Raw genomic sequence first — 108,619 nt, forward strand, 5'->3', positions numbered from 1 at the left:
GAAATTGAATCTGAGCAAATGTACCTTTGGAGTTGCATTAGGGAAATTCCTTGGTTTTATGGTTTCGCAGAGAGGAATTGAATCAAATCCTTTAAAAAAAAAAAAAAGACTAAGCGATCCTAAACATGAAGCCCCGAAAGAATGTCAAGGATGTCCAAAGAGTTACTAGACGAGTAGCTGCCCTTAACAGGTTTGTTTCAAAAGCTATTGACAAATGTTTACCATTTTCAGAGTATTAAGAAAAGCATTTGAATGGACGGACGAGTGTCAACAAGCATTTGAAGATCTGAAGGCTTATCTCGCTTCAACTTTGTTGTTGAGCCCGTCCAAAACAAGTGAAGAGTTGTATCTCTACCTAGCGGTGTCCCCTCATGTGGGGAGTTCATCCTTGATCAAAGAACAAGGGAAGATATAGAAGCATGTCTACTACACCAGCAAAGCTTTAAAGGGAGCTGAAGGACGATATCTATCAATGGAAAAGTTAGCATTTTCATTGGTGACAGCAACAAGGAAGCTCAGGCCTTATTTTCAAGCTCATATAATCAACATCCTAACAGATCACTTGCTAAAGAAGGCCATGAACAAGCTGGAGGCCACATGATGACTAATCTAGTCGGCAGTGGAACTTAGTGAGTTTGATGTGCGGTACAGATCAAGAGAAGCAATAAAAGCTTAAGTCCTTGCAGACTTCATTGCAGAATTCACTCCTAACAATGGTCAGTAAAGTGGAGACTAGGGGCAAAGCAACAAGTCGTTGGTGTGGATGGCTTGTCCACACAGCATGCAGGAGGAATTAGGATAGTTTTACGCTTACCATAAATCATTTGGAGTATGTAGTCCGTCTACAGTTTCAAACAACCAATAATAAAGCAGAATATGAAGTACTACTCCAAGGCTTGGAGTTAGCTAAATCACTTGGAGTGGATTCAGTCGTCATCCAAGGAGACTCACAGTTAATGATAGGCCAGGTGAATGGAATGTGTGAAGCTAAGGAAGAACAAATGAAGAGATACTTGGACAAAGTTAAACAATGAATTAAAGGCTTCATAACAACCCAGTTTCAATAGATACCAAGGGAGGAAAATACAGAAGTTGACGTCTTAGCCAAGACGACATCAGCAGCCCAGATAATAGGTGATCAAGTCAAAGTCCAATATATCCCAAGTATTGATATTCTAGAAGTGAATCAGAGATGGAGTAGCTAACTAGACCACTCCAATCGAGTCTTATCTCAAAGATGGGCTCCTCCCGCGGGATAAAGAAAAAGCAAGGAAGCTAACGATCAGAGTAGCGAAGTTCATCCTTATGGATGAGGTGTTGTATAAAAAGGGTTTCTCTCAGCCCTATCTGAGGTGTTTAACTCCGGACGAGTCCCATTACATCTAAGGGATGTTCACAGAGGAGCCTGTAGAAATCATTCAGGGGCTAGATCCCTTGTCTACAAGATAGTCCATGCAAGATATTACTGGTCATCCGTGCAAGCAGATGCCAAAGCCTATGTCAGAGTGTGCGATAAGTGTCAATGCTACAATAACATGCCCAGACAACTATCAGAGTACCACACCCCAATGGTGGCCCTTTGGTCCTTTGCTCAGTGGGGGTTGGACATCCTCAATCCCTTTCCCATGGGGACAAGACAAATGAAGTTCTTGGTGGTAGGGCTTGATTATTTTACCAAATGGGTGCAAGCAGAGCCATTGGCAAAAATTACCAAACGAAACGTCAGAAGCTTTGTCTAGAAAAACACTATCTGCCACTTTGGAATCTCAAGGTGCTGGTCTCAGACAACGAACACCAGTTTGACAATACACCCTTTAGAGAGTTTTATGAGTAGTTAGGGATTAGGAATCACTACTCCTCACCTTCCTACCCGTAGGCTAACAGACAAGCTGAAGTTGCAAACTAATCCTAGCTAAAGATCATCAAGACTCGGCTTGAGAGGGCAAAAATGATATGACCAGATGAATTACCTAGTGTCCTTTGGGCATATAGGACTGTTAGGGACATATTTTATGTAATTGGTTAATCCTTTGATAAAATGCACTTTACTTATAATTTGGTAGATCTAGGATGAGTTTGGTACTTCAAGAAACATGTTGTTCAAGCTAAGTATTAAAACCATGAAGATTAAACCAAGAAACAAGTTGATAGAGAAGCGGAAAATAATCCATCTCCAGCTCGTCCAAATGGTTCGTCCAGAGCCTATAGCGCAGGTTGATCCAAGAGTCAACCCAGAAGAAGGAGAAACGTCCATTAAACAATAGCGCCACTCTATAAGTTAAGTCTCCCATGGATGACATGATCGTCCATGAAGGTCGTCCATGAGCAGCCATCAGATATCCTTGGACGACTAAACAGTCCTACACCGGATGGACGAAAACGCAACATTTGAATAAGTTAACTCCCACTGGCGGTTATAGTTTTTATATCCGTTGAGGCAGTTAACTCCGGTGTTGTTGGATTCCACAAAACCTGGGGAGGTTATTGGACAAATAACCGCCCCAGGCTCCCTATATAAGGGACCGGTCTGAACCCGACAGAAGTAAGTTTTTTCTCTCAGACACATTTCCAAAACACTTGGAACTTATTCCTCTACGAGTCTAACTTCTCCATCGGAGGGGGTTCGACCGGTCTTCTCCGGTCTCCTCTTTGATCGCATTTTCTTCCTTGCAGGCCATCAACCGTTTGAACAGCCCACCGAAGCCAAGCCATTCTACCTTACTGATTTGGAGCATTATCAGTTGGCGCCGTCTGTGGGGAAGCGAAGGTTGTTTTGCGACTTTCTTTTCCGCGACAAAAGGGTTAGGATGGTCAGGACCAGGTCGAGGGCTACTAGCCCTGGCCGTCAGGGAAGCAGAGGCGCTTCAAGTGATCCTCAGCGTGATCGCCAATCTGCACCAGTCATGCAGACGTCATCCGTGCAGAATATGCAATCCATGGCGGCTGCAATGGCGGAATTGACTCGCCAAAACCAGGAGTTAAGGATGGAGATCACTCAGAGGAGACAGACACGTGAGGAACATGCAGGGCAGACGCAAGGCCATGGTGACACACAGAATACTGAGATTGGAAGTCAGTTTAGAGGCACCACTTCACGGACAGTGCCACACTTGAAAGAGGAGATGGACCAAATGAAGAAAGTCATGGAGGAGATGAAGGAGAACATGAGGAGAACGAATCCTATAGAGGATTTGGTCCACAGGACTGACTCTCCTTTTACGGCTTCCATCAATGGCCACCCTCTACCATCAAAGTTCAAACTACCTTCCCTGGACTCGTATGATGGGACGCGTGACCCCTTCGATCACATTGCAACATTCAAGACAACAATGCACCTTCAAGGGGTCCCTGATGAAATCATGTGTCGAGCCTTCCCTACTACCCTTAAAGGCCCGGCACGAGTTTGGTTCAGTAAAATCCCCCCAAGTTCCGTAAGTTCTTTCGAAGAGTTAAGCAAATTGTTTGTTAACAATTTCATCGGGGGACAGAGGCACAAGCGCTCTTCGTCCAGCTTATTGACCATAGAATAAGGGGAGAACGAAAGCCTGCGGTCATTCATCACTCGCTTCAACAGAGAAGCCCTTAGTGTGGACGAGGTGGACGACAAGCTTCTACTGGCAGCCTTCCAACGGGATTAATTCGGATTTATTTATCCACAAGCTATATGAGAAGGAGCCTCAAACCATGGCCGAGCTCATCCATTCGGCTCAGAACTTCATGAATGCAGAAGATGCAATCATAGCCAAGAAGAGGAAAAGAGTTGAAAGGATGGAAGCGCACCCAGCTCGACACTCAGAACAAGCCCCTCGTCCAAAGAAGGGACGGACGAAAGATAGGAAGGAACGAGATAGCAGGAAGACAGGTCCCTTGGGAAGAAGCCAGAACTATACGCCCCTGAACGCTCCACTTAATCAGGTGCTCATGCAAATCAAAGACGATCCTACTTTAAAATGGCCAAAGAAGATGAAAGGGGATCCCAACAAGCGCAATAAGAACAAATATTGTCGCTTTCACAGGGACCATGGGCATGACACGGATGAGTGTTATGACCTAAAGCAGCAAATAGAGAACCTTATCAGACAAGGAAAGTTGAAGCACTTTGTTGGAAGGGATCGTACAGATGAGAAGCTGAAAGGCAAAATAGAGGAATCATCCCGGCCCCCACTAGGAGAAATAAGGATTATCATTGGAGGGAACTCGACGGGGCAATCTTCCAAGTCAAAGAAGACGTATCTCAAAGCGGTACAAAGCGTCCAGCTCTCTGGACGATCACCAAGGACGAGATCAATGGACGAGCCAGCCATTTCCTTCACCGACGAAGATGCTGAGAGGATCCATCACCCGCATGATGATGCGATCGTCATTACACTGCTCATTGCAGATTATACAACCAGGAGAGTGTTAGTTGACAACGGAAGTTCAGCAGACATATTGTACTACCCTGCCTTCCAACAGATGAGGCTTGGACGAGATCAACTTCGTCCAGTATGCTCGCCACTGATAGGATTTGGAGGAATGAAGGTGCAGCCTGTGGGTACCATTACATTACCAGTTGTGGTAGGGTCATACCCGCAACAGATAACCAAGGAAGTCAATTTCCTTGTGGTAGATTGTGCATCTTCATACAACGCCATTATTGGAAGACCCACTCTTAATAGTTGGAAGGCGATAACTTCGACCTACCATCTATCAGTCAAATTCCCTACGGAGTACGGGATAGGACAAGCACAAGGAGATCAGTTGGCAGCTAGAGAATGCTACTTAGCCATGATGGCTTTGGACGAACAAGTGCAGACAATGAGCATCGAGGAAAGAAGAGTTATTGCAGAGCCCACGGAAGTGTTGGAAAATGTTCTTTTGCAAGAAGATGATCCGGAGAAATTTACCAGAATTGGAACATGTATGAAGGAGAAGGCAAGAGAAGACCTCATCCAGTTCCTGAGAAAAAGTATTGACGTTTTTGCATGGAGTCATGACAACATGCCAGGAATCGACCCAAGTGTGATCACTCATCGGTTGAATGTATACCCCTTTTTTAAGCCCATCCGTCAGAAGAAGAGGGTATTCGCTCCCGAGAGGGACAAAGCAATCAAGGAAGAGGTTCAAAAACTGACCACAGTAAAGTTCATTAAGGAAGTCTATTACCCGGATTGGTTAGCCAATGTGGTGATGGTGAAGAAAGCTAATGGAAAGTGGAGAATGTGCGTAGACTTCACGGACTTGAACAAAGCATGTCCCAAGGATAGTTATCCTCTACCACACATTGATCAATTGGTGGACTCTACTGCCGGCCATCAGTTGCTGAGCTTCATGGATGTCTTCTCAGGATATAATCAAATCAAGATGGATGAAGCTGATCAGGAGAAAACTTCCTTCATTACCAGCCAAGGCTTGTTTTGCTACAAAGTAATGCCCTTCGGCTTGAAGAACGCAGGGGCAACTTATCAGATGTTAGTGAATCACATGTTTCGTCCACAGATAGGACGAAATGTGGAGGTTTATGTTGACGACATGCTTGTGAAGAGCATAGACGAGGGAAGCCATCTAGACGACCTACAGGAAACCTTTGAAACACTTCGGCGATATAAGATGAAGTTGAACCCAAGCAAGTGTGCATTCGGAGTGTCGTCGGGAAAGTTTCTAGGGTTCATGGTCTCGCAAAGAGGAATTGAAGCAAATCCGGATCAGATCCAGGCTATATTGAACATGGAGCCACCGAAGAATATCAAGGAAGTCCAATCCCTCACAGGACGAGTTGCCGCTTTGAACAGGTTTGTTTCGAAAGCCACAGATAAGTGTTTACCTTTCTTTAAAGTCCTCAGGAAGGCATTTGAGTGGACGGACGAATGCCAAAGGGCCTTCCAAGACCTGAAAGATTATCTTACAACTGCCCCATTATTAAGTCCATCCGTGCAAGGAGAAGAACTGTACCTATATTTAGCGGTGTCCCCACATGCCGTAAGTTCAGCTTTAATCAGAGAAGAAGGGAAAATACAAAAGCCGGTGTACTACACTAGCCGGGCACTCAGAGGAGCAGAGGGAAGATATCCGCTCATGGAGAAATTGGCTTTCGCACTAATAACGGCTTCTAGGAAGTTAAGACATTACTTCCAAGCTCATATCATTAATGTCATGACGGACCATCCGCTTAAGAAGGCAATGAACAAGCTGGAAGCCGCAGGACGACTCGTTCAGTGGGCAGTTGAACTTAGTGAATTCGACATTCGGTACCAACCGAGAAATGCAATAAAGGCTCAAGCTTTAGCAGATTTCATCGCAGAGTTCACTCCAAGTTACGAAGACCTGGGGGAAGGAGAGTACAACAACAAATGGGTCATCCATGTAGATGGATCGTCTACATTATACGCTGGAGGAATAGGAGTTGTCTTGCAGTCGCCAGAAGGGGACAAATTGAAATACAAGGCCCGTCTGCAATACCAGACTACAAACAATGAAGCGGAGTATGAAGCCCTTTTGAAAGGGTTGGAACTGGCTAAATCTGTAGAAGCAGACTCAATACTTGTCCTGGGAGACTCTCAATTGGTCATAGGCCAAGTCAATGGCACATGTGAAGCCAAGGAAGACAGAATGAAGTAATATCTAAAGAAGGTAGTACGCCTTGTGAAGAAATTCAAAAAAGCAGATTTTGTTCAAATCCCAAGGGAAGAGAATGTGGAAGCAGATACTCTGGCGAAGGAAGCATCTGCGAATGAGGCGATGAACGAAATGGATGATGTACACTACATGCCAAGTATAGACCTTCCAGAATTGATGCAGATAGGGGGAGAAGGAAATTGGATGACCCCAATAGTATCATACTTAAAGGATGGAAGTCTTCCAGAAGAGAAGGACGAAGCTAGGAAGCTCAGGGTCAAGTCAGCCAGGTATGTGCTTATGGACGAAGTGTTGTATAAGAGAGGTTTTTCCCAGCCTCTCCTAAGGTGTTTGGCTCCAGACGAGGCAAATTACATGTTGAGGGAGGTTCACGAAGGAGCATGCGAGAACCATTCGGGAGCCAGATCACTCGTCCATAAAGTCATCCGTAGCGGATTCTATTGGCCAACCGTCCAAGCTGATGCTAAAGCATATGTCAAAGTATGTGATCAATGTCAACGCTTTAGCAACATTCCCAGACAGCCAGCAGAATATCTCACGCCAATGATGGCCCCTTGGCCTTTCGCACAATGGGGACTAGATATTTTGGGGCCCTTTCCGACGGGAACTCGGCAAATGAAGTTTCTGGTGGTAGGAATAGATTACTTCACAAAATGGGTGGAAGCCGAACCCTTAGCCAAAATTACGCAGCAGAATGTCAAGAACTTCGTCTGGAAGAACATTGTATGCAGATTCGGAGTACCTAGAGTACTAGTGTCTGACAATGGACGACAGTTTGACAACACACCCTTCAGGGAATTTTCTGAACAACTTGGAATGAAGAATCATTACTCCTCACCCTCCCACCCACAGGCCAATGGCCAGGCAGAAGTAGCGAACCGATCCTTGCTGAAGATCATCAAGACTCGGCTCGAAGGGGCAAAGGGGATATGGCCGGATGAATTACCAGGTGTTTTATGGGCTTATAGAACGACAGCGAGAACTCCAACAGGAGAAACTCCTTTTAAGCTAGCCTATGGAAGCGAGGCAGTTATACCAGCAGAAGTACACATGACGAGCCATAGGGTGAGGAAGTATCAAACTGAAGAAAACGAGGAACAGCTCCATCTTAACCTTGACCTTATGGACGAGGTCAGGATGGATGCAGAACAAAGGACAGCAAGGTGCAAAAATCTCATGGCAAGACAATATGATGCTATGGTGAAGCCTAGGCGTTTCAACATCGGAGATCTCGTCTTGAAGAGGGTTACCCTGGAAACAAGAAACCCGGCCTACAGGAAACTTGGCCCAAATTGGGAAGGACCTTATAGGATTATCAACTGCAAAAGGCAAGGATCCTACTATTTGGAAGCTTTGGATGGGCGGAGGTTGGGACACCCTTGGAATGTTGAGCACCTCAGGAAGTACCATCAATAAGTGTTGACTCTTCACCAATGTCCTTGGACGAGATGTATGGACGAGAAGAAGTGTTTACTACTGTCAAGTGTTTTTAAGTATTTTAATAATCCCCTAGAAAGTGCATTAGTGTTTTCACTCTTGTGCTATTCATGGATGAGTTGGTTTGTATTTTTAATTCAATAAGGCACTAGCTAATGAGCATGTGCCATGCCTATGGACGAATGTTTACATAAGTTTGGATTTTCAAATATATATATATTGTTTTCAAATATATTATTGGAATCCTTATATGTTCATTCAGATTGATCCATAAAAAGAAAGTAAGCATGGACGAATAAAATCCTTGGACGCAAGGATATATCGTCCATAAGTCTGTCTCCAAAGGAAAAATGAAAAGGTACGTCCGTCCAGAACATAGGACGAGATGATACCAAAGCTAAAGATAAAGCAAAGGTCCATCCGTCCAGAACATAGGACGAGATGAAACCAAAGCTAAAAATAAAGCAAAGGTCCATCCGTCCAGAACATAGGACGAGATGATACCAAAGCTAAAGATAAAGCAAAGGTTCATCCGTCCAGAACATAGGACGAGATGATAACTAAGTTAAGGGCATACTCGTCTAGACCTCAAGACTAGATGAATTCCCAGAAGTGTTCGTTCGAGACATGGACGAGCAAAGACTTCAAAACTAGCTTAACAATCCATTACATTGGACGAGAAATCGCTAAAAAGTCTAATCCTCAAGGACGACAAAAATGATCCTCCATAATTTTTGGAATGACAAAAAATCTAACCAAAAGGAATCAATTTACTTTATCTTGGTGATGTAATAAAATTCACCCCCATGCCCAAGACGAGGTGAACTGAATTCCTAGGTGGACGAACCACACTTCTGATATGAAAATAAAAATTCATACATAAAGCTGAAAACGTATATATTCAAACACAATGGAAGTAAAAATAGAAGTATCCATTTCTTTCATGAAATTCAAAGGGTGGACGACCAACGTCCAAAAACTCCTTTAGTTTTGAATGTATATAAAACTCGTCCATAATCCTGGACGAGATGATTGTACTTGCATGAGCTTTAAAAAAAAAAAAGAAGTAAAAAGCCCAAAACAACGGGCACTTCCATGAAAAGACAAATGAAAGTAAATTTTCAAAAAAAATAGATTTCACTTGGTCAAGCTCGCCTTGGGGTCGTCCTGAGTAACTTCAGTGTTAGCATCGTCCATGATATTGACGTCCTCGGAACTCGTCTGCAACATGGAACTCTCTGTAGCAAGAGGAAGCTTGAAGGAGTTGAAGTCCAAATCAGGATATGCGTCTGTAAGGTTGAATTTATTCAACCATCTAATTGGCTTTATTCCGTGCCAAATTTGCTTGTAATTCAGCATTTAGTAACCCTGTATTTAGGTGGGATTGTTGTAAGGGTAGTGAGTGAGATAGAGTGAAGATTGCTCAAGAATGTGCAAGAAAACAGAGTGTCGCGGCTGGGACTCGCGGGTGGACTCGCGGCTTCAACCCGCCAGAAGATGCACACGTGCCAAGCATGCTGGAAGATGAACAGTCATGCTAGCTGGAGCACTACAGGACAAAACAGGACAACTGGCCATACGGTTAACTCGCGACTGGAACTCGCGACTTAGTCAAGCCGCCAGGTCAAGCCGCGAGCCACCCCTGTTTTGGAAAAACCTGACGTTTCGCATTCCTCTTCACTCCAGTATAAATACCCTTTTAACCCACGATTGAAAGAGAGCTTCCAGAGAGAATTTTGAGAGAGAAACCCTAAAGAAAAACCAGATTGTTTTACCCACAATCTCTACCTTAGAGTCTCATCAAATTCCCTCACTCTCTTCCTCTCCATTGTCAAATCCTTGAGAGGCATTATACCAAACCTGGTTCTCACCATTATCATCTCTGTGAGACAGACGTTTGGAGTTCTGGGAAGCAGTTAGGAAGGAGCCAATCTTCATTGGTTGATGCTACGGTGTAGTAGCGGAATCCGGAAAGCTAGAAAAGAAAAAGGTTCGGCGCAACCTCGTTGGAGCAAGAAGCTTGGAGGGCTTAGGTGCATTGGGTAGATTAGGCTTGGAGGGTCTATTGCTGTCCTTGTATCCCAACTGTATTTTCTAGTGGATTGATTACCGCTTGGAGGGCGGCGGAGAGGTTTTTCGCCGAGGTCTTCGGTTTCCTCTTCGATAACATATCTGGTGTTATCTCTGTGTTTGCATCTTCCTTCCTCTCTATCTCTGCCTTTACATTATCTGCTGTGGTTTATTTTGTTGTGGCTTAGATAGTTGTTTAATCAATTCCATATTATAGCATATGTTAAGTTTCCGCACACTAGTTGTTTGACATATTGCTTGGGTTGGTTAAGTTGGTTTTTGGGGGTCTAAACGTTCAAAAGTGTTTTTGTACACGTTTTTGAACTTTCAGCGTCTTTGGCATCAGCACGGAAGTCTTCATAACCAGCTGCATAATGACTATCTAGACGATTCTTATACTCGTCAGACTTCTTAAAAGCAGCAATTGCTTCTTCACGTGCCTTCTCCAAGGACGAGGTAAGCTCTGCAACTTGTCCTTCTAGATGGACGATGCGGGTATCCTTCTCTAAGTTGTCAGCTTTGAGCTCCTCAACATCGTTCTTCAGCTTCGTCTCGCTTCCCAGCAGACGATTAAAGTCCTCGGTCAACCTAATGACCTCCCCCTTCTTGGATAAGACCTCATGGCTTAGCTCCTTAGCCTTATCCTTAGCTGTCTTAGCCTCTGTAGCAAGCTCCTTGGCCTAGCAAGTCGCTGTATAAAACTTTGACATGGCCTGCATTTGGACGAAAAGGAGTTAGACATTTCATTCAAAATTAAATGTTTACACACAAGGACGAGGAAGAAACTTACCTTGAAAAGGTCATGGATGCCAAAACGCTCAAACTCCTTCACTGACATGTTGTAACATTCGTTAACTTCATGTTCAGTGACGATCCCCTTGAACGTCCTCCATGCATATCCCTCGTCCAAAACCAAATTAGAGGGACGATCAGAGGACTCAGACAAGCCAGGCTTGTGAGAAGTTTTGGGAGCAGGGGGAGGATCAGACTGGACAGGATGAACTATTTGGACGGGCTCCACGTCCACAGGTTCGTCCAAGTTCACTGTTGGTGGTACGAACTTAGGAACCTTGGGAAGGGAAGTCTTACTTGGCTTTTGCTTCTTGTGGCCACGACGACTGGGAAGGTCGTCCAGGTCCACATTGCTTGAGATTGGCTTGGACTTCCTCTTCCCAGCCTGGACGGAAGCCACTTTGGGAGTTGGGGCAGCAACATCCTCGTCCCCGCTAGCCACTGTTTTCTCTTTGTTTTCCCTCATCGTACTTATCCCTATGACGAGAAAAATTACTCAGAAAAATTAAAAAATAAAAAGAAAGGAAACTGAAATAATAGAATGTAATGGACGACACTTACTTCGACGAGTGACCTCCTCGTGACTTAGGTTCTCAGCAGTAGGAACTGGACCAAGTCCCCAAGTTGCTAGACGACTGAGGGTAACTAAGTCGTGGAAAGTCCTTCCTGAAAAGGTGCGTACCGCTTCTATACGATCCAAGGAGAACTTATCCAAGTGTGGACGAACAACAGCTGTATCACCAATAGAAAGGGTTAGACGAGTGACAGATAACATTTTTAAAAAAAAAAAAAGAGAGACAAACAGAATAAAATAGAAAGAAAAACATACCCTCAGGACGAAGGCGACCTAGAGGGCTGGTAAAAGGTGGGAAGAGGGGATTACCCACATCAGCTGGGTCCCCAGCCCAATTTCCAGAAATAATAAAATATTCTTTTTTCCAAAACCGGTCAGACGAACTACGGCCCTTTATTAAACTGTAATATGAACCCCTGGACGAGAACTGGTAAAAGCCAGCAGATTTCTTGATCTCTGAGGGCTTATAACAGTAAAGGAACTCGTCCACTGTAATTGGACGGTCCCCTTCCAATGCCTCACGCCATAATACTTGCATGGCTACAATCGTCCTCCAACCATTGGGATTGAGCTGGTTAGGCCCAATACCCAACCTTTGGAAGAGTTCTCTGCAGAAAGAGTTTAGGGGAAACCTAAGGCCAGCTAAAAGATAAGAAGCATATACCCCTAAGCCAGAGGAAGGGGTACAACACCACTCTCCAACCTTGGGTAGACGAGGGTTAAGCTCTTTAGGGATTTGATATCTATCTACAAGAGTTTTTAACTTAGCACCGTCTAAGGTGGATGCTACTTCTGGGGCACAACTATAGATTACATCTTCTTCGTCCTCTTCCTCGTCTTGAGGAGGACTAGATGGCTGTCTGGACGAACTAGCCTTAGATCCAGAAGCTGCCCTACGTCGTTGTTCCTGAAACTCCTCTAAAGGAATGCCAGGAACCCCAGACGAGTAATGCTCGTCTGAGGAATCACTACAGGACGAGCTACTTACACTACCCTCACTCTCAGAGCCGTCCAGGTAGTCGTCTATCTCTCTCTCTAAACTAGAAGATGAGGACATGTTTGGAATGTAGAAGACTTAAAATGAGAGCCTAAAAAAAAAAAAAGGAAGAGAAGAAAAAAAAAAAAGAAAAGAGGAAATACCTGATGAAACTAGGACGAGAGCTAGACGAGAATCTTGGACGAATTGGCAGAAGAAAGAATGAGGAAAAAAGTGAGGGGCATGAAAGAGAATGTACTATTTATAGGCCCCAGCAAAAGGGTCAACGAAACGACGTTCGCCACTCAGAGATAGACACGTGGCGATTCTTTTGGGAAACGAGATCGACACGAGTGGCCAACCAACAGTTTCGCGACACGTGGCGTACGAAAAAGTGAAATTTGGCCAAAATCACAACGATGTCCTGGACGACCCTTTGAACAAAGGGGCAACTGATAGAGAAGCGGAAAATAATCCATCTCCAGCTCGTCCAAATGGTTCGTCCAGAGCCTATAGCGCAGGTTGATCCAAGAGTCAACCCAGAAGAAGGAGAAACGTCCATTAAACAATAGCGCCACTCTATAAGTTAAGTCTCCCATGGATGACATGATCGTCCATGAAGGTCGTCCATAAGCAGCCATCAGATATCCTTGGACGACCAAACAGTCCTACACCGGATGGACGAAAACGCAACACTTGAATAAGTTAACTCCCACTGGCGGTTATAGTTTTTATATCCGTTGAGGCAGTTAACTCCGGTGTTGTTGGATTCCACAAAACCTGGGGAGGTTATTGGACAAATAACCGCCCCAGGCTCCCTATATAAGGGACCGGTCTGAACCCGACAGAAGTAAGTTTTTTCTCTCAGACACATTTCCAAAACACTTGGAACTTATTCCTCTACGAGTCTAACTTCTCCATCGGAGGGGGTTCGACCGGTCTTCTCCGGTCTCCTCTTTGATCGCATTTTCTTCCTTGCAGGCCATCAACCGTTTGAACAGTCCACCGAAGCCAGGCCATTCTACCTTACTGATTTGGAGCATTATCACAAGTAAAGAAAAGTTGTTCATTAAAACTTAACAGATATCTCGACAGAAACAGTATCTATTGAGACTTAAGAACGAAGCTCAACAGAAGCTCAATAGAAGCTGAATCTGTCGAGATCTACAAAATCAAAATTTCCATATTTGATTTTTGGCACATGCTAACATGTATGTGTAGGGTTTCTTTTCTCACAACCTTAGACATATATAAGGCTTATTTTAAAGGCCGTTATACATAGAGAACACATGCAAAAATTGACCTAGTATTTTATTCTCTCTGCAAGAAGTTACTGTTTACACCTTAGGGTTTTGTAATCAAGTGCTTCTTGATCTTCATTGTTGATGAAGTGAAGAACTTTGCAGCCGACAACATCTTCTTCAAGTTGCTAGAGTTAGTCATGTACTGGGATTCTTGCAAAATGGTGGTGTTCATATATTAAAAAGTTCAAAGGTTCTGAAGTGGTAGAAAGTTTCTGCTATAAGTTCATCTACTAAAATAAACAATTATAACAGTCTACTTACAACAAATTAGTACATTTAGACTCCCTATTATAACCTCAGAAAATGTCTTGTTTGCCTTCCCAACACAATGACCCTAGAAGTTCTAATATCGTTCCATATGAACTTCCTCCATGAGTGAACCTCGTCCACAACCAAAAATTCAAACAATGACACCTTCAAGGAGAAACTCTAAAAAATATCGCATATGGAGAAAACACTTTGTAAATAGGAATTTAGAATTCTTTTGACTCAATAAAAGTTTGTACTCAGAGTAATTAACATTGATACAACAACCTCTCTAGCCTCTCCTCTCAATTTCAAAAATAAGAGTTGGTTTTATATAGGGAATCATTAGGTTAATTTGTATGGCTTCAAGGTTAGTGTAATGTTTGCTACAATAAATATCGAGTGAGAATTTTTTTGCTTGAGCGAAACTCTCTAAGAGACCCATTGTGACAACTTTGAATGACTATATCTCATTCATTCTAAACCCAAATTGGATCAAATTTATGTGTTTTTTGAAGATCCAAATGTCTACTTTCAAATTAAACAAGTTTTACTTAGAATCCACTTTTGTGCAAAAGATATGGTAAGAGATCATCAGTTCATCATTTTTCAGGGCTTCAGCATATTAAATCCCTTATTATCTTTGAGTAGCTTCTAAACCAAACTCAAGTATCAAGTTGGAGTTTAATTTGTCACAAACCCAATATCTAGGAATCAATTATTCCAATGAAAAATTTAATCACCAACTTAATACTTGAGTTACGTTAATGTACGGGTGATATATATAGTTAAAAACCACTTCTTCTTTTTTGAGAGATAATTACAACATGCTGCTAACCATGTAGCTCGAACCCTTTCCCTCTAAGACCCCAAAGCACTTTGTGCATGGGAAAGTGTCAATTCAACTATAAGGTCTTTAGCAAATTAAAAACCACTTGATTATTACATTTAATAAAATAAAATACAAAGGAAGTCCGTATTCTATACACCAAAGTGTGTATCTAAGTAAATCAAAGAATTCTTCTAAAAAACTATATTAAAATAGAAATGAATGGAAATAAAACCCTTCTATTAGACTCCAACAAAGGAAAACTATATCTTATTCTTGTTTACATCTACTATTTTACATTTATTTTCATAATTGATGTAAAAATGTCCACATTTTAATGTATGAAAATGATCATAAAATAACGGACATATAAAATAAGTGCAACAATACATTATCCTAAGACCACAACCTTAGGCCGCGTTTTAAATGGGGCTATAGGACCTAGGCTTGGGCCGTAGTTATAAAGTGCGGCCATAGGACCGTTAGTCCTATAGTCACAAGTTTTAGGTCACATTAGAAAGCGCAGCCTAAAAAAACGTGGTTATAGGCTATAGCCACGTTTTTTTGACATATAGCCGCGTTTTAAAAACGCGGCCAGAGGACCCTTTTTTTGTAGTGTGAGTGCACCACAAGTGATTGAAATTCAGATTGTGCAATAGTATTGCAATTTAAATAGTTGAGATTAAAAGTTAAATTCACTTTTAATAACCCTCGAATTGATTTTTATAAATATTATATATATATATTAACCCTTTGAACAATTTTTTTTTTTTTTTATCATGTGTGCTAATTATATACACGTTACAATACACAGGATTTAAATCCCAATAGAACTATCTTAGCAGGTCAAAACACAAACATAAACCATATATGAGATGGATAAAATAAAACAGATAAGTGATTGGTTAGAAATGCATGGAATCAAATAAAAGATTCATCCAATTTAACTCACCAGAGCCATGTCTTCACTGTGTTAATGTGTATTAGGGTATGTGGGGTTTAGGCCCACCTTGTTTACTTGTATAGCACACTTACTTGTACTACACACTCTGCCTCCTATATAAAGGCACTTATGTATATTCTATTACTTGAGAAATACAATACAATCATTCAGTATTTCTAACATGGTATCAGAGCCACTGCTCTAATTTTCTTGTGTTTTGCAGTCTTGTTTTGTCGGTATTTTCCGCTGCCTCATCTTCTGTGATCAGTAAACCCTTTCAGTGCCATCTCCCAACTGCTCCGCCGCAGTTAGAGGTCCTCAGGGTTGAATCTCCACCGCCAGAAGCTCTTTCTCGCTGCCAAAACAACTGCCATCATCGGATTTGTCACCTCTGACCTCCGATTAGGACATAAGTCCTATCATCGTGTAGATATTCAATCGATCTACACACCGCCGCCAGAAACATCCACATCTGACGATCCACGCGCCGCCACGCGCCGGTCAAAGTTTCTGCAAAGTTAATCCAAGCGCCTCATGCGCCACCAGGGTATCTCCGATCTTGTTACCACCGACACCATAAGAATCGTCCTTCTCCGATCTACATCACCGGAGAAGAAACGGCATCATCGGACAGGTCACGCGCTCTCACGCGCCGACAGAATCTTCAACGAAGCTGGTCCACGCGCCTCACTCGCTGCATGCGCCACTGGCTTATTTGCTGACGTCATCTCTGACGTCATCCCTGCTTATGTCAGCCCTAGCTAACGTCGCCCGCTTACGTCAGCCCTAGCTGACGTCACCTGCTTGCTTCAGCGCTTCATCATCTGCTGACGTCATCCCCTATCAGCCTGCTGACGTCATCCTGTTGACTTTGACCAGGTTGACCGTTAACTTTTGACCAGAGTTGACTTTTTGCAGTCCAGGTGCTCCTTACCCAGTTTTTCGTGTAGATTTCATTTTTGCAGTCCATTTTTGCATATTTTGCTTCTAAATGAGAGAAATAAGGACAGGTCTTCTTCTTGTTGCAATAATCGTCGCTAACAATCCAGCAAACGTTTTTGCAGTTTTTGCAAACGTTTTGGCCACAATATTGAGACTTGCTATCATTGCAACAAATCAGCTGTGTCAATTTCCGCTGCTACTGTTGCTAACACTGAGAGTGTCCAACCAATGGCTCCCGTCTCTGCACAGTCTAAGTCTTCAGGACGCACTTTCACCATGTCCACAGATGACCTTAAAAATATCATCGCCAATGTCATTCGTATGGTTGGTAATGCATCTTATTCCTCTTCTCTCTCAGCTTTATCTGGTATGTCTCCTTCCTCTTGGCTTATGGATTCTGCTTGTTGCAATCACATGACTCCTCACTCGTCCTTGTTTTCTGAACTTAAACCTGCACCACACCCTCTTAATATTCACACAGCAAATGGTTCCACTATGTCTGGTCATAATATAGGTTCCGTTTCGACCTCCAGTCTCTCGGTTCCTGGTGTCTTTAATGTTCCTGACCTTTCTTACAATTTATTTTCTGTGGAACAATTAGCTGAGTTAGGTTATCGCATTATCTTTGATTATTCTGGGTGTATTGTGCAGGATCCAAGGACGGGACAGGAGCTTGGGACCGGTCCCAGAGTTGGGCGTATGTTTCCCATGGACAACCTTCGTCTTCCACTTGTTGCTCCTGTTTCTGTTGTTGCAGCTGCTGCAGTTTCTTCTACTCCTTCCCTTGCACTTTGGCATACTCGACTTGGTCACGCATCTTCCTCTCGTGTACAACAATTAGCTTCTAGAGGTTTGTTAGGTTCAGTGTCTACAGAAAATTTTGATTGTGTTTCATGTCAGTTAGGAAAACAACCAGCTTTGCCTTTCAATACTAGTGAATCAATATCCACTGATATCTTTGACCTTATTCATTCTGATGTTTGGGGGCCTTCCTCTATCTCTAGTATTGGTGGGTCTCGATATTTTGTTGTCTTTGTTGATAATTACTCTCGATATAGCTGGATTTTTAATATGAAACATCGTTCTGAATTATTGCAAGTATATTCTAATTTTGCAAAAATGGTTGAAACTCAATTTTTCAAACGTATCAAAATTTTTCGATCTGATAATGCTCTTGAGTACACTCAATATGCTTTCCAAGCTGTTCTGCATTCCTATGGCACTGTTCATCAACTAACTTGTCCAGGTACCTCTCAGCAAAATGGTAGAGCCGAACGAAAACTTCGTCATATTCTTGACACTGTTCGTGCTCTTCTTCTCTCTGCCAAAGTTCCTGCTCCTTTTTGGGGTGAAGCTGCCCTTCATGCTGTTCATGCTATTAATCGCATTCCAAGTCCTGTTATTCAAAATCAAACTCCATATGAGCGCCTTTTTGGGTCACCTCTAGACTATCACCACCTTCGCTCCTTCGGTTATGCTTGTTTCGTTCTTCTTCAGCCACATGAGCATAACAAACTTGAGCCTAGGTCAAGACTTTGTTGTTTTCTTGGCTATGGCGAAACTCAAAAGGGGTATCGGTGTTATGATCCTGTCTCTCATCGTCTTCGTATCTCCCGCAATGTTGTCTTTTGGGAACATCGCTCCTTTGTCGAGCTTTCTCACTTCCGTGCCTCCCTATCTTCCTCCTCTGTTTTAGATCTCTTTCCAGATGAGGCACATATTCCTTCTGTAGTTGCTCTTGATCCTCCTATAGACTTCTCTATCCAACCACCAGATACCTTTGATCCCTTTCCTAGTTCACCCTTTAATGAACAGGTGGAAGATGCACAGGTTGAAGACGAGCTACCCAACCCTGAGCTTGGGTCCCCTGCTCCTGCTCCGCCTGAAGATCTTGCACAAGACATTCCACCTCATCACTCAACTCGGGTAAGATCCACTCCTACACATTTACTTGATTATCATTGTTACACTGCCTTTGCTACACTGCATGAGCCTCACACCTATCGTGAGGCTTCCACTGACCCTTTATGGCAGATTGCAATGAAAGAGGAACTTGATGCATTATCTAAAAACCATACTTGGGATTTGGTGACTCTCCCCCCTGGGAAATCTGTGGTTGGTTGTAAGTGGATCTACAAGATTAAGACTCGCTCTGATGGGTCCATTGAGCGCTACAAAACTCGTCTTGTTGCAAAAGGTTTTACACAGGAGTATGGGATTGATTATGAAGAGACCTTTACTCCGGTTGCTCGTATCTCATCTGTTCGAGCTCTCTTAGCTGTTGCTGCTGCCAGAAAATGGGACCTTTTTCAGATGGATGTCAAAAATGCATTCCTTAATGGGGATTTAAGTGAAAAAGTTTATATGCAACCTCCTCCTGGTCTCTCTGTTGAATCAAATAAGGTTTGTTACCTTCGGCGTGCTCTTTATGGCCTTAAACAAGCTCCACGAGCTTGATTTGCCAAATTCAGCTCTACCATCTCTCGCTTAGGTTACATGGCCAGTCATTATGATTCTGCCTTATTTCTTCGTCGCACTGACAAAGGCACTATTTTACTTCTCCTGTATGTGGATGATATGATCATAACTGATGATGACCTCAGTGGCATTCAAGAACTCAAGGATTTTCTCAGTCAGCAATTTGAGATGAAAGATCTTGGACATCTCAGCTACTTCTTGGGTCTTGAAATCACTCATTCTACAGATGGACTTTATATTACTCAAGCCAAGTATGCCTCTGAACTCTTGTCTCGAGCTGGACTCACTGATAGCAAGACTGTTGACACTCCAGTTGAGCTTAATGCGCATCTGACTCCGTCAGGGGGGAAACCGTTGTCTAATCCCACTCTTTACAGACGCTTAGTTGGCAGCCTAGTTTATCTCACTGTCACTCGTCCAGACATTTCCTATGCTGTTCACCAGGTGAGTCAGTATTTGTCTGCTCCACGATCGACTCACTATGCTGCTGTTCTGCGCATTCTTCGATACCTAAAGGGCACTCTCTTCCATGGTCTTTTCTACTCTGCTCAGTCTCCTCTTGTACTCCGTGCATTTTCTGATGCTGATTGGGCAGGAGATCCCACTGATTACAGGTCCACCACTGGTTATTGCTTTCTTCTTGGTTCTTCTCTGATTTCTTGGCGAAGTAAGAAACAAACTCATGTGGCCCGCTCCAGTACTGAAGCAGAATATCGTGCCCTTGCTGATACCACATCTGAGCTCCTTTGGCTACGGTGGCTTCTCAAAGACTTAGGTGTATCCACATCATCTGCTACTCCTATTTATTGTGACAACCAGAGTGCCATTCATATTGCTCACAATGATGTCTTCCATGAACGGACTAAACACATCGAGATCGATTGTCATTTTATCCGTTATCATCTTGTCCATGGTGCTCTCAAGCTGATCTCAGTTTCTTCTAAAGATCAACTTGCAGATATCTTCACCAAGTCACATCCTAAGGGACGTTTTCGCACTTTGGTTGACAACCTCAAGTTGGTCTCACATCCACCTTGAGTTTGAGGGGGGCTGTTAATGTGTATTAGGGTATGTGGGCTTTAGGCCCACCTTGTTTACTTGTATAGCACACTTACTTGTACTACACACTCTGCCTCCTATATAAAGGCACTTATGTATATTCTATTACTTAAGAAATACAATACAATCATTCAGTATTTCTAACACACTGAAATTTAAAATAAATAAATAAAAAATAAAAAATAAAAAAAAAACGTCTCTCTCAGATCTCAAAAGTCAAATCTGCCTATACAAAACAAAAATAAAAACATATGCACGTAAAGTAATTAATAATGGAAAAATAAGGCGTTTGATTCTCTAAAGACAAAATTTTCAGAAAATATCGAATAGTTCCATTGAAACGATCAAAGTATAATCCGAGAGAAGAGAGAGAGAGAGTGTAAGACCTATGAGTTTCTGGGAGAGCAACTGAGAGTGAGAGATGAGAGAACCAAACAATGGGTTTTGTACGGATCCAATGCAAACAGTGTTTTTATAAAAAATTTTTTTTTTTTTTTTTTGGGTTCACTATTCTTCTCTCCTTTACCCTTTACGCTTTCGTTTTTGAATAATCCAGCTACCACCACCACCATCATCATCATGGTCTTGTCTTAATGATTAGCATTATTCTATCAATATTTTTCTTAATGATTTGTTCGTTTTCACAACTTTTGTATTATAAAATATTCATTTCTTTTGCTTTTGTCCGCCACCTTTCAATTTCATTATCCAACTTATCGCAATCAATAATACAATGTTCACTGTAGTCTGTATCTTTGTATTTCCATACCCGTGCAAAACCTTCTACACATCCATTTTCTTCTACGTATACCTTTGTATTTCCATAACTGGTTGATGTTTGTTATTGTGTTGACGATTCTCTAGAGAAGATGTAAAGTCGTAGGTTTACTCTTTCAAGGTCAATCCTCCCAGACCAGAGAGCTCTACCTAGTCTGGATGGTGAGCTTACTACACAATAGGTGGTTTCCAAGGTGTTGCTGATAACTATGGTTTTGGTGTAGTTGCCACTTTGTGACGTGGGAAACTCTTCAGAGGCTCAATTGTTTTTTTTTTTTTTTTTTGGCCAAGAAATAATTTTTTTATAGAAAATTTTATTAAGGTAATCATATACTCCAAAACTCCAAATTTGATTATCTTAATAAATTTTCCATTATATTTTTTTTATAAGAACCAAACAGTGGTTTTAGACGCACATAATGATTTTTTTAGGCAAAATTGCAAACTAAACTCCTAAAGTTTAGAGTGTTTGAATTTTACACTCTAAAGTTTTAGAATTTGAATTTTATTCTTCAAAGTTCTATTCTATTTGTATCAATAGTCTCTTTATCCATATTTTTCATTAAGTGTCACATAAACTTGTTACGTGTGTTTAGTTCATCCATATTATGTTATATCTTTTTTTTCAATTTTTTTTAAGCTACAAAAATAATATGGCATTATTTTATTGGATAAACTAATTAAACATGCGTAAAATGTTTATGAGACGCTTAACGAAAAATATGGATAGAGTGACTGCTAAACAAAATATAATTATCCTCTTATACTTGTTTGAGAAAAATGCTTATACACACTTTAAACTTTCAACTAGTGGCCAAAACACCCCCTGGACTTTTTTATCGGCCAATTTACTCCCTAAACTATACACACCTACTAAATCAATCATGTTAAAATAATTACGGAATAAGAGCACGTGAGAAACATGTTACCTTTAAAAGCTAACTAATTGAAATTAATGCTCTCTCTTTCTTGTGGTATGTATTGTTCTTGGATCATTAATACAAGAATTTTTTTTTTTTTTTTTTTTGGTTATGATTTTGGTGTACAAGAATTCTCTCTCAAATTCAAATTGTTATTTTCATCCGTATTTTTTTAATGTATGTTAAATTGTATTTTTTGTTAGATTAAAGGTAGAAGTACTATTAAAAGAGAAAAAAGAGTTTGCAGAGAGAAAAAAAGTTTACAAAGAGAGGCCTAGCTGCGAAGCAACACAACTCGCCTAGAAAATCCCCATGCTAGCAATTCGAAAAAAGAAACTGCAAAAAACCCGGTGAGTCTTTCTTGCTAGCATTTTTTCTGGGTATGAGTTGTCCGATCTATGTTGGAACTAAGATCCAAGCTTTTCCACTGATGGATCTACTGCCTTTCTCTCTCTCTGTGCCGGTCAGACTCTCCTCTCTCCTCTTTCTATTGTGTTAACAGTAATTTAGTTAATTTTTAAAGGTGACATGCTTCTCACATGCTATTATTCCATTAGTGTTTTAACGTGAAATTAACTGAGGTATTAATTTGGTATGTATGTATAGAGTTTAGAGAGTAAATTGGCTAATAAAAAAATTAAGAGGATATTTTGGCCACTAGTTTAAAATTCATGAAGTGTATGAGCATTTGTCCCTACTTGTTTACATCTACTATTTTACATCAATATTTATAATTAATGCGATCGATTGAGATTCACACCGTGCAATAGAATTTTTAATAGTTGAGATTGGGGGAAAATTTTTAGATAGTCCCGGAGTATAGTGAAATGGTACTCCCTCCTCTCACATTCATGGTGGATCCCACCATGAATTTAATGAGCGGACCCCACCATGAATGTGAGAGGAGGGAGCACCATTCTCCATGCTCCGGGACTACCTAAGAATTACTCTAGATTGAGAAATGAAAAAATCAATTTTAATCTATTATAACTCTTGGACGAAAATTCTTTTTAAAAAAAAAACTCATTTATGAATTTTTAAATTAGTTTTAAAAGAAAATTAAGATATATTCAATGAATTGAACTCACCAGAGTCATGTCTTCACTGAAAGAAAAACGTCTCTCTCGGTCTCACATACCAAAAGTCAAATCTGCCTTTGAAAAAGAAAAAGAAAAACACAAAAACGAAGCCTTAAAGTAATTTTCAGAAAATTCGAATAGTTGTATAATCAAATATAGAAAGAAAGAGATGAGAGAACCAAACAATATATGAGTTTTGTACGGAGCCAATATGCATGGTGCTTACTGCTTACTATACACAAAAGGGGGTACCCATGGCCATACGAGGATAGGGTGACGTGGGCTTATGGGTTACCACTTTTTAATGTGGTAAACTATCTGTTTCGCGATTGTCAAGATTTATTTATTTTGCAGTACTGAACCTAGATTTTCAGTATTGTGACCATTATCTTCAAGTTCTAAAAGGGATCCCGTGATTAGGTTGGTCTTGGTCCAACATTGTTGACATTTGTGGTGCAGTCTGAGTCCGACATTTTTAACATGAGTGGTGCCATGGATAAAACTACAAATGTGATTGGCTGATTGCCTTACAAACTAATGTTTTGTAATCTATGATATAGTAAAATTGGTAGTAGTTTTTTAAGACTTCCAAGTGTATGATATGTCAAGAAACATTTGAGTAGTCTTGTACCAATCCCAAAAATAAATGAATGTAAAAAAAACTTATGAAACTAATATTAAACTCCATGATAATGTGGGAAAAAACCCACTATGTAACCCTTAAGAGCATTTCCAATTGCTTCTTTAAAGCCAATTTTAGAGAGAAATCACCCCAAAAACCCACTCCAACAGTTTCTCTATCTCCATTTTTTAGATTAGAATTGCTACAGTGTTTCTCTACAAGAGAACACTGTAGCATTTACTGTTCAAACTTCAAATGTTTTTTTTATTATAATAATCAGCTATTGAATAAAAAAATGTTAAAAAATATGTTGTTGTTAAAAAAAGAATAAATATTGAATAAAGAATGAATGAAGAAATAATATTTAAATGAAATGGAGAAAATGATAAAGAATCTGTTAAAAAATGTATTTGAAAAAACAGATAGATAAAAGCTAAATATCACTGTTCACTGTCCAAATAATACAAAATTTTAGATAAACGGCTAGTGATGCTCTAAGAGTTCTATTTTATTTTTTTCAAAATTATTATTAAATAGAGTAGTAAATAAAGAGAATCTGTATTGGATGAAATCTTTTTATTTTTATTGGGTATTGCAAGATACATATACGACAATATCACTATTCTGGAACCAGAAACTTAAAATTAGGATTGGAATCAAAGATGAACAACCTTAAATCAGCAAACCATGACTAGAAATTAGAAAACACTTGATCGCATAACAAACCATTATTAGTATAAAATGGTGGACAACTCTTAATTTAATTTTTGCATACCATCAACAAGCAACCATTTATCTAGCACAAGATTCTATCATATAGAATATTAAAATTTTGAAACAGCAGAAACAAACTTATAAATTATACTAGACCTCCACTCAAACACAAAGACTAAACTTAGTCTCTGTTTAGAAGTTAGAACAGCGTCAATAAAAACTCTAGCAGCAAAAGCACACAAAAATACAACTTTTAATCCAAGGACTAATTGGGGTCATTCGCTTGAAGCACTTGGCGTCCAAAAGATGCTGGCCCTCAAAAGGTTCGTAATCTTCAATCATCTGACTCACACGTTCCTTTTGCTCTTCATCTGTGATATCAACCTTCTTCCACTCGTATAGCTCCATGTCATAGCACTCATCAAACACAAATTTTGGTATCTCTTGCCCACGGAGAAGCCACAGCAACTTCACCTTGAATGGTGGCTCTGAACAGATCACAAGCATCTTTCCAAAAGCATATTTGCGTGCTAGATCCATCCTCTGTAGAAATCCACCGACCTTGTTTAGTGTTACAAAGGAAACAGTAATCTCATCATTGTACCCAGAGATAGCAGCAAGTGACATATAATGTAGAGAACTGGCTCATATGGAGAAAAGGCATGACAAATGGTAGACTCAGGTTTTAAAACAAAAGGAATGGGCCAGGTGGTTGAACTAAAAACAAATCTGCTGGTATATAAGCCAGTCACTTTCTTCAACTAATTAATGTACATAAACATTTAATATATAAGCCCCCCTTTTTTTAACTGATCATACAACCATTTAAAAGATAGCAACCTCATCGTATGAATGATTATTTCAAGGGGACTTCTTGAGAAAATTAACACATAGGAACTACCAATGCAAATTATACTACCAATGCCTATATGTCATTATCAAACGAAGATATATAACTAAAGCAGAGGTTAATAGCAACCTCTCGGAAGTTGGTCTTTGTGTTTGAGTACAGCCTCTTCCAGCCATCCAGTATCATCTTACTTGGGGGCAGTAGATCGAGAGGATTCTTAGGTTTGGGCTTTGGAGCCTCCCCTCTTCAGCACCAGCTTCTGGCTTGGGCTTCGCAGGCTCCTCCTTTTTTGGCTTCTTTTTTTGATTCATCCTTAGGCTTTGGTTTGGCAGATTCTTTTGGCTGAGATGGCTTCTTTGTAAAAGCCTAAAAGACAGGACAGACTCAGTCTGATTCACCATGCTTCCAGTTGCATCGTTACACATGAGGGAACTCAGAGGTAAAGCTCTTAATCATCAGTTGAGTGAAGCCCACATACTTTGCATGGTGTAACAATGTCAGCCAGAAGCACGGAATGCCCAACCATGAAAGTGTTTGAGGCAAGACGAGTATTTACAGCACCCAGCTCTCTCTTCAATAATGAAGTTGCAGCTTCCTCGGTCTTCAGGCAAAAATTATACACATCAGATATGGCCCATATAGGCAGTGCATAATTTAGATTTTTTATGTAGGATATATATAACCTGCATTAATTTTGATTTTACATTGTCATTTAGACGCCAAAAAATAATTAAAACAATTCCATAATAAAATAAGATGCAACTCACCAGAGGAAGGTATACTGCACATCAAATTTTAGGTCTATAAAATGCTAGAATATTAGCATCAATCTCAAATGATGCAAAATCAATCCACTGCTGTATGTGGACCTGAAAATTTATGCATATGTAACGATAAGCATCATAACACACGCAAATGTAGAAAGAGAGAGCACCATCAGTAGTTATAAACATCTCAATCATCAATATGAAAAGAGCCATATAAAGGATTGTCAGCCTTCAGGGCTTCAGGCGAGTAACTGCAGCAACAGATAAAAAGCCCGTAAAGTCCCAAAATAACAATCTTCAGAGGACCACCAAAATTAATGGTTGGGGGATGAAAGTCTATAGTCTTACCATAATGTGCTATAGCATTGCTCTCAAATACTGGACCATCAGGTATTTCCACCACGGGAACCTACAAGAGTAACAGATTTATTAGGAAAGCCTTTCATAAAACTAACATGCAATTAGTGGAGTATAGATTACCACAAATTTTACAATATAGAATTAGACCTTCCCAGTAGGTTTCATCTTGATAAACTCAGGAGGTTTATTAGAGACACCCATCTCAAAATTTGGAGCTAGTTCAACTTTCACAGAGTGGTATTCCGCAGTGATGAGTGTCTTGTATGAATTTTTCTGTCTTCACTGCATGCAAGATCTGCAATATAGATCATACAGCCTTATTAGCAAAGGAAGAGCAACAAATTACAAATGCATTCAATCCAGAAACAAACAAGATTAATCAATTGTGATGGGTTAATGGATTTGACGGTGGTTTCCTGTACCTAAACTCAATCAAATTACACACTAGGGATTTTCACAATTATAAGCAATCAAATGCAGCCTTTAATTGGGGAAAAAAGAGAGTAATACAATTCTATCGAAACCAAAATAAAAACCACTGACTATAGTAAATGTGCCACGGTTCAACCATTCTCCCTCTGCCCTTAACACCCAGAACCAGAGGATTTGGTGTGGTAGCAAACTCAGATAAAGCAAAATTCTCTCTATTTATTTTTTTTTTTTTTTTAATTGGTAAGATACCCAGCACCTATGACATTCATATGGGACAAGGAACTGCCACTTGAGCCAGACCTCATTGGCATGTTAGAACCATAAAATTCAGAATTCTTAGTCCTAAATTGGGTCAGAATACTAAACGATTTCAAACCAAGACATTTAAAAAAGAAATAATTAAAGAATTTTTCATTGTATCTTCAAAAAAAATAAAAAGGAAAATCTTTTGATCTGAAATGCAAAACTTTAAGAACTTCAAAAATTGAAATTCACATCAAACAAGCACCAATATATGCAAAGCAATCAGATTTATGACCAATTTTATAGTAATTGCTAACTAACAAGGCTAACGAAATGAGGTCATAATTAGTCGGATTCAATAAAATTCAAAAACAAAACTTTTCTTTTCCCAAACAGTTTTCTGGGCAACCAAACACATCTTTCCCACAAAGATGTGCTGCAGTTGAGCCAGTCTCCTCTGCTGCCCTTAACATGCAGAACCAGAGGATTTGGCGTGCTAGCACACCCAAGTAGAAGCAATAAAATTTTGATAATGAATAGGTTGAAAGTGGCTGTCAGACACTAACCAAGGATCAAGAACAAATAGTAAATCAAGACAAAATCAACATGATGTAAAAGATGATAGAAATTCGAAAGACTAACGAAAACAGAAAATATGAAGAGAACATATAAACAGTAAACAAAAAGAGGATTGACGAAGAGGGAACAAAGTGAAAGATAAATAAGAAGAGGACTGATATGAAAACGGAAACACAACAGAGACAGGGAAACAATCTCAAATAATCCAAAGAAAAGCGAGCCCAGAGAAGACAAACAGGGCAAAAGCGAAAAACAGAGGGATGAATTGACAATGAATTCACTATCAATCCTTACTTGCCAGAGACATTGAAGCCTCTAGAGAGAATTTAATTGAAAAACAAAACAAAACCATTAAAAAGAATTTAATTGAAATAACGTGTCTGATTCAAAGGAGAACATTTTTGGAAAATCAAAGATTTTCTATGGATTAATTTGCTGTAGAAACAAACAGATTTTGTGTGTGTATCCCAATACCACAAAGAACCCCTCAAATAAGCAAACATAAAATACTAAACAAATCTTAGCAATAAGTGAAATCCAGTGCTCTTACAACTTCTCTATGAAACTTGAGCTAGAAGATGGAGGTGGTGTTGAGAGAGACAGATTTTCCGGGAAAAAGGTTAATTTTCTGGCATTGGAGAGACATGCCCGCAAATTTGAACTCCATGATCTAGTTTTATAACCTGAGTCTAGATTCGAATTACAAAAAGTGAAAAGTGATTTTGAACTCCCACATTGATTTTCATTTCACATCAAGAGAAAATTCCTCACTTCATTCCTTTTATACTTCGGATCCGTTTGGATACAGCTGAAAACTAAAACTGAAAAACACTGTAACAAAATAATTTTTAAATATGTAAATAGTATCATGGGACCCATTTTTAATGAAAAAATTGCTGAAAAGTGAAATTTGTGGGTCCGTAAACAGTACACGATGTGCACTGATTGGCTGAACAAAGTATGAAAAGTCCAACTTTGTGACTACGGTTCATTGAACAGTGCATAAACAGTGACCACAATCTCAAGAACGCGTGAAAAAAAAAAAAAAAAAAAAAAAAAAAAAAAAAAACAACGCAGACGCACATTTCAGTTTCAGCCGAATCCAAACACAGCTTTCATCTAAGTTTTCCATAAAGTTTGGTCATCATTTAATGGCAAAAAGGAAATAGAACAATTCCATAATAAATTAAGATGTAACTCACTGGAGGAAGGTACACTGCATGTCCAATTCTAGGTATAAACCACGTTAGAATATTAGCATGCAAAATCAATCAACTGCTCTTTGTGGACCAGAAAATTCAAGCATACATAATACTAAGCATCACAACACACGCATTCACAGAGAGAGAGAGAGAGAGTAGCATCAGTAGTGATAACAGTCTCACATAATCAATATGAGAAGAGCCATAGATTCACGGAAAAACGCTTCGCTCCGATATCAGATCTGAACACCAAAAAACCAAAAACGATAATGAAAATGAAACCTTTAAAAAGAATTGAATTGAATTGAAAGGTAACGCGTTTGATTCAAAAGCGAAACATTTTCGAAAAAGTCAACCATTCAAATTAGCAAATGTAATCTAATTTCGCCTCAACCAATTCCACGCACATAACTACCGAAAAGAAATTCATAGTTTCCAATCAAAATCGCATAACTTAATAGTTACAAAATCGAAATCAACCCAAAACCAAAAAGATCCCGCTGAAATAATCAAACATAGAATTCAGTAAAATGATGATCTCTTACAAATTCTATATGTCGTGCGATAATATTGGAATTCCGAGCTGACTCGGTGGAAAGCGGTATGACTGAGATTTTGAGAGTCTGACAGACACAGAGAGATTCATATGGTTGTGTGGGGCCCATAACTTTGATTTTCCAAAAGTTTTTTTTGTAAGCACATCGCATTTCATTTTTCATTTTTTTTTATTTTTTGACAGCAACCGAAGGGGAGTATTAGTACCACTCCACTCCAATCATGGAAAAAATCCAAGCTCAGATTTTTCATTTTGACAGATCATCCAATCATCCAAGCGCATTCACTTCGTCCAACACGCCAACTCCATAACTGCTAGCTGCAGTTAGAGCCGCAGAGCTGGTTATAAAGACACGCACACCATGCAACACAACCAATGTGAGACATATTCCCACACGCAGGTATTTGAATTTTTTTTTTTTTTTTTTTTTGTTGTTGAGAATTATGTCAAATGGATCCATAAAATAATCAAATCAATTAAATATGAGTTTCACCCTAGGAATTGCGTGACACAAGGAGATGGGGGCAGAAAGGGAGCATATTAAATATGCGATCATTAACAATGTAAACTAACAACTATACCAATAAAAAAATAATTTGATAACGAATAATTTTATAAAATAAAACAACACTCAGTGACTCACATAGTAATACTTCATTAGTTAAATTGTCTAACCCTAACACATCTCGTTAGCTTGAACTTGTTAATGAGTTACTTCATTAACTTATTATTTTCCTATATATAATAAAATCATGAGGTACTAATCAATCAAACTATGAGGCTTCTAGCACACACTTAAGTAAGGTTTAGCAAGTGATCATATGCAATGCACATGTTAATAACACATGTTAATCGTCCTAGTTGTAGTATTTTTTTTTTTTTCTTTTCTTTTTTTTGAGAAAAAAGATAAGCAAATTTAATTTATTGATAAACTAAATCATTTTAGAATACATCTTCCAAATCTAGTGAAAGATGTTATATCCACATATTAAGATTTGCAAATTAAACTGTTCTTCTAGCAAATGAATGAGCTAGCTGATTACCCCCTTTTAAAAGGCCTAAAACTTCAGTTTGGTAGAGTACTTGACAAATGACAGGTTTCTTGTATAACATGACCAAACCTGGTCTAACGTGTAAGAAGGTCTCTGGTGATTGATAGCGTTAATAACCCTCTAGCTTTATCCTTCATATTCCACTTGATACATAACTTTTTTTACAAAGCTCATTGCTTGCTTCCACTAATTCCACATATTGTGGCAGCTGAATCTTCTAGCTAAGGTGCTACGATGACACAACTAAAAAAGCTAGTCATGAACTACCACACCAATGCCAGTTAATGACGAGTTAGAGAAAAATTTACTCTTACGTTTTATTTATTTATTTATTTATTTTTCAATTCCCTTCTTCTTTATTTTGAATTTTAAAAAAAAAAAAAAAAAAAAACACTCATACTATAAATTCTCATCCATAGATTTAGGTACTACCACACACACATATATATACAAAAAAGTATTATGCCCGTGCGATGCACGGCTTAATAAAAAATATTTTGATAATATAATTAAATTTAGTAACAAATAAAATGAAAAAAAGAATTAATTCAAAATTTAAAATTTAAAATAAATTGTACTTGTACACTTAAAAGAAATTTAATTTTTATTTCTTATTTTGATATTTAAATCATTTGTTTTAGTGTTTATTTCATTCAAATGATTATAAGTTATATCAACTCTAAACCAACATATGTATACATATGTAACATTCTAAATTAATAATAAATAAAAATATAATACTCTAACTTAATGTAACATTCTAACTTACTAATAAATAAATATAACATCCTAACTTAAAGTAATGTTTGTAATTGTATTGTGTTTTATCCTTTAAGAACACATATATTATTTTTTTATCATAAAAAAAAAAAAAAAAAAACACATATATTAATATTATACATGAAAAAAATAATGAATTCAATAATTGAAACGGTTGAAACAAAATTAAGCCAAAACCTCAATTCATTAATGAAAAAATATCCAAATTTTTTAACTTAAAAAAAAAAAAAAAAAAAAAAAAAAAAAAAAAAAAACCGAAGTAAAGATAGACTTACATAGAAATTTGGGCGAATGGATTCTCTCGTATCTAATTTCATGTTTGACAGCAAATTTTGCTTTTAATTAAAGAATATAGATTACATGGAACAAAGCACCAAACAAAAGCCATAACAAATTAAATCCATAATAAAATATTGATGTCAACAACAAATAATCATGTAATAAGAAATTAAAAAATACAAATATATTGCTTGCTATATTGACTTCTAAAAAAAACACTAAAACGTATGATCAAACATAGAATTTTAGCCTATTTATAAAACTTGTTGATAAAAATCATATTATATAATAAAAAGGCAACAAATACACAAAATCTATTCAATTTGATGAAAGAAAAAAAAAATTACCTGCAAGGTTGTAGGTAGGGCAGAGAGGAGAAAGGAAGAATATAACAAATAATTGTAAAAAACGTAGTAGAAATAATGAAATACCAAAAAACTGTGTATATATAGTGGAAATTTTAGGTTGTGAAGAAGATGATATGAACAAAAAGAAGTAGTTTAGGTGAAACTCAAATACTTTATTTTATTTTATTTTATAATACGATATAATATAAATATATAGATTTTTTTTTAAAAAAAAAAAACCTTTAACCTAACGCTTTTTATTTTATTTTAATTTTTATATAAAAAAAACCCTAACCGGCTCTTTTTCCCTCACATTTCTCTTCTCTCCCTCTTACTATACCATATGTTCGTTCTGCCGTCAATACCTTCACTCCACAGAATAGCTTAATTGATTTTCTTTTATTTTTTGTTTCGTTTTGTTCATAGTTTTGTCTCTTTCTAATTTCAATTTTTAATTTCTTAACAGTGCACAACTTTTCTATTTGCTTTTCCTTCTATTCTCATTTTATTATATTATTTTTAGTTTAACAAATCCCTAGCTAGATCTAATTTTTTTCCTTTTACATTTTTTAAAGAAACGTTTTTTAGAATTTTTTTATCTCTCTTTTTTATTTAAATTTTATTTTTAGGGAATTCTATTCTATTGATTTTAGGGTTTATTGATAACATTTTAGATAGACACAACTATTACTGATTGGTCATATTTATCCAAAAAATATGTATATATATCTATTCTTGAAATCTAAAAATTTATTAAAATTTCTGCAATTTGGTGAAATCACTTGGCGCAATCACGGCGTCTAAACCCAACTTTTATTATATATAATTTTTATCTCTCTTTTTTATTTGAATTCTATCCTTAGGTAATTATATTCTATTGATTTTAAGATTTATTGATAACATTTTAGATAGACACAACTATTATTGATTTGTCATATTTATCCAAAAAATATGTATATATCTATTCTTAAAATCTAAAAATTTATTAAAATTTCTGCAATTTGGTGAAGTCAAATGGCGCAATTACGGCATCTAAGTCCAACTTTTATTATATATAATATGATATATATATATATATATATATATCTTTATTTTTCCTAAACTGCAACCCAATTGCACACAAAAATTTAAAAAAAAAAAATAGATGTGATTTAAAAAAAATATCAATAAATGTCTTCTCTTCCCCTCCTTTATTTCACTTTGAGGCATAAGTATAGGTAATTTTCTTAATACTCAATCTTTTCTATATTTTCTTCCTTACATGTTTGTATATCTGCCTTTAGTTGTTCAAAATTGAAATGCTCTTTTACACTAGAATTTCATGTATATTTCAAATGGTCATTTTGTATATAGAAATACAAAGAAAGAACACTCTTTTACGTATTACCTTTCCTTTTATTTTTTATGAGTTGCCCTTGGTATTTGGTTTTAATTTGGTTTGGATCTCATGCAAACTCTTTAGTCTCATCCTTAATTGTTATCATTATCCTTTTTTATATATAAAAGCTATGTATTGCCTAATATTTGTATAGGTAATACGTAGCTTTTCTTTTTCTTTTTCTTTTGCCTTAAATTTAATTTTGAGATGCATCTTCAATTTCCTCTTTCAATTTGCTTTTAGTCTTAGATTTTTTATGATTGTTGCCTTGATGTTGATGATTGAATCATGAGGCTTTAGTGTGGACAGGTTTTTTGTGCTAGAAAATAGGCAAAAGAGGCTATTTCTCCCGTTCTTCCTACTTCGTAATCAACTGGAAACAAATTTTTTAAAGCACAAGGTACAACAACCACTTTTAGTGCAAGGTACAAGCAATTAAAACTTGAAACATATTTTATGTTTTTTAATAAAATAAAGATTATTTGTGAACTAAACATCTAGCTTCTTACGTCCCTTTATTGAATTTGCAATCAGAGTACATGCAACTAGCATCCCTTTATTGTACATGAATATGCATCTGAGAAGGAAATTGTATATGTTTTTTTTTTTTTTAGAAAGTTTCAACCTATGGCGTCCACTCTTGATAAGATAGTTTTTTATTATCAGACTAAGACACCAATCAGTTTTTGGTGTAAGTGGGGATTGAACCCCAGAGACTTTACTATCATCAGAGACTTTACAATCATCAGAGACTTTACTAATTGAGCTAACTGAAACCCACAGAAATTGTATATATATATATATATATATTTTTTTTCCGTGCTTAAAATTGGCTAAAGTATGTATGCACTTGAAAATGTAAGGTTTTGAAAAAATTGAACATAAATTAAGATAAGTTAAAATTTAAATGAAAAGGCTCGTGGTTATGTGTTTGGCAAAAAGCTATTAGCTATTAGCTTTTTGTTTCTTGTCTTAGCTTTAATTTCAAATTCTCAAAAATTAAATTTTTTTTTTTAATTTTTTGTCTCATATTTAGCAAATAAGCTAACAAAACTATGGGATACCAAACAGTTTGCATTTTGAGGTTACATCTCTCTCTCTCTCTCTCTCTCTCTCTAAGGGTCTGTTTGGTTGGAGGGGTGGAAAAGTGGGAGGATAGAAAATGAGGAAGGGATAGAAAAGTGGAACGATGTAAAAGATTTAGTTTTCTCTCATATGTATTTGGTTGGAAGAATGGAAAAGTAGAGAGCTAGAAAACTCATTTGTTTGTTTGAGAAAAAAAATGAGATGATAAAACATGTAATTCAAATAAATTTACTCTCATGCCCCTACTATATAAAACTATTAAAACATTATAATTTTTTATTGTATTTCCTACAAATATATTAAATACATTTATAATTTATAAGTATTAACTCTACTTTTTTTTTTAAATTACACAAATTATTTTTCATTAAAAAAAAAACCCAAACACAAATTAAAAAATAAAATATGTAGACCAGGTTTCATGAAAAAAAAAACACGTTGTTCCATAAATAAAAATAAAAAAAGACGTGCATTCACTAGCTTTCACCTTCATCCTTTCTACCCATTAAGCCAGGCTTAGAAAAAACAAAACACATTAATAATTTGTCCCGTACCCAAATGCAATAATAATGATGACTCGCTTGATTTGGATGGCAACTTTTGAGGGTATTTGTGTAATTCAATACTTGGTTCATCCTTTCTCTTCCTTCTCTTCTCAGTTTTCCTCCCAAATCGGGAGGATAAGGGGTCATTTGTTATTCTAGTAACATTGTTAATATTTTTTGAAAATACGTGTAAATGAAAAATTATGTGAAAATATGTGTAATGTTGTTTAAACACTGAGAATTGTTGTTCAAAACACCTTACCAAACAGCCCCTATATATTTGTGGGCCCGGAGTGATTTATTTCTTCATTGTTTTCTTTCCCTCTTGTTTTCTCTCCTAAACCAAACAATGGAAAATAATACTTTCTTCCCTATTTTCCTCACCTTCTTTTCCATCATTTCTATTTTCATCCCAACCAAACGAAGCCTAAAGGCAAAACTCAGAAATGCTTGTCATACAAACACCTTTTTTTTTTCACAAAAAATCAACAATTGTTAAAATGGTCAATTATGTGTGGTGGTTTATGAGTGTCAATTGTGTCCACTACTTACACTCAATCACTTCAATAACCGTAAATTTTGTTATAAAAAAATATTGTGTAGGATAGAATTAGTGAAATACTGATAAAACTATATGTCTCGTCTAAATTACTTATTTGGCAGTACTGAACCTATATTTTCAGTATTGTGACTATTGTCTTCCAGTTCTAAAAGGGATCTTGTGATTAGGTTGGTCTTAGTCCAACATTTTTGACATTTGTGGTGCTGTCTGGGTCCAACATTTTTAACATGTGTGGTGCTATGGATACTACAAATGTGATTGCCTTACAAATTAAGAGGCTGTTTGGTAACGTTATTCTACAAATATGATTGCCCTACAAATGTATTCTTTTATACCATCTGTAAAATTGGTACTACAATTTTTTGCCTTACAAACTAATGTTGTGTTATCTTTTATAGTAAAATTGGTAGTAGTTTCTAAGACTTCCAAGCATATGATATGGCGAGAAACATTTGAGCAGTCTTGCACCAAACCCAAAAATAAATTAATGTAAATAAAAAAAATTCCAAGCCCACCTCAAAAGCAACTGGAATTCATTTATTTTGCTAAAACTGAAAACTTTGTACTAAAAGTACCGTAGATAAAAATAAAAATTAGTTGAAATAATACAATAGGACCCATAAATTGTACCAAAAAGTGCAGCAGAATCCTTAAATAGTAGCAAAAAAAACCTGAATAGTAAAATAAGTTGACAAAAAAGAAACTAGATTAGAAACTCATGAAACTAATATCAAACTACTTGGTAACGTGGGACGAAACCCACTATGGAACCCTTTTTAAGTGTTTTATTTTATTTTTTTTCAAAGTTATTATCAAATAGAGTAGTAAATAAAGAGAATCTGTATTGGATGTAATCTTCTTATTTTTATTGAGTATTGCAAGATACACACAAGACAATATCACTATTCTAAAACTAGAAACTTAAAATTAGGATTGGAATCAAAGATGAACAACCTTAAATCAGCAAACCAAGATTAGAAATTAGAAAACACTTGATCTGATAACAAACCAATAGTATAAAAAGGTGGACAACTCTTAATTTAATTTTGCATACCATCAAGCAACCATTCATCTAACACAAAAGATTCTATCATATAGAATATAAAAATTTTGAAACAGTAGAAACAAGCTTATAAATTATACTAGACCTCCACTCAAACACAAAAAGACTAAACTTAGTCTGTTTAGGAAATCGTCAATAAAAACTCTAGCAGCAAAATCACACACAAAAATACAACTTTTAATCCAGGGACTAATTGGGGTCATTCACTTGAAGCACTTGGCGTCCAAAAGAGGCTGGCCCTCGAAAGGTTCGTAATCTTCAATCATCTGACTCACGCGTTCCTTTTGCTCTTCATCTGTGATATCAACCTTCTTCCACTCATATAGCTCCATGTCATAGCACTCATCAAGCACAAATTGTGGTATCTCTTGCCCACGGAAAAGCCACAGCCCCTTCACCTTGAATGGTGGCTCTGAACCGATCACAAGCATCTTTCCAAAAGCATATTTGCGTGCTAGATCCATTCTCTGAAGAAATCCACCGACCTTGTTTAGTGTTACAAAGGAAACAGTATTCTCATCATTGTACTTGTAATCACAGAACCAGAGAGAGTATCCCTCAGGATCGTACATGTCCCAAAACCCTGCAACAAACATGAAAAGAGGATGAAGAATTTGTTCATGCTGCAAGTGTCATATAATGTAGAGAACAAGATCATATGGAGAAACATACCCCCTTTTAGCCAAGGTGGTAACATTTATAACAAATTATACCATACTCCCTCTAAAATGTGGCAGCTTCTCTTAATAAGTGGTGTCTAACATGTAGGATTTTTAACATTTTAAATGGGAGGATAAAGTGGATATCGAGTTTGAACTCAAGACTACCTCCTCAGATACCATGAATGAAAAAAAAAATCAAACAACAAAGATTTTGTTTGATTTGCTTTCTCTACCATTTCCTATAATAATGGGTGTTTAATTTACCACGGAACGCTTAGAAATCTAAAACAACTCTCTTCTGATGATAAGTTAGGTGGAGATTTTCATGTTCGCATTTCAACATCTGAGCCAATGGGAAGTAAAATCAAGAAATCAAAAAAGGTTGCCTGGATTGTTGGAGTTTGCTACAAGATCAAACATATCTTGAAAGTAAGAAACTAAGATAAAAAGATTTGAAAAACTAGCATATGATTAGAATCCAGCAAAGCCAACAAGTTTGGTTAAGCCGCAAGTAACTCCTATAGCCATCCAGCTCGCCATCACACCCTTAGCGAGTACTTCACAATTGGTGTCTTCCCAAGAAAAAAACCTAACCCTCCAAACATAGGTGCTCTGTTTGCCTCAGCATTAACATTTTCTGGAAAATGATTCATTTTTTAGAAAGTATTTTCTGAAAAACTATCTCATTTTCAGATATTTGGTAACAACCTTGAAAATGGGCTTGAGAATGTTTTCTAGTGTTTGGTATTCATAGTTTTATAACATTTCTTGTATAATTTAAAACATGTATAATATGTGTATTGTGTAAACCCACCTAATGTAATCAATATAAATAAATAACAATAATAAAAAAACCAAGAATGAATTTGGTTTTCAAACTAAAATTTTGACAACGGATGGTATACAATCAAAATTAGCTATCCAATTTTGATGATCTCAAATACTCATCTTGCTCATGTATAAGAACAGTAACGTACATAATATATATACACACACACACCATACTTCTCATAATTCAAAATAACCATTATAACCTTAAGTTCCATTTTAAATAGTTCAAAATGCCACATAGGCAAAATAGTTTTATTGGCAAACTAATCCAGTACAAATAGTTTAATAAATATACCAAAAATTGTTATAGAACCGTTGACCGATCTGTGAGGAAAAAAAAAAAAAAAAAAACCTTATTAAAGAATGGTGTTATAGAAGGGAGAAGAAATATGAAGAAAAAAGAGGAGAGGTAGATAGAGAGAGAAATTTGTGGAAAGAGAGGAGGCCAAAGGGGGTGATAGTGAGGGTGTGAGAAGAGAGAAAAAGCAAAGGAAGGAGAAAAAGTGAGAGAGTTTATTGTGAGAAAGGCTGAATGAGCGAAAGAAAATATTTTTTCCTAGGTCAAAAGAAGACAATATTTATAAGAGCTATGCACTGTGTGAGAGAGATTGTTTTCCATTTTTTTTTTTTTTGGAAAACAACCTATAGAAAATAAGCCTTATTTTTATAGGAATTTTCTGTTGACTAAAGATAGTTTTCTGTTAACTAATTTTTTTTTATGCTACCAAACATTGGAAAATGTGGAAAACTATCTTTATAGAAGATTTTCCAGCGAAACAAACAGAGCATTAGTATATAAGCCAGTCAATTTCTTCAACTAGTGTAATCCAAACACACCTCCTTTTTAACTGTTCAAGAAAACATTTAAAATATAGCGAATGACAACTTCAAGGGAACTTTTTGAGAAAAGTAACAGATAGAGAACTAAAGCTAAAGGACAGATTAAATGCAAACTACCAATGCCCATATGTCATCAACAAACAAAGATGATAAAAGAAGAGATTATTATACCTTTAATAGCAACCTCACGGAAGTTGGTCTTAGTGTTTGAGTACAGCCTCTTCCAGTCATCCAGTACCATCTTACTTGGGGGAAGCATATCAAGAGGATTCTTAGGTTTGGGCTTTGGAGCCTCCTCTTCCTCACCAGCTTCTGGTTTGGGCTTCGCTGGCTCCTCCTTTTTGGCTTCTTTTTTGGGTTCATCCTTAGGCTTTGGTTTTGGTTTTGCAGATTCTTTTGGCTGAGATGGCTTCTTTGCGATAGGAATGACAGACTCAGCCTGTTTCACCTCTCCCAGAATCTTCTTGAAATTTGGTTGATTCACCATGGTCCAGAAGTATCTTTCCACATGAGGGAACTCAGATGTAAAGCTCTGAGTCATGAGGTGGGTGAAGCCCATATATAAATTGCAAGTTGTAATAATGTCAGCCAGGGTCACGGAATGCCCAACCAGGAAAGTGTTTGAAGCAAGATGAGCATTTAAAGCATCAAGCGCTCGCTTCAATGAAGTAATAGCTTGTTCCTCAGCCTTCACACAAATACACATTGTACACATCAAATAAGGGCAGTGCATACTGCATAGTTATTAGCAGATTATGAAAACTTAGATTTTTAAGTTGAATATACATATAGCCTGCATTAATTTTGATTCTATATCAAGGAAAAAAAATTTGTCATTTCTTTCCTTTTATACTTTATCTGAGTCTTCCATAAAGCTTGGTCAACCTTTAGATGTCAAAAGGAAATAGAACAATTCCCTTAATAAAATATAAGATGTAACTCACCGGAGGAAGGTATACTGCACGTCCCATTCTTGGTCTATACCATGACAGAAGATGAGCATCGATTTCCAGTGATGCAAAATCAATCCACTGCTCAATGTGGGCCTGAAAATTCAAGCACATAACAATGAGAAATATAACACAAACACACACACAGCATTATCAGTAGCAATAAATGTCTTACATAATCAATAAGAGAAGAACCATAGAGAGGATTGTCAGCCTTCAGACGAGTAACTGCAACAACAGATAAAAAAATAAGTTTCAATACAACCACCTTCAGAGGATCCCCAAAATTAATGAGTGAGTGGGGGGGTGGGGGGGGAGTCAGTCTTACCATAACGTGCTATAGCATTGCTCTCAAAGATGGGACCATCAGGAGTTTCCAACACAGGAATCTACAAGAAAAACAGATTTATTAATAAAACTTTTACTAAACTAACATACAAATACCACTATAGATTACCGAACATTCCACTATATAGACCTTCCCAATAGGGTTCATCTTGAGAAACTCAGGAGTTTTGTTACTGACACCCATCTCAAAATTTGGGGCCAGTTCAACTTTCACACCACTGTACTCCGCAGCGATGAGTGTCTTGTAAGAATTTTTATTTTTCTTCCCAGCATGAAAAATCTGCAATATTGATGATACAGCCCCATTAGCAAAGGAAAATCACCAGATACATTCAATCCAAAAATAAACAAAAACTAATAAAATGTGATGGGTTAATAGATTCAATACCGGTTTCCTCTAGTTGCATACATACAAATGAGGGATGGCCACAATTATCACCATCCAATGCAATCTTTAAAAATTTTAAAAAATTAAATTAAATTTAAAAAAAAAAAAAAAATCATTCTATTCAACACATTATACGTTACTTCCTTAATTGACGTCTCTTTTTCTCATTCTCCCTGGTGCATCAATGACCAAACCATCTCAATTGACTCTCCCTCATCTTTTCATCAGTAAGGGCAGGGACGGACCCAGGTGGGGGCCCAAGGGGTGGGCCCCTCCTAGGTCCAAATTTTTTTTTTTTAGTTATTCTAAATTTCATTTTTGTAGTTGCCCCCCTTCTCCCCAACTATTTTACCACCAAAGAACAAAAAAATCGTGTTATTGGAGAAGCTAATGCTAAATTTTTTGCAACTATAGTAAACTGGTATATATACCAGTTGACTTTAGCAAGTCGTTAAAAATAAAATAAAATATTTTATTAAGATTATATCTCTTCCTTCAATTAAAAAACTCATATTCTCTCTCTTCCTCATTATTTTAATGAGTTGTTTACATTATTTTAAATGAAGTGATAAAAAAAAATAGAATATTTGATATTGGGTGTATTGCAAAGTGAGGTAGTAAAATAGATAAAGTAACTTTTCGAATTACTAAAAGCTAAAATTTTTAGAACCATCACTATGAATGCTCTAACTTCAAAAATAAAAATAAAATCCTAGCAAAAAAACATTATTTTGTTTTTGTTTTTGTCTTTGTTGGTATATGATTGCATCTTACTATATTTAGAAATAACAATTTTGTGTATTTATAATTTTTTAATACTATACGGATGTCTATTTAGAGTTTTTTTTTTTTTCTTTATACTCCGGCCCCCACTAGCTTAAAATCCTGTGTCCGTCCCTGGGTAAAGGTCACCCCTATAAGTGATACAATTCTATAGAAACCAAGATATAGAATGTTGATTGTACTCAAAGTAAAAAATACCACAATTAGGACAGTCTCCCTCCGCCCTTTACTAAAAGAACCAGAGGATTTGGTGTGCTAGCACAAACAAATACAACAACAATAACAACAACAACAAGAAGCCCAATTTTTTGGGGTCTGCAATGAATCCTCAACAGATTAGTTAGGGTCAGCAACATGTATTCTTTTCCTCCCTTCTATTCTATCTCAAGTCATTTTTTTAAAATTGGTAAGTTAAAAACACACCCACTATCCACACATTCTTTTGGGACAAGGAAACAACCAGAGGATTTAGTGCCATTTAAGCCAGATCTCATTGCATGTCAGAAACATCATCAAATTCAGTATTCTAAGTCCTAAAATGGGTCAGACAACTAAACAATTTCAAATATTAAAAAATACAAATCAAACCTCATTCTTTTGATAAGGAACCAAAAAGAAATAGTTTTGATTGTATATTTTTTCAAATAAACTTTTTGAATATCTGAAATGCAAAACTTTAAGAACTTCAACAATTGAAATTCCACATCAAACACGAAGCAGAATATGCAAAGCAATCAAAACTTGTGACCCATTTGATAATTAGTCAGATATTCTATAAAAGTCTAGTGCTTTCAGATTCAAAACCAATCACAGATTACATGCATAGAATTGAGACTCACCAGAGCCATGGCTTCACGGAAAAAACGTTCCGCTCCGATCTCAGATCTGACAACCAAAAATAGATGAAATACAAATATAAAAATGAAACCTTGAATAACGAATTTGATTCAAAGAAAAAACATTCCCTGAAAATCGAAGGTTTCCGATGCAATTATTTTCCGCAGAAACAAACAGAATTTATGCAGAGAAAGAGAGAGAAAGAGAGACCTGAAGAGTGTGAAGAGTGTGAAGCGTGAGAGAGCGTTCTTCCGAGAGCAGAGTATAGCCGAGATTGAGTGTGAGAATAGGATGAGAACCAAATTAGGGTTTTGTACAGAGAGAAAAAACAAAAAAGATATTAAAAAAAAAAAAAAAACGGGTATGTATTCGGGTCGGGTTGTTTTGCATTTGGGTGTTCTGCCCGATAATGGGGAAGCCCACGGGCCTATTTGGTTCCTATTTTCTTCAATCATTGTTGAAAAATTACTATATTTTACATTCTATAATTTAAAGATGGGTCAAACTAAGATTTTTTTTATTTAAAATAAATAAATTAAAATTTTAAATTTAGGGAAAAAAAAATAAGGAACTACACCTCATGGTGTTGAAAATATATTAAATCTTCAATCTATGTTAAATCCCAAATGAATGTAATTTCACTTAAATAAATTAAGATTTAATTTGTTCATGTACTTGGAATAAATTCATTTATTAATGGTTCCACAACATCAATGAATTCAAAAGTATATAATTTTGGGGGTTGAAGTGATGTCAAATAATAATAATAATAATAATAATAATATGATATTATTTGTGTTATCCTATGTTTGTGATTTGAATTCTATCTTTCCTTATTTCTTGACATTGTTGTTTAGGTCTTATGAATATTAGATTCCTAAACATATTCTAAATTGAACCCTAATTTCCAACCTATTAGTTACAAGAAATGTCAAGTGTGAATAATTTTTGATAGTTCCTTGGATATCAATAGGTTGATAAGTCTCAAGCGCTGATGATCTTTGGGCTGTATCCTGTAAACAAGAACACTGAATCAGAGGAGACCGGTGGGGACCAGCCAAAAGTCCTCCGATGGTGAAGTTAGTGAACTTGGAATTCTCTGTAAGAAGGGAGTAATTTCTTGAATAAAAATATCTTACTGCCTTACCTTCTTATCGAAGAATCCTTATATAACATGTGTGGAACGGTTATCTGTTTAATAACCGTTCCTAATGTCGAGGGGTCCGGAGAATTTGGAGGTAACTCCCATAACCGCCATGGAAGTTACCTCAGTTGGACTTGCATTCCATGGAGAATTTGGCACTTAGAGTTCAATCAAATGAGCTTGTCCATCCTTCGTCAAGGACGGACGAGATTATCAAGGACGGGTCGTCCTTGTCCAAATGATTCTAAGGACGGATAAGCTTCCCATGGGATCTCGTCCATCCGAAGACGAATGAGGTCAACATGGATGCTTTGGATGACCTTGTTTGCCTGGTTCGCCCTAGCTTGTCTTTTATTGGACGAGCCATATGGACAAGTTCAGGACTTGGTGTTTTTCGTGACACCATCAGTTGCCCCCTTGTCCGTATGGATCGTCTAAAGGATTTGTGCATTCAATGTCTGAAACTATACATGCCATGTGTCATAACTTAACTGATGTCCAGTCTTGTCGATTTATTTTTTTCGAGGAGTAGGCCACATGTCGCATCCTGGTTGGTCGTGCCGTTTCGAATACCCAGGTCAGATGTCTATAAAATAGTGAAATTCCTCCCCTACCCTTTACATTTCTGAAATCTTTCTCCGTCTAGAGCCCTCGTCTAGAAGTTCCTCCACGTCCATAGTCCTCTCTCGTCTAGAGCCAGGTACTCTCTTCTTTCTTGTCTTTAGGTATTTAGTTTCCAAAATGTCTCAAACTATTATTTCCTCGTTTAGCGATAGCACAGAAAAAGCTATAGACGAATATTATGATACCAGCAACAATGGCAGTTCTAGTAATAGTAGCAATAGTAGTGGGGAGAGCTCTACGGACGAGGGGTATACCTCTGGTGTGCCTGGGCTTCCTTTAGAAGTTATCCAAGAGAAAATTAGGAAAGCCTCTGGTTCCAAGGCTGGCACCTTGTCCAATGTAGCTCCGTCTAGTCCTTTGGACGAGGAGGAGATAGTTTACAGTTGTGTTGTAGGTGTTCATTCTAAGACGAATGAACAAAGGTTAAACAATCTTAGGGCATAGTACCAGATCCCAGACGAGCTTAACCCTAGGTTGCCCGTCCGTGGAGAGTGGTGTTGTAATCCTTATTTTGGGGTAGGCGTCTATGAGGCTTATTTTTTGGGGGGTTTTAGGTTACCCTTGAATGCATTTGCCAAAGAGTTGTTGGTTAGGTTAGGTATAGGTATATGTCAGTTTAACCCCAATGCATGGAGATTAATTATCTCTATGCAAGTTTTATGGAATGAAGTATTTAGGAGGGACCGTCCCCTTACTGTGGACGAGTTCCTTTTTTGCTACAAACCTTCAGAGATAAGTCAATCCCTTGACTTTTACCAGTTCACAGCCAGGGGTAAGGATTGTAGACTAATCAAGTCTCTGGCCTTGTCTGACAGAAATTGGAAGACAGAGTTTATCTTTGTCTCTAGTTTTTGGTCAGGGAATCATGTGGACGTTGGCAGGGACCCTTTTGCTCCTTACTCTGGGGATTTAGGGAACTTGCATCCTGAATGTACGTCCCTCCCCTTTTTCATATTTCTTTCCTTCAACTTATGTTTTATTTGCTTCTAACTTTTGTTTGCTATTTGTTTAATAGGTGTTAAGCGTCCGTCTTTGAGTAAATTTCATAGTGATCGCATCCACATAGCTCGTCTTTTCGCCAATAGGGATTTTCGTTACTTAGTCACCCTTCGCCGTCTTGCCAAGTGGGGACTTGGCCCTGAACCCTCGGACGAGGCCATTGCTCACGAAGTCACGATTAGAAGAAGTAAGTTTCTACCTAATGTCGTCTTGAACACTTATTTTCTGATCAGATTATTTCTTGCTTATTATCATTGTTCTTCACCTGTAGGAGTGTCAACCAGGAAAGAAAACAAGGGAAAAGAGGTTGTAAATGAAGAGGATCGTCCTGAGTCCCACCCACAAGTTCGTCCATTGGCTGGGGACAAGAAGAGATCCCTGTCCAAAAGTCTTGACTTAGGGAACCTTCCCAACCGTCGAGGCAAAAAGGCCAAACATGGGTCGTCCTAAGTACTTAAGACCAACATTCCCTCGTCTCAGCCTGTCAAGATTTACGATGTGGACTCGTCCACTCCAATTGAAACTACTCCGTCCAAGACACCTCCGTCCAAGGCGACTGTGCCTGCCATGCCCCAGCCTTCTCAACAGGTTCCTTCAAATATTATTGAAAATGAAGACCTGGCTTGGGAGCGTTTTCAGAAGACTGTTTTAGACGAGGACATAAATGTTTGCTATGACATGTCCTTGAAGGATTTTGAACATTCCAATGTTCATGATCTTTTCAAGGTAAGTAATTTTTCATTCTTCCTTGTCTTTGTCACTATATATATTTTCGTCTAACCTTCATCTCGTTTTCCTCGTCTTAGGCTATGTCAAAATTCATAGCAGCGTCTAGGCAGGTTACAAGATTGGACAAGACGAGAGTCCTGCTAGAGACGAGGATTCGGGAGGTGAAGGAGGAATCCAAGAAATGGGCTGGGGTGGCTGCTCAGGCTGAGGAGAAAACAACGGAGCTTTAGAAATTGATTGAGGAGTTGAAGACTAAGGCAACGGAGAAAGGCACTCATCTTGATCATTTACAGAAGAGGAACGATGAGTTGAGTGTCCTTTTGTCCAAAGCTAAGGAAGATGCAGTGGTCGAATTTAAGGCGTCCAAGCAATACATTAATCTTCTGGACAAGAATTACGCAGCAGGTTTTGAGGACTTCAGGGCGGATGCTATGGAAAACTTCCCAGAAGTTGACTTTAGCTCTATCAAGCTTAACCTTGTTGCTGTTGCTAGCTCTCTTCTTCAAACTAACTCCGAGGATGTCAATGTGGAAGACGATACCAGTACTCAGCCAGCCCAGGACGACCCTAATGCCAATGCCCCCTCTTCTTAAGGACGAGACTTTTACTCAAACAATCTTTGTATATTTTTTTTATTTGGTTATTTGCTTGGTCCTCTGTTTTGGGACTTTTTATGTAACCAAGTACATTTGCCTCGTCCATGATTTTAGGACGAGGTTTTTAAACAATCATTTCAGTTTTCAGACTTAACAAGGGTTTTTGGATGTAGGACGTCCAACCTTTAAATGAATGAAGGTTTATTTTCTCTGTATGGACGAATGCTGTTATGCTTGTTATTTATATCAACTCCAGCTTTGGCTCGTCCATGGCGAGAATACATATATTCTTCATATTATGTTAGTCTAACTCATTTTTGCAAGTAGTATTTTTTTATTCAGCTTTCTTCATCTCAAGACTTACAAGCTGATTCTACATACTTACCCAGTTTATTTTGCCTAACTTTTCACTCGTCCAGAGGTTGGATTGTTTCAGTTGGCTTTTGATTTTCGTCTTTAAATTGAACGAAAATGCTTTGAGGCTTTTCCTCGTCCATGAGTTGGACGAGTGTGCCTAGGTTTTTTCCTTGTTTTACTCAGGAAAATCTAGACGTTACATCTCTGCGTTTAGAGAATTTATTCGTCTTGAATCTTTTAGCCTCCTTGGGGGTTAGCTTGGACAGAAATAGCATGGAGATTTGAAATTCACACAACACTTTGTACATAACATAAATATCGTTTACAGATAAGGCACATGCATACTAATGCCTTTTTTATTTAATAAGTACAACTCCATAACTTCGTCCATAATCACGACATAACATAAATAATATAGCAGTATTAAACACAAATAGTATTAAACATAAATAGAACGTAAGTAGACGGACAAGCTCCAAGCTCGTCCTTAGTAATATTTAATCCAGGCTCACTTTACTGATAGTACCTCCTCAGGTGCTCCACATTCCAAGGATATTCCAATTTTCTCCCATCCAGGGTCTCCAAGTAGTAGGATCCTTACCTTTTACAGTTGATAACTCTATAGGGTCCTTCCCAATTTGGGCCCAATTTCCCATGCGTTGGGTTTTTGGTTGCCAAAGAGACCTTTCTCAGGACAAGATCTCCTATGTTGAATCGCCTTGACTACACCATTGCATCATACTGCCTAGCCATGAGGTTCTTGTACTTTGCTGCCCTGTGCTCCGCATCTGCCCTTACCTCGTCTATCAGATCGAGGCTCAAACGGAGTTGCTCCTCATTATCCTTGTCTTGATACATCATCATCCTATGATTGGCCATATGTACTTCTGCAGGTATAACTGCTTCGCTTCCATAGGCTAGGGAATATGCCCATAAAACACCTGGTAACTCGTCTGGCCATATTCCCTTCACCCCCTCAAGCCGAGTCTTGATGATTTTTAACAATGATCGGTTTGCAACTTCAGCTTAACCGTTGGCTTGGGGGTGTACAGGTGAGGAATAATGATTTTGAATTCCAAAGTGTATGCAAAAGTCCCTGAAGAGTGCATTGTCAAATCGTCGTCCATTATCAGACACCAATACCTTGGGGACTCCAAATCTGCACACAATGCTCTTCCACACGAAATTTTTTACATTCTGTTGTGTGATATTTGCTAACGGTTCAGCTTCCACCCATTTGGTAAAATAATCAATGCCCACCACTAGAAACTTCATCTGCCTTGTGCCTAGAGGGAAATGACCCAAAATGTCTAGTCCCCATTGTGCAAAGGGTCACAGTGCCATCATCGGGGTGAGGTACTCTGATGGATGTCTGGGGACGTTACTAAACCGTTGGCATTGGTCGCAGACCTTGACGTATGCTTTAGCATCAGCTTGCATATTTGGCCAATAATACCCTGCACGAACGACCTTGTGGACGAGTGACCTGGCTCCTGAGTGATTGCCACATGCTCCTTCATGAACTTCTCTCAGTACGTAGTTTGCTTCGTCCGGAGCCAAGCACCTAAGATAAGGTTGAGAAAAGCCTTTCTTGTACAGCACTTCGTCTATAAGAACGTACCTAGCCGATCTCACCCTCAACTTCCTGGCTTTGTCCTTCTCTTCTAGTAGTCGTCCGTCTTTCAAGTATGATATAATCGGGGTCATCCAATTTCCTTTGCTCTCCACTTGTTGTACTTCTGGGATATCTATACTTGGCATATACTGAACTTCATCAAATTCGTCCATCGATTCATTTGCTGAGGCTTCTTTTGCTATTGTATCAGCTTCCACGTTCTCCTCCCTTGGGATTTGAACGAAATCAGCTTTTTCAAATCTTTTCATAAGGCGCATCACCTTATTAAGGTACTTTCTCATCCGTTCTTCCTTTGCTTCATACATCCCATTTACTTGCCCCATGATCAACTGAGAATCCCTCAAGACGAGTATAGATTTGGCTTCCACAGACTTAGCCAATTCTAACCCTATGAGGAGGGCTTCATACTCGACTTTATTGTTAATTGTTTGGTACTGCAGACGAACCTTATGTTTCAATTTGTCTCCTTCTGGGGATTGTAGGACCACACCAATTCCACCTGCATGCCATGTAGACGAACCATCCACATGGACGACCCATCTCTTACTGTCTTCTGTCTCATCATGACTTGGGGTAAACTCCGCAATGAAATCTGCTAGTGCTTGAGCTTTTATGGCATGCCTTGGTTGATATCTAATGTCAAACTCACTGAGCTCTACAACCCACTGGATCAATCTTCCTGCAGCTTCCAGTTTATTCATTGCCTTCTTGAGCTGATGATCTGTCATGACATTAATGACATGTGCTTGGAAATAATGCCTCAGTTTCCTGGAAGCGGTGATCAATGCGAAGGCTAATTTCTCCATTTGTGGATACCGTCCTTCCGCTCCCCTCAATGCCTTACTCGTATAGTACACAGGTCTTTGCACTTTATCTTCTTCTCTTATCAATGCTGAGCTCACGGCATGCGGGGTTACTGCTAAGTATAAATATAACTCCTCTCTGACACTCATTGATCCATTCGAATGCTTTTCTAAGAACCTTAAAAAATGGCAAACATTTGTCAATGGCTTTAGAGACAAACCTGTTGAGTGCAGCAACTCGTCCAGTAAGGGATTGGATTTATTTGGTATTTTGTGGAGGCTTCATGTCCAGTATTGCTTGAATTTTATTAGGATTCGCTTCAATTCCCCTGTGGGAGAACATAAAGCCAAGGAATTTCCCTGATGATTAGGGGTGTCCACGGGTCGGGCCGGGTCGGATTTATGTCCAACCTGTAACCAACCCGCTTACGTCGGGTGGACGGCTGAACGACCCATCGCCGATCGCAGACGACTTCGGGTCAAGTCGGATCGGACTCCGGCGAACAACGGTCGGGTCGATCGGGTTTATGCTGAGTTACAATAACCGAAATTTCGCCGAATTAAAGCTCAAAATCACCACATCAAGCCTAGATTTGAGCGAAAATAACCGGATCTAAGCAAAAATGGAAGCAAAAACATCACATCAAGCTCAGATTTGAGCGAAAAATTCATCTTTGTCACCGGATCTAAGTGAAAATCAAAGCACAAGCACCAGATCTTCGCTGGATCGAAGCTCAAAATCACCGCATCAAGCCCAGATTTGAGCGAAAATTACCGGATCTAAGCAAAAATCGAAGCAAAAACCATCACATCAAGCTTAGATTTGAGCGAAAAATTCATCTCTATCGTCGGATTTAAGTGAAATCGAAGCACAATCTTCATCTCACCGTCGAATCAAGCGTAGATCTGAGCAAAATCTTCATCTCACCGCCGGATCTAAGGAATAAAACCTAGATCTTCACCGGATCTAACCAAAAACTACCAAACCTTCACCAGAAATCAATGAATCTGAACGGATCTATGTATCTCCGGCCTTCTTTCATGGGTTTCGTCGGTCGGATCGGGTATATTGGGTTTTGAAGAAGAAAACCCACCATCCGATCCGCCTAAATCGGTTTTTGGTGGCGGAGAACCGTCTCCGACCATCATCGGTGTCAGGTTGGTCGGTTTTTGGGTTGGACCGGGCGGTTTGGGTAGGTGGGTCGGTTTTCGGGTTCCTGTGGACACGCCTACTATGATACTCCAAAAGCACATTTGCTAGGATTTAGCTTTATGTGATACTGTCTCAGTGTGTCAAATGTCTCTTGCAGGTCGTCTAAATGTCTTCCCTCGTCTTGACTCTTCACCAGCATATCATCTACATAGACTTCCACATTCCGCCCAATCTGCAGACGAAACATGTGGTTGACCAATCTCTGATATGTCGCCCCTGTGTTCTTTAAGCCAAATGACATCACCTTATAACAGAATAAGCCTTGACTGGTGACAAATGATGTTTTCTCTTGGTCTGCCTCGTCCATCCTTATCTGATTTTATCCAGAAAAAGTATCCATGAAACTAAGCAACTTGTGGCCCGCAGTTGAGTCTACCAATTGGTCAATGTGTGGCAGTGGATAACTATCCTTGGGGCAAACTTTGTTTAAGTCAGTGAAATCTACGCACTTTCTCCACTTGTCGTTTGCCTTTTTGACCATTACTACATTGGCCAACCAATCCGGGTAGTACACTTCCTGAATAAACTTCACCACCATCAACTTTTGAACCTCGTCTTTGATAGCATCATCTCTCTCAGGGGCAAACATCCTCTTCTTTTGCCACACTGGCTTGGAGGAAGGACATACATTCAGACGGTGGGTAATGACACTAGGGTCTATACCCGGCATGTCCTCATGACTCCACGTAAACACATCAATATTTTTCTTCAAAAATTGGACGAGGTCCTGCTTAATCTTCTCTTCTAGATCTGTTCCGACCTTGGTACACCTCTCAGGGTTATCTTCATCCAAGAAAATATCTTCCAATGCTTCGGTAGGCTCTGCTACAACTCTCTTTTCTTCAATATTCATGGCTTGAACTTGTTCATGATCAACATGGCTAGGTAACATTCTCTTGTTGCTAGTTGGTCCCCTTGTGCCTGCCTTACTCTGTGTTCTGTTGGAAACTTGACTGATAGGTGGTAAGTAGAGGTAACAGCCTTCCAACTATTCAAAGTTAGTCTTCCAATTATGGCGTTGTAGGAGGATGGACAATATACCACAAGGAAGTTCACATCCCTGGTGATTTGTCATGGGTATGCCCCCAGTACCACTGAAAGGAAATAGTACCCACGGGTTGTACCTTTATTCCACCAAAACCTACTAAGGGGAGTTTATTGGACGGAGCTGGTCTCGTCCTAACCTCATCTGCTGAAAAGTTGGATAATATAAAATGTCCACCGAGCTTCCTTTGTCCACAAGTACTCTTCTAGTTGTGTAGTCAGCAATAAGTAAGATGATGACGAGAGCATCATCATGGGGGTGATGAATTCTCTCAGCGTCTTCGTCCGTGAAGGTGATTGCTTGTTCTTCCGTGGACCTTGCTCTCGGTGGCCGTCCAGAAAGTTGGACGCTCTACACTACCTTCAAGTATGTTTTTTTGGACTTGGACGACTGGTCTGTCGAACTTCCCCCTATAATGACTCTTATTTCTCCGAGCGGTGGTCGTGATGATTCTTCCATCTTCCCTTTCAGTTTCTTGTCCCTGTGGTCTCGTCCAAGGAAATTCCTCAACTTCCCTTGCCTTATGAAATTTTCAATTTGTTGTTTTAAATCGAAACACTCGTTTGTATCATGACCATGGTCCCTATGGAAACGGCAATATTTGTTCCTATTGCACTTATTGGAAACTCCCTTCATTTTCTCCGGCCACTTCAAGGAAGGATCATCCTTGATCTACATAAGGACCTGCTCAAGTGGAATGTTCAAAGGGGTATATTGCTGGTTTTGTGCTGAAGAGCCTGGCTTCTTACTATCTCGGTCTTTCCTTTCTTCCGTTCGTCCCTTCTTTGGACGAGGGCCTTGCTCGGGATGGCATCTGGGGTTTGCGTCTACTCTCTCAGACCTCTTCCTCTTTTAAGCAATGATCGCGTCTTCTGCATTCATAAAATTTTGAGTCGAATGGACAAGTTCGGCCATGGACTGGGGCTTTTTTTCATAGAGTTTATGTATAAACAAATTTGAATTCACCCCATTATGGAAGGCCGCCAATAAGAGCTTATCATCTGTTTCGTCCACACTAAGGGCTTCTCTGTTGAAACGGGTGATGAACGACCGCAGGCTCTCGTTCTCCCCCTGCTCTATGGTCAACAAATTGGACGAGGAACGCTTATGCCTCTGTCCCCCAATGAAATTGTTAACGAACAACTTGCTCAACTCTTCAAAAGAACTTACCGAATTCGGGGGTATTTTGCTGGGCCCTTGAGGGTAGTAGGGAAGGCTCTACACATTATTTCGTCGGGCACCCTTGAAGATGCATGGTGGTCTTAAAGGTGGCGATGTGATCAAATGGATCGCGTGTTCCATCATATGAATCCAGAGAAGGCAACTTGAACTTTGATGGTAGAGGGTGACCATTGATGGAAGCCGTGAAGGGGGAATCAGTTCTGTGAACCAAATCTTCTATCGGATTCGCCCTCCTCATATTCTCTTTCATTTCCTCCATGACTTTCTTCATTTGGTCCATTTCTTCTTTCAAGTGTGGTACCGTTCGTGAAGTGGTGCCTCTGAACTGACTTCCAATTTCAGTATTCTCTCTTTCATCATGACTCTGTGTTTGTCCTCCTTCTTCACGTTCTTCACGTGTCTGCCTCCTCATATTAATCTCCATTCTTAACTCTTGGTTTTGGCGAGTCAACTCCGCCATAGATTGCACATGTTGGACAGATGATGTTTGCATGACCGGTGCAGATTGGCGATCGCGATGAGGGTTGCTTGAAGCATCCCTGCTTCCTTGATGGCCTGGGCTAGTAGCCCTCGATCTGGTCCGAACCATCAACCTTTTGTCACGGAGAAGTAAACTGTAAAACAATCTTCCTTTCCCACAGACGGCACCAACTGATAGTTCCCTGGATATCAGTAGGTTGATAAGTCTCGAGCGCTGATGATCTTTGGGCTGTATCCTGTAAACAAGAACACTGAATCAGAGGAGACTGGTGGGGACCGGCCAAAAGTTCTCCGATGGTGAAGTTAGTGAACTCAGAATTCTCTGTAAGAAGGGAGTAATTTCTTTAATGAAAATATCTTACTGCCTTACCTTCTTATCGAAGAATCCTTATATAGCATGTGTGGAACGGTTATCTGTTTAATAACCATTCCTAATGTCGAGGGGTCCGGAGAATTTGGAGGTAACTTCCATAACCGCCATGGAAGTTACCTCAGTTGGACTTGCGTTCCATGGAGAATTTGGCACTTAGAGTTCAATCAAATGAGCTCGTCCATCCTTCGTCAAGGACGGACGAGATTATCAAGGACGGGTCGTCCTTGTCCAAATGATTCTAAGGACGGATAAGCTTCCCATGGGATCTCGTCCGTCCGAAGATAGACGAGGTCAACATGGATGCTTGGGTTGACCTTGTTTGCCTGGTTCGCCCTAGCTTGTCTTTTATTGGACAAGCTATATGGACGAGTTTAGGACTTGGTGTTTTTCGTGACACCATCAATTTTATTTAATTCAATTTTTTATCATCATCCAATTAGGGAAGAGGATTGAACTCTTAACATTTTCATTAAGAACATCTACAGGCCAATCTAATAGTCATCGGTTTTTAATTAAACTTTTTTATATAGATTTTTAGCCACTCTTATATAATATTATTTGGGACTAGGACTATTCACAAGTTGTTTAAGGTAGGTTAAGACAAGTATTCATAACCAAAATGCTACTAGTAGGTTGGACAAATTTCAATCCGTTGCTGACCCACCTATCTTTAAAACCAGCGAATTAATTTAAAAAATTGGTGGTTTCAACTTTGGAAGATTGGCAAATTAATACAATATACCCACTCTTAGATTAATCCTTTCTAATTGGGGTCATAAAATAGTGCCTTTTAGTTAACCTTCTTAATGGGTATTATTTCAAATAATTCATTATTTTTCTCAAATTATTAAGGAAGAAAATATAAACATTTTTTTAATAAAAATTTACCACTTTTTGCAATATATATATATATATATATATATGTAAAATGTAGGTTGGAGGCTTGGTTTTGGTGAGTTATAAAAATTTCAATCTACTAATCAAAAAAGACCCGCTATTTTGATGGTCCAACCCACACCATCTTACATAATAGACCAATGTTGGGTTGTTGTGACCTGTGGGTTGGATGAGTTGGCAGGTCAAGCAGGTTTTATTTGCATGGCCCTATTTGGGACTAATCTAGTCAGGCCTATACGCTTCATCTAGCTCGTATTTTTAATTAATAAATTAAAATTTTTATGTCATGACATGCGGAGTATATATTTGGCAATATATATATAAAGACAATATTTTTTTCAAAAAATATTCACAACTATTAACATAACCGATTATAATTAGGTAGGGGCTTAGGTTCAATGCATCTTGTACACTAGACTCGATGAGATATTGTCATGTGGCAATTCTTTGATACATAGCAACATCCTATCTAGTTTAGTGGACGTAACATTGGACCCAAGTTGAATTCTTATAATCAATACATAATAAAAATTAGTATTAGTAACATATTCCATATAACTCAATTACTAAACTCTTTTATAATCAAATAAGGGACTCGAGTTTGAAATTTCAAACTCCATTAATATCTAAAATCAATTGGTATTATCATGTAATAAACCTTACAAATTTTAATCATATAATCTATTATTTTTTGTTATTAATTAATATAATTTATTTTATTTTATGTTTGTTGAATATATACTATTAATAATAGAATTTCTCGTTTGGATTTCAACATTTTGCGTACTAAAATACCATTACACAAATTCTTAAACTCTCTAAAATACTTTTATCTTTTAGTTAAATAATTTTAAATTATTATAAAAAATTTTTAATTAAAAAACACAAACTAAGTTAAAAGAGTAATTTACTATTTACTATTTTTAAGTTTTAGGTTTTTTCTTTTATCTTCTCTATTTAACTTAAAATTTAGAACATTATCTCTATCTCACTTTAAAATATTAAAATACTAAACCAAAAAAAAAAAAAAAAGAGTATTATTGCAAGTACCTTTGAAAAATGAGTCTAGTATTTTTTTTTTGAAAAAGAGTCTAGTATTAATATAATTTTCAATCGTTATCAAAAAAAAAAAAAAAAGGGTTCAATCATAGATGGTGTTAACGAAATAATGATTGTGATAAAATAATGATTTACTCTATATTTAATTGGCTAGAAAATCTTGCATTTACGTGGTCAAAGAAAAGCTTAAAAACTTTTCAAATATGTAGATTCAAAATGTTTTCTTATAAGAAGAAGAAAAAAAAAAGAAAAAAAAAAAGGAGAGACTGAAAAATTAGCTTTCCCTATTTACCCCACAACAAAGCCTCAAAGTAAGGTGGACCCCAGCAAAAAGACAGGGTATTTGGGTCAAATAGATCAAAGCCAAGGTAAAAAACATAAAAAAATATCCGACACAAGCAAAAACCATTTGATTTTTCCAATACTTCACTTCAACTTCTTCAACTTTCAACTTCTTTCCATCCCCTTCTTCTTCTTCACTTTCTTCTTCTATTTTTCTTCTTCAGAGAACAATTCCTTAAACAACTTCTTGTAATTTTATTTTTTCATTTCTTATACAAATTTTAGTTTTCTTCAAAGTTTGTATTTTTTTTAGAGAGAAAAAGATGGCTAGGAGAGCAGATGAGGAGTACGATTATTTGTTCAAGGTTGTATTAATCGGCGATTCTGGAGTTGGGAAATCGAACTTGCTGTCCCGATTCACTAGGAACGAGTTTTGTTTGGAATCTAAGTCCACCATTGGAGTCGAATTTGCTACTCGTACCCTCCAGGTTTAGTTTTATATTTGTATATATACACATAATTTGTGTGTTTCTCTGTAATTTGGATCTGGGATTTGCTTATAGTCTTACTCTTTTTTAGTATATGTATGGATATATGCTTGTGTTTATAGTTATGATATGGGATTTGTTTAAATTTTGAATTTTTTTAGTCCACAGAGTATACTTTGGAAATTGGATTTGCTTAAATTTTGAATATCTTTCAGTGTATATCTGCGTATGTGTTAAATGTGTATGTGTAATTTGGATCTGGGATATGCTTAAAGTTTTAGTCTTTTTCAGCAACTGTATGCATATTGCTTGTGTGTGTGCGTGTATAATTTGGATATGGGAATTGTTTAAAGTTTTGAATTCTTTTTAGTACACAGAGTATACTTCGGAAATGGGATTTGCTTAAATTTTGAATCTTTTTTAGTGTATAAATGCATATATGTTGGTTTGTGCATAATTTTGATGTGGGATTTGCTTAAATTTTGTATTTTTTAATACGCACAGCATAATTTGGAAATGAGATTTGCTTATATACACATAATTGTGTGTTTTTCTGTAATTTGGATCTGGGATTTGCTTATAGCTTTACTCTTTTTTAGTATATGTATGGATATATGCTTGTATTTATAGTTTTGATATGGGATTTGTTTAAATTTTGAATTTTTTTAGTCCACAGAATATGCTTTGGAAATGGGATTTGCTTAAATTTTGAATATGGTTTAGTGTATATATGGATATATGTTAGATACGTGTGTGTAATTTGGATCTGGGATATGCTTAAAGTTTTAGTCTTTTTTAGTAAGTGTATGCATATTGCTTGTGTATGTGTGTATAATTTGGAATTGAGAATTGTTTAAAGTTTTGAATTCTTTTTAGTACACAGAGTATTCTTTGGAAATGGGATTTGCTTAAATTTTGAATCTTTTTTAGTGTATAAATGCATATATGTTTGTGTGCATAATTTTGATATGGGATTTGCTTACATTTTGAATTTTTTTAACACACAGCATAATTTGGAATTGAGATTTGCTTATACACACATAATTGTGTGTTTCTCTGGAATTTGGATCCAGGATTTGCTTATAGTTTACTCTTTTATTATATGTATGGATATATGCTTGTGTTTATAATTTTGATATGGGATTTTAAAAAAAAAATTATTTTTTTTAGTCCAGAGTATACTTTGGAAATGGGATTTGCTTTTTGAATATACTTCAGTGTGTATATGCTTATATGTTAAATATGTGTGTGTAATTTGGGCCTGGGATATGCTTAAAGTTTTACTCTTTTTTAGTAACTGTATGCATATTGCTTGTGTGTGTGTGTGTGTGTATAATTTGGATATGGGAATTGTTTAAAGTTTTGAATTGTTTTTAGTACACAGAGTATACTCTGGAAATGGGATTTTCTTAAACTTTGAATCTTTTTTAGTGTATAAATGCATATATGTTTTTGTGTGTGCATAATTTTGATATGGGATTTGCTTAAATTTTGATTTTTTTTTAATACATATAGCAAAATTTGGAAATGAGTTTTGTTTAAATTTTTTTATCTTTTTAATATATACACAGGTGTGTGTAATTTGGATCTGGGGTTTGCTATACATACATGCTTGTCTCTCTGTGTGTGTATAATTGGATATGGGATTTGCTTAAATTTTGAATTTTTTATTTTTCAGTACACACAGTATACCTGGAAATGGGATTTCCCTAAATTTTGAATTTTTTTTTTTTAAACGTATATACATGGTATTGTAATTTGGATCTGGGTTTTGCTTAATTTTTTTTGGGTAAACTATTGAGAGGGTTCTGGGGTGGGGTGTTATTTGAATCTTTTTTAGTAATTCTGTGGTGCATATATATATATATATATATATTTACATATGTGTATGTAGGCATGACCATGCCAGCATGTAATTTAGATTTGAAATTAGCTTAATTTTTTTAAAAAGTAATACTATGGTGATTTGTGTGTAATTTGGATCTGGGTTTGGAGGAAGTGGTCCAAATGGAGCTCCTGTTTGATTTGAGCAATTAGTTTCTAATCTTCTGTGAATTGAAAATGGGTTATGTTTCTAAAACAAAGCTTAATTAAAATAAAATGCAAGTGACCCTCAATTTTCTGTATGTCTGGTGGTACTTCTATGTTCAACCTGTTAAGGTGTGGAATTTGTGGGTTCGTTGACTCAAAAAGTAAAGAAAATTTTAACAATTGCACATACATGTATGAATCATTTTGTTTTTATGTAATATGTCAAAGTATTTAAATAATTCTTCTAACTTCTATCTGCACCATTAAAGAACCTTCCTTCATGCAGTAACTTTGATTTTGATTTGAAATTTAAAGGGAGTTGTCAATGTTTATCTTTCCCATTACACATTGCATTTTACACTAGTTTTCAACATGTACCATGCAATAGAGTCCAAAGTTTTTCAGTCAAATTCAATAGACTCTAAAGTCAGAAATTTGTCATGGTTTGGCATTATATGGAATGTTAAATAGCTGCCAAATTTTGCCACATGGGTATTCTAGGCTGTCACAATTGGGTGGTTGGAGGCTTAATTTTGGGGAGAGAGAGAGAGAGAGTTGGAGAAGAATATTAACAGAGGAGAGGTTAAAAGACATGTGGAATGTTAGATTTAAAGATGTAGGATACATGGCATAAAGTTGTGGAATGTGGACAAATATTGTGAGTTTTCTCTTAATTTCCATTTTTGTATTAGATTCCCTTATTCTCCATTTTAAAAGGTGTTAATTCATTTTGTTCCCTAGCTAAGTCATTTTGAAGTTGTCATTAGGAAAGCATTTATTTTGTAGTTTAGACTTGAGTGGGATTTTCCTTTATAAACGATTTGATATGGAGAATTTAGTTGCATGGCCATACTCCCAGTTAAAGTTTGGTTTGATTAGAGATTGAGGGTCATTGTTAAAAAGTAACAGAAGAAAGAGGAAAAGGGGGGGGGGGGGGGGGGGTTGGGCGGGGGTGGGGAAGTTGTTAATGGGCACGGTGGAAGTACTTCTCCTCACCAAATGCTTGCAAGATCTTAGTTTTTAAACTAATCCTGGTGCCTGCATTTTGCCCTTATACATTCAATTGGCAATGTTCTGTTTCATTTTAGCCCAGCTCAACTCATTGTTAGCATTTGTTACATGATTAGGAGAGTTTGTTAATTTTCTGGCAACCTTGCTGGTTGATTTTAGTTTAGAGTAATTACCAATTCTGCTTCACATTAAGGCATTCCCATGAGAGTGCTGATCCAGGAATATTGAATGATTCTGCCAGTTTTAAGCACTGTTCTATGATTTACAACCAATTTTTGGACTAGAAACCAACTCCCAAATTCTAAGGGCTTCCTCTTTCATCATTCATTAATGTTTTGACTAGCTTCACTAAAAGTCTTTAGCGGTGTACTACTAGTAGTTCACAGGCTACCAATATTTGTGATATCTGTAGGTCTTTGATGTCAATATCTTCCCATTTTCACATACATTTTATCTTGTTGCCAGTGAGCAATGAGCATATACAACAATGACCAAACCTTATAAATTTTGAGATTAGCTATGGATCCTAACAAATTAGTCAAGGCCGGCCATAAATATTCTTTTATGTCATTCTATCTATCCAAAGTTATTTGTTACTTAATTGAAGCGTCATTTTTCCTTCTATTTATGTTAGTAGTGAAGAAGTTTGATGAAGCCCAACTGTCAGGAGGCTTTGGTTTGATTTATGAGATTTCATTCTTTTCACTGCTTACTTTATAATGCGCTTTCAAAATGTGTCCTGTTAAATCCATCTAGTCTGATGTTTTATGTTATATGAAACCAGCTTTTTATTGCATGTCTTTACACCACAAAGTTTTTTTCCTTCTCAGGTTGAGGGAAGAACTGTGAAAGCTCAGATATGGGATACTGCAGGACAGGAGAGATACCGAGCAATAACAAGTGCTTACTATAGGGGTGCCCTTGGAGCTCTTCTTGTGTACGATGTGACTAAACCAACAACATTTGAAAATGTGAGCCGGTGGTTGAAGGAGCTCAGGGACCATGCTGACTCCAACATTGTGATCATGCTAATCGGCAACAAGACTGATTTGAAGCATCTCCGAGCAGTTGCAACAGAGGATGCCCAGGGTTATGCTGAGAAAGAAGGCCTTTCGTTCATTGAAACGTCTGCTCTTGAAGCAACAAATGTTGAGAAGTCTTTCCAGACAATTCTTGCAGAGATTTACCGGATAATTAGTAAGAAGTCACTTTCCTCGGATGAGCCAGGACCTGCTAGCATCAAAGAAGGAAAGACCCTAGTAGTGGGGGGATCAGAGGAAAATACCAAGAAGCCTTGCTGCTCTTCTTCCTAGGGATGGTTATGATTTATATAGATTATTTGTTTTCCCTCCTATGCTTGTCCCCCTTCTTGTGGGTTGTTTCATTTTTTGTTCTTTGTTTTAAAAATATGATTAAACTGCATTTTGTTGTGGCATCAGGATTTATAATGATTTCTTTGTGGGTGCGCTTAAAGAGATATATTTTAGGTTCTTTGCAAATCCAGATATGAATTTATAATGATTTCTTTATGGGTGCGCTTAATGAGATACATTCTCGCGGGTGTCATGCCTCTCTAATCTTCCGTGTGAAGTCTTCTTTCCCCACGTGAGACCTGTGTCTTCTCTGTGAAGCTGTCCTTTTCTTTTCATATCTCCCTTTTGCTCTCTGTCTCGCTCTTTTTCTTTCCTTGTTGAAGTCTCACTTCATTTAGCCTCCCTGTAATTTTCTTCTCTATATCTTGTTTCTCTAGTCTATATAGTTTGCCTCCTTTTATGTTTGTGGCCTGTGCCATGGATGAGGTAAATGTCTCCCAGGCATCTAAATTTAATTGGCTAAAAAACAAAGTCAATCTTGCTGTGGTCCCCTCATCCAAAGAGTCCTCTAAACATCTTCTTATTGGTAAAATCCTCTCAAAGAAAGCCTTCCCTAAAGCTCTTGTCAAGGAAATTTTGACAAAAGCTTGGAATGTTCTAAATGAAGTTGAAGTCTCTGTGGTAGATAGAAATGTTTTTGTGTTCTCTTTCAAACATGACGCAAATGTTAGACGAGCTTGAGACAGGAGACCATGGCTGATTAAAGGAGAGCATTTGATTTTGAAACGTTTCAGCCCAGAACATGGTACTACCGAGGTGGATTTTTCAACCTCAGAATTCTGGATTCAGGTGCATGGCCTTCCTCTTGACAGACAAAGTAATGAAAATCTTCTAAAAATCGGTAGTACAGCTGGACATGCTTTAGAAACTGACTTTATAGGTCTAACCACTGGGGTTTGGAGGAAAAATATCAAGGTCAAAGTGGAAGTAGATGTAAGTTGTCCTCTTGTTCTTGGGTTTTCTTTAGAAAGAGAACACATCCCTGATATCTGGATACCATTCAAGTATGAAAAGCTTGGTAATTTTTGTTTTGGCTGTGGAGTTTTGGGGCATGATCAGAGAGATTGCCAAGACAAGAGAGTTCAATTAGTTCAAAAGGATGGAGTCCATTGTGGTTTTTTTGGAAGATGGCTCCGTGCTGATAATGATGAGTTTCAGCCTGGTCTAAAGTTAGAAGCTTTCAACAACAAAGGTCTGGTAAGGTCCTGGAATGCCATGGAAGAGAGGGGAAAGCGAGGCTTCAAGGACCTCTCAGTTGATGTTCTTGACCCGTGTTCCGGGTTGATTGATGGGACTAGTACTGAAGAGGCTACTACACACCTTTCAAAGGTCACAGGAAACCTAGAGACTCATGCTAGTTCAGTTACATATCAACCAAATAGTCCTTTTGACATCCCACCAAACCAGACACCTTGGATGGTCCCAAAATCCAAGTTAGCCCAAAGCCCAACTCACCCAACCTCCACATCGGTCGGGCCTAATACCATATCTCCTCCATTTGACCTAAAATCCCCTCCAATGGACCCCAAATCCACACTTCAAGCCCATCCCCACCATTACATTAGAGAGTATAAACGAAAATTAAGCTCAACTAGTCCACCAAATTTCCCTTTCCTTGTCAAAAAAACTAAAGACTTCTGAACAAGCTCCTTCCTTGCAATTTTCTCTTAACAATCTCCCTCAACTTTCTGAAATTAATCCACACTCACTCCTTTCTCCTAACCTCATCCCAGTAGCCTCTTCTAGTCAACACTCATCTAGGAGGACCTCTTTGAAAGATCAAGCCAGAGCTAAAGCTGTTTCTCGTGTTGTACGATTCAAAAATGGGAAAGGTAATAACTCTGAAACCCTTAATCTCTCTTCTAATAAATCTGTGGCTGGTGATAATTCTTCTACTCTAATAAATCATGCCCCCGAAGTCACCATGAGGACCCTAACTAAATCTAAATCTCCAAGAATAAATAAAATCAAATAGTTTGCTAATTATTATTGTGTGGAGCCAGCAGGTAGAGCTAGCGGTCTTGCTTTATTTTGGAGTTTAGGGGTGGAGCTGGAAGTTATGTATTCTGACAAAAATATGATTACTACTCTTGTGTATTCTGACCCTCCCAATTCGCCATGGCTGCTTTTTGCCATCTATTGGCCTTGTAGGAGAAATAAAAGGATCATGTTTTGGGAGATGCTTGAGAATATGGTGCTTTCCTTTTCGGAACCTTGGATAGTCATAGGGACTTCATGGCAAACACTGGAGCTATCGACCTTGGTTTTAATGGGCCGTCTTTCACTTGGTCAAATAGGCGTGAAGGTCTAGCAAATATTAAGGAATGCCTTGATCAATGTCTCTGTGATCGAGAATGGCAAATTCTTTTTCCCAAGGCTGGTGTTAAGCATCTGTCCAATGCAAATTCAGACCATAATCCTATTCTGCTTGACACCCATCTAGAGCCTGAAAATCTCAACCGCCCTTTTAGATTTGAAGCGATGTGGACTAAGGATGAAAGGAGTAGAGTTGTGGTGGAGAATGCTTGGCAAGCAGAAGTGGAGGGTTTTCATGGGTTTCGACTTGCAAGAAAATTGGAAGAGACAAAAAAAGATTTAAAGAAGTGGAATAAAGGAGGTTTTTGGCCTTGTAAGAGAAAGAATTAAAGCCATACAAGCTAATATTGCCAAAATTCAACAGAAACCTCCCACTAAAGAGAATCTTGAGCTAGAGGCATCTCTAAATCTTGAGCTTGATGATTGGTTGACCAAGGAAGAATTGAGATGGAAGCAAAAATCTAGGGAACTATGGTTAAAAGAGGGTGATAGGAATTCGAGATTCTTTCATTTATCTACCCTCATTCGTAGGAGAAGAATTCGTATCTCAGAAATTAAATTGGATGATGGCTCTTGGATCAATAATAGAGTTGACATCCAAGATTGCTTTAGAGGAAGTTTCAATTCTCTGTACCAGTCTAGTAATCCTCAAATCCCTGGAGAGTTGGAGAACTTAATTAATCCCTGTATTTCTGATGAAGAAAATGATGAGCTTTGCAGAATACCTTCCAGAGATGAAATTAAAAAGGTGGTTTTTGGGATGAAATCCTTAAAGGCCCCAGGCCCTGATGGCTTCCCTGCTCTTTTTTACAAGCATTACTGGAGAGTTGTGGGGGATCAAATGGTGCTTGCTACGCAAAGCTTTTTCCAAAATGGCTGGATGCTAAAAAGCTTCAATCAAACATACATATCTCTCATTCCAAAGAGAAATGGGGCTTGTAATTTCAACCAATTCCGACCCATTGGTCTCTGTAATGTGTGCTACAAAATTATAACAAAAATCCTAGTGAGTAGGCTTAGGCCGCTATTGAACAGATTAGTGGATCCAGCTCAAGTTGCCTTTGTCCTTAATAGATGGATCACAGAGAGCGTGGACCTTGCTCAAGAGATAGTCCATAGTTTCAAGCATATGAAGAAGAAGAAGGGTTTCCTGGGGATAGAACTAGATTTTTAGAAGGTTTATGACAGAATGAAATGGAGCTTCTTAATAAGGGTGCTTAAAGCTTTTGGATTTAGCGATAAGTTCTCTAATTTAATTTTTCAATGCATCTCCACTGTTCAATATTCCTTGTTGCTAAATGGGGGAATTTGTCCAGGCTTTGTTCCTAGTTGTGACCTCAGACAGGGGGATCCTTTCTCTCCATACCTATTTATTCTAGGCAGTGAGGTTCTTATGAGGTTGGTCAATAGAGAGGTGGATCGAAAAAACATATCTCCAGTGAAAGTGGCCTGCACTGCTCCTGCTATTTCAAAACTATGCTACGCAGACGATGTTATCCTTTTCTGCAAAGCTAAGATTTCTGAGCTTGCCTCGCTTAAAATGTGCCTTGAAAAATACTGTTCTTGGTCTGGTCAATTAATTAGTATGGAGAAGTCTGGTGTCTTCCCCTCTAAAGGTGTTAGCTCTCAGTTTCTCAATCAAATAAAATGTTGGTGGGGTCTGAATTCACTCCCTCAATGCACCACCTATCTTGGTGTCCCCTTGTTTTTATCTAAGAGCAGATCCCAAGACCTCGGGATGGTGAAAGACAGGTTAGAGAGCAAACTTAGTGGCTGGAAAAGTAAAAATTTATCTTGGGCAGGAAGAGCAACTCTAATCAAATCAATAGCACAATCTATTCCAACATACACCATGGCTGCCTTACAATTCCTTAAGAATTTGTGTGACCAGCTGGATTCAATGGTCTGAAGGTTTTGGTGGAATCCTAAAACAAAGTCTAGTCATTATTGGACTCCTATCTCTTGGTCTTCTCTCTGTAGACCTTTGAAGGGAGGTGGTTTGAGCTTCAGGAAGTCATGGGAGTTCGACCAAGCCCTTCTTTCAAAACTTGCCTGATGGATTTTGTTTGGAAAGAATTGTCTTTGTGTTAATGTTCTTAGAGCTAAATACAAAATCAGACATAACTGGCTGTCCCATATCTCTCATGGTAACTCTTCTCCAATCTGGAAAAGCTTAGCAGGAGTAAAGCACCTCTTCTCTAATGCAGCTTGTATGATTGTTGGTGATGGCAATACCATAAGAATTTGGGATGACCCCTGGATTCCTGATCTTCAGGGTTTTATTCCTAAGACCAAAGCTGGGGTTAATCCGGGTGAGATACTGCTGGTTTCTCAGCTTCTAAATTCTGATCATAATGCATGGGATATTCACAAGCTAAAGCAATGGTTTGAGGATTCAGAAATTGAATTAATTTTAAAAATTCCATTATCTTCTTGTGTCGTTGAGGATGGGTGGACATGGACCCCCACAGCTCTGGAAATTTGACTGTTAAATCTGCCTATTGGATTTGTCGGGGTTTCTCAGCTAGTCAGTCATCTGAGCCACTTTAGTATCAAATTTGGAAATCCAATCTTCATGAAAGGCTTAAAATGCTAATTTGGAGAATTGCAGCTGATTGTTGGCCTACTAAGGCCAATTTAGCTAGATTTTTTGATATTGGGGACGTGCTATGTCCCCTTTGTAAGGCAAAAGTTAAGTCCTCAATCCATCTTTTTGCTCTATGCCTTGTGGCAAAAGTTCTTTGGTTCAATAGTCAGTGGGGTGTGAGGTCTGATGCTCTTGGGTTTTCTTCTACCCTAGAGCTCATTAAATTTCTCTCTCCCCCCCCCCCCCCCCCCCCCCTTTTCTTTCTTGGGTAGTTTGAATCTTGATCAGAGAAATGAATTTTTGTTGTTTGGAGCTATTCTGTATGATGGACTTTGGAAGTTGAGGGTATTTATATTGAGACTGACATAGGATTGGATGGCTTCTTGCTGAATTCAAAAATTCCAGATTTGCTAAGATAGTTTCTGTGAGACCAACGGAGTTGTTTCATGCATGGTCATCTCCTAGGCGATTCTCAATTAAAATTAATGTGGATGTTGCAATAGGGCTAAAATTTTCTGTTGTTGCTGCAGTGGCTAGAGATTGGAGAGGGAGGTTGGTCTTTGCTTGCTCTCAAAAGGTGAATACCACCTTCCCTCTCCAAGCTAAAGCTGAAGCAGTGAAATAGGCTTTGTCGTTGGCAGCCAAGTTGGAAGTTGAGGGTATTTATATTGAGACTGACTCCAAGATCTGTTGTGATGCTCTTATTAATCCAAGTCAAGCTTCCCCATGGAGAATTAGGTCCAAAGTTATGGAGATGCAGGTCCTGCTTTATGCTCTGTCTAATGTTTTTGTCTCTTGGGTTCCTAGATTAGCCAATATGGCAGCCCATTCTCTAGCAAAGTGGTCCTTGTCTTGTAATGTTTTTGGTTCTTTTGATATTGGCTGTTGTCCCCCTATTTTTGCCTCTGTTGTGTGGGATGAAGTTGGCAGCTAGTTGTATTTCTATTGCTCTTCCTTGTTAATAAAGATATTCATTCATCAAAAAAAAAAAAAAAAAAAGTGATACATTCTCGCCAGTCATAGGATAACTCAAGCATCCTTCATGCAGTCGTGCACAACCAGATCCAATTTTTCTTCTACTCAATTTGAAGAAAATTTCATAGTCACAGGTTTGAGTAAACAACTTGGACGAACAGATCTTCCATTAAGTAGAAAAATATTGAATGGCGAAAATTTCCACCAAACTCAAATTTAAAGAACTCTTTCAATCCATATTGTGATGATTAAGAAGACTATTTACGTATATTCATTTTAATTAGTATGTTTGCCGAAAGAGTTTGAATCCATGACTTAACAAATTAGAGTACTCATTAATGTAAATATTTTACGTAGGATTGTTTAATGCTCTGTTTGTTTAGATGTAAAATATTTTACATTGAAAATATTTATTTTCATTTTACCATGTTTGGTAGCATTTGTGAAAATGTTCAGAAAATCATTTTGTAAGAATTTTCTAATCACACAATCCACTGCATCACTGCAAAGTCCAACTAGAATAGAGCAAATCAAAGCAAAATTTTGTCGAGTTGGAGTTATTGAAGCATCACCAGCAAATCCAAAGTCACAACCTAGTACAAAAATTGCAACAATCATCATATCCCACCAAGCTACATAGTATACACAAAACCCATCAAACAACCCAAGTCATCCGTGAAGCCACCGTCAACCCACCACCGTGACAAATGAAACCTATAACTGAAACCCATCAAACAACCCATGTCGTTCGTCAAGGAACCATCACTCTGCCTCTGCCACTGTCGACAAACATAGACCATACCCAAAATCCATCAGCACAAAAATCATCCACTCACCAAATCCACTGTAATCCGACCCACCAAAGGCTGCTCCACCACAATCCAACCTCCAAAAACTCAACTCAACAATCTTAGATGAATGGTTTTAATCTCTTCAATCTGGGTCTTGATGGGCTATTTTCGAAGCTGAAGAACTGGGTCAGATTCGGTAGGAAGTGACGCCACCGGTGGTTTGTCGCTGGTGGGTGTTGTTGTTGGTCTCACTGGTTTGGTTGGGGAGAGAGTTTGAGAGAGGTAGAGAAGAACTGAGAAGAAGAGGGAGATAGGATCGGGTGAGAGGGAGTGAGCGTTTTGTAAAATGTTTTACCATTGATTTTTTGGTAAAATATTTTGCAAGTTTTTATGCACAAACTTTGGTCAAATTGAAAATATTTTACAACTTTGGCTATATTTTACATGTAAACGAACACTTGAAAATAAGAAAATATTTTACAGCCGAATTGAAAATATTTTACACTCTGGGTCTTCAATCGTTAAGTGTCATTTGATTAAAATCATACATGATAATAATTTGAATTGTCAAGTAGAGGAGATATTAAAAAAAATTTAAAAATTCCGCCGAATAGGTTTGATAGAAAATTCTGTAAATGTTTGTATGCACACCTCCATTTGGATGGATTCTTCCCTAACTGAAGAAATGGCTAGAAAATTTTCTGATGGCTATGAGCTTTTGTTAGATATCCATTTTCCCAAACAAAAGTAACTAAGTCAGGATTGAATTAGGCATATTTAACAGTATTGATAGATCCATATGAGAATACAGCCAACATAGTTTCACTGTCCTGCAATCTTAACAGAAAATAAACATTACATAGCATAGCTAACCACAGCAGTTGCTGTTCTGCTGAATTGGCTGCCCCTTCATTTGAACAGTTCCAGTTGACTTGTTTGCAGTTGGTTGGTTTCCCATTCTGCAAAATATAAAAAACATTAAAAGCAAAGATATTGAAAATTTAATCATATGGATCAGAAAAAAAGGAGGCAAATTGAAATATTATAGGGATCTGTATCAAAACACTCCATCATCCTACAGAAATGCAAGAAACCTATGCAGCAGTGGAAAAAACACCACCATATGATATTTAAAATGACAGTTTCTCTATGGCTTCAATTACAACTATTTCATATCTATCAAAGAGTTTCAAAGATCATCTTATTGGTCTGATTTGCAATAACAAGATAGAGGGAACAACTATCTCCACTCTCTAACCCAAAAGTATAAGAGTAATGCTAGGTAAAAAATGTTTTTCACAATATCAGGATTTGAAATATTGCTGACTCCTCTTTTCAGGGTTGTTCAAAATTAGTTTGCCAGTAAGATATTTATACACGTGTTTTAAATTAATATTTTAAAATGGAAGTGATCAAGATATTATTAGAAATATCAGGGATTTTTCATGTTTCTGATTCAGAATTCTGGTAAAAAATATCATATCATCTAAAATAGGGGAAATAGGAAGACTAGAGGTTTTACTTCTTCTTGATCTCGCCAGCCATGGTTAAGAAAGCTTGCTCCACATTAATCGAGTCTTTAGCACTTGTCTCAAGGAAAGGGATTCCGAGCTCATCTGCGAACGCCTGCATTTCATTTAGGCACAGGGGAGAGAAAGAAGTTAAATGCAAATATGCAGCAAGAAAAAGAATAATACCCTTGATTTCCTGTGTTTCCTCCAATATATTATACTTTGTGCAGAACTGGGCGCATCTGCCACTAAATTGCAATATGTAAACCAATGAACATACCATTTCTGGTTATAACTCAAATCACACAGGTCATGAATTACCATGTTACTTGTCTGTGCTTCTTGGATACACATGCGCGCACACAAATTCGTGTCCAAGTTTCTCATAAAATGTTGTGTTTCCGTGTCCAAATTGTGACTTCTTTTTGGCTATAGACCCTACACACCCTTTTTGAATAGGGAGGAATTCTTCTCCTACCCACCACTCTTCCTTGTGTTGTGTCCCATGCACACACATATATACACACATACACGTGTGCACATGCAAGTTAGTTTTATCAAGGGCTTATAAGGAACAAGTTTCTTGCATTTGTATGCGGAGATCCCAATTTGGCTTATAAACACTGGATGTGTGCTTGGTAAGCAGAAACTGACCAAAAAAATAACACAATTCATACTATCTTAACTTAATAGTAAGAGTTAAGGCAGTTGATCTATACCTTGGCTGTTTGAGTGTCCACAACCTTGTTCTCAACCAAATCACACTTATTACCAACTAGAAGCTTGCACACACTATCATTTGCATATCTATCAATTTCATTCAACCACTGCTTGACGTTGTTGAAACTCTCCATCTCAGTAACATCATAGACAATCTGTCACAGTCCAATAAATGTAAGATTTCTCAGGCAGGTACAATGATATTAATGATAATTACAAAGAAAAACTACGCTAACTAAATAAACAACCTTCTGCTGCCTTTTGAACCAGGATACTTAAGTGCCCTAAATAGTGCTGAGGTTTGAAAATGTTACAAAATCAAGGTTTCCAATATCGCAAGTTGCTCATAATTATATATACTGGGTTCGAACACCCCATCCCCCCCAACCCAAGTGCCAACGAAAAAGGGGAAAATAAAAGAGTCCAACTTTATAAAATGCTTTGCTTCAGAGAAAAAAAGAAAAAGGAGGAGTGTCAGTAAAGCGTCAACAAAATGTGCAAAAACAAGCATGGTATTAACAGGTAACATGAGAAACGCTAAAAGATGATTAATCAATTACTCAGTACTTAAAAACAAATATCATACAGTCTATTTAATTAAACTAACTAAGCCTTAGTCCTTCCATTTATGCAACTCAGCCCTAGATGACCCTATCTAGGACTGTATGTTCATTTATCTGCACTTGAGAGTGGTTATGCAAAAAGAAAATGGCACTGAAGCACGATATAGGCTTAGTTAATATGATATTTAATCATTTGCGAAGGAGAACAAATAAACAAGAACATCCAAGACACTGTCTAAAGTGCCTAAGGCTATAAAGATCAAATGTAGATTCAGCAATTATGTACAATAATAAAATTACAATAATATTAAAACTGATAGATTCAGATACAGAGATGGACATGAATGCAACAACTAGCAAACAAGAATTCTGGCAATGGCCTCACATTTATCTGAAAATTACCATACAAGCTGCATGCAAGATCTATTGGAGCAAAGTTTCTCACACAAGAAGGCAAAAGGCAATAAATTCTTACAATTATCCCATGTGCTCCTCGGTAATAACTGCTTGTTATAGTCCTGAACCGCTCCTGTCCAGCAGTATCCCACTAAAAGTACAGGAAATGAAAAGGTAACATTAATTATACGTGGAACGAAGATTAAGCTTCATACAGACCATAAATCAATGCCTAGCTCTTGTTCAGAGATCTTGAATCCTTAACATAAAACGCCTGTCTACTAGTAAAAGTTTCACTGGGAAATTGGAATAGAGAAGTATGCAAGGCATGGCATTTCTATTGCTCCATTTATTCTGATAAGTGAGTTTTGGATCCAATGGAGGGGGAGGGGGAGATTCGAACTTGTGACCTTAGCTTCATGAGGTGCGGTCCCTAGCCAACCGTGTTTACCCCTGGTGTATATTGCTCCATATATCGTATGTAATATTTTTTGAGAAAGTAAATGATTCAGGAGCATAAAAGCACAGGATCGGGTTTCTTATGTAATTTCCAGCTTCTTTTCAGATCATAACTTCTATTTTAGTGGGGGTATTTTAGAAATCTTGTAAAATCAGGCAAAAGCCAGTTTATGGTCTTTTAAATTGATAAATCTTGACAAGCATTTTGGGACAAAGGTCTTACTATTGTTGATGTTGAAATGGGGTTAGCTTATTTATAGGTTTGATTAGGTACCAAGGGGAACAGGCATGTCAAATTATAATAGTTATTAGGTTTTCTAACCATGATCAATGAATTTATTTGGAGGGCAATTGACCTCAAGTATGGTTTTCAGGCAAAGCCTTGTGGGTAAGGGCCATTTCTAGCTCTTTCTTGCTTGTGTGAGCTGTGTCAATCTATTCTCAGCTACTGCATCTCTCTCTTTCCTTTTGTGATAAAAAAATTCACTTTGGAATAACTATTCCTACTGTGTAAGTTTTCTGGAGCATTTGAGATCAGGTTATGGTTTTTAATTAAATTTTTCTTGCTATACTGGCACCTGATCGTAAAATCAGCAATCTGACACAAACGAGAGTTTAATATGATTTAGTTTCTTTCCTTACATTTGGGGTTCCGATCTCAATCTGAAAACTTAATGTAGAGTAGGTTAAATTCAGGCCTACTGCTGCAATGCTTGACCTATAATAGATCTCAAGCCAGAAATTCTTAGCATCCCTTGTTAAAAAGATCATAGCCTAGCACTGGAATTATGGCATGCAGCAAAAACAGAAACAAATTTTTTTTTTTTTTTTTGAATAAATACAGTTGCTTGGATTCACACAAACTAGGTAATTTCTGAATTCTGATGTATAAGAATGATACTTTGAAAGGTGAACCGATTAATAAATTAATCATAAGTTTATACAGATCTCAATTAGACCAACTCCACCATCCAAAATAGCAATCAAAATTAAATTTTGCTAAAATCTCAATGCACCCACATGAACCCTTACTTATTTAGACTAAATCCAGAAACAACTTCTACTAAATTGCCCAACCATTGAATCAGAATAAACAAAAAAAAAAAAAAAATAACAGTTTCAACTCACAATCTGCAGCTTGATTGTCTTTCCATCCAGATCCACAGTTCTGATTTTCTGAAACATCCACCACAAAATTTCAAGTACTGACCCATACACAAACAAAATATAAAAACCCAAAACATATACATACCCACCCACATACATACATACATAAAACTCCATCATAAAGTTTTAAAAAAATCATAATCACTCATTGTTAAATAAATGGTTTAGATTATAATACTTCATCATCAGCATTTAATTAAACATTAATAAGGCACTGTTTTTGGCATTTATTTCAGGTAGTGATGATGTGGCAAATTCTAAACCACCCATTTAACAATAAATACTTAAAACTTTTACAAGAGAACTCTAGAGCATCTTAAAACCCCATATGCATGCATTCATACATACACACGAGAGAGAGAGAAAGACTTACAAAATCAACTCCAATGGTACTTATGTAGCTGTCTACATAGGAATCATCCTGAAAATCGTCAAAATACACATAAAAATACAAACTTTAAGCACTAAATAACCAAATAAACAACAATCAAGCCGAAACCCTAACAAATTCCACTAATTTAATTCATAATCACCATCCAAATCACTAAAATCAACATTTTTTTTTTTCTCAAAGAGCAAAATTAGAAACTCAGAGAAACAGTGTAAGAAAAAAAAAATCACCGCAAATCTGAGCAGCAAGCACGATTTTCCGACGGAGGAGTCACCGATTAGCAAAAGCTTGAACAAATAATCACTACAAAAAAAAATCCAAAAAAAAGAGAAGAAATTAATGCACGTGTTGAAAAAATAGAAAGTATAATGGTGTTTGGAGAGAAGGAAAACGAGAGAGAAAATGATGGACTTACTATTCGTTGCTCATGATTGAGGTTTGGAATTTTTTTTGGGATCGAAATGGAAAATTTTTATATAAATTGAAAATTTGTAAGGGGTTTTTAAGAAAAGGAAAGAGTGTGAGAGAAGAGAGTGGTGGAGGACCTCACCTATAAATAATGATTGAAAATGATTTGCTTTTTGAGCAAGATTTTTATTTATTTATTTGATTTTGGATTTAGTTTTTTTAATAATTTATTGGATTGTGGTGTTGTGAAATTACTGATTTGTCCTTGGATTTGCGGCTGGGTGGGGAGAATGGTGACCTGTACAATTTACAAACCCGGCATTGACCCGCCCCACCCGCCGGGTTTGACCTTCACTATTCATAAATCATTTTTCAATCTCTCCCTCCTTCCACGTTTAAAAATTAAAAATAAAAACCCAATGCTTTATAGTGTTCTTCATTTCATATTAAAGCAATGCTACATAAAAAAATAAAAATTGATATAATTTTTTACAATAGTTGTGTTGGCAAGTTTGTAATAGTTCTCATTTAGACTCGTTACTAATATCATTTTTTATTATTTATTTTTTATGACTAACAATCTATTTCATGAACAAGTGTTAAATTTTTCCAGGTTTTGAATCTATAGACTTTCTCTTTATATTAAGGGATGTCAATATGGTATTTTATACCTATTCTGTCACCTTTTTAGATTAGAAAAAACTAACTTCGGACTCATGAGATACAAGAGCGAAGTTGGTTAAGGACCTTAAGGTCGAGATGGGTTGATGATTTTTTTTTTCTTCCTTGATAGGTTGGTTTCAATATTAATGAGATAGATGAAGGATAGAGCGTTAAAGACAATTTTGAGAGTGTTAAGATATATTTTGAGAGTGTTAAGATATATAGAATACAAGTGTTTTGGGAAAAACAATAATAATATGTTTAGAAAAGATAACTTATATTTTTGTATAAATAATTTACATTTATATTAAATTAAATCATTGACATACAGTCATACCCATTCAAGCCCCATCTTTTTGAGGTTGGAAAAAGTATAGTTATGAATTCCATTTCGTTCCTTTCAGAATGACCGAAATTTTCCATTCCAATTAGTTAACCGATATGAACTACCATCTATTACATCCCGTTCAAAATTTTGGCACATTCCACCCATTTTGCTCAATTCCATTAAATTCCTCTCGGTATAGTGATTTCGGCCAGTATATAAAACAAATCATAATTTTTTTCCCTAAACCCATTTTTTTTAATTACTTGACTTTATTTTTTGAGAAACTTTTATTACTTCACTTACATATGGCTTTTTATTATTACTTTCCTTCAACAATGTGTTTTTCTTGTTTACTTTACTCACATATGACATGGCTTTTTTCTTCATTAATATTTTTCATATGACAAGTTATATACTTATATTATGTAATGATGATATTAAGTAGGTATGTTATTTGATTTTGAATTAATAATTTGATATGATATAATATCATGTGATGAAAACTTAGGTGTACATATACAAAGCGTGATGATGAGGCTTTTTTTTTGGGTTTAGTGTCATAATTTTTCATTCACCTCAATTTTTGGATTATGACACTAACACCCCAAAAAAAGAGCCTTAGAGCTGTCATTTTACACTGTCATCTCAATTTTATTTTATTTTTTCATTTTTATTGTTAGTGTAAAATGAGTGAGATGTTTGAAACTCTTGGCCTAGAATGATGTTTCAAATCACAGATCAACAAAAACTAATATACAAATTAAAAAAGCAAAAAAATAAAGAGAAAGTAACAAAAAAGAATTTACTTACCAAAAATCATTATGAACCACCATGAAAACTTTATCTTCTTTCTAGGAGAGCATCATTTTGATGTGTGCCGGCAGAATTCTTTTCAAAATTTGAATAGAATTAAAAGAAAAGAAGTATAAATAAATATATATTGGTATAGTTCTAAATTGTTGAAATTGTTTTTCTTTGAATTTGAATTGAAATGTGGGGTGTTTAAATAAGGATATGAGAAGTTATGGTAATGGTTTTATAGTAGGATTGTGTTTTTTTTTTCCTCTTCAAATTCAAAATAAAGAAAAGGAGATTTGAGAAGCAAAAACAAAAACAAAAACAAAAAAAAGATGAAACGTGGTCTTGAAGGAAATATACAAAATGGACTCGAAATTTTTTTTTTCCAATTTTATCTTTGGATAAGTAGAGTTGTTTTGAAGACATGGGTTAGTGGTAGAGTGTCCTATTTTGTAGGTAGTGTTTTACGTGGAATTGGAGATGTTTTTTTATTAGATTGTCCCCAAGTTTTGTCCATGTTAAATATAGGGTCTAGGGATATTTTTAAATTACATAAAAGTTCAATCAAAGGAAGAAAATTTTTATGGGGAATTGTGTGGTGTTGTTGACCCTATTTCTAAAATATTTGTGGGAAAAGTCATTGGTTACTAGATGAGATATTTTCGACATTTAGAAAAGTTCACATCAAAGCGGAGAATCTTGTTATAGATATTATTATAGATATAGATATAGATATAGATTGAGTTCAAGTTACACCTGAAGGCTGAAGTAACTTTAAGCAATGCTGCACCATTTAATATTTTTGAATTGGATGCGAATTTTGACAAATCCACCGTTAGATTACATTATTTTCGTATATTCTCCATACTTGCAAAATTTTAAGGTGATCAAAGATCAACAGTCATGTCATTAATCAATTGTTTAAATTCAAGTTTTCTTAGTTTAAAATAATATATAAAAGATGAGTTTATAGATCGAATTGTAAATAACATTTGATTGATATAAAAATTGGCATACATGTTAAGAACGTATTTCTATATAATCTAATGGTAATATTTTTATAATATGAATTCAATAACTAGTTATTGAGCAATATAACATTACTTAGAGTTATACCATATGTAATATATATATATATATATATATAACTTCTACGATAAGCCCGAAATGGTACACCTAAACAAATTTTGAAATATTTCGTTCCAATGGGCAAACCAAAAGGTTCAAAATTGAATCCAAAATGGTACTTAGAATATTCCAATAAACCTAGTAGAGGCAGTGCGGAAATTTTTTACCACCCCTTTTGTTTGTTTCATTTTGTCAGCATTATCTTATTTGTTAAAAAAAAAAAAAAAAGGTCAGGGATAATAATAATTAATGATACCGTTGTCTACATTTAACGTACATGAGCAATGACACGAAAAGTATATATCACTCGTTTCCTTCTTCTTCTGTTTTTTTTTTTTTTTTTTTTTTAATTTTTTTATTTTAATAAAAAAAACTAAAACGTTATAATTCACTTGAGTTGCTTGCCGTATATCACATGTGTTTTAGTTTTTTTAAATAAAATTTTAGTAAATTATCTCAAAATGTAACGATGCGTGTACTGTAATTATCCTCCCATCACAAAGTTATCGACTTATCGTATTCATGGTAGGTTGGAAGTTGGAACAATGCGGCGAAAGTGTAACCGCTATCCTTACTTGTCGAATACCAGAATGCATATAGATATGGTATATTCCCTCTAACTAAGTGATAGCGTAAATAATGGGTTAGATTTTATATATATATATAAATAATGAGTTCCTTGCCACTGGGGTGGTGGTCCGTCCAATGATCATTAGGCTTACTCCCAAGTAGTTTGGGCGTGGACTTTCCAAGTTTAAATAGCGTAATAAGAAGCGTTAGGGAAAAACCTCATACCCTAAGCCCAGTTCAATGTCCACTAGAGCCCTCGTGAGATAAGGATAATAGCTATGACTCACTAGTTTTCGGCTTACATGCCCAAATCTAGCAGGTAGGATACTACTATTGTAACACTCAGGCAGAGAAGTTACTCTAGTCGCTATCTTCTACTCTTTTCGTTTATTAAAAAAGAGGGTAAATAGTGGGCTCCAAAACCAAAGGGTTGATTCACGGTCAAAAGAATAAAAATAATGGGTTCCTAATCTCAAGGGGTGATTCACAATCAAAATACTCAAAACAAAAACGTATCCATCGATATGACCAAAGTAAAAGATTCATAAACCAACAGTTCTCAAATCTCAAGTAGAATTAATCCTAGAAGTTTTGTGGCAAGCCATCAAAATGAATGTTTATTGAGCTGGAAGCTCATTGGCACATAAATAAGCTCGTCTAATTTAGTGACTTCACCTACTACAAATGGTTTCTGAGAATGACAAAGCTGAAGGCAAGTGGAATCCTCCCTCCTTTAGATTGGCCCAAAGTGAACCTAAATGGGGCCATAAAAATTGAAGGATCCTTCATGGCTGCAATAATGAGGGATTCCAAGGGTAAAATTCATGAAGTTTGAGCTCTTAAGCTAGTTAAAAGTTGTTGGGATGATTTTTGTGGCTGCAACATGTCAATCACTGAAAGGTTGGTTTTGTTGGACTTGAGTTTGTTTGGGAAGTCAAGTTCGGAACTCATATTGATTTGAAGGTAGTTAGTGGCTGCTGTTGTACTTTCAAGCCTATAAAAAGATACATTGGCCGAAGCTTGAGAGAGAATGAATATAAACAACAACAACAACAAAAAGTTTTTTACATTGACAGTTTATCTAGGGACCCCAAATTTTTCATGGACTATTTCACTTCTCACTTACATAGAGCTCACCATAACACAAAACACGGGAGGGTATGAAAAAACTGCTGAATCATTTGGTGTCAAAGAGACTTTTTCTTACATTCAACGGTAAGACGTTAATAAAGTAATACAAATTCAACATTAAAGCAAGCATTTAAGGGTGAAAAGAATTATGAGTTCAACGTTAACATGCTTTCAAGTTTCAATTGTGAAATAACAATGAAGTATAACACATGTTCAGCAGTGAAAACACTAGTAAATTCAGCTGTAGATAAACAATAAATTATCATGAGTTCACCAATAAAATTTTCATGTAATGAGAGTAAACATGAGTGTGATGAAAAAGGGTCAGGTTTAGTTTTAGTATCCAATAATACTAGAATCGTTGAGATTATAACATGTGTTAATTTTTTAACACATGTTGATATCTTAACGGGTCTAGTGCACTACATGCACTGGACCTAAGCCTCACCCGGTGAAAAAGAGTAGGTATGAAAAGTGTTGCACTAAAGTAAATTGCTCGAATCCCTTTATCAATCGTCACCAGCAAAATAAATGCAGCCTCTGTTAATAAACTTCAATTTGTGTCTTTCCTTCTTTTTTTTTTTGTAAAGATTTTTTAAACAGTAGTTGTAATTGTAAAGTGAGGTTTTTGGAAAGGTATGTATTGTGTAGGGGCAGATTGCATGAGATGGTTTTCTTGGTGCACCTCTTGTCTCTTTAAATAAGGTCATGAAGACTCCTTTATGAAAAAGAGAGAAAAGTGAGCAAGAGTGTAAAACATTGCATAGTTAGATCAGCACTTTGGGGCGTGCATAGATGTAATTATATCTGTGTTATCATAATGACAATACTACATGATGGAATGTCCTTTCAGTTTCTGCTCTAGATAGATTTATTAGATCTCCCATTTTGGATAAGAGAGAGAAGGGCATAAAAACTCAGAACTTTCAAACAAAAGGTATTGTAAAAGGAACCAAGCAAGGCATACCAATCCAGAGTACTTTTTCACAGAAAATATTGATATTGATTTAGGCATTTAATACAAAAACAATAGAAAAATCCAGCAACCCAATTCTTCTCTGTTGCTCTTCACCTTAGGGTTAGTGTTTTTGGGTCCTGCAATGTAAGTAGTCAGGATGCTAATTTGATGATACTCTCGCTTTTGAGGGCAATTCATACAAAGGGAGGCAACCCACTTGGGAAATGTACACCTTTCCGCTCTTATTTTAGTTCTATAAACTCTAATACAATCACGAGAACCCAAACAACAACAACAACAACCAAGCTGTAGTCCCAAAATTTGGGATGGGCTATGAATCCTCAATAGACTAGCCAAGGTCGATCACATGTATTATTTGGCATAGGCATTCAAAATTTAGCCCAATAGCATAGGAAACCTATATTCTTTTTTGTCATTGAAATTTCAAACATATTCAGCCAAATGTCCCTCAAAAGGATGAACATGGATCAGGCAAAAAAATACAAGTGGAAGAAAAATTATTGTGGGCAAAAGGGCTTGTCAGAGTCATCTCTGTGACTAGGAATAGTGAAATGCCTTAACCTGCCTACTTGTTTCTTCATGTACCCTTCACATAGAAATGCCTTGGAGAACTTATCCTCCACTTCCCTATTCACATCATGCACAAACACGTCAGTTTCTCCATCTTCCCTGTTCCTTGCCATCATCCCAGCTGTATATATAGCACTCATCCTTCCTGGTGCCTCCTCATAATAACCTGTTGGTGCATCAACCATAATCAAATCCCATTTTGTTTCATAAACTTCACTAGGCAAACCCTTCAAGGCAAGTTGACACATTGAGTATCTAGGATCACTAAGTGCTGTGCACTCAGGTCCCCTGCCAACTTCCATGAGGTTATTGGCCTGATTCACCTTGCTATCATAAGTGACATGATAGGACTCAAGCATGGGAAACCGGCGTCTGATTTGCTGTATCCATGCCTCATCTTCTTCGAGGAAAATAGTCCGGCCACCATAGTTGAGTGCACTCCACATTAGGCTGTCATGGCCTAAGCCAAAAACCAAGAAGTTGCATGGTGACTTCTTTTCTAAGACTCTAGCTGACACTGATATTTCTTTCGGTGTTTGTTGTGGGGTGATGGTTGAAGTTGAGTAGTGGATGAGTGCTTGAGCTAGGCTGGGTGGGATCTTGGTGCAAGTTGAGCAGTTTGCTGCTTTTGCATCTTTGGTAATACCCGAATCTTTGGGTATGAAAGTTGGTGAAATGGGAGACTCACTTTGCACGGAAGTTGAAAAATTTGATCTTAGCACAAAGAGGAGGAAGAAAGCTGTAAAGACGCCAAGGATGAGGAACTTAAGGTTGAGGATTGGGTGGGATTTAGGCCTCATTATTTTCTGGTCTGTTTTTAAGTATTTTATGGGTGAGAGAATTACAGAAACACACTATAATGAATTCAAGAGCTGGGGTTTTGCTGGATTTGGTTAGGAAAATTGGGGGGTAAAGATAGGGAATATGGAGCTTTGGGTGTTGGGGATGAATGCAAATTATATTTTGGTTTTGAGTTGGAAGAAGATATGGATTGAGTTGAGGGGAAGAGAGGTGAATGTAGTGCAATTATCCTATGATGCTTAGGGATGAAGGAAAGAAACACTGGCTGCTTGAAGAAGACAAGAGAGCTGCTAAGATTTTGGATGAAGCAAAATTTTAGTTGGTGGATCAGCAAGTTAGGTGGGGTTCCTGATTTTTATTTTATTTTATATTTCTGTTTCTTATTTTGCTTTTATTCGTTGGCTAATCAATTGTGCAGTTTCCTTTTGTTTTGTGGCTTCCGTCTTGAAGTTGGAGTTGGTAGACCTCTTAGAATATTTTTTTTTTTTTGAAAAGCCTCTTAGAATATTTTGGTGTGACGTTAAACTTACATGCAAAAATGTGTTTGGTCAAATTGAAGCAAGCCTGATATGAATAAGGTAACATGTCCAGAATTAATTTAAATGGAAGTAGTCTTCAAATCCCTTTTGGACAGCTATACTATAAGAGAGAGAGAGAGAGAGAGAGAGAGAGAGAGAGATTCTAAACAATTAGGGAACCAATTTAACTTTGACCTCAGGTGAGCAGGCATGTTGAGACCAGTCCCAATACGATTCTTACCAAAGCTACGTCAAGCATTTTCACCCCTAGAATGAAAGCCAGGAAGAAAGATTATTTCTTGGAACTTTCTTCTGACTATCCAACACTTCATTGTGAGTTTTATTTGTTCACGTTCTTCTTTAGAGCCATGGCAAAGCAACTTGCGGTTTTGTCAAAAGTCTGATGTACTGCTTCCCCAAGTCAACTCAAGCCTCAGTCCCCCAATTACCCTCTGAAACTGAAATTGTAGATTTGCATCATGATGCAAGATCTATTTAGGCAAGTCAAGTTCTGGTCATTGATTTATATCAGATTAACGGTTATTGTTCAAAGAGAAAAGTTCCCTGAGATTTTATTTCCATGATTTTTACCCCACAACAACTCCAATTCGAAAATAAATGCACAGGAGAAAATTAGTGATATCACATCACATATACCCTGAGCAAAATTTGCTTCAAATTGCACATAACCCAACCAGAAGGCCTGGTGCTCCAGAAATCCAGTTTTTATTTATTGTATAAGGAGAGGTAAGTGGTTTAATACACCACAGATTGATGACTGCATAACTATGAGGAAACATCTAAGACACCTAATCAGATACAAGTTAATATTGATGCTATAAATATTGACCTCTCCTGTTATTTTCTTCGACAATCTATCCCATAGTATTGTTGTAAGTTGTAACTGTCTAGCAAGCCAGAAAGAAACTTAAAAAAAAAAAAAAAAAAAAAAAAAAAAAAGAAGAAGAAGAAGAAGAGATAATATTTGATGGATTTGGAGCAAGAAATTCTATCCTACAGTAATTTTGAATGAATGGTGGCCAGTGCTGATAAAAATCATCAAATCCGAGACAAAAACTTGGCCTTTACATAGAATGAGGTTAAAGTAATTCAGCTGTACAAAGCATATCTCCAGCAATTGAACGCCAAAAAGACCTTCTCACGGTCTTGTAATGAAATAATTAGCAGGTGTGTCAATCTCAGAAGCCTTCATACCAAACATATTATCAGTCAATGGTCATGGATTCCATTCACTTCAGTGTTATCCACCTTTTGAATCATATAAAGAACTTTGGTAGTTAGAACTTTATACCGTACCTTTGATAGCGATGAAACCAAAGAAGCTCCACGAATGCTGATTTATCTCCACGTATTGAGACTTGTCAAATTCCCAAAAGGAATACTTCTTCCTAAATGAGAATTATGCAACTCTGTGGGAGCTTCTGCATCCAAATTAAGGCAGCATAAATTTCAACAGTCACTTGCCATTGCTTCCAGCATAAAGTAGTGATTCAGTTTGTCCATTTTCACTAGAGGTTTTCTTGCTCTTTGTCTTGTCCAAACGAGCCTTGCGGACAGCATGTTGGATTTGTCTCTCATGCTCCTTGAGCATCTCATCAAGGTTTCCTCCTAGAGGCATCAATGGTCCAGAGTATTGGATCCTATTCTTTTTGGCATTATAACCCTGACATCACAAACAAAAAGGGATTAGAGCAAAACTCCAGTGTCATATTGAATGATATGATGGGTAACCACCATGTAATCTGCAAAGGCAACTGTTTCCAAGCCATATAGCTACAGATTTAAGATAAATAAAAATTTACAATTAAACTTTCTTGCTTTGCCAACAAAGAAATGTTTGAATCCCAAGGTTTTGGGTTTCAATTTGAAAACCATAAATTAAAGGTCATTGTATCAAGACAAACCACAAAGAAACATGATAAGTTCCATTCTTGTCTTTACTTTGCCTAACATGCTTGTCTACTTTAATTCATCATTTATTTTCACTTAAAATTGATTGTGTATCTAGACTAGGTAGACATCCATGTGCAAACTCATGGAAAAATGCCATTAGGTGGTTCGCTGAGGCATTTTTCTTTGAATTTCGGTCAAATGATAAACTAGAAGATAACTTTTTATTTTCATAAGTGAAAGAATAAAAGAAATCTAGTAAGAGTAGAAGATAAATTGATTCTACCATTCCGGACAGCTTTCCAGATGAGCGTTGATCTTTCTTACACAAAGACTTTGTTGGCCTATCCAGCAAATGGTGGGACCACTGACTCTTTTCAGAGACCTCACTATCATCCAGATGTTTATAGCTAACATTAAAATCTTCATCCGGCCAGTGTGAATCCACAGTAGTTTCTCCACCTCTATTTAACAGTGAATCACCTTGACTTGCTTCTTCACCACGTGTACAAGATCTCTGACTTCTCAATTCTGCACCATTTGAACAACCAAGAGCTTGGCCGGGAACTGTAGTAGCCTCCTGGTCATTCTCATTCATATTGTGTGAAGATCTGAACGCAGCTGGGTGCATTGACTGGCCAGAATGGGAGACATTTAGTGCTGTTCTTTTGGGAGGTTCAATAGGAAAGCCAGAGCCACCATCCTCTTCTGTATTATACTTCTCGCTGGCACTTTTAGGGTTAGGCAGCACTAGTCTCTTCTGTATTATGCAATAACAGAATCATTAAAAATTAATTTATATGACTTTCATAATTTTTATACAAATGTATATACACATAGAGCCATAGAAGTCATGTATATATATAAATGTAATGTATAATACATATAGAATTTACAAGAATACCTGTATGGATGCCTGTAACTCAGCATTGGCATCTGGTGCAGGCATGGCTTTGGATTCTCTTAAACCACTTCTAGTTGATTCATGTTCACGCCCTACACCACCATCTGCTTTTCGCCTGGTTGTCAAATGGGCAACAGGGTAGTGTAAGTGTAAGCAAGCAAAAAATAAATCTTCAAGATTAATTATTCAAACAAAAAAGACAACCTTTTATGGCTAATTTTACGATGGGCTTAATTAATGCACTGAGGAATCTTTTTTTTTTTTTTTTTTTTTTTTTAAATCTAACCTTATTAACACTACTTTCCACAGAAGATTTCAATTTACCCAAATTAATATGAGAAGCAAAATAAGGGTGGCCATCACTGCATTTGTCTTACAGTCCTATAGAAAGGCTGCTCCATATCTTAAGAAAAAAAGGGTTTAAATTGAATTAGATAATATACTATCAAGAAGTGACCAACCTTCTAGCTTCCTCGTCTCGAAGCCTGACATCAAACTCCTTACTTGGTGCATACTTGGGCAAAGTTGAAGGATCACAGGGAAGAGGCCTTGTTGTGAAGAACTGTAAAAGAAAACTCAAGATTATTTAACTGCCAGAATCAGCAGAATGGAATCATAAATAAGGTTATCACAAAATTCCAAACTTCCAGTATTCATACTAAATGAAAAATAAAAAATTAAAATGAGCAACCAGTAAGGATAATAAAGGAACAATTAAAAAGTAAGATCAGGATCCCATGAACTTGCAACAAATGAACTCCTGGATGGGAGCACATGATGAATGTTGCAACAATCACCTTTGTCATAATTAACTTCTGCTAAGCATTCCAATTATGGCTGGAAAGAATGCAGGACAATCCCAAATAGAGCATAATTATGGTCAGAAAGCATACCATAAATTCTCAAACAAAATATCAAGGATACTTTGAACTAAAAAGGATCTGAATGGTGATAAGTTAAACTGCCATTCAAGTCAACGTGTGAAAGGGTTCCAGTGAAGTCATTCTTGGAGAAAGCATAGAGAGTATTAACTCACAAGAAGGCTCACAACAGGAAAAGCTTTACCTAATGAAAATACACAACCTGATTTTGAGAGCACCAGAAAAATCATATATACCTCACTCTGCAGTGCAGAAGATGCTGTTCCACGGCCCTCGGGTTCTATTGCAAGAAGGACCTCCAAGAGGGCCAATGCTGACGTAGGGAAGTCCTTGAATGTCTCAGCAACAATACGCTTGTAAGGATGTTGAGGCTTGAAGATGGTCGCATGTGGCAGTTTTGATTTCTTCCAGTACTCTTCAGAAGGTGACCCACAGAGTTTGAAGATCTTATGTAGTTGCTCAACCTATGAACGATAAGTAATATCATCATGACGCCAAAACAAATAAGAGAAACAAACAGTTCCATAGATGAAGGTTGGTAGATATCCATGCCAAGGGTTTCTTTTTCCCCCTTCTGTTACGTTAGATATTCATGTCCTGTTAGGCATGACATAAAGCATTGAGACCCACCAGCTGATAATTGCATGTAATACACAATATATTGCATAAAACCATGGAACTTAGATGATCTAATGAAAGAAGCCTTGCATGGTAAGCTCAGATTCTTTTATTCGATGTGAAACTAAATGAGTGTGTCATGAAAAATGCGTGGGTGAATATTATTTTACCACCATTAATAGGTACTTGCATGTCCCTGAAACTAGACGGTGACCCTAAGCAGTACAGATGAGGATCTATTACACATTCATAATAGAAACAACCAAATGCTGATTAATATGGGTAATTAATCACTTTTATCTTAAAGGAAATGAATGGGATGAATTTCAAAGAAAACAATTGATCTTTTCATCAGTTTGAACATCAAAACAAAGTAAACCCTCCATTGGCTTGTGCTTGAATGCTATGTGGATACCATTTCCTAACACTTTCCTGGCGTGCATCATCTAAAAGCCCTCCATGAGGTGGTTGAATGCTATGTGGATACCATTTCCTAACACTCTCCTGGCGTGCATCATCTAAAAGCCCCTTTCCACGTTTCCTGGCACATTTAAACACCAAAATCGTACCACCTTAAAGTAAAGCAAACCTCCTAAGGTTGCTTCTCTTGATATGGAAGAGATTCAGTACATCTATTTCAGTGTAAAGCACTTGCATATTTCTTAATATCCAAAAGAAAGATAAAAAAAAAGTACCTCTGTTCTCCCTGGCATGATAGGCTTCCCAGCAAATAATTCTGCAAGAATGCAACCAGTACTCCACAAATCCACAGAAACTCCATAGTTTGTAGCGCCAAGCAAAAGCTCAGGCGGTCGGTACCATAAAGTTACCACCCGACTTGTTAGAGGCTGCTTCTGAATAAAAAATGTTGCTAATCCAAAATCACCGATCTTTAGATTTCCATTTTGGTCAATCAGAAGATTTGATCCCTTGATATCACGATGCAAAATACCATGACTATGACAATGGTCAAGTCCACAAAGTAGTTGTTGCATAAAGCATTTGATCTGCAGGCCCGAAGTGTAAATTTCAATATAAGAATATACAAACCACAGAAATAAAAACAAGTCTTGCTTCAGTTGTGAAAAATCGGGAAAAAGAAATAAATAATTGCCAAAATGAGAATGTATTATTGTGACAGTCAACACATGAAAAGAACTCACAGAGGCATGTACAGCCAGGTTGTCATTAAAAAAAGGATATTTCCACATACACACACACCCAAAAACAAAAAAGTACTCCCTTCATGCCATTTTATTTGTCTAGTATTCCATTTTTTGTTGTCACTAAATACGAACTCCATTTTTTCTTTGTAACATAAGGTAATCAAAATACTTGACCAATTTTAAAAGTCAATGATCATTTATTTACTGACTTTCAATATACCCTTACCCTTTGTTTTACTCGGGTTTAAATTCTTGAAAGTTTATATGGGCAACATTGAAAACTTATATATTTTTCTTTGAGAAACAAAGCATTAGATGATGTTCCTTAAAAATTTCTAAACTGGACAAACAAAAGAGACAAATGGAGTAACAAGGGCTTTGTTTATTTTCACTAATATCTTCATTCAATAGTTTATTAAATCTGGTTTTAAGCAAGTAGGAATGCACCAGACACAAGACAAATTAATGCATAGAACCATTTTTTGGAACTAGTTTAATAGAATTGGCACATGATACTATTAGCAGAAAAAGTCAAATATCAATCAGGTTCATTCGGAAGAATCGGAAGATAGCTTGGAGAAACTTCTAGGATTACTTCTTTTCCAGATTGGCAAAGGTACACCCATACTTCCATGTGTTAAGTAGATAACTAAGTCAACTTACCTTCCACAACAAGAAAAGCCAAATAGATAACTAAGTCTACATAACATTTTTTTCATTTAATAGTTGGGGGAGGGGGATTTGAACCCTATACATCTCTATTGGTAACACCAAGAAGTGCTAGTTGAGCTACAAGGCTCTTGGTAACTAAGTCCACATAAAAATTTGAGGCAATATTAAACAAACATGATATTTTCAGAACAAATGAAAAATATTCTCAAGATTATGGAATTGTTCATGTGAATACTCAACTGGCTTATCAAAGACCAAAAAATCAAAAAAAAGGAACAAAAAAATGCATCACAGTATGCTTGACTCTGACAAATATTACATTATTATCATCAAGCTTTCATGGTCCATATCCATTTGATTAGCATAACAAACAAGGTACCTGCGCTTCAGTGAATTTGATCTCAGTTGTTGCTGCAAGTCCTGCAAGATCATGCTCCATATATTCAAATATAAGGTATAAGCTTCCAGACACCCTCGAAGTAATCAGACCTTCAAGCTTCATCACATTTGGGTGATCAAGCCTACGCAATATAATAATTTCTCTTGCCATAAAACGTACACTTTCCGGATCCATATTAGCAAACCGCACCTTTTTCAATGCAACTAATCTGTTTGTTTCAAGATCACGAGCCCTGTACACACTGCTGTAAGTTCCTTGTCCAATCTGCATTATTGACGAGACACATCATTATAAAGAAAAGGAAAATAAGCCATAAACATGGGGTGTTCGCCCAAAATAGCATGCAAGGAGATTAGCAAACATAATAGACATCAAGAGGCAGAAAATTCAAACATTGTATTAAACTAGTTGGATATCGTATCTTCTTTATGAAAATAACCCCCCTTTTTGGTGAAGGCAACTGTTTGACGAGGGACATGAGTTTAATCTAGCGCCTAACTATACCAGATTAGCACTTCAATCCATGATTCACTTGTGTAATTTTCTACACAATTAGACAGATGTACCTGATTCTAATTTAAAGAGATGCAAAATTAACTTTTCTACTCGATGAGATAAATAATAAAAAAGTACTTGACAGTGGTCACCAATTCCAAATATAAGTTACAATTCCCTATATAAATTATTAGCTAAACTTCTAATCAAGTCACCTAAGTAGATCGTAAAGGCTTCTAACCAAGTTTGCAAACAAGTGAACACCTTATTATCCAGTTTAAATCTCCAAGTAATAGAACGAGGTATTAAGTGCTACCTGACAATCTGAAAATTTTTCCTCTTGTAATCTAGTTTCCACATAACTAACACAGTGCATCCTTCCCTTTATAAAACGGCCCAAATGGGCTTCCTTTACCGACACATCGAAATGTACCAATTTAAACTATATACACAAACAGTTCATTTACATGCATGTACACACACTTACCCACTTTGTTTTGAACTTAATCAACTTGACTTGCACCCTAAAACTTGCTTCCATGAGAAACCTAACAGCTTCTTGTTCAAACAAATCATTGACTGTATTCTCATCACAGAGTTAGAACTCCACCATATTATATCTGACATTTTAATTAAACCAAAATGAAAAATCAAACCCTATGAAGTGGAAAAGTTGTTCTTCAGTTTGTCAATTGTGATACCCTAGATACTGACAAATTGTATAATGAAAAAAAAAAAAGCAATATTGACATACATTTAAGAGCAACAAATTTCAAAGTTTCTTATATAAAAGAAAACCTCATAGAAGGCTCTCTCTTTGTACACAATCTATAATGAAGATGAAGTAATAGATTAGAACCATAAGTATACAAGTACATGAAATTGAGTGATAAAAATCAGACTTGACAATGATATATGAGTTTCATACATTTCACTACCAATTGCATGGGAGTCAACAAAAGAAACAATACAGTAATTGAGCTATCATAATTTCATATATACAGATGTAGAAATAGTTAGCTGACCTTGTCCAACTTCTCAAATGAGTCGGCCTTTCGAGGCACCCACCCGTTAATAGCTTCTCCTGCAACTGCAGTCAACCAGGAAGGCCATCCAGCAATAACTTGTGCTCCTCTTTCCCCATGGGGCAAACTACCTATCCTAGATAACCTAGGCTGTAATTGTGCTCCACTCACCCCAAAATCCATTGTCAACCGCCTTTGAAGTTGTTGTCTCCCCAGTTTCTCCTTAACCACCACCTTCTTCTCCCCTTCATTCCATAAAACGGGAGTAGAACCCGGAATTTCTCCGGACGGATTGGTTATCAACCGTGTAGTGAAATCACTTCCAATACTATCAACCTCCACCACAGCTTCGTCTCTACTCATGGTCGGTCCTAACCGCTTTGTAGCTTTTTTTGTTTTCAATATTTTCTCTCTCACATGATTCTCAGCTATATATTCATGAGGAAAAAACCCTTTTGAGCAAATGCACCCCATTTTTCCACTTCACAGTCCCCTAATGTTCCTAATCAGAAAGCTATCCTAGTCCTCGAATATAGTAATTCCCAACAACAAATGTAACTTTTCTTGATGCAATTCTAGTGGTACTGAGCCTCAAATCCAACCAACTTCCCTCTATTTACACAGAATGCTCCAATATATACTATTTCACTACACACTTCTCCAATTGATATATTTCTCTCCTAACTAGCCCAATATCGATAGGGGCGCAACTCAATATTCCTATAACCAACGCTAAATAGAAATAGCCTAGATCCTCAAATCAAACAAAACCAACATCAATGGTAATGAGAGAGAGCCAAAAAGCCTATGCTGAAAATGTACAACAACCCAGATCTCCAAATCAAGAAAACTAAATCAAATACAACCCAATGAGGGAAATAATCGATAAAGTTAATATCTTTGACGTAAATTAAGAATACCCAAAAGCCTGATTCAAAAATCCACAAGAACCCAAATCACAAAAAGCCCCCCAAACAGGGGGAGCCACAGTGAGACCTGTGAATCCAAAAACATTCACAGAAGAAAAATACAGAACTTTGAATAACCAAATGTAACATGCATTTAGTGCTATCAACTCGTTTAAGGCCAAGTAAAGCCAAGCAAGACAGACTAACCAGAAAATGTGCTAAACACAATGGATTTCAGATTTTTTCGAATAATGCTTTGATTTCTTGCCTTTTTGGATACGGAATGTAAGTTATCACAGACAAAAAAGATAGAGATTCTAGAGAGAGAAAAACAAAGAGATAGAGAGAAGGGAAAAACAAGAGCGAGAGAATTTCGGATCTGGGTGATCCTAGAAAGTCGAAAATCCAACGGATATATGCGTTGGAACAGAGCCTAGTCTTAACTCAGAATGAACTTATGAGACAGAGTAAAAAACAGAGGAGCTCTGTTTTGCAGAGAAAGATACACGGCTTGAGAGAGAGAGAGAGATAGAGAGGGATCTCTGCCTGCTTGCTTCAACAGAAAGCATAAAGAGGAGAGAGAAAGAGGGGACAATATGCCACGTGGCAAATGTGGAGCAAACAGGATTGTTCTGACTTCTGATGCTGGTCCCTCTGTTTTCTTCTTTTGGTCTAGATTGGTCATGTCTTTTTGGACAGGACTTGAGATTAGTCTGTCTTCTTCCTTTAGTCTGTATTTGATATGGGCCTAGTAATCAATGTTGGCCCATTTATGCTAAAAACTTGGAGTCTTTGAGCCTAACTCTAATGAACAAGTGGGCCATCTCAAAGTTTTCTAGGCCTAAAAAAAAAATATTACTAGATTTTGGAACCCATCACCTACCAATTTTATCTATGAACCCATTTCGTGAGGTGAGGAACAAATTTCACCAAAAACTTTACCTTTAGTCCTAGATGCATTAAGGTGACGTTTTATCTTAAATTATCTATCCTTCTAAAATACTTCTCTTAGTTGTACTCATTCTTTACTGGTTCATTGTGTTATAGAATTATTTTGGAGAGAATTTTCTTTGTTATGGAAGTATTCGAAGAGTAGAGAAAAGAATTTTACCTCATACACGTTCGATTGTCATCCTTACTATAAGCTCCTTATGCACAAAAAACAGAGCGAAACTAAATGTTGAAACTGATTACCAACAATCCATGTATTCCTTCAAAGAGGAAATCACAATTTCTTAAAAAAAAATTCCTATTATTCCTCATTGCATTAGTGACAATTTACCTTAAACTAAATATCCTTTTAAAGTCCTTGTTCTTTTAAAGAAAAACAATAAAATAAAATGCTTCTTGTAGGTGTACAATATGAACAACGCAAGTATTTTTCTCTTAATGACATTTATGAAAATGCTTTAAAATGTTATTCCAATTTCATAACACACACACACCTTTACTAAAGTAAAACTCTCAAGACACAGATATGTGAACTGTTAATATTTGTGTCAACTAATTTATAGTAATAATTATTCATGAGGTTCTTTGATTTTAAATTCCAAATATAGTATATAGTATTAACCAAGGAACAATTAGACTTTTTCCCCCATTACCGAGACCCTTCACCTTAGAGCTTTGATAGGATAAGCTGTCTATTCATCATTATTTTTTCAAGAAGAAAGGACTTCCAATTTTATTAACTTTGCCGAAAGTTGTTGATTATTATTGTACCATATTTGAAAGATTGGCTTTGATATAATGGTCATTTTGCTGGCTTTGAGAACATTTCAATTTAGTCTTTTATTTCATCATGCCATACCTAATCCAGTTACTAGTATTATTACCCATTAAATTCACATTTTGTGCAACAAATATATGAGCTGAATCCTGCTTTTCATGTACATTTAATTGAAGTTAAAGGGAAGTATCATTTTACCTTGCTTCAAGCCTAAAATGATTGAAGCCAATTTCAAAATTGACAAAAAATAAAAATAAAAGTTGTAAGAAGTAAGAACTCTATTATCCACCTAATCAATGTGTTCAACAAAAGCATATATGGGTTGCATGATTATAATCTCAAACAATTCTCTACATGCTTTGTATGAATGATTTAATTGCTTTTCATGTAAAGGCAAGTTCAATTTCATTATTAATTATAGATGATTCCATTAACAAGGTACAGTTGTTGAATGGATATCCATTTGATAATGCTCATAATTTTGGTTAGGGTAAATCCTATGTAATCAATAAGAATAAAGTATTTGATTAAACGCACATGCTCTAGAAGATTCATTATTTTTCCTTGTTTTCAATTAAGTTCTTTAATTTCAATGTAAAATTAGTGGAAGAAGAACATTTAGAAGATTATGGTTGTAAACAAATCAAGTATTAAAAGTTTAGGATTTGTTCATTTTATTTTGTTTCGATTATAAGTTGAGATTGACTTTATTATGAAGCCTAATTATATATTTTAGTTTTTTTTTTTTTCATTTTCTTACCAATAGCAAACATCACGACTAAATTTATTTACCTATTTAAAAATATATGCAGCAATAGTTAATAACTAGATTAATTTTGAAATTATACTATTGAAATAATTATATAGAATGATTTTTGTTTTATAATCTTATAAAAATTAGATTCATCACCCTTATATTGTTAAAAATTTACAAAATTAATTTTTAATTATAATCACAATAAATTACATAATCATTTGATATTTTATAAACTTATTTATAAACTTAAACAATCTAATATCAAATCTATATAAATATATTTCTATACATATATACATTTTAACACATAATATTATATATACTTAAATCTTGTTTTATACTTGTGAATTTAATGATGATTACATTATTATATTTGAGCTTAATTCATTTGATAATTGAACCTAAACATAAGTTTGGGTTTAACACATTTTTAAAATAAATGAATATGAATAAGATTTTCTCCAAGATTGACTTGTTCATTAATTGTTAATTGTTCAATTCGTGAATAACCACTTTTAGGGCTGTAAATGAGCCGAGCTTTGTTGAGTAGTGAATGTTCAAGCTCGGCTCGATAGTAAAAGTGGAATGTTCAAGCTTGGCTTGAGCTTGATACGAACCTACAAATAATGTTTAAGCTTGAGCTTGTCATAAAGTATAAAAGCTTGAGTTTGGCTTGGCTTGACTTGGTTCATTAATCAAGCCAAACTCGAGCTCTATATCAAGCTCAATATCATGTTTTTGAGTTTGAAATCTAACACAAGTATATTATCAAATCTATATCAAGTTTATTATCTAGCCTATATCAACTTGTAATTAATTAAAGTTTTAGAAGGATATGAGTTTATATGTCAAGTTCATATCAATTTTATTACCAAACTCATAAATAAGCATAGGCTTAACTTGTTTTGTTACTTTTGTATCGAGCCTTAGTGTTCACGAGCTTGTTCATGAACAATATTTTCTACTCAGGCTCGGCTCGTTTATTAAACAAGCCTAAAACTAAAACTTAAGCTTAACTTGTTTATAAACAAACAAACATGAACGAGGTTTTTATCGAACCAAGCCCGAACTGTTTATGAATGACTTGGTTTATTTATAGCCCTAACCACTTTAAAAATATATAACACCCTTTATAGCTATTGGAAATTAATTAAGAATCTCATGTAGCAAAGAGCTCTTTGATTAAGACTTTTTATTTTATTTTAATTTTTTGGATATTAGATGGGTGATGGATTGGTTTTGATGAATGGAACGAGTTGACTTAGGATTTTTTTTTTTTGTTGGTATTATATCTTAACATAATACATTTCTAGAATCAATATTGACATATGTGAATGTAACCAAAAGTATGTTAACTTTTTTGATATTTGAATTAATAAACATATATATATATATATATATATATTTTTTTTTTTTTGAGAACCAACATATATTTATTGACTGGCTATAACATCTTATGTTTTCCCATCTTATATTATTATGTGATTTTTTTTTTTCAAATTCCTTATCTTTTATTTATGTTTTAAGACAACTCACACCATTGTGACTTGTGAAGGTGCCCCTCTACCTAATAAACTCATAACTTTTTAACCACCTTTATTGCAAATCTGCACTAGTTAATTAATCAAACCCCCATTATAATACACCTCCTCACAGTTTAACATTTTAGTATTTTGCAATTTTATCAAAATTCTACTACCCATTTTTTCATTTCTCAATTCTTATTGCTGACTACTACAACGTCAAATAAAATCATTTTAACTCTTATATTAGTAATTTAAGTTTATGACTAAGGATCCCATATGTTTCTCCAAAAAGAAAAAAAAAAAAAAAATCATATAAGTAAAACCATGCATGTCCAAGATCCAATGTTAAAAAGAAGAATCACATATAGTTGGAACTGTGGTAGTTAGAACTTAGAACAGACAACTTTGCGAATGTGTCATTCTTTTTGGGTCCTATTTTTTGACTGAGATAGTTGATGAAAGTTGCACTTGTACCAATAACTAGAACACACCAAATTAAGATCTTCTATATACCTTTTATTTTTTTGAATGAAAGATCTTCCAAAACTTGTTAGATCGAGCAGCTTCATTATAAAAGCTCTTAAATCCCACTTGTCCCAACCATTCGTATCTAATTGAGTAATGTAGATTTAACCACATTATCAATGTTTTAATAAATACTAATTAATAATGTTTTGTATATATTATATTTAGACTACTTAAATAAAGTGACACAATTTGAACCATTTTTTTATTTTTTTATTTTATGAAAAGGCAATTTGAACTACTTATTTAACCATGAACCATAAAAAACTTTCTACTCCATTTTAAAGTTTCTAAAGTCTCATTTATTTAATTCATTTTTTTTATATTATGAACATTTAAATAAATATGAATATTAGTTAAAATTGTTTTACATTTAATTAATAATAATGTTTACTTAAAATTATTATTGATAAGATAAAATCTAAACCACTTGTTTAACCATGAATGCTTTATAGTGAGTTCTAATTAGCTCAATTAATTAAATTTCTAATAGTCAAATAAGGGATTTAAGTTTGAATCTTGCTTAATCAAAATATCAATATATTGGCTTGAGGGTGAAAAAGAAAAAAAAAAATCTCATGGAATGGAAGCCCTAAATTCAAATCTTATTGTATTTATCAGCCTAAAAAAATGAATAGTTTATAAAGAATTCTAATTCAACCTAATTGAGTAAACATAAATTAAGGTTTGCTACAATTCATAAGACAACTTAATAATAAAGTTCTTTAAATCTCGACCATTCTTGAATAAATGAACAATTTAGATTTCATCACATTGTCAACAACTCAAATTACATATGTCAGGATTAGGGGAAATGTTTTTGCACATTCTACATACAGCGCATCTTGCATCTATGTTTTAGAATAGCTTATCTAGCTTTTTTACTGAATTTTTTTTACTAAAAGTACTATAAATAAAAAGGTAAAAATCTAGATAAAATAAGTAAATGACTCAGACGAAACCACAAATAGTATAAAAATAAGTAATAAAACTGTCTTATAATCAAGATCCAGATACACACTAGTTATTCAAGAGAAAAATGTAGTAGCTGTAGTACACAACATAATTTCGCCAAATTAAATACAATCTCATCAAATCAAATAGTTGTTTAATTTTTATTTTTTAAAGTTAGAGAAATTGAAATTGTAAAAAATAAAATGAAAGTGTGTGTGTGTTTTTTATTTATTTATAAATTTTTATAAAAAATGAAAATGGTTTATTAGAGTATTATTTGTAGTAATGAAAAGTAGTTACTTTTAATATTATGATTATGTTTTTTTTTGTTTTTGTTTTTGATTTTTTAAAAGAAATAGCGGTAAACGCCGCCAGGAGAAGAGCCACGTAGGATCCGAGGCAAACGAACACCTTGAGGCTTCAGTTCCGAAGCAACAGGCTCGGGCAAGTTCACAGCTGGAGACAGCCTGTCACCAACAAAGTCCCACTCACCTCTCTCTCTCTTCTCTCTCTCTCTCTATTCCCCCTAACTACGTTCATCCCTCTCTCTCTCTCTCTGTCTGTGTGTCTCTCGCTCTGTCTGTCTCTCTCTCTCTCTCTCTCACAGAGCAAATTAGGGTTTCGCTGATCTCCTTCTGCGACTCTCCGATTCAGCGCTCCACTTCACCAGATCAAGATTCCACGCTTCCTCAGCTCTCCATTGATCCTACTTTTGCTCCTTTCGGTACTGTCTTTCGCTCCTTTCACTTCATATTCACATATCTCACTCGATGTAATTCCATTATATATATATATATATTTTGGTTTATATATCTCTGTCAAAACGCTGGTATTGTAGCATGTAATTGAAAGTTTTTTTTTTTGGTATTTTTGTTCAGTGCATGAAAGGCTTAGATTTGAAGGTTTTGGTTCTTTTTTGTTCTTTTTTGGTGGAGCAATTGAAAGTTATTTGAGTTTTTTATTTTTTAATTTTTAAATTTTTTTTTGGTAGTTGTGAAATCAGAAAAAAATGGGTTTTTTTTTTTTTTTTTTTTTAAATTTGTTTTTGTTAGGTTGTGTTGAAGAAAGTATTAACTTGATGATAATGATGAGTTTAAGAAGTAAAAAAAAAAAAAATAAATATTGTGGTTTAGGTTGATAGTGTTTGAACAAGAGTAGTAGTAATTGTGACTAAAATTAGTGTTGGGTTTCAAAGGAGTGGTAAGTTGTGTAATTAATGCATGGAAGTGAGGGTGATACTAAATCTTAGAAGTATGTGTAGTTTTGAGTTTCTTTGGTAGATGTAGTTTGTGGGTTGAAAGTTCTTTTAAAAAGCTTGCAATTTTTGTGGATTGTACTAAGCCCACTAAGTGCACATGTTTAGTGGTTTACATATTGATTCTTGTTGAAAAGGGTATTGTTATCTTAAATTTAAAAAAGAAAAGGGTATTGTTATCTTAATGTTTGAAAACTAGTTAAATGACACTAAAAATTTGTTTATACAGTCCTTACTTTTGATTGGATTATAAAAGTTTGTGTATTTTGGTGGGGATGGTTAATAAGAGTACTTTTGAGTATTGGATTTGAATTGGTTTTTTTTTTATAAAAAATGATTACTATAATTGTTGCTCACCCATAGTAGGAAAAAAGTTATTGCATGATTGTGATGATAAATTTGGGAGTGATAAGGTAACAAGTAATACAATCTAGAAAGGGATGAAAAATGTTGACTTTATTGAATCATGGGAGGAATAAGATTGGGAAAGCTGGGAACGCATATAAATTTTGTTGACAACAATTAAAGTTATTTATTTGAGCCACATTATTGGTAATGCTCACCAATTGATGTGTGGGATCTTTTATTTTTAAAAAAGAAAAAGAAAAATTGTGTTAGAAACCTTACGAACTTGCGCTTAGGTAGTTAGGCTGACTACATGATCCAAACCTATTGTTCTTTTGGCCTGCAAGAAACTTATTCAGACCAGTTGAATTGCAACCTCATGTTTGTAGTGTACCGAGTTGTATGAAGTTTTGTGGGGCTCTGGAAAAAAAGTTACTAACTTAGTGTTGGACAAAGTGCGTTACTCTCCTTTATTAGTATCACTAGGAGGGAGGGAGCACAATTTCTATTATCTTGTTTAGTAGACAAAGGTTAAAAGGAAAAATGTGGTTGATGATATGCGCCATTTAAAAAACAATAATGTAGAGTTGAAAGAGTAAAAACTAAAGGCAGTTGAATGATAGTTTTGAAGGTTTATTCAAGTGTTTCTGTATTTTACATTTGACTTTGTGATTTTCTGTATAATATTCATAAGATTGTGTGTGCTCAGACTATTTGGATGCTATCTGGTAAAGTAGTACTTTCTATTGATTTTCACATGAATCAAGTTAGTTTAAGGTGAGATGCTTGCTGAAGTGACATTGGTTCTTTTGAAATTTGAAGGAATCTGCATTTCTTTATTCTGGTGAAATCTATTTTCTTCCGTCTTTCACTTTGACTACATGAAAATTTTAAGCTACAGTTGTAGAGCAGACTGGTTTATTTTTATATTATTTTCTTCTTCTTTTTGTTTGCTTGCTATGAATTGCTTTAAGTTGTGGAATATTAATAAAACAAATTGACTGAATGGGTGGAGGAAAATTAGGTCTCTGATTGAAGATTTTCTTATGTTTTTTTACACGGCTTGAAATTACTTGTTTCCTTGTTCTTTGAATATAATAATTCTAGTAATTGGTTGATGTTTACTTGTCTTGATCAGAGTAAAACTTTTCTCTATGGTGACCCTGTAAATTTTTATCTCTCCTTTCTTGTTCCTTTATCACTCATGGTTTTCTGTTCCTACATTGTAGGCAATTTTGGTTGGATAATCAACTGTAGAGCCCAAACAAGACTGTTGAAGTATTGACATTTATGGTTTTGTTTCTTACAAATGAACACGGGCAAGATACTTCCTGAATGTGGTTGAGATGTTGCCAAACTATCATACTGAGTCATTTAGTATTTACAGTTAATCTGAGGTCAATGAGCATCTTCTGGTATTACTTTGGAAGCTGTTTCTATTATTCTCTTTAATTCTAGGAAGGAAACACATACGCTACAAGAGGATTTTTTGTATCCATGCTGGCTGAGAGCATGCGTGGAATCTGTGCTTCGGGTAATGCCCCTGACGAGATTTTCTGCCGATGCATTCGGTGTGGTGACAGTTTGTCTAGTGGCTCTGTTAATTTTACTTGGTTTACTGTGCATCATTTACTCATTTTACTTCCGGTCTCGTATTCGTAGTCAAGGTTTTAATCAACTCAGTTATTTTAGTGGTCCTTGGATCATCCGAATTACATTCATCTTGTTTGCAATCTGGTGGGGTTTTGGTGAGGTAATTCGGTTAAGTCTGTTGAGGCGTGCCATTAACTTGAAATGGCAGGAAACTGTTTGCAAATGCTATATTGTCTCAAATTTAGGGTTTGCAGAACCTTGCCTTTTCCTCACCCTTGTGTTTCTCCTTCGTGCGCCGTTGCAGAAGATGGAATTGGGAATTCTAAGCCGAAGTTGGAATGGGAAAACAGCCGGTTACATTATTCTTTACTGCCTCCCAATGTTCCTTCTTCAGCTCTTTGTTATTTTAATTGGACCTCAGTTAAACAGGGAGAAGAGTTCCCAAAGGAAACTGCCTTCTTATTTTACTGCTGCGACGGAAAGAGTTGATAATATTACCATTTGCACTTACCCCTTACTGAGTACTATATTTCTAGGGATTTTTGCCATGATCCTAACCGCCTACTTGTTTTGGCTTGGAAGTCGGATTTTGAAATTGGTCATCAATAAGGGTTTGCAGAAGAGAGTTTACATGTTGATATTCTCTGTTTCCAGTTTCCTACCATTAAGGGTTCTATTACTTGGTCTATCTGTTTTGGTTAAACCAGATCCAATTCTGTTTCAAGTTCTTGTTTTGTTGGCTTTTCTTGCCCTTTTTGGTTGTGCGGGGGTGTGTATATGCATGCTTGTGTACTACCCAGTTGCAGATTCTTTGGCCCTGGGAAATATACAGGACATAGAGGCTAGGAGAAGGGTTGACGATGATCACAATGATACCATTTCTCTTATCGCTAACCAAAGCCATCTTGAAGAAGAAAGTGGTCGGATTAGTCCCAGTAGAAATTCTGATGCCTCAACAAAGCGTGGATCGATTTCTTTTCGTACTTTTGAGAGGGATGGGACTTCAATGGGGACATTTGTGGAATTGAGTCTCTTCTCTCCTAGTCGAGATGCAACCCCACCAGGATCTCCTCCACTTCTTGGCTGGCCTATGCGCCCTCCTACACAAGTTCTTGGACCCTAAAAGCAAGTGAGAAACTGAGTACTTGGTGAATATCAATTTTGTGGTAAAGAAAAACTGATTGTAAAGGGTTTAGCTGCAATAAGGATTTTAATTCTTGGTTTGTTTTCTAATTTTAGATATGATGGTTTTGTTTGAAGAAATTTATGATCTGTGTTTCTCTTTTTGTACCATTTCTATAACCATTTTTTCCCTTAATTTTCCGTTATTGCGCTTATACTTTCAAAGAAGGCATATATTCATGTCAGATAGGAATTTGGTTGGTACAATTTGTGTCATCTGCACTTTCTTGAGTATTATTTTATGTTGATGTTTCTTGATAATGATGGATCATCTTTTTGCTGTTGGTAAAGATATGTTCATGGGACAAAAAGTTGGTATTTCCAGCCTTACTGAATCTTTTCTTGGTGTTCAATAAATAAATTTCTGGGGATCTAGTAAGCTGGCTGGGCACAGCTTCGGTCATAATAGATCTCTAGGATGGGGATTGGGGAATGGTGAATAGTGGGAATTGGTCTTTCTCTCACTGGAAGAATTCCTCCTTTCCACTGTACAAATTAATTAAAGCTTGTACAAAACGTTTTCTTGTCAGTGACTACTTTTAGGAAAACTGATTTATTTTCCGTACTTTTTCTTATAAATGACTAAGGTAATGTTTGGATAGCATTTGCGTTTTTGCTGCTGTGCGTTTTTTTTTTTTTTTTTTTTTCACGCGATTTTCCCACAAGCGGCTACTGTTCATGCAACAGTAGTCGCAACTTTTGACCGGTCTTATGTGAATAGTATATTTATGAACTGTTCATGAACTTATAAATTTTATTTTTTATTAATTTTTTCATTAAAAATGGGTCTCACGGTACTATTTACACATTTAAAAATTATTTTGCTACAGAAGTTCTATCCAAACAGACCCTAAATTTTTTGAAAATTTTTAGAGGGTGTAAAAATGATTCTCTTTTTGTTCAAAGATTTTTTTTTCTAGGTGACATCCATTCCATTACCTCTTTCTTGCATTTCAGGTTTATTTACACCAAACAAGTCCCATGCTTATACTGGTCTTTCTTCAAACGAACCTGCTCTCCTCATACTTGTGTCATATGTGACCACAATAATGGGCCTACCATGACCAGGGTCGGCAATCACCGTAAATTCAAATTCAATAAAGCAAACCACAATAACGTTGTTAGGATTGAATTTATGGATTTATTGTGTAGCTGGATTCGAGGTCAGCTAGGCCTCCAGAATTGATAGAAAGGAAAGGACAGAGAAAAGAAAAGGGAAAGCTTGCATTGAAAAATATACTTGCTTGATTACTCACTATACAACCCATTGGTCTCTTATACAACACCAAAACAACTGTCAATGATCCATCAGTCCCGAACTAACTCTGACTGACTTGCATAGTCCTAACCAACACTTATGTACCACTCTCATATGGTCACTTAGGTACGTGTACTATTAATACACTATCACAGCCCTTACACTATCCAGACTAATCATAGATTACTGCTACATCATAGTCTCTGCATCATAGCATTACATCATACCTTTGCATCACAGCAATGGGAAGAGGCACCACATGTTGATCCAACCTCTGCTTTAAACATGAAACATGGAAGGTGAAATGGAGTCTTGATTCAGGAGGTTGCATTGAAAAATACACATGCTTGATTAGCCACTATACAACTCATTGGTTTCTTATACAACACCAAAACAATAGTCAATGACCCATCAGTCTCTAACTAACTCTAACTGACTTGCACAGTCCTAACCAACTCTAATGTACCACTCTCATATGGACACTATCACAGCCTTTACACTATCCAGACTAGTCATAAACTACTACTGCATCATAGCCTCTGCATCATAGCCTCTGTATCACAAACTATTGCCATACAACCCATCATATTATACAACATACAAATTATGCCTACCCCCCCCCCCCTCCCCTCCCCTCCCCCCCAATTAAAACACCTTACCCACAAGGTGAGGAAATTGTTGCTGCAGTTGGTACAAATTCTTCCAATTAGCATTCTTAGTACCTTACCCTTGCCACTGAATTGAGACTTGAGTAACAATCCTATGCCCCAACTGATGGGAACTCTCTTGCAAAACAGCAATAGGTTCTGGTCTGATAATGCCCTCAGAATCCACGGGGGTAAGGAAGGAAGAGGCATCACATATTGACCCAACGTTTACTTTAAACCTGAAACATGGAAGGTGGAAAGGAGTCTAGCTTCAGGGGGTTGCATTGAAAAATACAGTTGCTTGATGACCCACTATACAACTCATTGGTCTCTTATACAACACCAAAACAACTGTCAATAATCCATCAGTCTCTAACTAACTCTAACTGACTTGCACAGTCCTAACCAACTCTAATGTACCACTCTCATATGGACACTTAGGCACGTATACTACTAACACACTATCACAACCATTACACTATCCAAACTAGTCATAGGCTACTGTTGCATCAAAGCCTTTGCATCATAGCCTTTGCATCATAGCACTGCATCACAGCCTCAGCATCACAGCACTGCATCACAGCATCTGCATCACAGACTATGGCCATACAACTCATCATATTATACAACATACAAACTATGCTTAACAATACCCCCCCCCCCCCAAAATTAAAACACCTGGCCCACAAGGTGAGGAAATTGTTGCTGCAGCTGGTACAAATTCTACCAAGAAGCATTCTCAGTACCTTCCCTTAGCCACTGAATTAAGAATTGAGTAATAGTCCTATGCCTGAACTGACGAGACCTCTCTTGCAAAATAGCAACAGGTTCTGGTCTAATAATGCCCTTAGAATCCATGGGGGTAAGGAAGGAAGGGGCACCACATGTTGACCCAACCTTTGCTTTAAACATGAAACGCGAAAGGTGGAATGAAGTCTTGATTCAGGGGGTTGCATTTAAAAATACACTTGCTTGATTACCCACTATACAACTCATTGGTCTCGTATACAACACCAAAACAACTGCTAATGACCCATCAGTCTCTAACTAACTCTAACTGACTTGCATAGTCCTAACCAACTCTAACGTACCACTCTTATATGGACACTTAGGAACGTATACTACTAACACATTATCACAACCTTTACACTATCCAAACTAGTCAAAGACTACTGCTGCATCATAGCCTTTGCATCACAGCACTGCATCATTGCCTCTGCATCACAGCATTGCATCACAACCTCTGCATCATAGCCTCTGCATCACAGTCTCGGCATCAAAGACTACTTCTATACAACCCATCATATTATACAACATATAAACTATGCCTAACAATACCCCCCCCCCCCCAAAAAAAATTAAAACCCCTTGCCCATAAGGTGAGGAAATTGTTGTAATAGCTGGGACAAATTCTCCCAAGTAGCATTCTCAGTACCTTCCCCTTGCCACTGAATTAAGACTTAAGTAACAGTCCTATGCCCCAACTGATTTGAACTCTCTTACAAAATAGCAACAGGTTTTGGACAGATAATGCCCACAAAATCTACAGGGGGTAAGGAAGGAAGAGGCACCACAGGTTGATCCAACATCTGGTTTAAACATGAAACATGGAAGGTGGAATGGAGTCTTAATTCAGGGGGTTGCATTGAAAAATACACTTGCTTGATTACCCACTATACAACTCCTTGGTCTCTTATACAACACCAAAACAACTGTCAATGACCCATCAGTCTCTAACTAACTCTAACTGACTTATACAGTCCTAACCAATTCTAATGTACCACTCTCATATGGACACTTAGACACGTATACTACTAACACAGTATTACAACCATTACACTATCCAGACAAGTCATAGGCTACTGCTGCTTTATAGCCTCTACATCACAGCACTGCATCATAGCCTCTGCATCACAGCCTCTGCATCACAGAATTGCATCACAACACTGCATAACAGCCTCTGCATAATAGCCTCGGCGTCACAGACTACTGCCATACAACCCATCATATTATACAACATACAAACTCTGCCTAACAATACCCCCCCTCCCCAATCAAAACAACTAGCCCATAAGGTGAGGAAATTATTGCTGCAGCTGGTTCAAATTCTCCAAAGTAGCATTCTCAGTACCTTCCCTTGCCACTGAATAGACTTGAGTAACAGTCCTATGCCTCAACTGATGAGACCTCTCTTGCAAAACAACGATAGGTTCTGGTCTAATAATGCCCTTAGAATCCACAGAGGGAAGGAAGGAAGAGGCACCATATGTTAACCTAACCTCTGCTTTAAACATGAAACATGGAAGGTGGAATGGAGTCTTAATTCAAGGGGTTGCATTGAAAAATACACTTGCTTGATTACCCACTATACAACCCATTGGTCTCTTATAGAAAACCAACACAATTATCAATGACCCATCAGTCTCTAACTAATTCTAACTGACTCACACAGTCCTAACCAACTCTAATGTACAACTCTCATATGGACACTTAGGCATGTATACTACTAACACACTATAACAACCTTTACACAATCTAGACTAGTCATAGACTACTGTTGTATCATAGCCTTTACATCATTACACTGCATCATAATCTCTGCATCACAGCAATGCATCACAGCCTCTGCATCACAGTATTGCATCATTGCACTACATCACAGTCTCTTCATCACAGCATCTCACAGACTATGACCATACAACCCATCATATTATACAACATACAAAATATGCCTAACAATGCCCCCCCTCGCAAATTAAAACACCTTGCCCACAAAGAGGGGAAATTGTTGCTGCAGCTGGTAAAAATTCACCCAAGTAGCATTCTCAGTACCTTTCCCTTGCCATAGAATTAAGACTTGAGTAACAGTCCTATGCCTCAACTTGTGAGACCTCTCTTGCAAAACAGCAACTGGTTCTGGTCCGATAATGCCCTCAGATTCCACAGGGGGCAAGGAAGGAAGAGGCACCACATGTTGATCTAACCATTGCTTCAAACATGAAACATGGAAGGTGGAATGGGGTATTGCTTCAGGGGGTTGCATTGAGAAATACACTTGCTTGATTACCCATTATACAACTCATTGGTCTCTAATACAACACCAAAACAACTGTTAATGACCCATCAATCTCTAACTAACTCTAACTGACTTGCACAGTCCTAACCAACTCTAATGTACCACTCTCATATGAACATTTAGGCACGTATACTACTAACACACTATCATAGCCATTACACTATCCAGACTAATCATAGGCTACTGCTGCATCATAGCTTCTGCACTGCATCATAGCCTCTGCATCACCGCATTGCATCACAACCTCTGCATCACATCACTGCATCACAGCCTTTGCATCACAGCGCTACATCATAGCCTCTGCATCACAATACTGCATCACTGCATTGCATCACAGCCTCTACATCACAGCATCTGCATCACAGACTACGACAATAAACCACATCATATTATACAACATACAAACTACGCCTAACAATACTCTCCCTCCCCCAAATTAAAACACCTTGCCCACAAGGTGGGGAAATTGTTTTTGCAACTGGTACAAATTCACCCAAGTAACATTCTCTGTACATTCCCCTTGCCACAGAATTAAGACTGGAGTAACAGTCCTATGCCTCAACTAATGAGACCTCTCTTGTAAAACATCAACAGATTTTGGTCTGATAATGCCCTCAGAATCCACAAGGGGCAAGGAAGGAAGAGGCACCACATGTTGATCCAACCTCTACTTTAATCATGAAACAAGGAAGGTGGAATGGAGTCTTGATTCAAGGGGTTGCATTGAAAAATAAACTTGCTTGATTACCCACTATACAACTCATTGGTCTCTTATACAACACCAAAACAACTGTCAATGACCCATCAGTCTATAACTAACTTTAACTGACTTGCACAGTCATAACCAACTCTAATGTACCACTCTCATGTGGAAACTTAGGCACGTATACTACTAATACACTATCATAGCCATTACACTATCTAGACTAGTCATAGGCTATTGTTGCATCATAGCTTCTGCATCACAACACTGCATCACAGCCTCTACATCACAGCACTGCATCACTGCATTGCATCATAGCCTCTGCATCACAACATCTGCATCACAGACTACGGCCATACAACACATCACATTATACAACATACAAACTATGCCTAGCAAAACCCCCCTCTAAATTAAAACACCTTGCCCCCAAGGAGAGGAAATTGATGCTGCAGCTGGTACAAATTCTCCCAAGTAGCATTCTCAGTACCTTCCCCATGCCACTGAATTAAGACTTAAGTAACAGTCCTATGCCTCAACTGACGAGACCTCTCTCGAAAAACAGCAACAGGTTCTGGTCTGATAATGCCCTCAGAATCCACGGGGGTAAGGAAGGAAGAGGAACCACAAGTTGACCCAACCTTTACTTTAAACATGGAACATGGAAGGTGGAATGAAGTCTTAATTCAGGGCGTTGCATTGAAAAATACACTTGCTTGATTACCCACTATACAACTCATTGGTCTCTTATACAACACCAAAACAACTGTCAATGACGCATCAGTCTCTAACTAACTCTAATTGACTTGCACAGTCCTAACCGACTCTAATGTACAACTCTCATATGGACACATAGGCACGTATACTACTAACACACTATAACAGCCTTTACACTATCCAGACAAGTCATAGACTATTGTTGCATCATAGCCTTTGCATCATTGCACTGCATCATAGTCTCTACATCACAGCACTGCATCATAGCCTTTGCATTACAGCCTCTTCATCATAGCACTACATCATAGCCTCGGCATCATAGCACTACATCACTACACTACATCACAACCTCTGCATCACAGACTACGGCCATACAACCCACCATATTATACAACATACAAACTATGCCTAACAATACCCCCTCCGGCAACTTAAAACACCTTGCCCACAAGAAGGGAAAATTGTTGCTGTAGCTGGTACAAATTCACCTAAGTAGCATTCTCTATACCTTCCCCTTGTCACAGAATTAAGACTTGAGTAACGGTCTTATGCCTCAACTTATGAGACCTCTCTTGCAAAACAGTAGTAGGTTCTGGTCTAACAATGCCCTCAGAATCCACAAGGGGGCAAGGAAGGAAGAGGCACCACATGTTGATCCAACCTCTGCTTTAAACACGAAACATGGAAGGATGAATGGAGTCTTGATTCAGGGGGTTGCATTGAAAAATACACATGCTTGATTACCCAATATACAACTCATTGGTCTCTTATACAACACCAGAACAACTGTCAATGACCTATCAGTCTCTAATTAACTCTAATTGACTTGCACATTCCTAACCAACTCTAATGTACCACTCTCATGTGGACACTTAGGCACGTATACTACTAACCCACTATTATAGTCTTTACACTATCTAGACTAGTCAAAGACTACTGCTGCATCATAGCCTCTGCATCACAGCACTGCATCATAGCTTCTGCATCACAGCACTGCATCACAGCATTGCATCATAGCCTTTGTGTCACAGAACTGCATCATAGCCTCTGTATCAAAGCATTGCATCATAGCCTCTGCATCACAACCTCTACATCACAGACTACAACCATACAACCCATCATATTATACAACATACAAACTATGCCTAACAATACTCCTCCCCCCCAAATTAAAACACGTTGCCTACATTGTGAGGAAATTTTTCCTACAGTTGGTACAAATTCTCCCCAGTAGCATTCTCAGTACCTTCCCTTTACCACTGAATTAAGACTTGAGTAACAGTCCTATGCCCTAACTAATGAGACCTCTCTTGCAAAACAGTAACAGATTCTGGTCTGATAATGCCCTCAGAATCCACGGGGGTAAAGAAGGAAGAGGTACCACATGTTGACCCAACCTCTGCTTTAAACATGGAAAATGGAAGGTGGAATGGAGTCTTGATTCAGGGGGTTGCATTGAAAAATACACTTGCTTGATTACCCACTATACAACTTATTGGTTTCTTATACAACACCAAAACAATTATCAAGGACCCATTAGTCTCTAACTAACTCTAACTGACTCGCACAGTCCTAACCAACTCTAATGTACAACTCTCATTTGGACACTTAGGCACATATACTACTAACACACTATCACAGCCTTTACACTATCGAGACTAGTCATAGATTACTGTTGCATCATAGCCTCTGCATCACTGCACTACATCATAGCCTATGCATCACAGCTTCTGCATCTCAGCATTGCATCATAGCCTCTGCATCACAGCACTGCATCATAGCCTCTTCATCACAGACTACGGTCATACAACCCATCATATTATACAACATACAAACTATGCCTAACAATAACCCCCCCCCCCCCCCCCCCCCCCGGCAACTTAAAACACCTTGCCCACAAGAAAGGGAAATTGTTGCTGTAGCTGGTGCAAATTCACCCAAGTAGCATTCTCTATACCTTTCCCTTGTCACAGAATTAAGACTTGAGTAACGGTTTTATGCCTCAACTTATAAGACCTCTCTTGCAAAACAGTAGTAGGTTCTGGTCTGACAATGCCCTCAGAATCCACAAGGGGGCAAGGAAGGAAGAGGCACCACATGTTGATCCAACCTCTGCTTTAAACACGAAACATGGAAGGATGAATGGAGTCTTGATTCAGGGGGTTGCATTGAAAAATACACATGCTTGGTTACCCAATATATAACTCATTGGTCTCTTATACAACACCAGAACAACTGTCAATGACCTATCAGTCTCTAACTAACTCTAATTGACTTGCACATTCCTAACCAACTCTAATGTACCACTCTCATGTGGACACTTAGGCACGTATACTACTAACCCACTATTATAGCTTTTACACTATCTAGACTAGTCATAGACTACTGCTGCATCATAGCCTCTGCATCACAGCACTGCATCATACCTTCTACATCATAGCTTCTGCATCACAGCACTGCATCACAGCATTGCATCATAGCCTTTGTGTCACAGAACTGCATCATAGCCTCTGTATCAAAGCACTGCATCATAGCCTTTGCATCACAGCCTCTACATCATAGACTACGGCCATACAACCCATCATATTATACAACATACAAACTATGCCTAACAATACTCCTCCCCCCCAAATTAAAACACGTTGCCCACATTGTGAGGAAATTTTTCCTGCAGTTGGTACAAATTCTCCCCAGTAGCATTCTCAGTACCTTCCCTTTACCACTGAATTAAGACTTGAGTAACAGTCCTATGCCTTAACTAATGAGACCTCTCTTGCAAAACAGCAACAGATTCTGGTCTGATAATGCCCTTGGAATCCACGGGGGTAAGGAAGGAAGAGGTACCACATGTTGACCCAACCTCTGCTTTAAACATGGAAAATGGAAGGTGGAATGGAGTCTTGATTCAGGGGGTTGCATTGAAAAATACACTTACTTGATTACCCACTATACAACTTATTGGTTTCTTATACAACACCAAAACAATTATCAAGGACCCATTAGTCTCTAACTAACTCTAACTGACTCGCACAGCCCTAACCAACTCTAATGTACAACTCTCATTTGGACACTTAGGCACATATACTACTAACACACTATCACAGCCTTTACACTATCGAGACTAGTCATAGATTACTGTTGCATCATAGCTTCTGCATCACTGCACTACATCATAGCTATGCA

The 108,619-nt window shown here is 37.0% G+C and overlaps 7 protein-coding genes and 1 pseudogene across 9 annotated transcripts; 2 read left to right on the plus strand and 6 right to left on the minus strand.

Annotated features, from left to right (window-relative positions):
• Positions 1-25,095: 25,095 nt before the first annotated feature.
• Positions 25,096-29,697, minus strand: LOC126716038 (elongation factor 1-gamma-like; annotated as a pseudogene).
• Positions 29,698-36,468: 6,771 nt separating this feature from the next.
• LOC126716039 (elongation factor 1-gamma-like) lies at positions 36,469-42,443 on the minus strand. Of its 2 annotated transcripts, none has more exons than XM_050416943.1 (8): positions 42,308-42,443; positions 42,100-42,145; positions 40,220-40,369; positions 40,070-40,130; positions 39,917-39,969; positions 39,736-39,837; positions 38,963-39,479; positions 36,469-37,041 (listed from the first exon to the last, which is right to left on the minus strand). In XM_050416943.1, exons 2-8 carry the CDS (start codon positions 42,106-42,108, stop codon positions 36,662-36,664), a joined length of 1,272 nt encoding a protein of 423 aa, XP_050272900.1. In that variant the 5' UTR covers positions 42,109-42,145; positions 42,308-42,443; the 3' UTR covers positions 36,469-36,661. The 2 variants fall into 2 exon arrangements, with proteins under 2 accessions (XP_050272900.1, XP_050272901.1); XM_050416944.1 differs by having other exon boundaries at positions 42,100-42,146; positions 42,318-42,433.
• A 4,826-nt stretch (positions 42,444-47,269) lies between these two features.
• On the minus strand, positions 47,270-50,787 carry LOC126706005 (uncharacterized). The gene is made up of 5 exons (XM_050405257.1): positions 50,620-50,787; positions 50,267-50,511; positions 50,080-50,214; positions 47,957-49,163; positions 47,270-47,512 (listed from the first exon to the last, which is right to left on the minus strand). Exons 1-5 carry the CDS (start codon positions 50,785-50,787, stop codon positions 47,270-47,272), a joined length of 1,998 nt encoding a protein of 665 aa, XP_050261214.1.
• A 4,854-nt stretch (positions 50,788-55,641) lies between these two features.
• LOC126716040 (ras-related protein RABA2a) lies at positions 55,642-60,545 on the plus strand. Its single transcript, XM_050416946.1, has 2 exons — positions 55,642-56,004; positions 59,877-60,545. Exons 1-2 carry the CDS (start codon positions 55,840-55,842, stop codon positions 60,357-60,359), a joined length of 648 nt encoding a protein of 215 aa, XP_050272903.1. The 5' UTR covers positions 55,642-55,839; the 3' UTR covers positions 60,360-60,545.
• Positions 60,546-67,836: 7,291 nt separating this feature from the next.
• Positions 67,837-72,873, minus strand: LOC126716042 (ras-related protein RABD1). The gene is made up of 8 exons (XM_050416948.1): positions 72,711-72,873; positions 72,526-72,598; positions 72,278-72,325; positions 71,866-71,913; positions 70,358-70,429; positions 69,319-69,474; positions 68,611-68,714; positions 67,837-68,047 (listed from the first exon to the last, which is right to left on the minus strand). The coding sequence occupies exons 1-8, from the start codon at positions 72,722-72,724 to the stop codon at positions 67,957-67,959; spliced, it is 606 nt and encodes a 201-aa protein (XP_050272905.1). The 5' UTR covers positions 72,725-72,873; the 3' UTR covers positions 67,837-67,956.
• Positions 72,874-78,496: 5,623 nt separating this feature from the next.
• LOC126716041 (glucuronoxylan 4-O-methyltransferase 1) lies at positions 78,497-79,948 on the minus strand. The gene has a single exon (XM_050416947.1). The coding sequence runs from the start codon at positions 79,668-79,670 to the stop codon at positions 78,798-78,800; it is 873 nt and encodes a 290-aa protein (XP_050272904.1). The 5' UTR covers positions 79,671-79,948; the 3' UTR covers positions 78,497-78,797.
• Positions 79,949-81,149: 1,201 nt separating this feature from the next.
• On the minus strand, positions 81,150-89,772 carry LOC126716043 (probable serine/threonine-protein kinase At1g09600). Of its 2 annotated transcripts, XR_007652000.1 has the most exons (9): positions 88,262-89,772; positions 86,721-87,005; positions 85,199-85,510; positions 84,122-84,349; positions 83,466-83,566; positions 83,005-83,119; positions 82,387-82,860; positions 81,507-81,873; positions 81,150-81,396 (listed from the first exon to the last, which is right to left on the minus strand). XR_007652000.1 is itself a non-coding variant. In XM_050416949.1 (8 exons), the coding sequence occupies exons 1-8, from the start codon at positions 88,733-88,735 to the stop codon at positions 81,667-81,669; spliced, it is 2,196 nt and encodes a 731-aa protein (XP_050272906.1). In that variant the 5' UTR covers positions 88,736-89,772; the 3' UTR covers positions 81,150-81,666. The 2 variants fall into 2 exon arrangements, 1 of the variants encoding a protein (XP_050272906.1); XM_050416949.1 differs by having other exon boundaries at positions 81,150-81,873.
• A 5,399-nt stretch (positions 89,773-95,171) lies between these two features.
• On the plus strand, positions 95,172-99,146 carry LOC126716044 (uncharacterized). Its single transcript, XM_050416950.1, has 2 exons — positions 95,172-95,384; positions 97,490-99,146. Exon 2 carries the CDS (start codon positions 97,798-97,800, stop codon positions 98,974-98,976), a length of 1,179 nt encoding a protein of 392 aa, XP_050272907.1. The 5' UTR covers positions 95,172-95,384; positions 97,490-97,797; the 3' UTR covers positions 98,977-99,146.
• Positions 99,147-108,619: the final 9,473 nt, after the last annotated feature.

Source organism: Quercus robur, chromosome 2 (assembly GCF_932294415.1).
Source record: "Quercus robur chromosome 2, dhQueRobu3.1, whole genome shotgun sequence".
Taxonomy (NCBI): Eukaryota; Viridiplantae; Streptophyta; class Magnoliopsida; order Fagales; family Fagaceae; genus Quercus; species Quercus robur.

Coding starts and splice junctions, on each gene's coding strand:
- LOC126716039 (XM_050416943.1), bottom strand. Junction 39,970..40,069: donor CAATGCTATAGCACGTTATG/GTAAGACTGACT, acceptor CTGTTGTTGCAG/TTACTCGTCTGAAGGCTGAC. Junction 39,838..39,916: donor GTTCTTCTCTTATTGATTAT/GTAAGACATTTA, acceptor TTGAATTTTCAG/GCCCACATTGAGCAGTGGAT.
- LOC126706005 (XM_050405257.1), bottom strand. CDS start 50,787: ATGTTTGCCCCTGAGAGAGATGATGCTATCAAAGACGAGGTTCAAAAG. Junction 50,215..50,266: donor ACATTTGACACACTGAGACA/GTATCACATAAA, acceptor GTATCATAGTAG/GCGTGTCCACAGGAACCCGA. Junction 49,164..50,079: donor CGATTTAGGCGGATCGGATG/GTGGGTTTTCTT, acceptor CCATTTTTTAAG/GTTCTTAGAAAAGCATTCGA.
- LOC126716040 (XM_050416946.1), top strand. CDS start 55,840: ATGGCTAGGAGAGCAGATGAGGAGTACGATTATTTGTTCAAGGTTGTA. Junction 56,005..59,876: donor TTGCTACTCGTACCCTCCAG/GTTTAGTTTTAT, acceptor TTTCCTTCTCAG/GTTGAGGGAAGAACTGTGAA.
- LOC126716042 (XM_050416948.1), bottom strand. Junction 71,914..72,277: donor GTACCATTGGAGTTGATTTT/GTAAGTCTTTCT, acceptor TGGATGTTTCAG/AAAATCAGAACTGTGGATCT. Junction 68,715..69,318: donor TGGACACTCAAACAGCCAAG/GTATAGATCAAC, acceptor AATGAAATGCAG/GCGTTCGCAGATGAGCTCGG.
- LOC126716041 (XM_050416947.1), bottom strand. CDS start 79,670: ATGAGGCCTAAATCCCACCCAATCCTCAACCTTAAGTTCCTCATCCTT.
- LOC126716043 (XM_050416949.1), bottom strand. CDS start 88,735: ATGGGGTGCATTTGCTCAAAAGGGTTTTTTCCTCATGAATATATAGCT. Junction 83,120..83,465: donor CGAGACGAGGAAGCTAGAAG/GTTGGTCACTTC, acceptor TTTGACAACCAG/GCGAAAAGCAGATGGTGGTG. Junction 81,874..82,386: donor CTGGAAAGCTGTCCGGAATG/GTAGAATCAATT, acceptor TTGTGATGTCAG/GGTTATAATGCCAAAAAGAA.
- LOC126716044 (XM_050416950.1), top strand. CDS start 97,798: ATGCCCCTGACGAGATTTTCTGCCGATGCATTCGGTGTGGTGACAGTT.